Source organism: Rhipicephalus sanguineus, chromosome 9 (genome assembly GCF_013339695.2).
Source record: "Rhipicephalus sanguineus isolate Rsan-2018 chromosome 9, BIME_Rsan_1.4, whole genome shotgun sequence".
Lineage (NCBI taxonomy): Eukaryota > Metazoa > Arthropoda > Arachnida > Ixodida > Ixodidae > Rhipicephalus > Rhipicephalus sanguineus.
In genome coordinates, this window is record NC_051184.2 from 151,886,885 (window position 1) to 152,028,714 (window position 141,830).

The following is a 141,830-nucleotide window of genomic DNA, read 5'->3' on the forward strand; positions in this document are numbered from 1 at the left end:
CACGGCAGTAAAAGAAAGGCTGCCAGGGCTGAATGCCCCCCCCCCTTGCGTATGCACCCCCCTGCAAAAAGTTCTGCGGACGCCCTTGCTGAGAACTCGAATGTAATTAGTTTCACCATCATAAGGAAAAAATCAAAGGCAAAATTCCATTTTTAAATTTCGCGCCGAATTCTCCGCGCTTGACGTCACGGATTTCAAACTGTATTTGTCGTATTTTGGGGACATTGGTTCAACGAAACTTCATGAAACTTGGTATGTTGAGTCTATGGCCCTCTCAGAGGTCATGTACTTAATTTTTACTGATTAGGAACTACGTAGATCCCAGCTAGACGCCGTCAGAATCTATGACGTCATGGTGTTTGCTGCACGATTTTCATGGTGGCGTCGGCACCCGCATTTTCTTTTTGCGCGTGTTTCTCGATTACCAAGACTCTTGTCGCAGCGAGCGTGGTGATTATGGAATTTTAAGAGAAATTTACTGATAATATAAGAATTGTTTTTTTTTTTTTTTTTAGTGCCTGTCTCTTCAAGTGTGTTCCTCATACGTTGCGCGTACGTATACGTTTCACATTTTATCTCGATAAAACGATCCTTTTTTCTTATATGTGGGAAACGCGATTTAAAGAAGTTTTATGAGGGACAAGTACTGATCTTTCGCTTCTTGCATATGGGGCGCTTGATTTATCTGAAACGGGCGAGCTGAAAGTAAATAGAACAGGCGCTTATATAGCCAACATCTCGCTATTGCGTGCTTTATTTGCATTCGTTATTATTTTATATACAAAATATTATTCTGTAATCGCAGTCATACATTTAACATAATAAATTTATACCTATAACTTATCATCGCAAGTGCGATCACGGAGCCCCAAGGCGGGGAAACGTTCTTGCAAGTTACAGCCCTCCACTAAAACGAAAAGACTGCGCGCAGTCTCGTTGCATAAAATCCTTATAAAGACATTCTTTTTCCGTGGCCCTGTATAGGCTCCCAGTGGTCATGCGACACGAGATGGACATGCACAGACTGCTTTGTGTGCCCACATTGTTAACATCTGAGCGTTCGTCTTGTTCCGCTATTGGCCGCGAGATCGAGAGGAGTCGCCACCTGGCGGCTTCTGTCTGAACCGCGCCTAGTGTGGATAGCTCCATGCGTCGTCTGCTAGCCACGTTGTGATTGCATGTGCTCGTACGTCATGCAGGTCCTCAAAAGGCGGTTTGTTCCGTTGCGTTAGTGCAACTTCAACCGCTCGTACGTATGCCTAACACGATGTAAAGAAGCATTTGGCCTTGATCGGCTGTATATGTACTGTAATGCGATCAGTAAGCGCACTTGTCGAGAGCGCTGTGTGTGGTCGAGAGTCATATCAGTGTAGGTGCCGCTCTGTAGTTCAAGCGCATTGCAAAGTGCACTTGGCGTTGTCCTAAAGATGACAAGTATTAAATCTCATGTGAATATAGCCTTTTAGCGGCTCGTGGTTAAAAAAAAAAAAGGCTCTCATGCACTTGCGCGCTGTGGTTAGGTGTATAACTTCGGGACTGTCGTCTATAGGTTACGCGACGAGCTTTAGTTGTGTACGGTCCTGGTCCCACTGCAGAGAAATATTTCTGTCAAGTCACGTCTGACACTTCGGTACTTAAATTGTCCCCTGAACAGAACAGAAAATGGAATGACACGGAAATCGCAAAACTGAGTTGCTTTGCGCAGTTTTAACATATGTGGCGAAATTTATACAAAAAACAGCCGTTTACTTAGATTAATAAATTAATCCAAATGACGTACTTTACACTTATGTCGTAGTAATTTCACGCGAAGCCACACCTTTTGTTCTTTACATTATCTTGAGCGTTTGTGTTGCGTTGTAATAGATGAGGGAAGGCAGCGGACATTATTCGCGTGAAAAAACGTACTTTGGTCCTGTGAAATAAGCGGGCCTTTGTTCCATTACTGTGGTGCAATTAATCAATCGAAGAAAGTTCCGTGCTGTACAGTTACCTAGCTTTGTGTACTGTTACTGGAATAAAAACAAACGTGTGCGTGTTAAACGTCTCGATCCGTAGCGCTATATATAAGCGCTGTAATCCACGTAGCTTTCCTCAGTAAACTTATCAACTGTCCTACAATTCATAAAGAACTGAATAAGAAATGCGGATGAATATTTGAGCACGCAGTGCACAAAGTGCTATTTGAATGCATTTCTTTTTGCTTAGGGGGGGTGTCCCAGATGAACAAGAAGTAAATACTTAATTCAGTCGCGCCACAGCAGTGCTTAGTTGTTGGAACACAAGCTAAACATGTACAAGTACAACAAGAAAATGTCATCCATTGCGAAAACGCCGACTGTTCTCGAAGGCGAGCAACCCGTTCGCTGGCAGAATGCGCTTCACTCACATGTAATAGTATACGGCACGTAGGCAAGGGAGGGGGGGGGGGCCGGGTGGCCCGGGCCCCCCCCGAAATTCGTCCGGCCTTCTATATTCCCGGGCAACTTTTGTTTTATTTTTGGCATGGAAAGACTTTCTTTCGAACAATTAGGCCTTGCCCCCCCCCCCCCCCCCCCCCGAAAAAAAATCCTGGCTACGTGCCTGATAGTAACGTTCAGCGCGCACATATTACCAGAAAGCTACAGTGAACGCATTTTGATTGCTGGAAATCGGGTCAAATCGCTCACAACCACTCACAACGAAGCGCTCGTTTCTATGCGCGCCGGCAACCGCCTACCCACACTAGCGCTAGCGCCGCTCGCCGCTACTACCGCTACTGCGGCCACTCTAGCGCGGCGACATTGCCGACGTTGCTGCTACCCTGCTGCCACCTGTAGTCCAATCTCGCGGCGATGGTGGCGATGTAATTTGGAGATCGCTTACGTTCGCAGCGCTTCCGTGGGCGCAGCGGTGTCGACGTTTGCATGGGGGTGGTAGTGGTAGTGGCTGTAGTGAGATGTGTTGTATGTGATGGGCCGCAGGGGTGTCGGCGCAAGTGTGGGTAGTGGGTAGGCAGTCACCTCCGTGGTTGACTTCGCTCGTAGCAGTGCGAGCACCGCTCTTCCATGTGCCTCTGAGGGTGCGGACATCGCTTTCCGCGCGCGTGCGAGCAAATTTGTGCACCGGACACCGCGGGAAGGCCCGAAAAAGTGATCGTGCCAATCACGGCGCCGGCAGGCTACAGCGCACCGCCACAATGACGGAATATAAACTAGTTGTCGTCGGTGGTGAGTTTCCCCACTCATTTGGCTTTCGCTTTGTGATCTCCCACTCGTTTCTTTTTATTTTTCTGCTGCCTCCACTGGTAGCGCGAGTGCTGTACGTGGTCATGCTTTGGTGCGGTACCTCCACCCATTCTGTTCGTTGCAATCGGAATTTTTTAGTTTGCCTCACGTGGAACTTGTTATTTCGCTTGAATGTCTTTTATCTTTGTGTCAAAACTGTTTAAATAGCCTTGTCTTGTGGTCACGGTACGGGGGCGCAGTACGTCGGTGGAAATGCACTGGTGGAAAGAGCATCCGACGGCGTTGCTTTGTGCCGTGAGAAAAAGGGCCCCGCTTAGCAAGAACGACCGAACATAAAAACGCTGCACCGGAGGGGAAAAACGAAGAGGAGGGAAAGTGGCTCCGAGCAGCGTTGCTCCGACCGTGTGAGAACCGCCGAGAGAACAAAAAAGAAGCTGCAGAGAGAGGGCGTCTCTCCCCCGTATTTTACTTTTCTGCTTGTGTATATTTGCATTGAGGCGTTAGGCTTAAGCGGATAGGCTTAATCGGTGCAGAACGCCGCCGCTCGCAGGGTGCGATGACTCGGTTGCTTGCATTTTTTCGCATCTCGTTGCGCGCGGCGCTGTATTCATGTACAAATGTAGGAACTCGAGAGAATCTACTCATTTGCGCTTTTAGAGAATATAACTTTACGTTCACACCGCCCCCCACACACTTTCTTGTTAACGAAATCGTTTTGTGCGCCCTGTGGCGTCGCTTCATGGCAGCTGCACTACTTCGGCCTCATTGTGGAGAGCCAACCGTTGTTGTCAGTTTTCTCTGGTGGTGGAGAACGCTGGCATGTCAAGACACCGGACTGTTCGACAAGGTCCAGTGTCGTTTTTAGCGCGGGAGGTTTGATTTCTAGTGAATGCGAGAAGGGATACGAAACAACGCTGTGCAAAAATGTTGTAGTACGTCACGTTTTTTGCTGGTTGGTGTACTGATAAAAGTGTAGCGACTGAGTCCAGATGCCAGTGATGTGACCTGACCCTAGAGTTACTGTATATGCTATCGCATAGCTGTGGTGCTTGCCAGGCTTATGCGCAACTCTGCTACCTAAAGGTAGCATATAGAGTAACTCTACCTGGCCCGTGCTTGCGTGCCCGTAGGCGACTTTGGATCTTGTGTAGCAGGATTATCGCTTATTGAGAAAGATGTGCAGCACTATGTTATACACGCTATTAACGTTGTTTGATATGTTTAGCATAAAGAAGTAAATGTATCGGCTCGTTTGTCCCGTGGTATGTGGAGCGGTTGACGGCTGTTAGATGAACTAGACGGCTAGTTCGTTCCGCTTTTCGGAAACGAGAGCTACCACCAGTAATAGCGTTTATCGAAAGCTTAGCACGTTTGTTCCGATTAAAGTCCAACTATCCCACAGGAATGGTTGCTTGCTGGGCTAGTTTGTTCATTGCAACTCATAGCAGAAAGGACGACGACTGAGTGTAAATAGTGCTGACTTCCATCAGCTTATTCCGCTGATGACACCTGGCGTGTGTACGGGGGGGGGGGGGGGGTGTGAAAAGAAACGCCAACAGTGTGACATCTATATTCTCTGCTGTTTCGCATTTCTTTTCAAGTGGTTGTAGGCTAGATAGTAATCGAAAGCCACTAGAGTCATCTACGATGCTATCAATGACCATTCTAGCATCTTTTTATTGCCACCAAGGTCGAAGCGTGATGCAAACAGCGCGCCGGGCTGTTCATGTTTCTTTTCATCCCCCCTGTTCATAGGATTATGATTATTATATCTTTTACCTTTATTTATTTTTCCTTTTTTGCTGGCAATTCATGTGTAATACATATATGTGTATCGTCAACGGAATAAACAGTTGGAAGTCGGCGCTCTTTACCCTCTGTCATCGTCCTTTCCAATTTTGCACGCTGTTACATGAGTATTGCACAGGGGTATCTGTTTTGCCAGGTGTTTGGTGAGTTGCGACGCCGCTTACCCGAGCCAATGGGGGATGTTGGGCGGATGCCACCCTTGCAGAAGCATCATACATAACTTTCATATCACGCATAACTTTCGTTAGTGTATTCCTGCAGAGTCGAGCAATGCGCAATATAGCTTGCTGAATCGTAGGAATACAAATGTAATGTTTATTAGACTGCTATAAATGCGGAGCCAACACTGGAACCACAGACTTTAACCTGATATGATGCCTGTATCGTAGGAGTACATATGTAGCGTTTATTGCTTTCTTGTAAAATTAAATGGCCAACACCACAACCACAATTATGTTGCGCCGACGCCATGCGAAACGTTCAACTAAAACAAATATGAGATACGCTTCGCAGAAGAAAAGGTCCCTGCTGTCTTTCAGTTACGTTTAGGTGTTCTGTGTTGCATATGCGACATGACAGCCAACATGGACGCCTTGGTGAAGCGGAACCTGAAGGCGAAATCTTCTTCAATCTACAATCCATGGGGTTGACTGTGTCGCGAAGTGACTTCAGCATCGGTGAATACTGGTGTGCACTTTTTGGAAAGAGAACTTATAGGCATGGTTTGAAAATTCCATGAAGTCAGTCACGCTGCTGTTCGCCCAAGAAGTTTTTTTCTTTTGAGTGGCGCCGGGTGCCGTGCTCACGTAGCTCACCTTTCTGTACCATAGACGGGCAGGCGAACGCGGCAAGCACTGTGCTGGCAGCGCCACTGGGTGCCTCTCTGAACGCGCGAGGAAAAAGAAAAAGAAAAAAAAATTACTCGTGCGAAGGAAAGCTGCCAGAAGTGCATAAAATACAATTTTAAGTTATACATATTTGTTTTCAAGCAACATCAGTATCTGCAAGAGTTTTTGCTTCTACCAATATGTGGAACCAAATTGCTGTTAGGTGATGCTAGCAGTCATACTTCACGACTTTCAGAGCCAAATGAAAAATATAATTGCATTTTTATTGGACAAAAACATGCTTGTTGCTGTCAATGTGACAGTCTTCTCATTTTCACAACAATCAAAAAAAATTTTTTTTTGATCACTAGACAGTCCCTTTAGTGAAAACTAGCACCACAGTACAAGTTGTTTTTTCGTTCACTTTGCTTCCTTCACATCTATATCACAATTACAATACACTCAAAGCAGTACAATTAATCTCCCTTTCAATGGCTTCATTATTTGCTGATTTTCATTAAGGTTATGTAAAAAAAAAAAACGAGCTCGCACCATGTCCATTCATTCGTTCATTCATTCATAGTGAGGGTCTCGTTCTGGCAGACTGGATGCCTTCAGGCAGTAGCGAGGGTCAGCTGTCCGCTCGTTAAAGGATCACAGTGACACCAGCTGGCAAAAGAAACTGTTCCACACTCACTGTTATGGCTATGAGTGGCACTGACTAACACTCCCAGATTTGCATGCGCATAAATACCCGATAAAGTGGAGGAGAGCACGACCGCCGCCGTAGCTCAATTGGTAGAGCATCGGGCACGTAATCCGAAGGTTGCAGGTTCAAGCTTGCCGGCTGCAAGTTGTCTTTTCATCCACTTTAATTTCTTCACATCTATATCACAAATACTACAATGCGCTTAAAAGAGCGCTATTTAAAATTGTCCCCTATTCCTTACTTGGCTTCATTATCTGCTGGTTTTCTTTAAGGTTGTGTCAAACAAAGAACTGAGCCCTCAAAATTCTCTTATAAATGAATTGCCAGAACCTTACCTCATTCTCTTCAATTTCAGTGCTCACAGCAGCTTGCAGGGTGACGCTCACAGTGACACGCAAGCTCGTGTAATTGAGAATTTTCTCTTTTCTGCTGAGGCAGCCTCACAAACAAAACATATTTATCTATTGATTTTAGCATTGTATCTCACACCCTTTTACCTTGATTTAACTGGGAAGTGGTTAAAAACTCTTAGGGGTTATTTGCATGGGGGAGAAATCCTCGAGGGAGAAGGGGGTGTCAGTTCACGTGACGGACGTCGCGAATTAGTGCAGCCCACTCGCTGATCCACAGATTGGGTGCGGAGGTCCGCCTGCTCGCTAATCCATGACGTGTCATGTGGCCCGCAATCCCCGCTTCTCACCTGAGGATTTCTCCTCGTGCTTTCTCTGTTCCCTCGGCATGTTCCCCGTCTACGTCTTTGTCCCGTGTTGTGCCGCTGTCCTTTTACTACTGAGAATGCAAAGAAAAAAAGGAAAAAGAACCGACTCACCACCACAGGCTCCCGGTTGAAGGTTGACACAGCAGATTGGGCGAAGTTCCGAAGTCTCATCAGTGTCTTGTAGCCTGGCATGTCTTCCTTGCGAATTGATTCTACTATTCAGCATTATAGCTTTTATAATTGATATCGCTTCAAACTGTATTTTTAAATTATAGGCCTCCCAAGCTCGACCAGGGGGCGTTGCGTCGCACACGTTTCGCCGCCTTCTTGCAAAAACCGGTCGCTCCTGTCCCCGCACCTGCCTTTTGACTGCGCTGTCCTCCGCACGTTCAGGCACCCTGCACGCGCTGTTCTCTGCTCGCCATGCACGTGCAGCTTCACATGTTGCTTGCTCTGAAGGTTTAGAAAGATCCCAGAGATGGAAACAGCATATCCACGGGGTGAATGATGATGAGTGGGGCGAAGCTACGGAGGGAATCATTTGTAAACCGTGAAACTCTTCCGTGAAATGCGCCCAGTACATAATATAAAGAGTGTGAAACATCGTGTATATTAAACATCAAACTTTTATTGTACTGTTGGTTTACGTGGTCCCTTCATTATCACTTGTGATCGGTTGAAATGCAAGCAAGAAGTCCGCTCCCGAGCGAAAGAGCGCCAAGAGCGACCGCATTCCCCGCTCGCCCTGTGCGAATTAAAGGCAAGGCTAGAGGGAAGACAGGACGCGCGTTCCACGACGCGAGGGTCGGTAGCATGCCCAACGAAAGCCAACGGAACGCGATCGTGCAAGTGCTCCGGCTTCGCATCGCCTCATGGTTCCATTTAGCGTCCCAAAACCAAATATATTGCTCAAGGTGTGCCTTGCGTTTTTTCGTAGAAATAATTTCTTTATCATGTACATTAAGACGAAAAGTTGAAAGCTCACTAGAGTGTATCGCCCGCAAAGTATGTCTTTTAGTGTGATTTAACTCTCGTACGGCAGGGTCCTCGCGCCGTTGCCGGTCCACCTCGCCCGTTGACGATCGGGCGAGGTGGCTACATACAACTACTACTACTACACTTTAAGAAAAACATCTGGCGTTCTTTCGTTCTGCTTTTACAAAACATCTGGCGTCTTTCGTTGGTTTATTTCATCAATCAACGGCGTTTTGAACAAAATTTTTATTGTTTAATCACGCACAGGAGAAATCTCACCAGGCACTACCTTGGAGGTAACAATGGCTGCTAATGGCAATGAGAGACAGAAGAAGTCGGCTTTAGCTAACACTTACACTTCTACTTCTACTAACGTTTCCTACTGGAACATGCCAATGGCTGCTAATGGGGAATGAGAGACAGAAGAATTCGGCTTTTAGTTAACGCGCACGCTGCGAATTTTTTATTGTTCAACAACGCACAGGAGAAATCTCCCACCGGCACCACCTTGGAGGTCAAAGCGCAAGACTTGTTACTCACTACTACGACCACGACGACTACGAGGGACGAACGGGTGCCGCCTTAAGGAGCTTCGCCCCTAAAAACATTTTTAACGGTGGGAATCTTACCAGAGGAGGACGGTTGATCGACCACCTTTTCGGGACCGAGCAGGTCGTCAAGGGCGATGCTGTTTGTGCGAGCGCTACGTGCGTGCAGACGCTGAACGGGCACATTTCTTTGACATGAATAGGGAGGTGACTGCACGAGTTTCTGTAATTATGTTACCGGTAAAAACGCACATCGTTGCGGCAGTCGTTTCTACTCGGAGCTGTCAGCAACCATCCGGCACGCTTTTGCGTGCGTTTTCTATTGATAACTTTCGATTGCGTGGATGCCAAGTTTGTCGTGCGGCTTTAAATTTATTATGAGCTCAGTGTGAAGAGCATAAATTTACATCTGCTCTGTTGAGTCACTGGCTGCATCGCAATGCGCAGTGTTCAGTTTCGTGGGAGTTTCACTTTTGCCGAGGTTTGCATCGAATGATAACGTCGGATCGCAAGTTTAATGTGACCTTGGATTTTTTTAGAGCTCCCTTTGACAGCATAATGATATAAGCAAAACGAAAATAAGTAAATATTTCATGCCACTTCGACCATGCATGTTTTCTGCAGAGGCGTGTTTCATTTCGAATAATATCGACGCCTGATCACACGCACCGTGTTTGCTTATTCAAGTGTCCGCTTTGGTTGTTTCGACAGCTCGCTTGGTCAGCATCATACTATACAGGGGCGTAGCCAAGGGGGGGGGGGGTCAATCCCTCCCCGAAAATTTTGAATTTTGCTTGCGTATATGTACACGCACACATACAAACGCACGACGAACATACATAAAGTATGATGGAACCCCCCCCCCCTAAAAAAATTCCTGGCTACGCCCCTGATACTATACAATACCCACTGGGATCGCGCATGTTTATGATTATGCCGAGATTTGTGCCCAATGATAAGCGCATCTGAATTCGCGAAGCCATCGAAAATTTAATTGCCACCTTGGTTCTTTTTTCAGCTCGTTTCCAAAGCGGCAACTGCATATTGCCCGCGGCTCACGCGCATACAAGGCTTTTATTACGTGCCGAACGCATGACATTAGTACGAGGCACGCCGTGGTGGATTAATACGGATTAATTTCGGCCACCTGGGTTTCTTTAACGTGTACGTAAATCTAAGTACGCCGGTGTTACTGCATTTAGCTCCCATCGAAATGCAGCTGCTGTATGCGTGAATCGAACGCCATGACCACGATTTTAGCAGCGTAACACCTGCTAAGCAATCACGGCGTGTCGCACGCACGGCCAATATAAACGCTCAGTGCAAACATGCGGCTTAATTCTGTTTACAGGGAGCCGCGACGGGAAATGTACCGCAATCAGCTGAATTAAACACTTAGTACTCATGGTACGTTATTTAAACTGATGTATGTAATAAGCCCAAATGCTGTAACATTACAAATGGTTGACTCGGAAAGCCAGCGCGCAATCTCGAAATGTACAGCGGCTGTCTATTTATTGTAACTTTGGCTCACAAACGCACTTCCCTTTCAAATGAGCACGATCATCGCGACAAAAACTGCTTCAAGGTGACAAGACCGCAAAAGCATCGCGGCGAACTGCGATAATCCACTCTTGACGCCTCTGCTCCTCGCACTGCTTGCATTGGAACGGTAGAACATGACAGGAAGTTTTCGGCTCTTCGGACATTTTTAAACTTTTGTGACAGTTCACAATGCAGCAGGACTGCGTGCCTGCTTTCGAGTACGACGAAGGAACGGCACCCATAGCGTGAAAAATGCGAGATAAAAGCCCGGGCAGCACGTTCTCCGCGCGCGCAATGGGAAAACCAAGCAAGAGCGAACCCGTCCGAGCTAAAGTCCCTCTATTTTACAAAAGTAGCGAAAGGTCTTGATCCAGCCGCCGCGCCCTGCGATAGGTCGGTTGGCGACACGTGACCTTTTCGCCTTCGCGCCCCGCCCAAAGGGTCCAGCGGCGGCAGCGCTGTGCCGGCGATAAGTACGGATCACTGTTTTCAAGCGTGGAGTGGGGCGATTGTAGCAAGTAGAGTACTTCACGCGCCTCTGTCGCATTGTTGTTGCAAACTAGAAGCGTTTATGTACGTGAAGTTGAGTGGACGCAGGAATTATGCTTTTGAATTGAATGCTTGGAGCGTGACGTGCTAGTATGTCTGGTCTCTATGCCTTCGGTTGCCTCCCCGCGCAGAGGACAGAAAAAAGCGTTTCTTTTTTTTTTTTTCGTTCCTCGCGGTGACAAAAATATAAGCTGAAGGATGGACCAACAAAATCAGTTGCAAGAAATTTGTGACCACAGAAAACAGCCGGATATACGAACTAAGTGATTTTGTAATGTTTATAACTTCAAGGAGCCTTTCACCTGACCGGCGTGCTTTTGTTCGTGCATATGCATGAGCATTAGCTTAGGAACGATATTATTGCTTCGACGTTCTTTATGCCGTAGATTTGTGTGCAGTAGTCAACGGAGAGTCACACCCCGTATCTCTAACATTAAATTTCTCGGAACCCAATAAAGCTGCCTATGTTTTTCTCACCGAGGTGGCTTCAACACTACAAGCTCGCAGGGAAATGACCATTTGGGATTAGTTTTTTGCCACACCTTGCCGTGTTTTGCCGCACTGCTGTGTGCGAGATCGATTTAGACTTCTTCGTTGAAGCATACTACGTGATGTTTTCCCTAGAGGACCAGAATGCTTTTGACATGTTCGAATAAATAATATTGCAAGACGCTGGGAGGAAAAGACTGAAACCATATATGCTGCACCGAACATCTTTGCTGATTTGCCAAGGCAGAAGGAACGGAAGCCACCCTGCAAACGAATGAAGGGAGGATCAGTGCTCACAACAAAACTATCAAAGAAAAAAATTGTTATGAATTCATGCAATAAACCCAGTTTTTCAAAAGGTACTCTTTTTGTTCTCTTGCATCTCTACAAAAAGCCACCTAACACAGCTTTTCTCGTTGCAGTCTGGTTTTAGGGCCCGTACGGTTATACATACCCCAAATTTATTTGAAATTGCATTGGGTAACATTGCAACGTACCTTTATATCTGCGGGGCACGGAGGCAGCGGGGGTAGTAAAAGGGGGACGGCTTTGGATAAATGCACGTTGTTAAAAACAGTTAAACAAAAAAATGGGCGAGACACTAGTGGGCATGCTATATTTCCTAGATCTTGAAAGGTACTCAAGTTGCTGATATTCCTCAAATGCAGTGCAACTGAATTTGTGGAATATCCCCTCTTCTCCTAAGTAAACCTCTTAGAGCATAAACAAAATAAGCTTAGTTAAAATTACCCTGTAACCGTGGGAAGACTTCCGAACACTGACAAACGCAGTCAAACGAATAATAGCGCGTATTTTGCGCTACGCTATATCAGAGCGCTAGGTGCCCGATGAAGTTTCTGAAAGTAGCAGTACTGTCACTACCTGCCTATTTTATTCGAGCTAGAAAACAACCACTTTTAACTCACCCAAACACCACCTGTTCTTCAAGTTACGCTGAATGTCAAAATATGCAAAGAAAAAAAAAAATAAATGCCCTGCATGACAGCTGCTGTGGGGAACCCACTCGGAAGCTGCCTCGGAAACGCACACGTTTTATTTCAATATTTAACGTACTCCGTGCTCGTTAAAGTTATTGTCCCTGTAGTTTGATAACTGATGAGCATCTTAAGCCATAAATATTAATAATTTAGCGGTTCAAGCGAGCACAGAGTTCGGTTTCAGGCGCCCGCAATATGCACGGGAGCGAGCGGCGCGTCGTCTGCTATCGCTGCTCCTTGGACCCCTCGAGAGGGCGCGCGTGTAGTTGTCGCTACCTTTATAAATATAGGGACCTTAGTCCGAGCTACCGGACCTTTCCCCTCTCTCCGCCGGCGGATGGGGGCGGATGGGGGCGGATGGGGGCGGCGGATGGCGCTGCGCAAACTTGAGCGTTGGAGGCCTATATGGCATGGCATGCAAACGCCATGTGCCCTTGGTGGAACGACGAGTCCGCAAGTGTTGAAGATTGGGCGAGTTGGTTTGTCGTACTTGAACTGGTATAGCGCATTACAGGGAAAGAAGAAACGGCCGAGCAGACCGACACAAGAGGACAGAGCACGCTGTCCTCTTGTGTCGGTCTGCTTGGCCGTTTCTTTCCCCATAATGCGCTATACCAGTTCAAGGAATGACGAGTGCCATAAAGCTTACAAAAAGCAGAAAAAAGTGTGAGGGCTGTTGCGCGATAACCCCACTGCAGGAAATGTTATCGATATTGAACAGGTAAGATCTCAAGGCAGGAGAATGCGCCGACAAGCTATAAGAGAGAATTGGCAGAAGTATTTATTATTAGGTATCAACTCGTACACAGACAAGGCCAAAGTGTGGAACAGGGTCAAGGAGCGATTCTGCCCCAGCCTCTGACCGGTAATATATCAGATGTTAAAGCACCCTGAAACACTGAGAACTCTACCTTTAAAGCACTTTATAGTCTTTTGGTGAGGTACTCTCTGCTTGGGAAGAGGCCACTATAATTTGTATTTTGAAACGGGGCAAGGATCCATTGTCTATTTAGTTACAGGCCTGTAGTATTGACTAGCTGCCTCCGTATAGTGTTTGAAAGAACGTTAAACCGCCGGATACTACATTTTCTAGAATCAAACTCCTTGACCCATACTAATGTGAGTTCCTAGAGGGTCGATTCACCATCAACCACCTCATATGTATTGCCACGTGCCTCCTCAGTTCGCCTCTTCATCCGAGGAGTCCAGCAGGAGCTCTTCGCAGGACTGATGCGGAACCCACTGAACAGTGTCCAAGAATTTGTCTCGGAAGCGACGACTATTGAGAAGACTGTGGACATGTGCAACCGGCAATACAATCGTCATTCCACACCACAATTGACCGAAATCCAAGGGATCTGCTCCAACGACCTGCACGGCACGATTAGAGCGATCGTGCAGGAGGAGCTGTGCAAATTCCTACCTTGATCGCAGCTTCAACTGCATTCCATTGCTGACGTCATGCGCCAGGAGATCCAGCAGTCGCTTGGTACGCCTGAACTGCTACAGCCTCAACCGCAAGCCATGAGCTACACTGCTACAGCCCGACGCTACGCTCCCCCTCCACGTAGCCGTGATCTGACGCTGTGACTTTATCGCAACGCAAGACAACGAACTAGCGCCTTCGACGTTCTCATCGACGGCCACAACGTCACCGCTCTCATCGACACTGGAGCAGACTATTCTGTCGTCAGTGGGCCATTCGCCACGAAGTTGAAGTTAGGACCGCCTGAGAAGGCCCCGAAATCTGGACTGTTGGAGGCTGCACCATGACATATGCGTCGCAAGAGGCGTTGCTAGGTTGCATGAAGGAAAGGATGCATGATGATAATGAACTTCAGCCAAGAATAGACACCTGTTCAGGGGCACGACTATTGCATGCATCGAGGAAATCATGGCCGTCAGCGGTGCTTTCGTGTTCTCAGATTTTGATGAACGATGACCCCAATACCAGAACAATCCTTCGACGTCAACCCAAGCCTTCCCGCATGCCAACATCAACAGCTCCACTGCCTTCTGCAGCAATACAAGGACTGTTCTCGTTGTCATCAAGGTTCGACAAACACATTCGTGAAGCTTTTGTTCATAAGCAGTTTTCCCTACCTGTATTCCTTGACATGGGAAAACGCCATGATAATGTGGCGGTTTGGGATATTAAGAGACCTCTCACACTTTGTGGTAGTATGATAAATGTGATCGAAAGTTGTATATCCAATCACGCATTCTTTGTTTGAGTGGGCAATGTTTTTTCACAACCACTTGTCCAAGAAACTAAAGTCCGCAGGTGGGGGGGGGGGGGGCTCATCTGTTTGCTCTTTATTATAAATGTGGATTCCTTGCATCTGTGCATTTGGCATATGTTTTATTCTTCGTAAGGAAATGCCAGCAGCACCAAAAGAAAGCAGAAGCAGCCGAGACAAGAAAGAAGGAACAGCATGGATACTGTACTATCAACTGACTTCAATTTGATACGCGAACAACAAACAGATATGAGCATGCACAGCAACAACCGTCATCACACTGAAAGGCACCCTATTTCCGCATACTAGAATCGCTGTCAAGAAACCGGACCTCTTTTTCATTCAAAAACACAGAAGGCACACTCACACACTTATCAGGACCAAGTTTGTAGATCTAAACGCTTCAATAATTTCATGCTCTTACTATGTTTTAGACCTTCCAGTCACCGAAATGTTGCTGAATGAGGGGCTTAACCGCACACCTTGCAGTGAATCGGTAGATTTCCACCCGTGTCCGTAGGAAGTAAATTTGCGTGCTCGCGCCTCCTATCATTCACACACCTGCCCGATTGCCCATTATATTCTTTGCCACAGGTCAAGGGAATACTGTAGACAACGCACGTGTCACACCTGCTGAATCTGTTGACATGCGCAGTATTGCACCTGGACTTACTAGCCCCATGCCGCGCAAAAAGAATTTGCCGTCGAAATCCACATAAGTAGCCCGAACATAAAACATTAAAAGTTTCATGAAGTTTTTCGTCGACAGGCCGCAACTACTTTGAAAGGCCGTCTCCCCATTGCATTCAATAATTCCTGAACTGCCACAAACAGTTCTTGATGGGGAACGGAGTATTAAAGCTCCTCTATGTCCACTGAGAACGCCGAGTTTGCTGTCATATCTGCTGACTTCAACCCATCAATCACCCCTCTGGAACTGTCAATACCGAAAGGATCAGCAATGGTCAGTGACTTCATGGAACGTTGTAGGAACCTCCCGGCTAATTTCTACCAGGAACCTATTTCTGTGACAATGGTTCGCTTGGGGTACTCAAGCTTGTGGGTTTTCACCGTAAAGAAGGCAGAAAGCACATCACCCTTACTCTTCCTGATGGCCTTCTCCAAAGACTCGGTGATAGGGTGCCTTTCATTGTGATCACGGTTGTTGCTGCGTATGCTCATATCGGTTTGTTTGCATCTTCATCGAATTAGTCAGTTGAGTTGATAGTCCAGCATCCTTCCTGTTCCTGTCTCTTCTTGTCTCAGTTTCTTCTGCTTTCTTTTGGTGCTGCTGGCATTTCCTTACGAAGAACTATGTACCAACTTGCCCAACAAGCCACCCTAATGTTTTACTCAATAAACGTTGATGATGTACAGATAGAATTTAAATCCTGTTCTTTGACAATCTGTGATTGGCAGGTCCACCTTTGCCTCAGCAGGGTCTCCAAATGAGCTGATGAGAAGGGGTTCAGAGTGAACCCACAAGAATGCAGCTGCATACTTTTCTCTAGAAAGAGAGGCCTGTGCCCTGATCCCAGAATTGACGTGCAGGGCTGGCATTTGCCTGTAAGCATGAAATGTAAAATTTTAGACACCATTCTAACCTTTGCACCACAGATGAGGTACCTTCAAGACGAATGCATGAAAACCATGAATATTTTAAAGGTTCTCTCCAGCGATACCTGAGGTAGCGACAGAAAGAATCTTATGAACCTGTATAAAAGCCTTATACGGTCACGCATGGACTGTGGGGCGATAGTTCATCAATCTGCCACACCAAGCGCTCGGAAGGTGGTGGACAGGTTATCTGCATTTCTACAGGTGCGTTAGAACGAGCCCGCTGGAAAGCCTTTACGCCGAATCAGACAAGTGGTCTTACATTTCCAAAGATCACACTTATCTTTTGTTCATTTTCTGAAAGTGAAAGCAAATAATGCACATTCCACATGCTACACTGCAAATTCAGCTCTCTCCCTGCAGTGAGAGAGCCCTACTCAAGAGTTCTGTTAGAGGAAATGGATGTTCCATTTCTCCCACAAGAGTTCCCGCCATGGTAGTGGCAGCTTGTTGAGTTTGTTTAACTGACGTGGTATTTTCCTGTAAGTGGCATTTTACTGCAATACTTTGCCCCCAACTAACGTAGCACTTGCTCAATGTCTCCAACTTCCATGTTTTTCTTGCTTTTTTGTACAGCTTTCAGTGTTTGCAGCAGGCGTAATGTCGTTTAACATTATGCTAATAAATGAGCATGTCTGTTGCCCATTCATATGCACTCATTCTTTTGTGCAATTCTGTTGCAGCCGGTGGTGTGGGAAAGAGTGCCTTGACAATCCAGCTCATACAGAACCAGTAAGTCTCCCATTTTCTTTCCATGTCACTTTTAAATATGTGCAGCAAGAAACTCAGTCTTCATTTTATTAAAACACCAAAAGTTTAGTTCGGTTTGTCCTCTGCAAGTCTGCTACATTGCCTAATGAGTAATGCAGAATGAAGTTACCCTCACAGAAGCTCCAGTGTTGCGCAATTATTAACGTGCAAATAATTTATTGAATATTCTGCTATTTGATTCAGTCTTTGAAATTGAGTAGCCACTGTAAAGCATGTGAATATTTTAACGTGGCCGTGATGGTGAAGAAGGCTCCAGCAGAACTCAGAATATGTAACTCTTTATTTGGGCTATCTTGTGCCAGGAAAATGAAAGGCAAAAGTTCAAGCAATGCAAGCTTACACTGATAGCAGAGAGAACAGTGTCGGTTGAGTAATCTACCAAGTGGCAAAGTGCGTTGGCTCTTTATACACGTGCTATAGAAGAAGATTCCAGCGTTATCGCTGGTAGCCGCGTAAGCTCGAATAAACTAGACTATTCGCGTCTTGCGTGCAGTCTTAACAGAATGATCACAAACAATTTCGCAGCTTCTCAAACATTGCAACGCGGCATGCGTGCTGAGCATTGCTAACAGTCTTTGCGGGTAATCCGAATACATCAAAATAAAACAGTGGGGCAATGCCTCCCTCTGAAAAAGGAGCACCACGATGCTTAAATCGGAACACGAAATTGAAAGCATGCATGCACTACGGAAGAAAGAAAAAAGTCAGTTTCGCCTCAAGGGCGAAGCAATGAATGAGATAGCAAGAAATTGGAATGCCACTGGAAGAACAGCAAGCTGCTAGAAACTTGCTGCGCACTTCTCAAGCACGGAGGACACAGGAAAACAAAACACACAAAGCGAGTGCAAACTAACAATTGCACAGGTATACATAGGATGCGCGTGAACTGTCACAGCTATTACTTCAACTAGCCCTTACTTTCGCACTTCTTGCTAGCAGCTCACTCCTTTCATAAACGCGGCCACTGCAGCGAGCAAAGTGACCTACGTACGGTCTATAGCTTCAACGCAAACTTTGCGATGAAAGCACAAGACGTACAAAACTCCCGAACAAGAGATAATCGTGCAAGCACGGTCGACCACACTATGTGTGTCAAATTCGGAGGCGCACATCCCAACTCCGGCGAAACACTGGAGAGTTATAGAATTGGGCACCCAAGAAATTTGCCAGCTGCCAGGACACATGTGCAGAACGCAAGCCACTCTCAGGCTCCTGCGCTCGCGTTGTCCCAACATTTTGCAGTGCCTTCCTTTGGGCGGTGAACAAAACTGGAGAGCGGGCGACCTCAAGAGAAGAAAATAAAGATGGCGCTTCGCAGTGGCACTTGAAGCCACAGCTCACGTGCCACAGCGCCACGTGAAGCCACGGCTCACGTGCTACAGCTTGCACGTAGTGACAAACCTCGTCTGTGCATTTTGCTATGCTTGAAGGCCACAGGCTAAAAAGGAGGAAGTGCCCCTTCTGTGTTTTCAAATTGCTCAGCTTTTTTTACAACACTTATCTGTCTGCGTTAGTACTATAAAAAGTACATCAGACAAAACAGACTTTTCGGTCTCGAACTCAAAGGGGTGTACTTGGAACTGCTTCAACAACAATCAAGAATGTACCGCATGTACGAATTGAGGCAGCTCGCGAACTTACACAAGCAAAGAAAGACGGGAGGCAAAAAAAAAGCCTTTCGTATAGACATTTGACCCGCGCAAGTAAGAAGCCAGAGGGGAAATAGCAGCCAACGGCTCTATCGTGTTTTGTAATTGTAGTGATCATTTTTCTTTCGATGGCGTCTATTTGCCATTTGATGGAAAAGCACATAAAACAAAAACAAAGCCCAATTATCTCTTTTTTTAATGCAATGCCGCGGTCACTTTTAGCGTTGTGTTTATCCTATCATAGGCCTGCACTCTTTGTCGTAATTTCCAGCTGCAGTAGTTCTGGCAAGCGCCACTACACGTTGATGCGGCTGGCAGCGATCTGTTGACTTCATTGTGTGATTAAAGTATTAAATCTATTGCTATTGGTGCTTTGACCTATGCTAAAGTTATCTCTTGCCATCAGTCTATGCAGCTTGCAAATAAAGAGTAGTGTTCCAAGAGCCACTTTGGCACCCAAATTTGTATTAGCATTAGTGACCATTTGAGATGCACTGCAATGCAGTGAGTAGAAATCTCACATACATGTGTTTTATTAAGTAGATTCAATCTGATTTAATTTTGCGTGTCTTCTTTTTTTTTCCAGCTTTGTGGATGAATATGACCCAACAATAGGTGAGCAAACGTGCACCTTATGGCATCCATGTTCTGGTTTACTGCATTCATGTTTAACGATGCCTTCCATTAGCAGGTGCTGCATGTTCCTTTCAAAGCCTCTAACAGCACATCAGTGTTTTCGCTGTCCTCTCACCGTGTTCTGACAATGCGTGTTTGTTCCTTCACATGGTGTGTGCTGTTTTGTTAAACGTTACAGCTCTGACACTGTGCCGGGGCTGAGCTGTTGCAAAGTGCGCATATAGTCACATCCCGCGTGAAATCCTGTCCATTTCAACTTTATTTGAAGGGGGGTCATTCCACGCCAAATGTCCCAGCCATTGTGGCGACCATCTCAAATGTATTGGAAAAAATTCTTGCTGCTTTATTGCATCAGAAACACAGAACTAGTAGAATATTTCGGAGAGAAAAAAAAATTTTTGGTCATGTGGGAGCAGTCAGACTTTTGCGGAATGTCATACGAGTGATGTTTGTCTGAAAATTCATTCTGAGCGGTATCGTTTCTCACTTCAATGCCAAATCTAGTTTACATATTAAGCAAAGCCATTTGTGTTAGGTGTTCTTAAGCTCAATAATATTACTGCAATTTTTCTGCCGTGTATGCCTCCAGAAAATTTGCCAGAATGTTCTGTGTTTGCATTTTCTTTCTTCTATTGTTGCATTATATATGAATATCTGAATAATCAATACACTTACTCTACGGAAGATATATTCTGTGCTAAAAATATATTAACACCACTGAAGTTTGTAAGTGTTGCGAGAAAAAAATCACTAATTTAAGAAATTCATTTTGGTACACATTGAGACGCAATTTACACCACATGGTGCTTTAACTAAAAATCGGCTTTATACCTCAAGTGAAAGCAAATAGTTCTTATATTGTCACATTTTTTGTTTTAAGGAAGAAAATAATTTTTCAGGTTCTCCATGGGGAACATCAGTGAGGAAGCGGCCGTATGAACAAATGGGAAGATAGCTGTCAATGGGGAACTTCAAAAATTATTTTTTTCCTTGAAGCAAAAATTGTAAACGCTTTTATTTTTTTTTTGCGATTGAGGTATGAAGCCGATTTTAAATTGGAGTGCCACATGGTGTATCTCATTGTGTGCCAAAATGAAGGTTTTCTCAAATTTGCGATTTTTTTCTCCTAAGAGTTACAAACTTCATTGTTCTTGAAATATTTTTAACGCAGAATATACTTTCCGTAGAGTAAATAGTGATTACTCAGACATTGACATACAATGCAATATAATAATACAGTAGAACCCCGCTGTTACGTTCCTCACTGCTGCGTTTTCCCGGCTGTTACGTCGTTTTCCGCCGGTCCCGGCATAGCTCCCATAGGATACAATGTATTGGGAACCCCGCTGTTACGTCGTAACTGTCGGACCGTTCCCGTATGATACGTCACGAAGTGCGCTCGGAGCCGACCGAGTGACCACCAAAGAGAGCCGCCATGGTGCATTTTCACGCAGCTTGGCCTCGTTTGACCGTAATATTAGCCGCATGAGAGGCGCAAGCAACAGAATCTTTCAATTGATGCAAACAAAAGCATGGCCTTCGAGATTCAAATTGCAAAGATGGCGTCTATGACGTAACTGCCCGCGAAAGCAAGGCCTTCGAGATTGGCATTTACTATTGACAAAAGCATAGCCTTTGAGATTTTTATTGCACAAACATGGCGTGTGTGACGTAATTGCTTGCGAAAGCAAGGCCTTCGAGATTGGCATTCACTTCTGCCATCGCGTCGGCGTAGACTCATCATCATCGTTATTTGTCGGAGAGCGGGAGGAGTTCGAGCTGGTTGGAGCTCGCACGGTCGTGCGTGCGGTTCGCGGTCGGACTCGCCGCGCCGGTCGTGATTGCGTGTGCTTAGTTCTTTTATGCCTACAGCTGTTGGTGTTAAAAAAATCACATACGTTGATTACATTTCTGTGGATGAGGCTGTCCTAAGCTCCGCGTTTCTATCCATCGACTAGATCGCGGCTGAGCGCGCCAATTTTCGTGCTGCTCGTAAGAATTGAAATAAAATTCTGTACCACTAAATATTTTGCCGTTTTTCCTGTTTTTCGGCTCTTACGTTTCCCGTCTCTTACGTTTGTTTCCTACGGTCCCTTCAAAAACGTATCAGCGGGGTTCTACTGTACAACGGAAAAAATGCAAACATAGAACGTTGTGGCAAATTTTCGGGAGGCATATATGGCAGAAAAATTGCAGTAATATTATTGAGCTTCAAATACCTTACATAAACACCTTTGCTTAATACGTAAACGAAGTTTGGTATTGAAACGAAAAACGATACCCCTCAGAATGAGTTTTCTGACAAACATTACTTGTATGACATTCCGCAAAATTAGGAAGGCTCCCACCTGACCAAAAAATTTTTTCTCTCTGAAATATTCTAGCAATTTACTGCTTTCATTGCAATAAATCAGCATGATTTTTTCCTAATGCATTTCAGATGGTTGCCAAAATGGCGGGGATGTTTGGCATAGAATGACCCAGGGGGAACATTGAGCAAAAACGCCATCGTGATGGAGGCATGGTACTCTGCAGAAAAAAAATATAGATGGTGATAAATAAGCAAAAAAATCAAGAGGCAACGACGACTGCCAACAAGTGTGTCGGCGGCTTTTCGACGTGCATTCAGCAAACGCACACGAGTCAACATTTCATATTTTTGAACTTCACTAATTCAGGACTTGAAAAGTTGCCACGTTTATTTTTCTTTTGGTAGCTTTGGTTTGAAGCTGTGCGTATTGCATCCTGCCTGACTGAAGATAGTTCATGTTCTGCGTTTGCTTGCACTTTTCTGGCATCCAATCCCATTTCCCACCACTTAAACAAACATGACGAACGTCCCACATTGTCACAGCCGGACAATTTCGTGCAGCTGCCTACCACACGCATATGAATGGCCTTGCAGAGTGCCTGAATAAAACTTTTGTCGACACATTGGCAATGTATGTTGACATCAAACTCAACACATGGGATGCCATCGCTGTTACCTACAAAACGGCAGTGCAAGAAATGGCATGGATTAGAGCACTGCAGAGGCCGTGATTCTCGGCCCGGCCCATGCCCGGTACTCGTTCACATTTACCTGCCCGAGCCCGGCCCGGCCCAGTGACTCAAAGCAAGGCCCGGGCCTGGCCCGAACCAGAGAAAAAGTTTCACTACCTGGCCCGGCCTGGCCGCAGGTCGGGCCCGACAGGGGCCTGAGCCAGTAATCTAGGTGGTGTTGCCCTAACATGGAATCGCACAGCAAGGTGTTTTAAAGGGACATTAAAGAGCAAAACGGTTTTTCTCATATTAGTAAAGTACTCTTTCAGGATACCAAAAACACCACGCTTGCGGCGAGAAGATGCTTAGTAAGCGACAGGGCTGGGCAAAGATACTTTGAAATTGTATCGCGATACGATACAAGATACTCGGGCAAGAAGTATTTGAGATACAGATACAAGATACCACAACGTCGATTGCATCCGATACGATACATTCCAATTGTATCTTAAGATACTTCGATACATTCGGAAATTGGTTATTATATATTTGTATATACACGGCAATGTAGCACTAAACGCCGATTGCCAAAAATGATGGCTCGAATGTTTATTAACTACGACCAATTTTGTTTCACTTGAATGAAATATCTGTTAGTATCTCCAAAGTTTTGTATTTCTTGCTGAAAGTATATTACTTTTATTCCGAAACAACTTATTGGGGTTGATTTAGCTGCTTACCATGACAGCTCTTTATAGACTTCTCTGATAACGGTTTTTGCTTGCCGCTTTTGTAATTGGGTGGAGTCGATGCTCTGCTTGCCGACCAGCTAGTGGGCTGCCATCTTCAATAAGATGCCTCCGCACAATCGTGCAAATACCGTTGTTAAGTTCTATCTTGCCCGTAAACGTATCACGGTTTTCGTAATACCCGATCACCGGACAGGTGTACATCAGCGAGGACGCTGCTATAGCGACATTCTTTGCGATGCATCGTGTTTAAGTAGAGGACATAAAACTGCAATTACTTTTATATTCTACTTATCTGTTGGCGTAAAGCGTTCGTTAGCGACATACTCAGTAATGCGCGATCTTTTAAAAAAAATCATTCCATGAGAGAACATCTGCAGCACAGAAAATGGGTTAGACGTGTTCTATAGTTGCACAAAGTGCCGCAGGACACTGCCGCTATTCACACTATATTGCCACTTAAGGTCCGATTACCTGGTGATTAGTAACAGTAAAAATATTTAGACAAGACTAATAAATAAAAACAAATATATCTAAGTAAAATAGAAAAGCGGTTTGGTATCAAACACAGCGAATAAGTATAGGAACCTGATACAGGCGGCACCCCCAAGAGCTAATAATAATTGTTGTGTTTAACGTTCCACAGAACCACGATATTACATAGCTGCCGTATTGGAGGGCGCCAGAAATTTCGACCACGTGGTGTTATAAAACTTAAATATAAGCACACGGGCATCGAATTGCGGCGGCCGCGACCTACGGGTTAGCAGTCAAGCACCATGACCACTATACCACCACGGCGGGTAACCCCTAATAGCCATGAGAATTAGGCATTTAAGGTAAGACCACCGAAAATTCAGTGCCTATGTCAAAGCGTAAACCGACTTGTTGAGACGCTCATTAGAAAAATGGAGCATTTTGTATAACAACGTTTCTCCAGTCCATTTGCTAACATCTTCGAGATGGTTCCTAATAATTTACGTTATCGTGAAAACTCAGTTTCGCTATTTTACTAAGTAATAAGCAGAATTTTTGTTCCTTTGTACTCCAAGCACGCGCAGATTATTATACATTTGTTCTCAACATCACCGTGACATAACAGTACACTTAAGTAGAATATAAGTCTATAAACAGTAGAAGAAATGATGCAGACAGCTAAAAGTGTGAATAAAGCAGATAGCTTACCTTGCCAGTACGTTAAAGACATATTGCCGTAAGCAGACCCGAAAAAAGCAATACAGACACATAGGTAATGTATGGAATGGAAAAGAACAGCTTAGAAAAAACTTGTGCTAACAATTCAATTATGATTTTTGAAAACTCATTGAATAAAAGAAAGATAGACTTACGCCAAGACAGCTTCTGTTAAGTGAATGCTTGTTCTGGTAAATCCAGCATTGGTACCTGTGGTGCTCTACCTGTTCGAATCTTGTTTGCATATGTCAATCTCATTGCATGTAAGTGAAACTTTCATCGACGAGGTCCTTCGGATCGCCGATGTGTGAAAGCCACGAGACGCAAAGCAACCCCTTTTCATGCGTTCTTCAGACTTCATAACGAAGCACAACGCAAGAGAAACTTTGATAACGAGACTACAGCGGCATCAGAATTTGTGCAAAAGACACCGCACGCATTGGAGTACGTGGCACAGGACAGTGGCTAGAGCGAAGTGTCATAGCACTGACACAACTAAAAAAAACCGTGAAGGCAAAATGTCCTCTGGGTGTAGACGTTCGCGCGTTTGTCCGTCGAGACAACGCGAGCGCCACCACGTGACTCTGCTCTCTCCATAGGGACAGAGATGAGCTCGGAGCTCATCGCCTGCGCTCGCGGAAAGATAAAATAATGTCACTGTCTTTAGTTTTAATCTGGTGGCTTAGTGGGAGCAGTATCGGCTTGAGAAGCGGAGTTCAACCAACGTTTATTGTTTCGCACCGTTTTGTTGCGATCACAGTATCTTGTATCTTAAGATACACGATACATTCTTCAATGTATCGGAAATACAGATACTGATACACGTCTTGCGAGACGTATCGCGATACAGATACAAGATACCCAGAAAGTATCTAAGATAGCATCGAAGATACATGTATCTTCGATACTGCCCAGCACTGGTAAGCGAGAAAACGCGCAAAAACAATGTGGGTGGCGACGCTAGCTTGAAGTTTCCGCACCATTCGCCGTGACGTCACATGTTTTGACGGTGCCTACTAGGGGCTACGTAGTTCCTAATCGGTAAAAATGAAGTACATTGACCTCTGAAGAGGTGATAAACCTAACATAAGTTTGGGGTAATTTTGTTGAGCCAATGGCACCGAAATATGGTAAATACACTTTGAAATCCGTGACAACAAGCGGGGAGATTTCCGCGTGAATTTTAAAAATGAAACTTTGGACTTGATTTTCTCCTGTATTAACCCTCTGAGGGTCGAATTTTTCCGTGAAATTCACTCCAGAAATGTAATTTTTTTTATTGCTAAAATGAATTCTTCAGACAATTCTATTTAAGAAAAAAATTGTCAAATTTTTTTTCGTGACCATAAAGGGACAAAAAAAAATCAGTTTTGTTGTTACATACACATGGTTTATTCGTAGTAAAATCAAGCAAAATTCTAAAAAAAAACTTGACAGTGTTTTATAAATAAAAATTATGCATTGTATTAAACATCGTTCGCAGACATACAAAAATAAGCGCACCAGAGTACTTTTCCGGTTAAAAATGTTCGTGCTCTAACACTAAACACTTTTCAGCGTGTGATAGTCTTTGAAGCATGGCTCGCCGTGCACGCTTTTCAGATGTTGCTCCGTGATCGTCATCGGAGTCTGAACTCGTCAAAAAATCCTCGTCGGACAAACTGAAATCCAATGAATCAGATTTTGATTCGGCACTTGGGGAATAGTCCGCATTGGAAGAATCACTGCTCGACTCACTGGCAGCAGAGCAATCGGCGCGCACTTCCGTAGCGTTCTCTGGTCGCAAAGTGTTCTCTGGTCCGATACGTACACATTTCACACGAGCAGGTTGACGAAAAATAATAGGAAAACTCTAACGGCTTCACAGCAGCTTTCGAACAAACAATTGTCTCGAGGGACAATCTGATATGCATCAATATTTAAGCTTCAGACAGGCATTTTATGCATTTTAATTATAGGTATATCAAACTATTTAGCGATGCCCTATGATTCCGATGTATGCGAGTTTTACTGTATATACACTTAGCCGACAGTGTGCATTCGTAACATGTTGATCGGTTCAGCGAAGCATTATGTGGTGAGGAGGATTGATTTTCCTGGCATAAACAAATACTTTTTCTTATTATATGGTATTTTTTTATTATATGATAAAAACTGATGTTGGTGCTACTGTATAGCAACAGCTACTTCTTTTCACGGATGATAGGATATGTGAAAAGCACAGCAATGAAAAAACATATTTCATAAAGAACTGCTAGGCAGAGTTCATATAAGTCCGTATACAACAGAAAAAGTTATTCACAATGGTGTTCCGTATATCTGCTTGATACGGCACGCATGCAATGGGAGCCATGCATGCAACGTGGCATATATCGGTTGAGGGTGGCCTAGATCCATCACCACGATGTGTTTGGTAGGCACCGAGAACTCCACTGATCTGATGAGAAAATAAGCAATCTGCATCACCGCGCCTACCAGTACACGCATGCTGTGTTCCAAGTAGGGAGGCTAGCTTCGGCGCGATGCTTGTTCGTGTGGTGGCTTGATCACCGCAAGCATTTGTTTAAAATGAGCAATAATATTGGTTATTCAATGACTATCACGGAATATTGGAGCTAAATGTTTTTCCAAGGTACGTTTTGGGAAAAGCTGTCTTTTCTGGAACCACAAAATAAGGCCAGACAGCAGCTCATATAAATATATAGCATGCTAGCTGTTCCAATCATGTCTCAGACTTCGTTGTCGAAAAAGAACCAGCTTCATAAACTAATGCGCTTGATACGCCAGCAAGGTTAACACAAAAATGAAACCTAATGCACTGTGCCGCCGTGCCAGCACTCACAGAGTGCATAATTGATCTCATTGAGCTGAAACAAAACAGATTTTCCCTCCTTGCGAACTGCGTGCTCCTTAGTCAAAATGGCCCTTCCCAAAGAAAGCAGCAAGTATGCACCTTCATTCATGCGTCCATTAAATCAAGCCACCTACATTTCCATGGTTAAATCCCATGATCGTCTTGCATGCACGTAGAGCCACGGGACTAGGCTAGGTACATCTCGCTTGGAATTTCCTAGGGGCAGCACCAAAAAGTGGTCTAGCAACTTGGGCATGTTTTGGTGGCTTTTGAGTTGCTCCCTCGCAGGATATTTCGGTCTGGTCCACAGAATAAAGCTAAAGGCTAGTAGTCAAGTCCACAGAATAAAACAAAATTTTGTGGTGGGACTATATTCTGTGGTCTGATGCAGAGAAACCGTCATCACAAGAGGTGGGCTGCTTGGTCTACAGCGTATTCTGCACAGCCCATAGCGCACAGATGTGGTCCACCAAATAAAGCTGCACTTTATTTCGTGGTCTTGTCCACAGAATAGAGCTGGAGTTTATCCTCTGGTTTGGACCACAGAATAAGCCCTGCGTGGTCCAAAACTTCTGCAACAATATTTTGGGCCATACAAGGTACTCCAATATGTTGGTGCACTGCATTGATGAAGTTGTGCCTAATAGCATTACGCTGGCAAATCAATGCCAATAATGACCTGAACTTATTCGGCTTGTGTGTCATGAGCCACGAACGGGCACTATCGAGCTCTGGGACTGGCTGGCTTCATTAGTTTTCTTTATTACGTGTACTTTTTCACTTTCATTGTTTTATTTGCGGCAGTGGGACAATGCTTTTTCAGAGGTGGGCATTTCTCTGTGTACTGGTCTTTCTTACCCTCATGAAATGTAAGGACTACTCGATGCACGATTCTGCTTCCTGCATCAGAGAGCTTATGAATGTTGCCGATGGTATTGTGAAACAACTTTGGCCTAATAAGATCGCATGTGTGATGTGATTACTGGTGTAGGTTCTGTAATGTATGTGAGCACGATCGATCATTGTTTGACTTGTAGGTCAAATTTCCAACAACATGTGACTGTGCTTGCCATCTCCATTGTGCTTTGAGTTGCTGGGCGGAAGCTCTCCCTCAAAGTTTGCTAAATCTTTAACTAATACCTTGGCTGCTCTATTGTTTACATTCACAACAATGTGGCAGTGTTGTAGAAAGGTGAACTTTTTCTTTTTGGTACATTTCCAGCACTTCAAGGGATATAGAAAATAAATGAAATAATAGGGTCAAAGGTAGCATGCCTGGTCCTACCTGCGCCTACCACCAACCTACCTCTGCTTTCTGTTTTTTCGGTTTCTCTTGAAGTGCTGGAAATGCACAAAGTGTTTAAGTTCTGGCTGGCTCAGCTTCCAACTACAGTTATTACTTTGTAGTGCTTACTGTGCTATAATTATTACTGTGTAGTGATTTGACAGACAATGAACCAAATAGTGCCAGAATTGAATACTTTTTAATAGTTATTGAATAAAGGACGGTAGTGTTGGCAGGCACCCTTTCTTTTTTTCTTGTGCTGGTGCATATCTTTACATTCCCCATCCCGTGTGGACAATAAAGAGTCACACTATTGTTAAATAAATAATATAAATAAGTGCAACCATTTTCACAGTATACAATAAGCTCTCAGTTAATGTAAATCACTTAAAACGGAACTGCTGCTTAAGTGGAACAGCTGCGACTAATATGATTGGTTTCACACTTGAATTCAGCACCTCTGTTCCTCTCTCAGTAAATGGAACTCCTGTTAAATGGAACATATTTTCTTTGACCCTTTAGGTTCCGTTCAACGAGTCTACTGTAATAATAAAATGATATTGACACAATCCAGTAGGAACAGTGTTGGCAAGATTTTCACATGACAATGCATGTTATCGAGCACTGCTTTTAAAAACACAAATGCAACATTAGGCGTGAAGAGTTCATTCACACATCCAGGAATGTTTTTTTTTAATTACACTGGCCGAGTCTGAGCAAGTTTTTATGCTTATTTCAGAGCAAATTTGTTCATATTGTCCACTGAGAGAGTCTTGAGTGGATTCAGAGCGGCAGTCATTTGTGGAGCAGGAAAAGTTGCGCTATGAAAATTGAAGTGAACGGGAACTCCTGCGACACTTTTCCTTTTACATATTTACTTGCTTCGAGGTGCCACAGCAGTCGTGAGTTTTGATGTTAAGGGTGGATGACTTGGCGAGATAGCCGTGTAGGTAGTAGGTGTTCTCTGGCTTCACAGCACAAATCAGTGGTGCTGGCCATACGCAAGTGACCAATGCTGGGAGCGAAAAGCGGAAGGAAATGACCACAAGCAACGTATCCTGGGTAACTCTTCTTTTGGGAAACGGAGCTTCCACTTCTGCTTTGCTCAAGCATTACGATTGTGTTCCAGTTGTGGATTAGCAGGTGTTCTATGCCAGTCTAACGCTTGCTCACGGAGTTTGTCAACTGCTTCAAATTTGTCTGAACAATCCTGCATATGTTGCTGCATATTGTCTCGTGTTTCATGTCTCATGTTTGGTCATGCACATTTCATGATTTCATGTACTTGAAAGCCGTAAAGAAACCAGTTGATGAAAGATGGGGGTTGTTAGAGTCAAATAGCACAATAATAGTCTATTGGTTTTTTTAAGGGTTTTGCGCACCCCTGTACGAGAAGTGTGTAGACAACAGCATTGATGGCGCCTGTAATTCCAGAGGACTCCTACCGGAAGCAGGTGGTGATCGATGGAGAAACATGCCTGTTAGACATCCTCGACACTGCAGGTCAAGAGGAGTACAGGTGCGGCTCTTAACTGCATTTCCACCAGCTGTGTGCGTGCATGCTAGTTTACTAGGTTGCAAAACGTGTTTGGAACAGTGAAAATGCAGCAGAGCCAGGTCACTTTCCTATGCTGCATGAAATGCTGTGCAGTTGCCTTGCAGCAAATCTGCCCCATTTTTCTGCTCATTGTGCCTTGGTAGGGGAGACTCTCGTGTTCATTATTTGTGCCTGTTGCCTACTTCGAGGCTTGCCTGTCTGCAAAGTGCAGTAGCATGCCAAGAAAGGATTTTTAATTTGGGCTGTATCAATGGCAACTTGAGAGCAGAAGTGCTAGCATACAACTGGCAGTGTAACAATGACAATGAAGGAAAGACAAAAAAGCAGTACTGGTGTACTATTTTTTGTGTTTGTGTTGTGTACTGTTTGTTGGCAGAGCACCAGTCTTGTTCGGACTTTTTATAACTTGATATCCATGGGACACCATTTTGAACTTCAGTGCAATGAAGAATAGTTTCGAAATATGTAATGGGAAGTTTCGTTGCTGTGGCATGAGGATGGAAGCACCAAATTGCAACTACTTCAGGTGCTGGTAGTCAAATAGCTGTGTAGCTTATGCAGACTCATTTTTAATAGCATCCGATGTACAGCGAATCCAGGACGGGACAGACCAAGAGACACATCACACACATACAGTGCTGTGTCTCTTGTTCTGTCCCATCCTGGAAGCGCTATACATCGGATACTATGGATAACCAACAAGCCAAGAGATGTCCTAAGTAAACCATTTAGGGACCACATCAGGCGCCTGTATATGGAGTGGATGAGGTCCGGAGAGCTGGAAGGGACCCCTGCCAGACAGCTGAAACGGGTTTCATCGGTGATGCTGTGCACATGGATCACCGAGGCTTGGGCCTGCATTTCCGAGGTCCTCGTTCGTCGTGCCTTCAAGGAGTGCTTGATATCAAACACTCTTCATGGCACTGAAGATGAAGTGCTATGGGAGGACAACTCTGACGAGGGAGTTTTGGAAGAGAGTGTGTCAGACGACGATGAATAAGTGTGTAAATAGATGTGTTCCGTTTCTGTTTTCCTCGGACTGTATTTGGATGAAAACTTTTTTTCTCGTGTTTGCTATCCGCGAAATACACCTCAGACTATATGAGAGTCTGAGCTATACGCGCGCTACGGTATTTCATACGCCGTGAACAGTTCGTATTATGCACTCATTCCTGTCTCACTCTTTCTATCCTTTGTGGTTGCACAGCACGTTACTAGTTTGTAATATCCTGACAATGCAGCAGTTGGGCCATTTGTTGTTCTATGACTATGTGTAAACACTTTCAGTGCTTGTTTGTTCAATAGTGCAAACCAGCATGGTAATTCGCATCTAAGGTGCTGCTGCGCTCAAGAATGCAGGTTTGACTCTTGGCCATGGCAGCCACATTTCGATAGGAGTGGAATGCATAATAATTTGTATTTAGGTGCATTTGCACCCCAGGTGGTGCAAATGAATCCATAGTTCTTCATTAAGGCATGCCTTGTAGTCACATCGTGGTTTGATTTTGTAAAACCCCAGCTATTTTTTTTCTGTTGTTCACTGCTGTTTGAAATACCTGTTACTGTGGAGAGCTTGTTTCTTTTCTTCAGTTCTGTTTCTTAAGACAGTTGTTGGAGGTTGTTAAAAGGCAACATTTTTCATTTATATCTGTATACTTCTGGTACGTGTATACTGATCAGAAGCAATGGCACTGAACACAGGCAAACATAGAAAGAGAGGAGGACAAAGAATTGGTTTGTACGGAAAATTGTTCTAAAGGCAGGTAAAAAACAGCTGTCAAAATAAGTGATACAGCAATTGATTAAAATTGGGCTTTGTATCCCAGAGCAGAAGTGCAGTGCTGTGATTAGACTATTTGAGGTGTACACAAAGCAACAGTACCTGATGGAGGGGCCTTGTCATGTGCAGTGCCATGAGGGACCAGTACATGCGGACAGGCGAAGGCTTCCTGCTGGTCTTTGCAGTGAACAATGGCAAGTCGTTCGAGGACATCAGCATGTACAGGGAACAGGTGGGTGAGCCTTTTGAACTCAGTGGTATCCACACAATATCAGAGCAACCACTACGTTGCTGTTCAAAGGTCAAACTGTTCTCCAATTCTTACGTTCTCCAACCCTTATGTAGGGTTGCACACTTAAAAGAAGAAAAAGCGGTTCATCATTTGAAATGTGAAGGCAACTGATAACACTGGTGCAGAGGGAAGGGAAGCATTGCAAAGGGAAATCGATGTACATTGTTGTGATCAGGATTTAAGCCTTTGTGGGTTTGCCTATACTTTTGACATGATCATATAAAAACTGGCTGTGGTATATTCATATAAGCTACAAAGAAATAGTATAAAACAAATTTCATCAAAATCAAGCCAGTAGTTTACTGAAAAAAAGTGGGACATATATCCCCACTGACTCATGAGTGTTTTAAAAAAATGCGAAAACGCTGTCCCACTGTCTCATGAAGGCACCATCTCGAGACTGCATCAACGGGTATTTGGCATGGAAAGGGCCGAAGCAAGTGGCACAGGATATCAATTCTCAAGTTGTGCTAAGGGGGCAGACTCATTTTAGACATTTTTTTGTTATTTCTTCAGTGATCTTGATGAAACTGTGCACACTTGTGCAGTTTTTTCTGCTGATTTCAAATATGTAATTTTCCTGTAACTCATCTCGTTCCCGAGATACCTTAAGTTCACCCCCCATTGTTTAAGGCCTCAGTAGAAAAAAATTTGCTTAATTAAAAGCGACATTTAAGATATGGCAACATATATTAATGACTAAAGATTGAAACGATGCAAGCAGTTTTCTATTTTTGCCTTTTTTTAGCTATTTTACAGCAGAGTGAACTTTACATTCTAAAAAGCACTTGGCAACATATTACAATTTTGATGAGTAATTAATTAAAAAGGCATGGGCTCTAAATTCCATTCTCATACTTGGATTCTATACGCATACAGGTTTCCATTGAAAAAAGAATTATTGTTCTGCCTGCCCTAGCTGCCGAGATATCGAGGCCTCAAGATTGAACATAGTAATAAATTTACATTTTGAGAAAAATGGAAAAAACAAAAAACACACAGTTTATTCAAAAAACCACAATGAGAATGAGCATATTTTTCAATGCAGATGCTAATAGCCACCAGGAACATAATCGGACTGATGCTTAGCACTGTAGTGTCGCTTCTTCAGTGCTCGCTGCACATTCTCACTGGAGGCACGCTTGCGGTTAGAGTCTGCCACTCGACGCCTGTCCTTCTCCGTCATGCGTCTGATGCTTGGGAGGCTGGGGTTGAGACTGAGTTCATCAAGGATACCTGTTGACGTTCTCACGTTGCCGCAGTTAAATTTCATAACTGCCTCAGCAACTGCAGCTTCAACGGCAAACAGTGAAGCATGGCGCTGCTTAGGTGCCAAAGCCCAGATCATAGAATGAAGGCTTTCATTACTATTCTGGGTTTTACCCCTTTGACACCTTTCCAAGAGCCCTCGTTCTGATAGGCGCTCATAAATAGGCAGGAGAGCCTTGCACACATGTTGTGGCAAATTGTAGCGGTGCCTTGGAGTGGGCTCCCCTTTTGCAGCTGCCGCGTTCTGCCGGCACCAAGAGCCTGGGCCTGTCGGACACAGGCTGTGGTTCGACTCACTATCATTAGAGGTTATGTGATGGTAAGTCGCCATGACAGCTCTTTTCATGCCCTCAACATCTCCTTTATGAGATTTGAGCGCCCAGCCGTAATAAGAGCTCAACTTGGTTATGAGGTCCCCAGTGAGCCTTCCCCTTCCTCCAAGGGTTTCAGAGGCCCCTCCCTTGTGCCTTGCAACCAAATTGCGTAGGGCAGTGCCCATACGCTTTTGTACATGATTTACACAATCCTCTTTTTGTACCTTGATGAAGCCATAAACATCTGCTTCTTGCAAGGCGAGGAAGGTGCGGCTGTCGCCATCGGATAAGATTGTGGTGTATCTGAGGCCATTTTTTTCCAGAGACCTCTCAAAAAGGAGCACGGCTGCCTCCACTTCCATTTCGCCAGCTTTTTTTGAGGAGTTTTTCTGGCACACGTGGTTGTCACGCCAAGCCTGGTATGCCGGGTCGTCTGCCTTCGGTCCAAGTTCACATCCGGCACAGTAATTGCTCAGAACTACATAGTCCAGCACAAGCCCAGTGAAGAGCTCGATCACTGCCCCCATGGCTATGTGGGATGAGTGCCCGCGCGTCATCCACGAGCCGTCATAAAAAACTGCAATATTGTCGGAATTGTCAATATGCAGTTCCTTATACAGCTCGCGAACTGCACTCGCGCACTCGCCTGTGACTTTTTCGGCCGCGCGGTTGGCTGCAGGCGTCAATTTCCGCTTTACGTATCCTTGCCACGTTTTCTTATGGAGACCGCGATGGGAAATGTTCATAGTCGAAAAGATATCGTTCATTGCCGCTTGACGGTTCCCAGTGGCCTGCATGGCTCGAGTGGCGAGAATGTTGATGGCAAACGGTTTCACTTTTTGATCACAATCCACCCGCGGAGAGCTCCATGCTTGCGCGATGTCACCACAGTTCACGCAGCGCGCACACATTTTCACGGCAAGGCCGTACTCTCTGTCCCGTTTATAGATGCTGACGCTGCCGTTGCAGACTTTACATTTCATAGCATCCAACAGTGGACCCATGCAGCCAAGATCGGCAATTATGAAACTTGCCTCTTCCCTCGGCACCGCGGGAGCAGCGCCGGCCGGTGCGTCGTTTTTCAGAAAATCAAATTTTCTTTTTGACGCGGCCGTTGATGCAAGGTCGCGTAGCCTCGAATCAGCTTTCGTCTGCCTTTCCCGCAGCTCTGATTGCGTTAGCAAGGTTGTATCGCGGCGGACGCGGCCGCTGCCTTGCGAAGCGTCGCTGGCCGTCAGGCCCGCTAGGCCTAACTCTCCGTTATCTGCCTCGGGCGGCTCGGCGAATCCTTCGCTGTCGGCGGACGAGCTGGGTGATGCAGAGTCTCGATGTTCTCCTGCGCGCTCCGTTGCCAGCGATGTGTCGTCTATAGGAGCATCAGGAGCATCGCAGGCTGGCGGGCCTGACGGGCTTGCATCGGCAGCAGCGGCGGGCGACCCATCTCGTTCGTCGTCAACACTTCTCGCTAACAAACGCGCCTTGAAGTTATTCGCTTGCGACTTCTTTCTTCTTTTGCCAAACTTATGCCGCGAATGGAACTTCCGCGCTGATCCAGGCATTGCAACAACTTGGGTCGCGAGCACGCTAGCAACTCCGGTCGGCGGTCGAAGAACAGGCAAAATGGCGGCGCAACAAGTTGTTTGCGCGCTGTTGCCGCCCCAAGCAGACGATGCGAGACGCGCTCAGCCAATGAAATGGCCAACTCGTGGTCACGTGCGCGTAACAGCCAATAGCATCGCGTACTATGCTTCTTTTTCGGTTGCTTTTTTTTCTCCAACCAATGAGCGGAGCGAAGAGGCATGAGCGGGAATTTGTAGACGAAGAAACGCTCTTTCAAACGAGACAAAGGTCGCGGCTATGGCGTTCGTCAAACGGCTGCTCTGCGTCGCGAAAAAAGTGGTGTTTTTCGTCGGATTCTGCGCAAATCGAGCTCGCGCGTCTTCTTTGAAGTGATATAACAAGTAAATTATCGCTTCCTCGAGTCTGAAAATTGGCAGGCAGATGGAAAAATGCTCGCAGAATTCAAAAATGCCATTAGAAAAAAACCGATTTCTTTGCGATTTTTCGGTCCCAAAGACCCGGCCGCCCAGCAGTAGAACACCACCTGCACCTGCGCCTCTTGTGGGCCTTCATAGCGCCGTGGTCTGTTCCTGTAAAGCTTACTTCACCACATGCAACCAACCATTCTTTTTGTCCATTTGCCTGTCCTTGCTTTAGCTGTCGAAATTTTCGAGTACGTCCGTTGTCCCTGAATATGTGCCTACTTTTCAAGAGTTATATGATATCAAGAAAAATATTTCCACGCACTAATATCTGCCATTATGCTGAGGGTCAAGTTATTGCGCAAGTTTACAAAAGAACGTGATGACTAGAAGCTAAAACCGCCTCTCTGAACAACCAGAAATAGAGGAAATTATCCGTTGTTTAGATTGGTAGGTTCTTTCTATCTGGGGGAAGAAGAGGAAAATTCAGAACCTATCATAAAAAAATATGTCGAAATTCAGCGCCATTTTAACACTACTTCCACCCTTCGAAAATGTGGTAAAAGATTTTTCCTCGAGAATACGAAGACTTAGGTAAGATATGAGTGACTTATCATTGCGCTGATTGTAACGGCCGATGTGGGAGAAAGTTTTTCCTGCAGACGGAAAAGTGGGACAGATTTGTCCCATTACCCTCATAGGGTTAATGCCAAATGGCTTCAAGATGTAACATAACGTTTGCATTAGAATAACAGAGAGCTGAGCTAGTTGGCAAGTATTCATGTTAAAGAGACAGGGCGTGCAAACACAGACACAAGAGAGAAGTCAAGACGCCACAAATGCAGGCGAACAACTGAAAAGGTACACGTCAGAAAAGAAAGAAGGCACGAAAACTTGTCTGCGCATGATCGATAGGTTCGCCTATCGATCCGGTACGCGTGGTGGTCTATGTGATAGATAACCATTCAGACACTTGATTTCTTCTTTATGCAGGTTAATCGATTGTTGGGTCACGCATGCACTACCACTATTATCAATATGTAAGGCCTCAACCATTAAACGCATTTCTTCACTCCTGTGCCGGTACAATATCACGCATTCATCGAATTTTGCCGTGCACTTACACGCTCGACAGTGTAAAAATAGATTAGATGGTGAGCCTTCGGTTAGCGATCTCTTATGTTCCATTAATCTCCGGTTCACACAGTGACCCACTTGCGCTACGTAGAAGCGGCCGCAGCTAAACGGAATCTTATACACCACACATGTCCGGCAATCAGTAAATTTGTTGGTATGTGTGACAATTAATACTGTGTGCTGCACCAGCTGTAGTGCCGCCGGCTACTAGTGCTACCTACGCTGCGAGCGGAAGTGGGAGTGAGGAGAGCAGGGCTGGGGCAGTGTGAAAGGAATAAACAGTTCATGTTGTGTTCTCGGTGAGCTCGGGTCTCAGCTCCACTTATTCCGGCTACATGTAACAAGTATGCGTGGAAAAAAAGATCCCAGCTGCGCTTTGGTTGACAGACATAATTTTGATTGTACAGTAAAACCTCGTTATAACGAAGTTGAAGGGGGAGTCGTAATTACTTCGTTATAACCATTAGTTCGTTATAGCCAATATCCATTTCTACCGACAATTAGCACGCAAGAGAGGATGTACTGACCACCAAATCCCACAGCAGCCCGCCACGCAAACGAAAAACGGCCGTCGCACGGAGAAAAACTAGCAAAAGAAAAAAAAAAGAAAGAACAGCAAAGAACTGCTACTTTATTCACGCCAAACTCGGCACACCAGCTGGCGGCTCACTTAGCAGAAAAATAGTCCTTAATAGACTTCTGCCGTGTCTTCCTCAGACGGATGATGGCTTTTTCGGCCGCTGCCGCTATGTCGAGTCCGTCCTCGCCGTCATCGTGAGCGCCGAAGAAGCGGCGCAGCAGGTCTTCCGCATCCAGCGCTTGCGCGGACGTCGGAACATAGGGTTCGCCAAATCCGGGCTGTCGTCGACACATTCGTCACTGTCGTCATTCACCACCCCTGTCACCGCGCGCACAATTTCAGCCTTTGTCAGCTCTTCGGTTGTCACCGTGTCAGCATCGGCACTGACGTACATGTACGTGCAGAAGGTGTCGCAGTCGGGCACAACTCCGGCGTCAAGCAGAGCGTCCCACGACTCCAGGTGACCAGGTCTTGGTCACCCGCAGCACCCTCATTGGCGGCAGCACCGATATCTTGCCGGATATCGATGAGGCATGCCGGAAGCAGTTGGCGATCGTGCTTGCTGTTACAGACATCCAAGTAGCCCGTCGCATCTCGATCGCCATGTAGAGGTCGATTGTAGTCTCGCGCTTCATGCTCATATTGAGTAGAATTCGGTCGATTACACGCTTGCGGTACCGTGCTCAACGCTACGCCGAAATCTTCGGCAACTTTTTTCTTCTTGACGCCGGACTCAACGGCTTTCAACATAGCCGCCTTCTGCTCGATTGTAATCGTTTTGCGCTTTCGTTTGCCGTTGCCGTCGTCTATCTCCTGTCTAGCGGCGGGAACCGTGAGAGACGCTGTTTTGATGCACACGCAGCGAACGACAAGCAAAAAGGCCCGCGCCCACGCCGCGCGGTCGCCGCGTCCGCGTCGCCGTCCACGCGCGCAACAGGAGAGCGGGCGGGTCCACGAGATCCGCGGGAGAGGGGAGGCCGGGTGACGTGCGCGGGTGGGTCCACGAGTTTCAGTGGAAGGGGAGGCAGGCAGACGCGCACCCTCGCGCGTGTTGGCAGGCGGCTCCTCGGGAGCGCGAGTTTTGAATTACCGCATCCGTGATGGGACGTAAACCGTCGCGCGCTATAAGACATTGACTTGCCGGATACCAAAACGGTCAGTAAATGCTCGGTGGGGAAAAAAAAAAAGGTTCGTTATATCCATTGCGAGAAAATTTTAGCTTCGTTAAAACGAGGTTTTAAATACATGGGCGTCTATGGGAATTTCAAGGGGAATTACGATTGCTTCGTTATATCCATTAGTTCGTTATATCCCGCTTCGTTATAACGAGCTTCTACTGTATTTGTAACCTTTTGCTGTAAATCACTCAGCCCGTTGCAGCACCAACGCACACCATTGGTGCAGGGGCAATGGTGTTTTTGTTATACCGTCATGTTGATTTCATAGTGTTAACATAAAGCAAGTACTAAAATAGGCTGAATGTTCTATAATGTTCTACGCCGTACTTTGAATGCGAGGCTTTGAAATGGTTTGGTGTTTGCAACTCTTTTTTTTCCTAAAAATGTTGCCATGCTTGTGTTGAAAGTGCTAGTCTTCATTCACAGGCTTAATTTCAATAGTGTTATTTTGTCAGTGTATACAGTCAAACCTGGGTATATCGAACTCGCCAAAAAAACGTTTGTTAGTTCGATATTTGGCATAATTTGATATAGGCCTGCTATAGGATTTGATGACACAAAGGCACATACCAATAAGAAAAGTACTTTATTAATATGGTGGCTTACTTGCGTGCCCTACTTTGGAACAAAATGGTCCTGGATTTTCTTCTGTTTCAACGACTTCGCTGCCTGCGACAGCACGCACGCCTCCACGTTGTCCGAGTTGGAGCAGCCTTCCATATTCACGCAATAGCGCCGGACCAACGCAAGTGCACTAATCATTTCGGAGGATGTAGGCAATGTGCCATCGTCAATTTCCTTATTGCTGTCGCTTTGGCTCGTGGTTGGCACGACGTCTACAACGTAGTCCTCATCTTGTAGCTGGCCCATGATGACGACATCATCGTCCGCACTGTCGAACTCGTCGAATGTCGATCCGTACGCGGCGGCGACGCGGATCTTGTACGTGGCGGCGACGTCGGACTTCTCACCGCGCTCGACTCGATTTATGATTTCGATTTTTGCGGCGAATGGCAAATTCTACCTTTTTGCACAAGCCATGATGACAGCACGCCAAGAAAGTTCACAGAGCGCCAACAGGCAACACCACCAGCACGGACCACGCTGAATGAGGACTCGAGGAAAAAGAGGCAGCAGCAGGCACTCAAGCATAAAGAAAGAAAAAATGGCACTCACTGGTACCGCTTCCGCGCCTCGGAGAAGGCACGATGGCCTCCGATTGGCTGTAAGCGCTGCGAGCGGGCCAGGATCATTTTTTGCAGGGGGGTGTTCGCCCGGGCACAGCTGGGTCTAATCCACTTTTTCTAGGGTGGCGCTGGCAGTTTTTCCCGCCACCGCGAGATAAAGCAAAGTTGCTGGGGCACTTTTGAGGTACATGGGGTTTGACATATCGGTTGTCGTTGCTATTTTCGTCCAATGTCACAGTAACTCTTGCTATATATTCTCAATGTAAATTTACCGTGTTTAGAAATTGTTCGATATACGGGATAATTTGATATAAACGGGTTCGATATAGTCGGGCTCGACTGTATTCCAACAAGCAATAGTGATCTTACCTTGCTTTGTTTCGTCTTCAGGTTTCAGGCTATTACCATTCTACTTGTGGTGTCTTTACTGCGTCTTGCATTAAAGGGATAGTCCAGTCGTTCAACCAATGAAAACAATTGGTCTTCGAAGAAAACGTGTGCCTTGTTGTACTCTTATCCTGACTAAAGGGATAGGGTAGGCCTGTAATTAATCCTGAAATATAAAATGCAGCACTTAATGAAAATCTCGCGTCAACCACAGAATGTTCTGGCAACAGTGAGCGCAACATCACATGGGGCTCTGTCTGGTCACCGGGCAGTTGCAAGCCACGCTGTGTTGTACGTAGCTGCTCAGGTGCAGCCATCCTTTTCTTCCGAATTTAGTGCTCCAGGCTGGCTTATTTCTTGATGCTGCATAATGGGAATGACCTGCTGTGTTCTGCTAGGGATTCACCCATTACGACTACATCAAGTTTTCCGGCACCAGGAGCCTATGGGTGAACTGGGCTGCCGCCATTCTTCGCAACAGTGGACTTCAGTTGGAACATCCAAGGCTGTGCTGGGCGCATCCTGAGTGTCCCCAGCACTCGTGATGTGCCCGGCAGCGGAAGGCTGATACACGCTGCCCATGATTTTTGACCATTCCAAACCCCTGTCGCCTGAATGATCCACTTTTGCGAACAGAAAAAAAAAGGAGGTAACCACTCATCAGTTACTGATGTGCAGCAGTCATCGGCATAGGATTTCACAAATGTGACTAGCAGCTTTCGCACAAAATAACTGCCTCAGGCGTTTGTGTTGATGCATGTATTGAAACTGCAATAAGGTGCCCTGGAGCACACACGTTTGTAAGTGCGGACGAGCTCTTCTCAAAGTAACAAACAGACGTGTAAGCACTCAACGGGCGACGATATTACATTTTCTAGCGTGCTGCTAGGGGGACATCGCACGTGGTTAGTGCCTCGGCTGAAGGCACGTTTTCACACCTGAAAGGCAAGTGCCGTGTCCATAGAGCCCTACTGATGACTGTCACGAAACGTTGAATACTCACCACCATCATCTGTCACGTGCAGCTTGCTACTTGCATGTGCTGACTGTTGTGTGTACGCTTCTTTCAAGTGTAGAAAGAACATGTCAATGCAGACACGGCGCTGTGAAATAGGTGCTGGCAAGACACCACGTCAGAGGCGAAAAGTGTTGACCTCCAAACGCGATAAATGCCTCCGAAACCATTCGAGCAATTCGCAGCTGTTGCAAAGAGCGGGCTATTACTCACAGTCGTTTAATTAATTACTCCTAGGCTCGAGCAGCAAACAGCACCAAGCAGAACGTGCTACAAAGTATTGAGCAGACAGCTTCGAGAGTCCGACGCGTGGTTTCCTGTGATGTCCTTTTGCAACGGCTGGTGTTCATCAGTAGATCTGTTGCGAGTTTCGTATGCATGAAAAACAAATTGTGTAAGGCTCCAATTGGCTTCGAAAAATCACCATTGTGCTTTGCACATGCCCAAACACATGACATACCTAACAGTTCATAATGTGTGAAATGTCATCTTGTGAAAAAACTGCGCTTGTTTGTCCCTTCTTTTTTTTTTCTTCATGTCCCATCCTGCTGCACAGTTTTTTCAGATGATCCTGTACCAACTTGCCCAACTTTCAACGTTTGTTTGAAATATGTCTGTGCAATCCCACTTTCCTGTCCGAACCTATACCATCGATAGCCCATTATTGATGGTTTTCAGCTTCAAATTTTGCTGTGCTAGAAGCGCTTACGGACAACTAGCATCATCCATTGCATAAAATGGGAACTATTTTTCTATTTTCGTTTTCTTTTTGTTTATTTTTGCCACCGGGGAGGGAGCTCTGAAGTGCCACTTAAGTCAAGAGGGCGGAGTGCTTGTAGCTTCAAACATGGCATCAACATCGCGCCACCTGCCTCTCGGAAATGGCATATTTCGATGGATTCCAACGAGTCTGAGTAAGAATTTTTTATGATGGCAGCAGCGCAGACTCGGAAGATGATTTTGGCTCATCGGACTTCAGCACATACAGTGAAAGTGCATCCAACAGCCGCGGAATGTGAACATGTAGCCGCCGTTAAGTTTCGTTTTTATCTCCAAACCTAGTCGTCACTGCTATCTTCGTTCGAAAGATATCCGGCATGTTCTAAAGGTCAGAATTCTTATCTTCGGGGTGTCAACATCGTTTGCTCGGTACCGCTTCCCGGCAGCTGCTCAACGAGTGCAGTTTAGTGCGAGAAGACGACCCGGAAGGGACTTGGGCATTGCGCTTTGTAGCGCTGCACAGTGTTTCGTCAGAACCGTTGATTTCATGCTGTTCTTTACTTGACAAATCATCGCCGAGATGTGCAACACCACTTATAAATATACATGGATGCATACTCTTAAGTGAAAAGTAGAACAGAAAAAAAGTCACAGTTTCGCCGCAAGGGTGAAGCAATGAATGCGATAGCAAGAAAAGCGGCCCGTGATGGACGCGCTGCTACGCTGCAGAAACATCTGCCCCCCCCCCCCCCCCCCCGGCAGTAACTGCCGTGCGAGCAGACAGCGGAAGGGCAAGGTTCTCCGTGCGCAAATATTATAAGAAGCGAGCGAGCTAGTTGACTACTTTTAAATGTGCCCGTTGCGCTCCTCGTGCCATCTCACTGCTAATGAAGAAACGCTTATAAGCAGCTGCCGTCTCTGAGTACTGCCACGCTGCAGAAACATCTGCCCCCCTGCCCCCCCCCCCTCCAGCAGCAATTACCGCGCGAGCAGACAACGGAAGGGCAAGGTTCTCCCTGCCTGCGCAAATATTAGAAGTGAGCGAGCTCGCCGATGACTTTTAAATGCGCCCGTTGCGCTCCTCGCGCCATCTCACTGGTAATGAAGAAACGCTGATAAGCGCCTGCTGTCTCTGAGTACTGCCAGCGGTAAAGGGTGCGTGTATAACGCTCGCCGTTTGCTACCTGAAGGATCTGCGTTTTGTGGCGTAGTGGTTAGCGCCACGCGTTGCGGAGCGAGAGATCGCTGGTTCGATTCCGCGCTTCGGAAGCATTTTTCTGAATTATTTTTCTTCGGGACTTTTATATATATGCAGATACTTATACCTATGTGGTGCATGACCACGGTGACAGCAGAAACCAGTCGAGACTGTCCATATAATTGCTATCGCAATAAAACAAATGTTTTCTGCGAAGCACGCAGTGCAAACCTGCGCTTTACCGCATCACGAAACAGCATTGCACGGTAGCATGATAGCCACTAGGGCTGACACCTTCTTTTACATCTAAATAACATCTGCAGACAGAATGCTTATATTTTCGGGGATGACATTTCTGGTCAAAATGTTTAATTTGAAATTTTCTTGTGTGCATTGGTGCAAAGCAGCATTGATGTTTTTACAGTGTGTTCTCACTTTTGTTAAAAATTTTCCTGTCAAAGTTTTTTGCTCGTAAGATTGTTCGTTCAGAAATGTTTGCCTAAATTTAATACCGTTAGAAAGGTCATTCTTTGATCTACAAATTCAGATCGTATATTATAGTATCTGGGACTGTGTAGCAGTGGAGAAATTGTTTGCTAGAGTACTAAAAAATGTCCTATTTTCTCGCGGACAGGAAAGTGTTAAGTAGCACGACAGTTTGAGTTAATTTGCTGGAAGATTGTTTATTGGGCAAAAGTAAAATAACCTTTATCACTGGAACATTCTGTCTATATGAAAAAAATTTTTCACTTCACCCAGTGCAGTTATCAGTTTAAAATATCTATTTAGCTCCAAAGTTGAGTACTCACTCATCTTGATAATAGCATTGTCTGTTTTATCCATAATACTACACCAAGAACAGATACCCAGCACTGCTTATACTCCCCGCCACGGTGGTCTAGTGGTTATGGCGCTCAACTGCTGACCCAAAGGTTGCGGGATCGAATCCCGGCCGCCGCGGCTGCATTTTTGATGGAGGCGAAAATGTTTGAGGACCGTGTCTTTAGATTTAGGTGCACGTTAAAGAACCCCAGGTGGTTGAAATTTTCGGAACCCTCCACTATGGCGTCTCTCATAATCATATCATGGTTTTGGGACGTTAAACCCCAGATATTATATTAGCACTGCTTATGCTTGGCAAGTCATTTGTGGAACTCATCATTTGTATGTTAGATCTATTCTGGATTATGCTTGTGTAATCTGGGATCCCCATCAGCAATACTTGATTGACAGACTGGAAAAAATTCAAAATCAAGCAGCCAGATTTGTTAGCAACAACTATAATTCCTTTTCAAGTATAACAGAAATAAAACAAACATTGGGATGGGAGCCACTAATGGTGAGGAGGCAGAAACTGCGGCTTAAATTTCTTCATAGTATTTACTACAATAGAAATGCCATTAACCCCCTTGATTATCTCTTAGCACCAACGTACGTCTCAAATCGACGAGATAATTCACGGAAAATATTAGAATACCCCTACAAAACCCACTCTTTTGGCAGTTCCTTCTTTGTAAAAACAATACAGGAATGGAACCGTCTCCCGGACGACATCGTTAATGAAACTGATAATGAAACCTTTTTTTCTTCCCTCTAACAATGCCCACAATACCACTGCCAATAAGAATGATTTGTTGCCTCGAAGCGTTAAGGTGATTAAAATGTATGACTGTGTCATTGTTTATAATCTGTGTAATTCACTGTTATTCGAGTGTTTTTTTCTTAAAAGTATCTTGTGTATCGTTGTCGTTGTTGTAACTATTACATCGATTGTTAACTGTGTTATTACCCATGTGTACCTCCCCTACGCAATGCCTTACGGCGATGTAGGTGAAGTGTAAATAAATAAAATAAATAAATAAAACTAGCTTACATTATCACAACAGTGACAGCAATCACCTGTCCCTCAACTTTGTTGGCCACCGTAACAGATCACTTTGCACTGTATTAAAATATAGCTTTGATTTTTCATGTATGTAACCACCCCTTATGCAATACCCCTTCAATGGGGCCTTTAAGGAATAAAAATGAAATGAAATGACTTGCTCTCACAACCTACTCTTTCTACGATTCCAGATCAAGAGGGTTAAAGATGCGGATGACGTGCCCATGGTCTGTAAGTAGGTTTGCCTTTTCAGCATGCTTCTTCAGTATGCCAGGCTCTGTAGTGTAGCAGTTGTGAAAATGCTTTGTTTGCAGAGTCAGTAATGATCAGTGCACAGTTTGTCTGCGGAAAAAGATAATTTACAGTATGAACAACCTTTAACACGGTACACCAGGAGTGATAGTGAGAAAGAGCCAGTCTTCTCCATGCTATTCTTTTTTAAAGAATTTGCAGCGCAAGCTAGTAAGGGCTGAAGGAAAGGCAACACAGTGAAGAATGGAAGGCACACGAGCGCTGACTGCCAACTGATGTATTGTTCACGACACACATGTACAGATATATATATGAAAACTGATTTTAAAAATTTTCAAGCACACATCAGTAACATGTCAAAATTCGGTAGGTTGACTGATAAAACCAAGGAGTAATGATATCGGTTAAAAGACTAAAGTACCGTATTTACCCGCATAATTTGCGCCCTCGCATAATTTGCGCACCCCTAATATTTAGCCAGCTTGGCTAAAAAAAAATATTTACTCGCATATTTTGCGCTCCCCGCCCCGCTCGAGCCAGCTCGCCGGCGCGCGCGCACGGGGCGAACTTTGGACGGCCGCGCCCTGCGGCCCTCACCGAGCAGGCGAGCGCAGTCATACACAAGGCAGGCGGCGAGTGCGAAGTCCCTTCTTCCGATTACTTCGTTCTATTCTCTGGAAACTGCCGAGACCGTACCAACCGTTAATTTGTTCACCGGTTGTCGGAACTGTTCGAGCGTTCTCCCGCCTTGAGAATGCATGCACGCGACACGGCACTGACTACTTTCTGCATCGGAGGCGTGCGAGGGCCAGTCGCGCCAACATTTTCCCGCGCTGACCCTCCTCCTCTGTGTCCGCGCTGCGACGCAGCCTTCGTTGATTTCGGAAGTTTAGGTTTCGCGATCAGCCAGTTGCGTTTTCACTGTTCTCTTGCGCTGAGCTACAATACCTATTCGGCAAAATTCAAGCTCACTGTTATAGAATTTGCCTAAGGAAACGGGAACCGTGCTGCAGAAGAGTTCGCTTTTTAATACAAGACCGGGAAGGAGACCGTTCCGAGGACCGAAGCATGGAAAGTTTCCTGCCGTTGGAGAATACCTTTTCAAATATGTGCGAGAGCTTAGGCCCACCGGTATCGCCGTGCCGTGGCACCTCGTTACTCCCAAAATTGTCGCGAAGAGCTTCAACAAGACGCCTCAACGCACTCGACGGAACCAAGGACGACGCGCTTTGGGAAAGCGGTGACAGCGGCCGCGGCGATGATTCTCAGTCGCACTTCTCAACCAGTGATTCTGACTAGACCGCGCATGACCGAATCTGGCTGGTTAAAGTACGTGCTAATTCTGTTAAAAACCCTTCGTTTGCGCTATAATTTATTTTCTTCTTTAATGTATTATATCGCGCGTGTTAGGACTATATATTGTGCGTTATTTCAGATGTGCTCGCGAAATCTCCGCGTAATTTGCGCACCCCCTTTTCGGAGCTCCAAATTCGCGAAAAAAAGTGCGCAAATTATGCGAGTAAATACGGTATATGAAAGTTATGCACCAATCTGTCCCAATCGAAGTCTTATTGAAGCTCCTATAAGTTTTGTTTATTGCTTACTGTTAACTACATGAACAGACTAGCATACCTGCCAAGTCTCCCAGATTACCCGGGAGACTCCCGGATTTTGAACGTTTCTCCCGATTGTACGGGTCATAGCAAAATCTCCCGGAAATCCAGTTTTGCCCCGCGCGTCCAGTGCATTGCGCGCCCCGTGCGTCACAGTGACGCAAGGTGGGACGTTTCGCGTACAGATGCGCCACACGCAATTTAAAAATTGATCCTAAATGTGTTATAGGTTATATCAGCCGTTAATATTTCGTAGATGATGCGTTTGTTTACACACAAATTTATCCCACAAGTTATCTTGCCTTCAAAATTTTGTGTCATCTACTGCTTTAAGTGGAGAGCCCATCACTTAAAAGGGTAGCCGTTACCGATGTCTGTCGAGATAGCATGTTCGCCAGCGCTCGTGACCGTCCCCGTCTCAATGGCGCCCCTTATGGTCCCTTGCCCGACGAAATAACTGGTAAGCAAGCGACGACAGGCCTCGCACGCGGAGCGATGTTATCGCATGTGCCCTTCGCGCGACGGTGACAGCCGGGTCGTTACATCACTGCTTCAACCGCGTTCGTCCCTAGCGCTAGCGCGCATTTACTCGCACATGAAACAGACGATGCGTATGTGATGTTATCGGTTGGGACTCTGTACAGATCAGCGGCGACCGCAAAATCCCGCTGACAGTAGGCAGTTTTAGAATAGCGTACGCTAAGTTAGCGTTAGCTTTGCGGCTCGCTATTTTCTTCACTTAACGGGAGCCCGCAAGCGGTTAGCGTACGACGCATGCGCAGTTGCACAAAAAGCCAACGCAAAGCTTTGCGTACGCTATTCTAAAACTGCCTAGTGTCCATATAATTGCTATCGCAGTATCCCCCCCTCCCCTCGTTGAGTAGATCTCCCGGATTCAGTTTCTCCAAACTTGGAAGGTATGGACTAGTGAAATTCAAACAAGCTCTTTTATGTTTTAAGTAACTTTACTCTTAACATGAAACAGTCCAAGGAAATAAAAAAAATGTATTCAGGCAATTGGCAGGGATTCCACTCCTGTGTCAACTGCACCAAAGTGCACCAAATGGAATTTACTGTGCCATCCTGATAATATCGACGGAAATTGCGTAGTTTGCCAGAGTCTCGGGCTTGGGGGGGTGTCTTTAACCGGCAATCGCACCGCCGGCATGTCAGAACATGTGCAACTTGATCTTGGGGCAGCCAAAGTCGCAACCATGGATTAAGAATTATTTCGCTGAATGGATTATTTCGCTGAATAAACAGCGCTTGCGCGTGCGTCCCGAGTAAGCCGCAGTGCCGACGCAGCTTCTGTTGTGCAAATTGGCTCGACGGCAAAGCGCGCTCTCGCGCAGACTCGTGACATCTAGGCCAATCGGTAGCGAGAAAGTGTGGCGGCGATTCATCAGGGGACATAGTCTGTTCCAAAAACGCTGCTGGTAGCTCGTTTCAAGTGTTGCACGGCACGCACTTAAAGCAATGTTCACTTATAGCTGCACGCGTACCGCTAAAATGTCTGTCACTTCCGTTTCTGGACATCGCGGAATAAAATCTGAGAGCGCTAACAATAGATATATCAAACCCTATAGAATTTTCCGTGCTTCTCGTTTACGGAAGAGCATGTGAACGGTGGGAACGCGTGGAAACTTTTCCTCAAATATGCTTTGCCCACGGATCTTTATCCAGAAGCGATTTTTCGCAATTCCTTCCGTCACCTCAGAAGGAATTCCGTCACCACGGAAGGTTTGTACATAATCACTCCTGCGGTAAATACCCCTAAAAAGGCCCTGCCCTTTCGAGCTCGTGAGTGCTAGGGTCCCAATTAGAATTTTTTGCTTCCTTTTTAAAAAAAATGTCATCTCATTAATAAAAACATGCCTCCTGGTTGGAGCAGCCGCAATTCACGATTCGGTTTTGATATGCACAGCTGCCAGTACCCACGAAACCTCTATAAAACGTTTGATAGAGGTTTTGTGTTTAATGGGTAGTGGGCCTGTCGCTGTGGCCCCTGGCTTCGGAAGGCCCACTGTGAAGTGGCTACACCATTTTACACGTCCGCCCCTCGATTTCAAGGGTCAATAGCTGACGGTTAAAAAAAAAAAGCCAGTTTCGCTTAAGGGCAAATCAATTAATGCAGTACCAAGAAATTGTATTCCTGTACAAAGTAAGGCTATCGGCTTACTCTTTTGGATCCGATCTCCCTTAACTCAACAAAACGCTGGTCTAAGGAAATATGGCTGCTCCAGGGACTGAAGCAGTTTTCGTGCTGTCAGTTCCTTAAACTCAAAGTAAGCATGGAGGGCACAGCAAGTTTACTAGCCGTCTTCTGATGCCTCGAGATAGCACGCGCACCAGTGACGCAACTCTTTGAGCAACGCAGCTCCCCCCACCCCCTGGCGTCCCTTCATTCTCCTTACGAAAGACGGGCGGGGCCTTTCCTCTTTGTTTGCTGTGTAATCGACAGCAGGCTTCGCACGTGGGTTGATGATATCGCACCACCTTCCGCGTGACTGGCATGGCTGGCGCGTTTTATCTCCGCTGCAGCTGTGTTCGTCGCCAGTGCTCGCAGGTAGAACATATGATGCACAGGGTGATGTTATCAATTTGTGCTTCATACAGAAAATGACTGCAACGGCCAAAACTCGTCGAGTGTCCATGTAAGTGATATCGCAATAAAAAGAGAAAAAAATTGAGAGGCCATTCCACTCTGTGAAGTGGATGACCAGCGAAGCTGTTTAGTGCACGGCACAGAGGTGACGTGGTGGAGGCCATTTTGGTATGCAAGGCCAGGGTGTTAATGGCAAGGCTGTTAACGTTCAGTCCGCGTTCAGTTTGCGTTTGAGGTGGCATCTAAGGCCAAAGCCTTAGATGCCTCCTCAAACGCGAAAATTGACCGTCGGCGGCGCCCACAATTGATGCAAAAAATCACGTGGTGACGTCATAGATTGCCAAAACTTGTAACGTCGTCATGACGTCATACACCGTGACTTCACGTGATGATGTCATCACATGATGTAGTTACTTTGCACTGCCTCCGGGATTGGTGCGCCGATCATGGCGGCAGTGCAAAACCAGGTGAGGTGCAGAAAGTTTGCGATGCCTCGGATCATGGAGGTGGTGCAAAACCACGTTAAGTGCAGAAAGCTTTCAGAGGGGGGGCGGGGGAGGATCAAAACATTGTGTGAGAAGTCCGCCGTGGTGGAGCAGTGGTTACGGTGCTCAGCTGCTGACCTGAAGGTCGTGGGTTCAATCCCAGTCGTGGCAGTCGCATTTCGATGAAGGCAAAATGCCAGAGGCCCGTGTACGGTGCTTTGTCAGTGCACGTTAAAGAACATCAGATAGTTGAAATATCCGGAGCCCTCCACTACGACGTCTTTCATACATATCATGATTTTGGGACGTAGAACCCCAGATATTATTACATGGAGTGAGAAGAAAAAGAAAAAGATGGCTTTCGCCACTGGTGCAAATCCCGGGGGGGTGGGGTCAGGGGGGTCCTGACTCCCCTTGTGTTCAGGCTAGAAGAACACCCCTGCATGTGTCCCCCTTCAGATTTATCTTTTGCACACTATACATTTAAATTGCTTGACAGTTAAGTATAGCGCACTCAACTTTTTTAAATGCCTGTTTATTCTGTAGTGTGTACTTCTGTTCAATACCCCTCAGCTATTTGAGACTTGAAATCACAACTGCCGCTCGACTGGTTTCTGAGAAGAGTCAGTAGAACAATGCAATTACGTGAGCTAGGAACATGCTCATCAGGTAATTTCAATTTTTAAAATGATCTTAATTTTTATATAAATAAAAATTACACCTGTATTATAACAAGATGGCCGCCATGGCAAGATGTGTGTGCCCCCTTGTGATTTTTCTGGATTTACGCCACTGCTTCACATGCCCAAGCATCCACTCGCCCAAGCAACCACTTTAGTTACGCCACTGGCTTTCGCCTTCGAATAATTTTAGGCGAATGCATAGAAAACCCTGTGAGTTTTTCTTTTGCACTGCTCTCTAGAGGGCACTAGGCAGTTTTCGGCATACAAACACATTGTCCTAGCCATATACGCTTCGCTGTAAAAGGAAAACAAAGTTTGTTCTATCATGTAGTCCCCCCCTGTTGAACGCACTTCCGTACACTTTCGAGGAAGCTCGACTCCAAGAGGATCTCTATCTTCTAGGAAACTCTGTGCATGCGCGAAAGTCTGGAAGTACTGCGAGAATGCTCTTTCTACAGCACAGAGAGGCTTCAGAAAGAGGGAAGGGAGTGTCTGAGGAGGGTGGCTTTTTGAGGCTAGCTAAGTGACGTCATGTTGCACCCAGCAATACAATTGATCGAGAAGAAAAAGAACCTGGCTTTTGCCCTGGAGTCGTCTTAGGGGGATGCGTAAGGGATAGCAAGACTGTTTAGCATTGAGGCATTGTTGTACGTCGTGGCATTTGTCTACCATGTCTGCTGATAACCATATAGATAACCATATATGACCATATAGATGTATTTAGAGTGTTTTTTCATGAAGTAAAACTTTATTGATCCAGTGTTCATTCTGCTTCTTTGCTAGTGTCAAAAATAATCGCTGAAGAGTTTATTCCAGAACACTTAACTGCATGACGCCCTTATTTTTGCATTATCGAGTGAAATATGGAGTGCTCCTGAGATAATTTTCGACATGAGATTTGAATGAATAGAAATATTTCTAGCTCTTCATAAGAGCCTCATAATAATTATACAGGTGCTTGAATGTAAATGCAACTTGTTTCTCCAGTGGACTCCAGGATGTGAAATTAACCGCTACAGAGTGCTCCTAGATGCGAAATTACCTGCTCAAATGGGCTCCAAGATGGAAATTTTCACTGCGCTAAAGTGCTCCAAAATGAAAATTTTGCTGCTCCATAAATTGCTTCAAATCAGAAGTCCTTGGTAGCATCACTGAAATGATCATCAGAGGCTGCCTTCGTTCGTACCGCTGCTACCACTAATTGAATTAGTCCAAGTGTTAACATCATGTTAAATTATAAGTACACTAAATTAGGTTTGTAAGCATTTGTGAAGTTTGCCCTGATTGTCCATCCTTGTAGTTGGCTACTCCCCTGATTAGCGTCTGTTTTTTCGTTTTGTGTGTGTGCTTGTGTGCAGTGGTGGGCAACAAGTGTGACCTGCCAACACGGGCAGTCGACATGAAGCAAGCAGGAGAAGTTGCACGGAATTATGCGATCCCATTCATCGAAACAAGTGCCAAGACCAGAATGGGAGTCGACGATGCCTTCTACACGCTTGTTCGTGAAATTCGCAAAGACGTAAGTGCACTCAGAATGCTGCTTATGTTGGGTAATCCATTTGCTGTGTGTATAGGAGTTACATGGTACCATCAACACCTGCTGTCAGGGAATTTTAGCACAGTGACGTGCCATTCAAAGTGGTGGTGTCATCTTCACATTTCCAACGATAGAAGGTAAAACCTGTAGCAAGTTTTGTCGGGTGCTCGTGCTACACATCAGAAGACTTAAAGTTTGACCTAGTTAGTACTGCTTGACATATTGGGTACTAATAAATGTCAAAGATAGAGAAAGGAACACAAAAAGATGACATGGCATTTTTGTGTTCCTGGATGCATTGAAATCTGCGAATGCCTTTAGCACGGGCTTGTGACCCTACCAGTGGTGTAGGTGGTGCGCAGTGCATGAGGACAATGAAAAGCTGCTGAATGCTGAGAATGGCCATGTCTCTCCTCCTTATCTTGTTTATTCTGCACTGCCTAGCCTAGACCAAACGAAGCAGACAAAGCACTGCCTCAAAACAAGAGGGATCATCGCATCAGTAATAATATATAATGAGTAATAATAATAAGTAATCAATAATAATGGTTCATTACCTTTTACAAGAGCAGCGCACTCTGCCACCGTGGCTTCCATATATACATAGGTGGCCGTAGCAAATGACGTCGGCATTCAGGGCTTTGTCTAAGGCATTATGAGGAGCTTAACATTTTTTCAAAGTAGTTATTTAGCACTTCGTACAGTCAGTGATAAAGACGCCGCAGTATTTTACTGATTTCGTTGAAGTGAAGTGCAATGAGAATAACAAAAAGAGACTGGAAAGTGGCTGCAGGCTTTGCAGGAGAGGGCTGGCGCAGCAATCGAACCTTGCACGTCACAGGGATGCCTCCACATGGTGGCGCCACGGTATGTCCTCGCGCCCAATAGTATGGCCTTGTATAGTACTATAGTGATGCAAGGGGTGGGAAAGGGAAGTGATGAGGAAGGAAAGGGGGAGGGAAGAGAGTAAAGTGTAGCACAGAAAGAATTAGAGAGAAAGAGCGAGAGAAATGCGGAACGAAAAAGAGACAAAGAGAACATCAACAAGAGAGAGAAAAAAGATAGAAAGAAAGAGGAAGCAAGCATTTTGTCGTCTAGTGACCAGATACCGCACCACCTGGCCGAGCTGCGCATGCGCAGTAGCTAAGCCACGCCCACCGATGGAGACATCGCGTGAAACCTCTAGCCTATAGTGCATAGCCTGCCTGCGCCTGATCGCGTCCAGAGAGTCATGGGGTGTCTGAAAAAAGTGTGAAAGAAACTCCAGAGGAGGAAGCCGCGCATCTCGAAGCTAGACGTGTCGGTCGATGGGGAGTACAAGCGTCAACGGGCCCGTGCTTCGCTGTCAAGCTTTGCGCGACCAACACCTTGTAACCAACTTTGCACGACCAACACCTCGGAGGACCAACTAGCTCGAACCCACACCTTGTTAGTGCCAACTGCCCGCATTTTAAATGCGAAGCATTTCTTAGCGAACCTCAGGCACTTTGGGAGTTTCTATCTACGTATCTATCTATCTATCTATCTATCTATCTAGCCGCCTACGTCTGGGCGCTCTCCTGGTCGTCTCCATAACTTTTAATATACCAAAATTGTCACAGCAGAGGATCAGAGTATGATGAACAGGATTCACTGATGATGACATGAATAATGCAAAATACCTGTCGCGTACGTCATGAAACCCTTTCTCTGAGCCACGTGTGGCACATACCCGTAAACCAGAGTTAATTTTATGCGGGTATGTGCCAGAGGTGATACAGAGTCTCAACCAACACAGTAACCGCGAAGACACACATTGGCATGCAAGGAAAGTGATAATAATAATAATTGTTAGGGTTTTATATCCGAAAACCACGATATGATATGAGAGACGCCGTAGCGAAGGGCTCCTGAAATTTTGACCACCAGGTATTCTTTAACGTGTACCGACATCGCACAGAACACGGGCATCTAGCATTTTGTCTCCATCGAAATGTGACCGCCGTGGCCGGGATCGAACCCGCGACCTTCAAGTCAGCAGCCAAGCACCTTAACCGCTACACCACAGCGGCGGACACAAGGAAAGTGAGGAAGCTAAACACAGAACACCCTAGAAGACACTCAACTACTATCCACTCGTCCACGTGGTCCGCAACGTGGATCACGTGGATTACTCAAAAACCGGCGTCTGTGCTTCCTACAATAAACCTGCTGAGAGAACCAGGCCTCTCATCATTACGGTGACTTCAACATTGATTTATCAAGACCCAACAACGCTTGGTCCTTATAGTGCGTGAAAGACGGATTGGATGTGGAGAGAGCATCAAAAGACCTCGCTGCCATGTCCACGATAGGAGGCATCATAGATAATTTCATCGTAAGAGGCATCCACGATTTCCACCAGCAGCACTATACCTCGTACTCCACTACACTTGCCTCCTCATAGCCGCGATCACGAACGGATCCGATTAACAAGTCCGGTCCAGCTGCTGGTGCACACTGATCATGGTGACGATGACCTTGTTCAAGAACTGTCAAGAATCCCTTCTACACATACACAGGGGTTCGTGAAACGTGCGTGCGTTCTCCGTAATAACGGACAAGTATAAGCATAACATCTGTAACTGTGACTGTAACGTACGTGCAGTGCGCCTGCGCGTGCCACTCGGCTGTGTATATATCTAGGGAAGCTTGCCTGAATGAAGCTCAGTTGCGAGTAACGCCTGTCCTGTGCATCTGTGTTCCTTCTATGTCCTGTTCGGATTCGCACTATCCAGTATTGAAGAATATAAGCACTGCATATCAGCTTACCGCGTCTGGTGTTGGTAACACCCATGTTGCTGTTGCCATCGTTACACAACTGTAAACAACTGGTTAAATAATAGATATGCGACTCTTCAACATATGACTGTGTGTATAGCACTTCCATATTTCTCTAGCGTCATTCCATAACGTTCCGCTCAATGTGAAAAATTACTGTACAGTCACCATTCTGCGCATGCTTCGCATAGCATAGATTCCCACGGTACGTGAGATCTGCCAAATTTTTGTGTTTTCAGAGGCAATGTTGGGGCTCCTCACAAAGACAGTGCGTGCAGACTCGGACACAAGAGAGTAGTTAAGACACCACAAGTGCCGCTAACAACTGAAAAATCATACAACGCCAGAAAAGAAGGTAGACACAAATACTTATCTGTGCATTCCCAGGCAAGAGGCGATACCTATCAATCAGGAGCACGTGGCGGACTACATGAGAAATAACTCTTCACTCTCTTGACTTTTCTCTTGTGTCCGTGTTTGCATGTCCTGTCTCTTTAACATAAATACTTAACAACTAGCTCAGCTGTCTGTTTTTTTTTTTTTTTCTCCATGGTTGAAGTGCATTCCGTACCCCTCATTTGTATAGAAAGTTGTGAAAGCTTCTCGAGGTCAAAATTACGTTACACAAGAAAACTGAAAACGGAGGGCACGCCGCTCACTGAGCTCCGGCCTATCAGCATGGGCTGAAATAGACAGTCCATTACACAGACTCATTGAGAAGAGCTCCCCCGGTGAAGTGATGTACTTTGTCCTGATTGCCTGTTCGGTTTAAAAGAAAAGACTAATGGCGGCGCGTCGCAATTATTGCGCCGCGGCAGCGCGAGCAAGAAAAGGCGACGGCGACGGCACACAGGTCTACTTTAAAAGGCCTGCTGTATAGTTAATGGTGAAACTTTGACTTGGCCCAAATAATGGCAAGGCGTTTCCTTTCCTTCGTAGAATAGTTGGCTTTGTCTTTTGATAGTCGGCTTATCTTACGGGGCAATGGCAATGCGAGCAGTCATGAATTCGGTGTGATGATGGGTATAGGTCGCATGTAGGTGTGAACATCAGTTGCGTAGAGTCGCCGTTTGATTGTTGTTTGCAAATGGTCGCGCCACCAGTGCTAGCCGCAGCTATGAATGATCCTTTTAGCCTGTTGCAAATAGTACAGTGAAACCTCGGTGATACGAATCTCACGGGACCACCAAAAATATTCGTATCATTCGAAATTCATATCGCCACAAAGCATGCAAAATTACCATGCGACAAAGGAAACCTGGCGTACATTTTTATTTATTGTTTTTCAGCGCCGCAAGAACATCAGGAAGAACCCTGAATGATTTTCAGTTAAGTTTTAGATGTCGGCAGTCCTACCAGCACTCGTAAACATACGGCCCCTACCCGCGTATTTAATTAATGAACCAGGTGCGTTGTGTCCCGCGACAGCAGTAGCCCCTTCCAAATTTTAGTATGCTTTTTTGCATGACACCTGAATACCGCAGCGAAAGTAACAAAAGAAGCTCTTTGGAGCGATGGATCAAGGCCACAACATTACAGAACCACGGTCATGTGTCATGATGTTGTTATCGCGGAGGTGTTGGGGATGTTTTTTGGGAGATCTACAGCGGTGCCTGCACAAGTGCGACCTCAACAGTCACGCATGTTGATGTTGTGAGGCCTGCCTCCCTCGCCAAGACCGTCCTCGCCTTCTTTCAGTCCTCGTCCACCTTTCATAGGATGTCTGATGCACGAAGCAGGCACGTATAAACACAGTACAACGGCAGCAGCCCACGTCAACGCGTTATAAAAAAAAAGCATGACGCTAATGTCATCTGTAATCTAAACGCGAAGGCACATGGAGGCACATAAGAGCCTCAAAGATTCGCGCACACAATCTCGGAGGTTGTGACGCGTCTCTGAAGGTTTATTCTGACCGTAACAAAAAGTTCTTCCTACACCATGATTCTGACGATTTGGCGATGCGGCGCGCATGCGCACGCTTGCATTCCCGCACTCGCACGTCCTTGGCGCGTCTTCCGCGACAGCGCGGACAGCCCCTCTTCGTACCTCGGCGATGGCGTACGTTCGTATCAAACGTCGCTGGGTGAAAATCGGTTCGCAACAACCGTACTCCATTACATTGCAGGCCCATAGGCTTTGGCCGGGACCAACGAAAAATTCGTATCATCCCGAAATTCGTATGAACTGTGATCGTATCACAGAGATTTCACTGTATATGTTTGTGCAGACGCCAATTAATATGTTGGCAGGGAGTGTTGGTCCTATGCTCTTTCTTGCCACAGTTTTTTTAGGTGTTATTTACAATGATTAACTTGTACCAACTACCTCGTGCCCATACCCTTCAGAGTCATAATGTGCCATGGTTTGCAACAGTGCGTAATCAACCGACTCTCCTAATGCAGCGCGAGTGGAAAGGCAAGGACAAAAAGAGGCATCGCAAGGAGGGTCGCAAGAAGCGCTGCTTCATCTTATAGGACAGGTGAGTGAGGCCACCCTTCAGACAGGTTCACACAGTGTTTCCTGAGATGTGTGCACCAAGATGCAGAACTAACATGCAGTCCACATGTTAACCTTAGGCTTACTGTATTGTGTGGGTGTTGGGCTTGCTTTGTCCTCAAGCCTTGCTAATACTAGAGAAGTCTCAGCACCTGTCCTAAATATTTGTTGTGTCTTGGGAACTACTTTAGATGGCATCAAGGCTAGACTTCTCTGCAGTTTAATAATACAGTTAAAACTGATTCTCACAAAACCAAATTTTACGTAGTTCCCAATCTAAGGAAGAAATTTGCATTTCCCGGTAGGTACTTGTAAGGTTCAACATTGTTGTCAACCCGAACTAACAAAACTAACTTGGAACCAAAACCGATTTTAAGAAGTTTTTTCTAAAATAAATGAGTAAAAAGAACCACTAATTTTTTATTTTTGACACTGATGACTTTTTTCTTCAAGTGCAGGCACTAACGCTATTGTGTTGTTACCCATAGTCACGAGCCTGTTTTTATTTTGACAGGGCTACACGCCACCCGCATGCACGGAACAGTGGACTCGACAGTCGTGCTGTTACGTACTAGATGCTACTACGGGTGGCGCTGGTTTATTGTTCCTGTCAATGCTGCCACAGAAACCGTGCTGTGTGCTTCTTTCGTTATTTCATGGTTTATGCGACAGACGACACTGATTGTCTCCTCGCAACTTTCTTGCTCGCCCTACTCTCATAATCACTCCATTCATTCTCCCCGTCCTTGCATTTCGGCTGCATGTCATATTTCACGTTACTGTCCACCTGGCCTGCATCGCCTGGACCCAGGGTTCGCACAGCCCCTTGAAATCCTTAATAATCCTTGATAGTGACAATATAAGTTCAAGTGCCCTTGAAACTCCTTGAATACCTGTGAGCTCTTTGTAATCCTTGAAAACCTCGTGGGATTTGATCCACTAGAAGAAATTAATGACATACTTATGCAAGTCACGCTGATTTTAAAGGTCCTTTTGCTTACGAATGTCCATGAAAACAAGCTGTGTTGACTAAAGGGCATCGGGGAGTTTTGGTTTTAAATCCCATAGGCCTTACATCGTCTGGCAACTAATATTGATTGGAAATCGAATCCAATCCAAGGCATATCGCTCGGTAGGGCTACGGTCCCTAAATATACTGGCTAGTCTGCAGTCTCTGCGCCGTTCCCATGCAAGGCCGTGTCCGCGCCGTTAATGCATGCGCAGGCAGCACTTCGATCCATAGGAGTTGGTGCCGCGGAAGCTGTGCAGGTATATTTTATTATTATACTTTAAAGTAATGGTAGTGATAATCGCTTTGTTTTCGCTGTGGTTGACCATGATTTGTTCCGCAACCATTTTCCGCAAGACAACTTTGTTCCTTTCATTGAGCATTGTATTGGCACTGTTCTTCTGGTGTCTTCATTTTCGTGGTCTACCCATGGCAGTCTTAGAACGAACTAAATGAGTTACTAGATGGGTCTCCCATTTTATATATGAAAGTGGGAAACACAGGCAGGGAGAAGGAAGAACATATAAACCATCGTGAGTAGCGCAACGAGACAGGACAACAGAAAGAAGCAGACGAGCACAGTCGCCTGTGGTCGTGTTGGTGCATTGTCTGAAAATAAAAGCAGAGCGCAAAAAAGACGGGACACAAGAGACAAGAAGATGTCGTGCCTCATTGTGCTACTTACAATGGTTTGTACGTCCAAACACCAACTCGCCCAACAGTCAATTTTTTTAGAGAAGGAAAGGTTCGACGTAATTTGAAGCCCTCGAGTGAAGTGCAAAGCAGCTGCAACCTGACTTCACCAGGAACACGTGCAAGGCTGTTCCCATTGTTGACAGGTGCCTTATCATTCATCATGCGGTTTTGATGCTTGTTTTATGATTATCTTTATTGAATGGAATACTGAACCCTATGCACTATGTCTGATTGCAGAGAAAGATATGCCGTTTGCTAGGGATGGGCGAGTAGTGGATTTGAGGTTCGAAGCGAATCCGAAGCGAATAGTGATTTGGTAGATTAATTTCGAATCGAATAGTTTGGATAGCATGTAACTCATATTATTATGAAAAATGAGCATTTTTGTCATGACCTTTGCACATTATATTTAAGGGTTGGAACTAGGTATGACTGAATGTCACTTTTTTGGTTTGAAATGAAGTGGAAGCAAGCTTGAATATTATCAAGATTTGAATAGCAGTAGAGTGCAAGTTATAAGGGGTACGATACGTTACAATTTAAAAATGACTATCCTTAGCACATATAAGCCCTTATAATACGCTTTTAAACTTTAAAAAATATGTACACTTCACCTTGAAGTGTGGCATCGCGGCAGTGCAGATTTCCCCTGGATGGGTTGTTTCACGGCACAGCAACCCGACACTGCAGCAAAACCACTTTCACAGGGGGGTTATGTGCGGTCAAACATACATATATTCGTTCATTTCGAATAGTACTTCGAAATTTCGAATAATATAAATTAATATCGAAGTGAATTCGAATACTTTAATATTCGTTCGAATATTCGAAACGCCCGAATATTTACCCATCCCTACCATTTGCCTTCACCTGTTAAAGGGCCCCTAAACCACCCTGAGATCTAAATTTAGTTCTGGCGTTGCAGGTGTGCATGAGTCTACAGCGATCGCTAGCGGAGTTACGCGCATTTGCTCGTTTCACTCTTTCCTTTGCTACAATGTGTTCGTCAGCTTGTCTGTCCACCTCTCCAAATGCCCTTCCTCAGTGTCCGCGGTAAAAACGCAAGGAGCGCGTGCATCTGCTAGCAAAGGAGCACGCAAGTGTCTGTGGCGAGTAGTGGGATTTGCCCAGTTGGCGCTGTAGGAGTTTTGGGCTGACGCCATGAAATTTTCAGACCAAGAGGTATACAGCTTTGCTGTAAAAAACAGTCCCGTACTTCTCTCCGGGCCTTCTGGCATCTTGTCAGCTTTCCGGTCAGCTGGCTGATTAGGTGATATTCTCCAGTAGCAGACGCTGTTAAATAGTGCCACAAAAACCTGTTTGTCTGCTAGTAAGTATGCTTGCTCCCTGCTCTTCGTTCTTAAGGAGAGACGAGCTGTCGAACAGAGCATAGCAAAGCAAAACGAGCGACGGCTGCGTTTTGATCATCATATGCATGTAACTGCACTATTACAGCACTATTTCGAAAAATTCTCATGGCTACATCCTCGTTGTGGACTCTTGTGCAACTGCAATACCAGAACGAAATTTTGACCTCTGGGCGGTTGCCCTTCTTACATGCAAGTGAAGCAATGACTGGTCTGACCAATATGTGATGTCGTACAATAAAAGAATCTACTGGTGAAACATGCTGAATCACAACGGCGTTGGATGGTTTTGAAAGCAAATGTGGGGCTTTGTTCTTGCTGCATTGCAGGTGGGTGCGTAGCTACCGAGGACATCGTCAGGACCGTTGTTGCCATGCCAGCAGGAGGCGATGGCTTGTTGCAGGATGCAAACTGTTATTAATGTGCAAGGGACGCCTTTGGATCGCCAGCTTGCAGCAGTCTGGCCACGATGTGTGCTCTGCCGTGTGTTTCATGGCGACCCTGTTCTAATTACGTGTTGTCCACTTTATGGGCGGTCTAGTAATTTGAATGTCTTCATTCACCATGTTCAGTTGTACGTTGCCTGCCTCTTGTTATTATACCCCTCCTAATGTGTCCCACCTTTGGAGTCATGTTTTTGTGGGTTTTTTTTTATCTTCTCACCTGCCAGAGTACCTCTTTGTGGTGGGTTTCTTATGTATCCGGGTTGGTCGCACACCGTTTGGCTGGGGGGCGGGTGATGTGATGTTGGCCCTCGTGATGCAAAGCCCTGCGCCTAGTGCTTCCCAGGTGATGCCAAGCGACCAACTTCTGGAGTATGTGCGCTCTGGCCCATGTAACTGTGACTGTTTGGTCTTGATTCATTTTGGTACTTCCCATAGTGTTTTGTCCAGTAATGTAGCCAATCGTTTGTTTGTTACATTTCCTGCCAAGGTGTGAAGCTGTTGCTCTTGTGGAGCTAATCATTCTTGGTGCAAAGCAAATCGTTGTATAGCTTGTCTAAGCTTTTTCTTTGATTCTTTGTCCACACGGTTGCTGCAGTAGCTTTTCAGTCATGCCTTTTGGTGTATAAATGAAAAGGATGCATTGGAGTTGCATGATGATTGTCAATGTTGGTAAGACTCAACAAGCCAAAGCATGTGAGGGAAGCGATGCCAACAACTCTCCCGCTTAGTTTGTATGCTAGTGTCACAAGGCTTTGAATTTACTGCCCCTCTCTTCATTGCTGTTGTGCGTCAATGGCACAGCAAGTATGGGTTCATGACATTTAAATGTGGCTGTGACACTGTGGTTGTTTCATGCCATTGCATTCGAGTCATTCAGCACAAGCCTCACTTGTATAAACTGTTTTTTAACACTACCTTGTGCACTTGTGTTTTTGTAACATTGTTGCTGCACTCGCATTGGTCAGCCAGTCCTCGTGATTGCCGATGGACTTGGCAAATATTACAAACACAGACAATGATGATCTGACCTCTGGGAAGAAATTTATTGCTTATTCTAATGTAACTCACATTTAAATTTGAAGAGCCCCTTTCATTCTTTGGTTTCACAGTGGTTGTTAGATATTGTTACGGGGAGCAATATGTGCCCCTCAGGTCATTCTCACAGACCTACACACACATGCAGACGACTGGTGCATTATCACGCATCTAGCACTGTCAGAAGTTTGTATGTGCTACAGTGCTGCCAAAGACTGCATGCACGCCCAAGCACTTGAATTGCGTATTGCACATAACCTCCTCCCGGCTTTTCTTCCTTGCAGCGGAGATCGGCCACAGTGCTGTGCACTATCCCCAGCCGCTGTGGCCATATTGAGATGGGGGGGGAATGCAATAATGGCAGTGTACAATAAAATCAAGTTGAAGAGGAAAGCTGCAAACTTTTTTGTTATGCATATCCCACACACTGTGGGAATCTGAGAATATTACATTACTGTGCTTTACAAGAGTCAGCTCATTCGCAAAAGGCAGTGGTTTCCAAACTTTCTGTGGAACCCCACCCACTTTCCCAGAGTACAACAGTGTGCACTGCTTTTTTTTTTATCAACATGCTCTATTCCCAGACTGGTGATGCATCATTTGGATGGCTAAAAGAAAGCACGAGATACAGCCTTAGAAATAATTGTACCGCTAACAATTTAAAATGGGTAGCAAGGGAGGGGAGCATAGCTTCTAAATACAAGACTTTGATTGCAACAAGTTTAGGAAGACCTAAACATAATCTCAAGGCTTGTCTCCCGAGAATAACAGAGGATGAAGCTTATAAGCAGGAGCCTCGGCGTACAATACACACCTAAATTCAAGAATAGGATGAACGTGCATGCAATGTATTGACACAAGCGTTTTTCTCTGCATACCTAATCGACTTGCTTAACAATCCAACCGCCCGAACACCCGTCGCTGCGATGTATTCAGTGTGAGCCTTCCAAGACATAGATCGGCCGTATATATCACACCAAAATTTTATATTCTCTACTTGTGGAATATTATCGAGATAAGACGGTGAAATGTGAATAGGGTTTCTCAGTGGAAATGTTAGTACAGAGCACCTGCTGACATTTAAATACAGATGTATATATACCATCAAGCCAAATTTTTACGGCTGATAAGTAAGATTGTAGTATTTGGTATAGCTTGTGAACATCATCTGCTGATGAAAAAAATGCAGTCATTAGCATATAAATGTGTGTGTACGTCCTCATGTTGTGGAATAGAACTCATTAAGATGTTAAATAAGGGAAAGGACTGCCCCTTGCTGGGAGTATGTTGAAGAAATGTCACTTTGGACGCAGTAACATGTTCCATTTTGTAAGAATTCAGCAATCCATGCCTGAATATACTTTGGAAAGTTGAAGCTTTGAAGCTGATAATCTAAAACTATGTGCTCAACGCTGTCATGTGCTATTGCGATATCTGGAGTGACTAATGCAGCATATTTTCTTTCATGCCTAGCTTATTGAATGAGACTTTCAAGCGCGATAGAGCATCCTGATCTGAAGCCATTTTGGGATGAATTTAGGATTTATGTCTCATTAATGAAATTTATGATACGAATATTTAAAACTCTTTCAACCAATTTTACAAAATTTAAAGTTGGTGCGATGGGCCTAATCTTGTCCAATGCATACCCCTTACCCAAAAATTTAAGTAATGGTATCGCCTTAGCTATTTTTTGATCTGATAAAAGCCATTCTTATTGAGTAATTTATTGCATGTAGTAAATAACGTTGGGATTCCTTGTTTATCAATTTCAGCATGGCCAACGTGATGTCATCAGGGCCTGGAGCCGCTGATGGAAGGCTAGCTAACAAGTCTGATAAATCAGACCCGGAAATTTCTGTGAAGTCTTCATCACTTAAGGCATGCAAAGGAGGTGGTGATAATTAGGAACAAAAACGATGCTCCAACCCCCAACAATTAACGTTATCTTTGCTATATGGCAAATTCTGTTTGATATCATTGTAATTCCACCACTCTCTCGAAGGGTGGTCTAATATAAACGAACGGTAATTCTTAGAATGGTTTGCAACTGGGCTAGTTGGTGGTCTTGCATGTTGAGTGGACTCAGGGTGTCTACCTACCGGGAAAACCGGGAATTCTCAGGGATTTTGGGTAGTCTGGAAATTCTCAGGGAAAACTCAGGGAAATTGTGCTCCCATCAGGAAAAAATCCACAGTAACTTTATTCAAATTGAAAGGAAGTCGCCGTAGCGCTGGCTCGATATTTTGTGAACGCATTTTTCAAATCAAACGGCCGCTGCGGCAGCGGGGAAGTGGCGCACCTCGATGCTGTCATCGCCTTCGGAGCGGTGAAGTGGGAGATAATCCGGCTAATGCGTGGCATGCGGGAACCATGAACCACGACACATCGTATCGCGCAATGTTGGCAGAGTGTTCTGTGACTACGCGGTGTAGTTCTGTATTTCTCGCGCATGCTGTGCGTTAGCGCCCGATATGGTGTTTTTCTTTTTATCGCCGCGTGTCAAGTCACAAGCATGATTAGTTGTAGAAGCGGTAGCAGTAGATGTAACGAGCTTGAGTTATCTTGCAAGCGATCGTTCAGGAAGCGGATGTCATCGACAAGGCGGGTATGTGGCAAGCCATCCCGATCGGCGAGAAAAAAGACGACGCTTGTTGGCTGTTATCGGAGAGCTCACTCGCTCTGATCCCGAGCTTCAAAGATGCTATTTAGGACTCCGTGAAGAATAGAATAAATTTCCAGGTGAGAGCTAGCGTAACTAACGGGCCCATTTACAGCAAGTGAAAGCTTTTTTATTTCTTTTTTTTTCCCGATGAGGGCGCTGCTGAAACAAGTTTTAGGCAGTCGACCGATATTTTTGGGGGCTGCAGCTCGCAATTACCAGCCACACCGCGTGGATGTTTGCTACAAAGCGAATTACAAAAATTTTCAGAGCCAAGGCATAGCGGCGACCGAAATTCGCGACACCGCCACTGGTCCCACTTGCTCGATTCGGCGCGCGATGTCGGAAAACAGTAACGTTTCCACCATAATCGGATGTGCCGTAATTCAGGCTGTTGCCGTGCTTTCATGCGATGTTAGCCCGCAGCTATATTGCTCTTTTTTTTTGCGATAGCAATTATATAGACACTCCGACGCGAATTTTTTGCCTTCGCCATGATCTTCCTTATCAAGTCCAAATTGCGATTACATCACCCCGCGCGTCGTATGCTCCATGTCCGAGTGAAAGCGCGCGAGCGCTGCCGACGAACGGGGCTTAAGCAGAGATGAAACGAGCCTGCCGTCTCATTAGTGCGATGGGCCCATGGAGATAGGAGCCGGCGGGATGGGGATCGAGGTGGGGGGGGGTGGGCTGCGTGAGTCCGACAGGAGTGCGTACTTTGTACCAGCGAGCGTGGTCGCGTGCGTCGCGGTATCTTTAGTGGGGATCAGTAGATGGCTCATACCTTTGTAGGTGTTGTGCTCTAATTGCAAAACTTCCGTTGAAACCATAGCAGCGGCGGATCCAAAAGGGGGGGGGGGCGGTAGCGGCGATCGCCCCCCCCCCCCGCCCCCCTTAAGCCAGCCCCCGTCCCCTCCCTTCAGTGCCTGTCGTCCACCTCCTTTATCAGGCTGCCTGTTGAGTTTGCCCCCTTGTTCATGTTGCTTTGCCTGCCACTGCCCAAAAGGGGTAAAGAGAATCTTGTCCCTGCTCTCTACCTCTCTCATCGCTCTACCCTTTCCTGCTTCGCCACGGCCGGTCTGGAGGCGCGCGCTCGCTCCTTCCTTTACGGCCTGCGCACGGGGGGCTGTTGCTACCTATGGCCGCAATGTCGTGGGGGCGCTCCGAGCCAAGCATTGATTATTGTCTCATGACAGAAGGAATATATGACAAACTTAGAGAGATGAGAATAGACGAGGAAGGCATTAACAGCTTGGGTAGTGATCATAAACGCATAATATTACAAATGGGATATAAAACTGAAAATAAGAACATAGAATCAAAATTTGGCAGCTTGTATCTAAATGACAAACAAATAACGAATGTAGCCGCAAGAGTCGAAGAAAAAGTAGACGAACTGCCAGGAAAAGACTGGAAGTATAGTGAGCTGCTACATATAATCACAAAAGAAATGGATAAAGAGAAGAAAACTATTTGTTGGAAAGGAAAGAGAAAGCCAAAAAGTTGGTGGAACAAAGAAATCCAGGAGGCGATCGAGAAGCGACGTGAGGCATCACGGGAGCACAGACAGGCAAAAAAAGAGAAGCGGCCACAGGACGAAGTCAACCAAATATGGGAAATATATTTAGAGCAAAAATCCATCGTGCAGAAATTAGTCGAGGCAAAAATTAAAGGTGAAAGTGAACGCTGGATGACAGAGATTCGCGAAAAGAAGAAGGCCGCGCCTAGGATATTTTGGAGCCACCTAAAAGCGCTAGGTAGGAAGTCTGTCACAATGCAACAACGTTTGGTAGATGAAGGAGGAAATCAATTGGAAGGGCATGAAGCGCTAGGTTACATCCGAAAGATAACAGCCGATTCGTTTAAAAAGGGCACCCAGGGGATTCCCCCGGTAGTTAATAGTACGCAAAGAAGTGCAACTGACGAAGATGTAGTACTAGAGAATTTCAATTGGAAGAAGGCCGAAGGAAAAATTCCTAAGCGCACTACTCCGGGCTTAGATGGGGTTCCCGTCAGCCTCATTAACGAACTCGGACATAACACTAAAGAAGCACTGCTGAAAGCCGTAGAAAAGTGCTTACAGGAGCGGGAAATACCAGACAGTTGGCGAAAAAGTAGAATGAACTTAATCTATAAAGGCAGGGGAGAAAAGGATAACATTCGCTCGTATAGACCGCTAACCATTACATCGGTGCTATACAGGTTGGCGATGCAGGCAGTAAAATTAAAAATAGAAGCGTGGGTAGAACAAAATGATATTTTGGGAGAACTTCAGAATGGATTTCGAATCGACAGGCGGTTAGACGATAATCTGTTTGTTCTTACCCAGTGTATAGAAATATCGAAAATAGAAAACAGGCCCTTATACATAGCTTATCTAGATATCACCGGAGCGTATGACAACGTTAAGCAGGAAATTTTGTGGGATATATTGAAAGAAGTGGGCATAGGGGACGACTGTATACAGCTTTTGAGGGAAATGTACCGAGAAAATACAGTTTGTATAGAATGGGAAGGAATAAGTAGCAAGGACAGCGTTGAAATTAGCAAGGGGCTGAGACAGGGATGTCCTTTGTCCCCGCTGTTATTCATGCTGTACATGGTGAGGATGGAAAAAGCGCTAGAAGGTAGCAACATTGGATTTAATTTGTCACCCAAACAGGTCGGCACGATGGTTGAGCAGAAGCTTCCAGGTCTATTTTATGCTGATGATATTGTCTTATTTGCGGACAGTCAAGATGATATACAGCGACTGGCAGATATATGCGGAAGGGAATGCGAGGCTCTAGGACTAGGATTTAGTGCAACAAAATGTGGATTGATGGTATTCAATGATCACGAAGACCATGCGGTCTTCATACAGGGCCAAAAAATACCGAGGGTAAGCGAGTACAAGTACCTCGGAGTATGGGTAAATGAGGGGGATAGATATATGGAGGTACAAGAGAAAGCAGCGGTAGCAAAGGGAAAGAGGAATGCTGCAATTATGAAGCACAGAGCTTTATGGGGATACAATAGGTACGAGGTGCTTCGAGGGTTGTGGAAGGGTGTGATGGTCCCGGGGCTTACATTTGGGAACTCAGTGGTTTGCATGAAGTCAGAGGTACAATCAGGATTGGATGTAAATCAAAGGACGGTGGGCCGCCTCGCGTTGGGCGCTCACGGGAAGACGACAATTGAGGCTGTAAAGGGTGATATGGGATGGACAGGCTTTGAAGTGAGGGAAGCTCAGAGCAAAATGAGATTCGAAGAGAGGCTGAGGAAAATGAAGAAGAGTAGATGGGCAGAGAAGGTTTTCAGGTATTTGTATAGAAAAAGCGTTGACACGCAGTGGAGAAAGAGAACTAGGAGGCTCACCAGTAAATATACGGCTAGCAGTGCGGGCGATATGGCAACAGGGAGCATTAAGCGGAAGGTCAGGGAGGCGGAGAGGACTTATTGGATGACAGCGATGGAAAAGAAGCCGGCTCTGAGTAACTACCGAAAGGGAAAAAACGAAATAAGGAGGGAAAGGTTTTATGATAATTCAAGGGGAAGCGCTTTACTGTTTGAAGCAAGGTCGGGCTGCCTTAGAACGCGAAGTTATAAAGCGAGATTCAGTAACGAAGACGAACACTGTACATGCTGCGGGGGAACTAAGGAAACGATGGAACATGTACTGATTGAATGTGGCGATATTCACCCAGGTATACTTGTGGGCACGAGTCTACAGGAAGCCTTGGGTTTTAGGGACAACAATGGAAAGCTGAACACGTCCGCGATAGAAATAAGTAAGAGACGGTTAGAGTATTGGTGGCAGAAGAGTAGAGATAAAGTACAAAAATAAATAATGGGGGGGGGAAATAAGGTCATTGTGCCTTAAAGGGGTCATGAACCACTTTTCCAAGTAATGATCTAATGGCCTCAGTATCGGAGTGTACTGCCTCCCGAATCGATTGCCGCAAAAATTTCTCGAATCCGTCAAGAATCAGCGGAGTTACGGGGGTTTGGCGCACGCTCCCAGCGCTTTCTCTCTTTTCTCGTGCCGGCGAGCGCACTGGAAGCCAGACAGGGAGGGATGGCATGGGGGAAAGAAGTTACGCCAGCGCGCGTCATGAAACGCGATCGCTCTCCCGCTGTGATTCGCTTGCGCGAGTGCGGCTACCGTGTACTGAGGAGTGCGGCGCCGGCAAGTGGCGGCACGCCGCGGCAAGAAGCGCATCTGATCCGAACGCCGCTCTCGATTTACGTCGGCTATCGGCCAATAAGCATGCTATGTCTCTTGCGACGTACAGCGGACAGACGCCCCGCCCACCGACGAGAGTGAGAACCGGCCTCTGTTTGAAAAGAGGGTGCCTGGGGAAACGGCAACTTCGCGCTCCACTTGTGGCCATTACACGGCGCGCACGACTGTAATATTTGGCAGAGCTGTTCATAGCCGTGTCAGCTTTCCGCAGGATGTGTTTTTTCAATCAGCCCAAGGGGTGCTTCATGACCCCTTTAAGAGGCAGAGAGATAGACCGTGAATTTATAAATATTTTTGGTATAATAAGATAGATTTAATCAATGTAGACAAGGTATTAGGCCAGCATGAAACAAGGAAGTTTTTCTTTTTTCTTCGAGCATGGTGGCAGACATGTCACCGCCCCGTTATAAAGGGGACGCTCATAGCATCCATCCATCCATCCATCCTAAAGCCCCTTGATCTAGAAAGTAGCGACACTCTCCTCCGCGCGCGCGTTTTCCTCCTCAATTCTCCTCGGATTTCTCCCCTCCCCTGGCCGGCGCGCTGCGCACGGCACGCTGAACCCTCCACTGGCTCGCCGCAGCCGCATTAAAATCACTGCGCGCGCTTGTTTAATCGGCCCCTTGAAGCGTCAAATGGGAACCTGTTTCTTAAGCAATAGTCATGACGAAAGTGGGCTTCCGATAGAACAAAGTGACAAATATATTTTTAAAGACGCTTCGGTATATGCAAATAAGCGCTTCGAAAAAAAAAAAATGAGTATATCAACTGGCGGCTGAGCGGTTTACCTTCCCGTCGCCGCCTCGGCCGTCCTTAACGCGGTGTATTAACGTATATAATGTAACCAGCATAAAGTATAGGCGAGAATTTTTTTTATAATTGTGGTCTTGATGAGCAAAAAGAAGGCACCCAAGAAGGAATGTGGTGGTTTACTTAAAGTGGGCCAAATGAGTGAGCCCGAAGCCTTTTTGTGTCAATGCCGCTGTCAGACACGCACGCACGCACACGATGCATGCACGCAGGCACACACACACGCTTATACACACGTGATAAAGACACGCACATACGTACACACACGGACATGCATACACACGCGATACAGACACGCACACACATAGATACACACGATCATACGCACTGGATACAGGCACGCACGCTCATACACACGCAATATAGATACGCACATACATACACAGGCGCGTACACACGTGTTACAGACACACGTGCGTGGACATGCGAACAGACACGCACGCACTTACATACACATGCGCATACGCACGCGATATAGACACGCACGCACGCACATACATACATATACACGCGCATATAGACGCGATACAGACAAGCACGCACGCTCATACATACACACGCGATACAGACACACGCGGACATACATACACACGCGATACAGACACGCACGCTCATACATACATACACACGCGATACCGATACGCACGCACATACATACATACACACGCGATACAGACACGCACGCACATATACACACGCGATACAGACACGCACGCTCATACATACACACGCACGCGATACAGACACGCACGCTCATACATACATACACACGCGATACAGACACGCACGCTCATACATACATACACACGCGATACAGACACGCACGCTCGTACATACATACACACGCGATACAGACACGCACGCACATACATACACACGCAATGCAGACGCGCACGCACATACATACACACGCTATGCAGACACGCACATCAATACACACGTGATGCAGACACGCACGCGCATAAGTACACACGCGATACTGACACTCAGGCACATACATACACACGCGATACACGCACACGCACATGCACAGCGATACAGAAACGCACGCGCATGCACAAGTGATACAGAGTACAGACACGCACGCACAGGCGCACGCATACACATACGTGCGTACACGCACAAACACCGCGAATGCACAAACGCACGCACATGCACTCACCCGTTAACACGTGCGCACACGCACATACAAACGCAGGCGCACATATGCGCACATACAAACACGCATACACCTGCACACACCGTACACACACTCCTGGAGGGTTGACGCCTGGAGGGTTCATGGCGGGCGTGAGCAGCTGAAAGCGCGCGAAGTTTGCTTGCGCTCGCTTCTCGTGACGTCAGGGTCACCTGACTGGGAGCTATCGCGCGTCGCAGCCATTCAGCGTTGCGGATGGGCCGGCTCCGCGAAAGAGAGGGTGAAAAAAGAGGAGGTTGACGGCGCGGCGAGGATGAGCCGGCGTGGATAAAGGAGCGTCGCTACTTTCCAACATCAAGGGGCTTTAACTGCTCGTAGGGTGCCTAGGGTGCCTTGATGCCCGCGCGCTCCGCTGAGGGTGAGGACAGGCGCGTCGTCTGCTACGACGGCCGCCATTGCGAATCCCGCCGCAGCTCGGCAGCATGCGAAACGCGCTACACAAAGCGCTTGCGGTGCGCAGACACGTCCGGAAATAAGTGCACCCTAGTGAGCTTTCTCTTTTTTCTTTTCTTTTTTTGAAGCTTGGGCAGCTTTTATTGCTGTTGTTGCCTAAATGTTTATTAACGAAGCATGTAATTCATGTAAGCTGACGGCCTGTGCATGTGTTATGCGCTAGAGCCTAGAGGTAGACGTACACTCTGCTTTGTTGAAAACAAATCCTCTTCCTTATGCCGGAAACGACGAAGTCTAAAGCCTTACTTAATTTTCTCGTAAGCTCTGCATTCCATATACACAAATATTTATCGTTTAAAGTATTTGTATACATGTCAGCAGCAGCAGTATATTTCTTTATTTATTTATTTATAGAATACTGCGGACAAAAAGTCCAAGCATGGTGAGCATACATGAAACACACTAAATAACAGAATGAAACAAGGTTGCAAAGCGTCTTTTACACAACTTTTTTGGACATAAGACGGAGGGTTACGACTATATGTATCTGAACACACACAATTTAGTGTTGCGAAGCTACCTAAGCGCGATTAAGGTGGCTCATTTTGCTAAGTTTGCAAACAATTTACTCGTTTATTATAAATGGCATCATACATATTGTACACACAATAAAGGGCCGAGGGGCAGTACGGTGCGAATATTCTGCTAAAATGAAACGAAAGCTTCTTTATCATTATTGTTGCTGACATTTCTTGCTCGCAATCTGTAGCCACTACTGTATCGGCACTCGAGTTGCACCTTGAGTCCTTATCAAAACGATGAATACGTTGTTGAGTAGTATGCCGTAAAACTTTGCATGCGCGCAGTATCAGTGCGTTTTTCCTTATTTTTCTGTGTCTGCCGGTTTTCTCGCATGCCCAAATGCATGCACATTTTACTGAGTGTTTCCAATACTGTTTTACACTTTGTGCGGCAGATGCAGGGCGTCGTTTATTTGTCTCTTTTATTAATAATAATATTTGGGGTTTTCCTTGCCAGAACCATGATATGATTATGAGGGACGCTGTAGTGGAGGGCTCCATGAATTTTGACCATCTGGTGTTCTTTAACCTGCACTGACATCGCACAGTATGCGGGCCCCTAGCATTTCGCCTCCACCTAAATGCGACCGCCGCGGCCGGGATCGAACCCATGACTTTCGGGTCAGCAGCCCAGCTCCGTCACCACTATACCACCGCGGCGGACGTATTTTTTATCAAATCAAATCAAATCAAGTTTATTCATCTTTCGAAAAAGGAAAGATAGGAGCTGTCACAAAAAGCTACTACAGTGAGTAGCTTGACGAGGCTTTCGCCTCGTCAAGGCGAAAGCCTTAAATGCCTTTAAGGCGAAAGCCTTAAATGCCTCATCAAACGCGAAATTTGACCGTCGGCGTCCCGCGTCTACGGCGTCAGCGTACCACGACGTCGGGAACGGGGGATGCAAAAAGTCATTGTCACGTGATGACGTCACCATATGACGTCATCATGGTTTCACAAGTTTTGGCGTGACGTCATATGATGCCGTTATCACATGACATCGTAGCATGGTCAAAAGTGGGCAGATCACGGAGGCAGTGCAAAACCAGGTGAGGTGCCTCCGATCTTGGAGGCAATGCAAAACCGCGCTAGGTGCGCAAAAAACTACCAAGACGGCTTTCGCTTTCGAGTCGTCTTAAGCGAACGCATATGGGACCCTGTGAGTTTTGATTTCATTAACTGGTTTTTCATGACGTACTCATTGTACAACTTGATTTTATTTCTTGTATTTTTTTACCGACATAGCGTGTCTACTGTACACAATGCTTCCTTGTCTTCTTGTTGTTTTCATGCGTCTTCTTTTTATAGACGCTTCGCGAGAACTGTTTGTATGCGCATTCCTGTATGAGCCTTTAGGGCTTACATTATTAATAAATAAGTAAATTATGTTTGCTCAAAGAAATAAAATACTGGATGTGTGTGTGTGTGTGTGTGTGTGTGTGTGTGTGTGCGTGCGTGCGTGCGTGCGTGCGCGTTAATATTCAGTGTACAGACCATTTATTTGTGCGCGTTAATGCTGCGCTGACAGAAGCAATTACACACATAAAACGCAAATTACACAATAAAACACAACTGCCACTAGTCGATTCACAGTGATCGTAAACGATTAAAAAAACAGGAAGTGCGTAATTATTTAAGAGAGGACGAAAATGTAACCTTGAAACACAGAAACAGGGAAGGATAAAAAACATTCAACTGCACACACACACATACATGGGCATCAGACCAGCACAGAAGGCGTACTTGAAACATGGAAAGGAATATAAAAAACAAGAACCCGCCGTGGTTTTGATTATGGTGCTTGACTGGTGCCCCGAAGGTTGCGGGACCGAATCCCGGCCGCAGCGGTCCCATTTCGATGGATGTGAAATGAAAGAGGCCCGCGTACTTAGATTTAGGTGTACGTTAAAGAACAACAGATGGTCGAAATTTCATGAGCCTTCCACTATATACGGCGCCACTCATAATCATATCGGGGTTCTTGGGACGTAAATTCTGACAAATAATTATTATTTGGAGAAAACAAGGATTTGATCTGCAGACAAACACGCATAATATATTCCATGATACATTTCAAATCACAAAAATAGCGAAAGCAAAAATCAAAGGCAGATACAGGACCAACCAAGCGCAGTAAAGAATGTTTGTGAAGAAAAATGCAGGATTAATGCACACGTGAACCAAAGAATTTTAAGCATGTAGCTGATATCAGTGTGTTCATTTATTACGCAAGGTTAACACCGCCAGAAGTTACCCTTGCATGTGCATTCGAAATACCGGCCGGAAACGTACGCTGCAAGTACATAATGTGTTCTTCGGATGCCGCTTGTCCCGTTTGATTTTTACTGTCCAAAGAAACCTCGTATCTTCTAAAACGATACAGCTCCCAGCGTTTCTGGAATGATTGGTGCACTGCGCCACGCAACACCCGGCCATTGTGACGGTAGCGCGCGCATAAAACTGGAGGGAAACGAGCGCCGACCTAAAAACCGCACGCGCGCCACGCACAAGAGACCCGGCGGGGGATTCAAAATGGCGGTCACGCTGCCGCCAAGGCCGAAGAGGCGGCACCTGCCCTTTCAAAAGCTGACACCACTCTAAGCGGGGGCGCGCGCATCGAGGCACTCTAAGGGTGCCTCGATGCGCGCGCCCTCTAGGGTGGGGACAACCGCGTCGTCTGCTACGGCGGTACGCCATATTTGAGCCCACTCCTCCCGTCGCGTTTTGCTACCTCGTATTGAAACTTAGCAGGCTGTCTCGTACAGATAGTGCTTATCTCGCCCGGCGCAACCTGCAAGGAAGAATGAAACCAGGAGGATGATAAGATGAATTAATGAAATAGTTTGCTCCTTGAGGGCGCAATGTGTGGGCTCTTGAAAGTGGCCTCTGGTTTAATAACAGACGTTACACAGACAAAAAAAAAGGAAAGAAACGGTGCCGCGGTATGGAATTTCTCACTGTGTTTTTGATACCCAATGCAGATGCATAGTTTGCACGTAAGCTGGCCACTTAAACGAAGTATGAAATGGTTTCGTAACTTTCATACCATCACCGATAACGTTTATTAGACGTCCAGCGTGGGTGCAAGAAATATTCTCCATCGGACGTCCAACGTTAGTGCGAGAGATATTCTCGAGAAAGTAAGTTTTGTCAGAGGAGCACACTTTCGCAAAATGCGTGTCTCTCATCGAGTGAAGACATTTTTTTATTATATGTAGTGTGAAGAGCAAATGGACAACTCAAAAAACAAAATGCACATAGGAGCTTTAATGGTGCACTTTAATCAATATTGAGAATTATTGGAACTGCTGCCAAAAAATACAAGTTAAGTGAACGATATGAACGTCGGCACATATACATATTTACAAATCCATCCATGGCAAGCTCACCCCAGCACACGTCTTGCTTGCATGTCCGTTAACTTTTTTTTTCTTCCATTTGTCGTAGGTGAATTCGAAGCCTCGTTCTGGCGTAAGCAGAGTATAACAGCTTTCGAATGGTTTCATTGTGAACCTGGCAGGTTTCAACATTAAACTGCATCATACGACTTAGGTAAGCTACAACAGCCTGCACCGGAGATTTTATGCTGAGAAGGCTTTCCGTCCATTCTGTGATGCCCTTGAAATGCTCCTCGCACGATTTAAGCACACTAATCACTCGAGGACTGGCGTAATGCAGGTTGTCGCCATTGCGTATATACTCCTTCAGCCTTGTAAGATAAGATTGTTCCGTGTCACTGGAACCGAGCAAAGCAGATTTACACTGCTCGCAGTTATTTATGGCTTTGAGTACACCTTTCATGAGGAACCCGGCAATATGGAACACGATACTACATTCAGTTGATGTCAGTGCTTCAATGAAGACAATCTCCGAGCAGTTGTCTTCGAAATGAGCCTGCACAAACAAATATTTACGCAGGCGTCCAGTATATATGCAGTACAAACGGAGAAAAATAAGCCCTTTCATGAGATATATAGACAAGCTCTGGCAATGTTTCAGCGATATTAAAGAATCGCACATCTGTTCAGCTCCTAAAGGATGGTTGGCACGTAAGGGAAACAGCTTACACTGTACAGTAATGCACTAACCTTGTAAATCCGCAATAAAAACAGCAGAGAAACAACATAACTCACAAGTGCGAGTAACTGCTTCTTGACATCGTCAAACACGCTTAGAACATAAAAAAGTATTTTAGGAAACTACTCGCACGTTCTGACGCAATTAACTTCCATGCGTTTGCTGCATTGATCATTAAAAAAATAATCAAGAACTTGTGGGCTCTAAGCAAACATATTACAAGGAGCAGTGTATTATTGCATAAATTCCAAGCGCTGCTACAACACTCGCTTTCACATATTTAAAATGCCCGTCGGATTTCCCCAATAGCCTCGGCACAGAAATACAAAATGCCTATCCACACTTGTCAGTTATGAGAATGATCATCCGCCACATGCCATATATGTTCCGTCACTCTGCATGACGAATTTCAAATATTCACAGCAGCATGCTAGGCTGCATCCTGTGTGGGAACATTAACGCAACTTATATCACACGTATTAGGTTTATACCCGCAACGACAGGCATAACCAGAAGTAATCGCAATTGTTCAAATAATGACTGTACTTACACTGCATATACGCGAAGAGTTTGCAGGATGCCATTTGTCCCGCTTTATCTTCACCGTCCAGAGGAGCCTTCTTTTAGGGTCTCTAGGGAATGAAAACATCCTCCAGCCATTTCTTGCGTGGTTTGTGCACAGTGGCACGCAGCAACCAGACATCTTGCCAGTTTTGCGGTCCGTAGAAAACTGGGAGCGTGCGAACGCGGCACCTCGCACGTGCAACGGCCTCCGGGGAAATGGAGTGGGCTCAAATATGGCAGCCGTACTCGCGGAGGCGGCATTCACCCCCGCAAAGAAAGGCGCCACCCTCCAACGGAGGGGGAGCGCGCGGTCATTGAGGCACCCTAACTGCTCCCTAACTCACTCCCGGCCGTTGCGGAGGCTAGCGCGCGCAGGGAGTGCTCGGCTTCCGACTTACCGTGGCGCTTTCTGAAGTTACTCCATAGGGTATTCATGGTACCAATGCGTTAGAAACATGGTAGCAAGTATATATGATGACTCTGGTAAATTCCGCTTTACAGAAATGGTGGCGCAGGCCGCTCATAAGCCCGCTTCTGTAGCTCGGCAAAGCATCGACGCGGTTATAACACAGCCTTGTTTTTTTTAGGTTTCTGTAACTTCGAGAATAAGTAAGAGGATGAACATTGCATTTGGTTGAGGAAACGGTTTAATCATGGTTTAGGAAATGTTTATTTCAAATGTATGTGCCGGCCGTCGCTGTACTTGAAAATAACAAAATTGCACATTTTTTGTTGGAGGCATCTTAATTCGTGCTTTAATATTCAAACAAATACTTCAAAAAAGTGAAAGTCCCTGCATATTGGGGACGGCCACGCTGCAGACGAAGAGGAAACATAAACTTTCAGAGAATCCTTTCAATGGGAAACAGAATGTTTTCCTTGGTACTACAACAATATCCGCATGGAGAACTGAAAAAAATCACTGCTGGTAAAACACTGTAGTGACGATCACAGTTTAAAGGAGTCAAGAGTGTCACAGCCTGATATGCTTCCGCGAGGGCTTGTGAATAAAACCGGAAGGCCTGTCATTCTGATCTGTTAACTTTTTTGTGTAGTTTAATAAGAAGAATCCGGAGAAACTTTTCAGAAATAATATGAGCCAGCACTCTCGCGTGACTCTTGTCCACACCTTCCGGACAATCCAGAAGTGGCGAATCTTCAAGGTATGGCTCAACAGTCAATTGCAGAGTCTCGAGGATTTTCGTTCGAGGAAGATATTTGACTACTTTCTCGAAGAACGTCACAATTTCGTCCAGCATTGATAGTAACTCCGGCTTTGGGTAGTGTAGATCATAGGCTTCTTGCTGACGGAGAAGATGATACAAAAGACTGCTCGTTTTGTTTGTCGTCACTAGCGTGGCGCATGTTTCGCAACCGACATCAGTGATGAGTTTGGCAATGTAACCACCTACATACACCAAGCCTGAATAGGCAACAGAGTTCGGTGGTTTGTGAGGAAGTTCTCGCAGAGCTTCAAGTTCCTCAGTAACATCTTCCGGAATAGCCACCGCCGCTTCTTCAATGTTTTCGTCGCGAATGCCCATGTCTTTTGAAGGTAGCGCCTTTTCCTTGACAATGTGAGTCAAAGCAGCTGTGACGGCTCTTGCGTCTAGCGCGTCATTGCCCCCGCACATTGCCCTCAATTTTCCAAACAATGCCTCTATAGGATCACTGTTAAATTTCTTCGTGAGTTTACTCCTTTTCTCAGAAGAAATCGGACTGTCTCCACTGTGGACTGTGTAGTGAAAAGCAGAGCAGTGTACGTCTCGTCTGTAAAGTTTCCAACGCCAGCGGCGACAGAAGAATCCTGGATGCGCTTCATGTAGCCTGAAAATTAATTTTCCAGCCACAGCAATCTAAGCACACGGGCCTCAGGCATTTTCGCCTCCATCGAATATAAGGTGGTCGGGTCTTAAAAAAATATTGTTGTTGCTAGTAGCGCTGCGTGTGCGTCTTCTATTGCCGAGTGCCGAGAAAGGCAGACTGTCCCCACACGCACCTGTACTTCCTTCACCGCTTGCTACAACCGAAAGAAGTAATTAGCACGAGAAATTGGCCGGGCACAGCTGGTTTACAACACGAAGCGCATGCGGCGAAACGCGCTTTGGGCGGTTGGCTCGTGACGCCCTCACGCGGAGCGCGCCGTCGTGAGTGTATACGCCTTGTGCACCGCCTATAGAGGCGCCACTGATAGCTACCTAGCGGGCGCCGCCGACAGTACGTGCGGGAAGCCGAGCAGACGACAGCGCTTTGCACAGCTTTGCTGTGAGGAGATAGATGAAGTGCGCGGCTGCTATTTTCCCCTTCGTGCGGGTGCCAGACAACTAATTCTGCGCTGGCAGCTGTAGGAAAGGCGCGGGTCTCTACCAAAGTGGACTTGTGCACGATGTTTGTCACAAACGAGCGCTTAACTAAGCGCACGTCGCCGATTTCGAACGACGGCATGAAAGCCTGGCGCCGACGGTTCGTGCGTGACAGATCGCGCGCATCAAACAAAACAAGTATAAAAAAAGCGCTGAAAGCGCGCTCCTTGCCCTCTCCGCAGAAGACGCCACTCACAGAGCCAACGCACGCGAAAAATCGGGATATTCGAGAAAGCAAAGCAGCGCCAGCGGCGCCGTCTGGTTCCGCAGATGAATCGGTGAGAGGATCTAGCCCTTTCCCTAGCTTTCGCTGTTCTGCGCACATACGAATCATATGCACCTTCCCGAACCCAGGCGCGAGCCGATACAGGCAGTGCAAGCGCGCGGCGACGGAGTGTCAGTCAGCGAAGAAGTTATGTCGTTCCAGTGATAGCATCCTTCGCTCAACCGCAGAAGACGTGTTGTTTGATGATCTAGTGCTGGGAGTAAAGTATCAAGAGATGACGCCGCGGGAGCAGGGACAAGTTTTCAAGAGGGTCGCCGAGGAGGCATATGTGATGACCGACTGCGGAGGAGAAGGAACGTCTGCGTGGAGTGAATCGTCATGCCGGTGAATATGAAAGGTGCGTCGCGTAGACCAGCGTAACAAGACCCAGTTATGAGGTGCAGCTCGTGGTGAACATCCGCTTTGTTTTGTTTACAAAGGTGACGTCTCAATCACTCCTTGTTCTTTCTGAAGTCAACCATTGCTGCATTTCTGTTTCTGCAAATAATAAATATAGAACTTGGCTTGTAATAGCGCGGTACATGTACCGCGCTAGTTGAAGTTAAGTTCATGGATGACCAACTCGCCCGAACTACAACACTTCTGAAATATAGACCGTTTGAGCGAAGTGCTTTTGGAGGGCACGGCAGTCGAACCGAACCAACACATGCTCAGGCTGATAACTTTGGTCGTCTACCAGTGTCAACATGATCGAGTGCATCTAGCGCGCACCGATATGGCAGAAGGAAAGCATTGAAGCGACGTGTTAACTCGCACAATGACGAAGCGGTTCGCCTCTGCCACCGAACAGCGGCGATCCATTGCTTCCGTCGCTCTTGCTCAGGAGGCCTTTCGGTGAGTATATAGAACCGTGTTCCGGGCGCGTGTTTGTAGGTGTTTGAGCACTCCACTCCACAGCAATTGTTATTCGACATCCCTTGAAGTTTCGGCCACCACACATACGATGAACGTTGCTTATTTCACTACGGAATTGTGAACAACGCGGAAACACACGTACAACGACGTAGGAAACCACGGCGGCCGTATGCTTGCTTTCCCGAGAGTAATGACTGAGTTCGCCGCCTGTGGCGCTTCCGTCGGCGCGCACTAGGCGTATAGAAAAAGTTCCATTGTAAGGGAAGGAGCGAGCGCGCGCCCCATCAAAACGCACTGCTGAGCGGGGGCTTCATCCTTTGTTCCCCCCCCCCCCCATTAGGTACCTGAATTCGCCCCTGAGCCATGCATAGATGCATAGATCCGCTGCATAGATCCATGCATAGATCCGCCCCTGAGCCAAGTGCAGCGGCTGCGTTTCCTGAGGGAGCTATCTGCTAACCTATATTCATGTAAAATTCCTCTTTGTTGCTATCGGATTTACTATTTCGCTCTCACGGTGAAACTGTGACTCTTTTTTTCTAACGTGGGATGGTTTTCGATGATGTGCGTTCGTGGAGAGCAAATGGTTCGGCTGGGCAACATGATAGCAAAGGCGTTGCATTGCTCTGGGCAACGCGCGAGGATAGGACAACAACCCGCAGCAGCAGAACAAGCGCAATTCCACAGTGCATTAAACCCGCATTTGTTTCGTCTTTACATGTGACACTTTGGCAAGGCATCTAACTGTGATTGCTGCACCGCAGGCTTAACAAAATTGATTTTTTTTCACGCAAAAAATAAAAAAAGTTTTTTTCATGTCGTCATATTAGTCGAGCATTCTTGTGGCTTTTTCAATTTAACATTAATCCTTCAGTAACTATGCCTTGCATGAAAGGTCAAATTTCAGTTTAACGAAGTTTCGAAATAACGAAGTGAGCTGCTGCTTTTACCAACTTCGCTATATTGAGGTTTAACTGTTCTATGTACTATTCAAATGGGATTAAGTCGTTTTTATTTTCTAACGTGCGTATTAGAGAGTGACATTACCGAGCGATATGGTCTCTACCCATCTTGACATAAAACAAAGTTCTGTTTCACTCAGGGAATTTTGCAAACACACTCAGGGAAAACCTGGAAACTCAGGGAATTTAGAAATGTCAACTCGGTAGACACCCTGGTGGTTGCAGCGTCAGCTCAATAGGAAAGTCGTGCCCATATCAAATGAAACACAGTTTCCAGCGTCAGGACACAAGGCTACAAGATGCTGGCTATCCAACCCACGTCATCAGGGCCGTAAGCTTCTCGGTACTCGTAAAAAGATGGCTGATCCCTCTGTCATAGGAATCGGTATAACAAGAAAGTGAAACATGGCACAGAAGTAGTTGATTGTTTATAGTTCATTGGTCTGTGGTTGTTTGGCAGATGTAGCACCGCTTGATGTGGACGCACTGACATGGACGCCTAGTGGCACATCGCCGTACCGACGACTAACGCCCATGATCATGATTTAACATATACGTGGACCCCGCATATGGACACACTGGGCTTGCATAGGCGGCTCCACCAGCGCGGCGGCGTTCAGCGCCAACGCGGCCGTTTCCGCGTCCCTGGGGTCATAGCGTTCTCTCCCAGACCACACGGGCGGCTGCTTGTGCAAGCACGGTGTCGTCTGCGTGCGTTCCTCTGCAACTGCTGGCTGATTTTCAGACCTTCGAAGGTTTGGATGAATTTTTCTGTGGAGTAATCATTGATAAAGGCAAGCTTCTGTAGCTTGGCAGGTCATGTACATAATGTTAAAGGGACACTAAAGAGAAACAGTGAATTGTTTTAGATTGATAAAGTGTGCTCGGAGAACTCTTCTGTAGTTTATTTCACCACCATAGGTTTATTATTAGAGGAGAAAACCAAGTTCAAAGTTTCATTTTTAAATTTCGCACGGAACTTTGTAATTCGTGACGTAAAAGGTTTCAAAGAGCATTTAACGTATTTTGGCGCCACTGGCTGGACGAAATTTCCCCAAACTCGTTATGTCAAGTCTCTAGCCCCCTCAGAGGACAATGTACTACGATTTAACCGATTAGGAACTACGTAGGCCCAAGCAGGCGCCGTCAAAAAATATGTGACGTCACGGAAATGGTGCAGGAATTGCAAGGTGGCCTGGCCACCTGTATTTTTTTTTAGATGTGAAGCATCTTATGGCGGAGTTCAATCCGGTGGTGGTGGTGGTGGTGTGCGGCGTGACCACCCTTACTGCGCATGCGCAAACCCTCTCCACTTCCCCTCTCCACATCACCTCTTCCCCTTCCCCTCCCCCTCTTCTTTCCCCCTCTCCACTTCCCCTTTCCCCCTCACCAATCCACCTCTAGAACGCGGGCTCTACATGCCGAAACACTGCTTCGCATCGCCTCATGGTCTCCTTTAGCGTGAGATGGTGTAATTATTTTTTTTGCGCGTTTTCTCGCTTATTAAGCGTCTTCTCGTAGCAAGCGCGGTGTTTTCGGTATCGTGGAAGCTACTTTACTAATGCGAGAAAAATCGTTTTGCTCTTTAGTGTCCCTTTAAAGAACTTGTAGCTTTGGACGGAAGCGCGATGACAGGTCAGTGCGTGTCCCGACCGCGCATCAACGCTCCATCGCATACCATGAAGTTGAAAGTAAATAAACATTTTTGTTCAATAGTCTCGTTTTATTTCATTTTGTTTTATTGTTTTCAAGTTCTCTCGAAACAGCTGCGTCATTGACGCGACTGCAGAGCAGGCATAGCCGGCTAGTGGATGCACGCTGGGGCAGTGGCCGTGTACCTGCAGAGATATAGGAAACTGAATGATGAATGATTGCTTTTATGCAAATAAGGTTCTACGAACTATAGCTCCACCGATACCGAACCCAGGTAGCACACATGGTCTAGAAAACGTTTTATTTGGGGATGAAACGGATAAAACGGATTCTAAACCAATTTCGACGTTTTAAAAACGTCATAGAAAATCCGTATTATATCCGTTTTTGATAACGTCTAGAAAACGCATTTTTCAAGACCATCTTGGTCTGCGACGTATATTTAGGGTTGTTCGTTTTCGGGTAAAACCCGATTTTACCCGATTCTTGCACCCCGAACAAGTTTCAGGAGAATCGGGTTAAACCCGATTTCTCCCCGAATAAACCTCCCTGTAGCGATCTGCACAATTGTGAGTTGCTGCTAACTCGTGTTGATGCTCTTCCCCTTCCCTTCTCACCACTACCTGTCTCCTTTGTCACCCCTTTCTCCTCTCTAATCTTTACATCCCCTCTCTCCTCTGCACGCACATGCGTGAGAGCGTACATGCACCCCCCCCCCCTGAAAATGCTTGCAGAAGAAAGTGGGAAACACGTTTGAGGCCGGCCACGCTTCGAGTACATTGTGAACAAATTTAGGGTGAAAGAAAAGCAAAGAAATCTGCCCCTTTGCCCACTGCAGATTAGTCTCGGGTATGTGCACCTGCTTCCAAGAATTTCACGCGGAAGGGACGGGTGACCAGTCGGTGGGGGAGAGATTGAGCGACGAAGAAGCCAGCCATACCCTCCCCCAGCGTCCAACCCCGCGCGAACGCCCCTCACTCTCTCGCGCGACACGAGACGAGACGCATATCGCCATCCTCACTTAGCATTACCAGGCGCGTCTTGTGAGCGCAAAGCCACCGTCGCGGACATAAGGCGGCACCGGAAACTTCAGCGTGGAGATGGGAAGAAAACGAAAGACACTGGATGACTGGTGTAAAGAACATGAAGATCTCCAGATCGCAACGAAAGACAGTGAAGGCACCCGCACTTTAGTGTGCAAATATTGCAACACCGAGATGGTCACCGATCCAGCGAAGAAGCCCTACGACCGAATTCGTGAGCATCTAATGTCATCTCGTCATAAGAAGTTCAAGACGGCTTCCAAGGAAGCTGAGACTGCGGGAACGTCTCATCAGACGCTTTTTGATATGTCCTGTAGACAGCGTGCGAAAGAAACTGAAGCGGACGGCGTTATCCATGACTTTGTTCGTGCCCTAGCGTACAGCGGAATAAGCATGCACCAGGCGGACGGACCGCTGGGAGACTTCGCACGCAAATACTGCAAGGCCGCGAAGACCATGCCAACAGGACAAAGACTTCGGCTGAAATACCTGAAAGAAGCTTTTGACAAGGACATGGAGAAAATCCGCGATGATATGCGAGATGTGAAAGTGAGCGTCATCGTCGATGAATCCCCAGACATCACTGGTGTGCCTACCATCAACACTCTCCTGTGCTACTATAGCCAGAAAAACGTGAAGAAGCACGTTGTTCTGGTCGACGTCGACAGGGTAAATGCATCGAACAGTTACACGGTGGCCAGCGCAGTTAGCAAGGCACTCCTGACGGTTGGCAAGACGTGGAAAGACGTTGTGGCAGTAGCCACAGACTCAGCGGAGTACATGCGAAAGATGGTTCGAGAAATCTGTCAGGCTGAAGGGATCCAAATCTTGCATGTGAAAGATATAGCACACCTTATTCATGTGAGTGTTGACCATGCCATTTCTTTACCATGCATGTCTGATGTTCGATCCGTAGTGATCAAGTTTGGAGCGTTATTTAAGCACGCTAACAAGCTTTACCAAAAGTACACTGAAATTTGTTCTTCTAATGGCCTCTTTGGACCTGACATTAAGAAGCCACCTTCTGTTGTCCCGAATCGATGGCAAAGCTTCTACAAGGCACTTGTGGTAGTCGTAGAAATGTGGAGCTCGTTAACAGAACTTGCTGAAAGCTCGCATGATAGCAGCAAAGCGGAAGCTATTCGAGGGATACTTTCTGAAAAAGAAGTTGTTTATGCGAAGGCAATCTTGATGAGAGATGCACTCGGCCCACTTTTGGAAGCCCAGAAAACGCTTGAAAGTGGGAAGCTTTTGATGCCCAGCTTTGATCACCTGGTAAACGTGAAGCTGCAGCAGATTGTCGGGGAGCTTTCGGCGATGATCGGTAAAAGCGATCAGGCCAAAGCTGTTTTGTCTATGTTACCCAAGCGCAGCGCTAATTTAGTAAAAACATGTTCTGAAGAGTTGTGCACGAAACTCGCCACAAAATGGCGCTGCACTCTTGGACGGAACGTCTCAGAAAAAGAGGAAAACCAGCTAACTTTGTGGAAGTTGGGAGCCGTCCTTGATCCGTTTGAGAAGCGTCTGCTGGGGCAGTCATTTGAGGACTACCGACCTCTGTTCATGTCCGTAACCGACAATGTAGATTCCCTTAATGACGAGTTCAACGAGTATTTGCTGGAAGCGAGCCCCACAAACCCAGCTGTCGAACTAATCGACTATTGGCATGACTCTACTTCTCGCTACCCAAGGCTTGCAAAAGCTGCACTGACATTGTTGTGCCTAGCTAATGGTAGCTGTGATGTGGAGAGAACTTTCTCCCAGCTGAGATATGTTCAACGACCGGACAGATCTCGAATGGAGACTGACATGTTGCGCATGCAGATGATAATGTATGTCAACAAGGACGTGTAAAAAATCGATGACCAGATTTTCGAGAATAAAATGTATAATTTCTAAGAGTCAATGTTTACTGATTCATTCATTTTCAAACACCACTGATTCATTTTCAAACAAACACAAAATTTCGGGTAGTATACTGTATTTGCTATAATACTCTGGTGTCTGTCCCAATTACCAGCTTGAAACACCAAATTTAACGTGTTATACTTAAAAAGCCCGTGATACGTTTTGATAAGCTCAGTGTAAGTTCTGATAAGTACAACCGTATATTTAACCCGAAAAAACCCGAAGTAAGGAATGGTTTCGCAAAAAAACCGATTTTTCCCCGAATATCAGTTTGAAAAATACCGCCCGATTTTTACCCTCCGAATTTGAAAAAATATAAAACCCGAAAACGAACAACCCTACGTATATTTGAAGACGTTTGTTCGATTCTAAACCAATTTCGACGTTTTAAAAACGTCACAAAAAATCCGTAGTATATCCATTTTTCATAACAGATAGAAAACGTATTTTTTAAGATCATTTTGGTCTGGAACGTATATTTCAAGACGTTTGTTCGATCCTAAACCAATTTCGACGTTTTAAAAACGTCTTGTTCGTGACGTCTAGAAGACGCACTTTATAAGACGTTTTGTCGCAGCGGACCGCACGCCACTTGGCCCATGCATGCATGGGCATGCATGAACCACCGCGAATTGAAATTTGAACTCGAGCCTGCGCACGCCATCTCTCATTGCGATAAAGAAAGTAACGCGCAAAAGGATAAAGGCGTGTAGTGTCTACATTGCATCAGCAATAACGAAGACTTCAAAGTTCGTTAACCAGTAAACTTTACGTCATTTACTGTAATTTACTCGCAGCAATAACCGTCTAACTTCTGCACGAAGGCCTTAGCGCTGACTGTATCCATCCGCGCGGCCGTTGCTTCTGCAATGTCAGTTAAGCTCGCCGATTTCGCATGGGCGGTCAAGCTCACCGGTCATGCACTTTTTGCTATATTTCGTGCTTGTGTCGTGGTTCGTGGAGGCTCTAAACGCAGCTGTGAAGAAACTACTTTGCTGCGTGTTAAACTTGTGGACCCGAATGCAAGTATGTCTCTGTGGAGCGACTGTTACGCTGACTGACGGTTAGAGTCCCGTAAGATTCTCTGCGGAAAAATTCACTCATCAGCTTGCGCGCGGGACGCTCTCGCAACTTCCTTTCTTCTATGCTCGAGGGACGGGCGTGGTTACTTTGATGTGCGATTAGTTTTCTGTGGATTTGCGGATACTGTAAATTATGGGCTTCTGTCATATTTGAAGGTAAGTTCATTTTTACTGCATTTGCGCTCAGTATTTCAGAAATATGGCAAATCAAAAACCGTGTGCCATTGCATCACGGGCTGTATGTGCGACATGTTTCAGCAGTACGTTACTGCGGAATTTATTCAGCATACATGATAAAGCTGTCTAAACGTTAATGCACGTCATGGTTTCCGTTCATGCTCGAACGAACATGAGTGAAAACCATATTTATATTTGTTAACCTAATTTCAGTAAAATGACTGCCTTTTCTTGGCCGCTTGATGAGGTAGTTTCAAGATACACATTAGCTTAAGCTACGTGTGCCGCGTAAGAAGCAGTTTTAGAATAGGGTGCGCAAAGATGGCGTTTGTTGGGCGCATATGCTATTTCCGCCACTTAACGTGAGTACGCAAGAGGATGGCGTACGACGCATGCGGAGTAGCCAGTTTTACAATGGGATACGCAGATAGCGTTTGTTGCGTACGTAGCGCATAATGCATGCGCAATGGCGATGAACGAACGCAGAGCTTCGCGCACCCAATTTTAAAACTGCATTGTTGGAAGTTACGGCATGTGTCATCTGTCTTATTGTGTCACTGAAGTTTGTGGATGAGAGAATCTTTGCAGCGACAGCGTACTGGTTCATGGTTTCTTCCACAGTACTAGCTGCATGTAACGAGAGGCTGGGCACGCTTTTCTGTTGCGAATTTCTGAGGGCATGATAGTCAAAGAGGCGTTCCACGGGGAGGAGTTGGGCATTTTTTCTCAGTGCTGCCTTGACTATCTCGATGCGCTTTCGGACTTGTGATTTGTTTCCCCTACTCTGTTAACATCCTCCTTTCTCGGTAAAGCCTGCAGCTCTTAGCAGAACCAAAAGGTTCTCTTGCGCGTCTCTTGTGACTGGTTAATCGCTCTCTGTCACCGTACGGTTTATCGAGTTTTCATCTTTTCACACCGTCCTATGGGTATAATAACAAATACTGAAATGATCTTTTCTCCTATTTATTGCAGATGGTACTTGCCCTACATGTTTAGCAACAAATTAAGGCTACACCAACTAAATTATTACTTTCTTCTTTTTGATGGGCTGACTGACAGGTTTTAGTACGAAAAAAGATGGATGTCAAGAGATTGACATTTTGTCTTTTCCTTGGAAACTTTCAAAAACAAAAGGTCACAGTTTGTAAAGCAGTTAACCTTTTTGAGCGTGCTTGTTGGCATCTTCAAGAAACCGCACTAGGGCTATTGTGCTAATATATTTGACGTGGAACGCTGCCCCATGCTGCTAATGGCACAACAACTTTCGTGTGTATGCTATTTGTAGTGTTCTTTGCAGAATTCCGGATGTGCCTAGTGATTTCCATCAAGTACCTGTCATGAAGCCATGTGTTCAGACTGACTTGCCACACATTGTGATATTTTGACACTGAGCAATGTGATGTACTAAGTGCAATAGCCTGATCTGCCTCTGACAATCCTGAGTTTACAGCTGTGTGCTTATTGAGTAAAAAATGGGGAAGAGTCACATTTACTTTAGCTGATGTGTCTTATGATTATATTTGTTCTTTTAGCCTGACATTTTTTAATACTGGGCATCATAAAAGAAAGATGCTTTTTTCTATCAGCCTGGTATTTTCATATTCTTAATTTTTACTTATTAATTTTAGTAAGAGGCTCATTCATTGTAATTTTTGTGGTCGTTTCGATTAGTTTTCTGTTCATACTTAGTTAACTACAAAAGAAGCCACAAAACGTCGAAAAACGCAAAAAGCAGAGCGGCAGAAAACAGAGACAGAGCGCAGAGACGTCTCTGCGCTCTGTCTGTTTTCTGCCGCTCTGCTTTTTCCGTTTTTCGACGTTTTGTGGCTTCTTTTGTAGTTAACTAAGTATGTACCAACTTGCCCCACAAGCAACTCTCCTGAACGTGATTCTGTTCATACATTTTGTTTTCGTGCTACAGTTGGTTTAGTTTACTTTTTGTTATATGCCGCTCTAATTTAGAGTGTTCATATTTTCTGCTAGCCATGGCACATTTAGGCTTAACTGTGTGCTCTCTAGGGAGGGCTGGGCAGTATCGCGATACAAGAGTATCGCGATAGTATTTCAGAGATACTTTTGAGTATCTGTATTTCTGTATCGAGATACATTTGAAAAATGTATTTGTATCTCAGTAGTGAAATACATTTACGATGTATCGCCTGTATCGCGATACTATGCAGGACACGGGTATCTCGTTACATTGTTTTTTTTTGTGTCGGAAATGAGTTGAGGCGTGTTTCCAATGGGGGAATGGCGTTTTTTCTTTTCTTTTTTGTGCCAAGAAAAGCAAAGGCGCGCCGCCGGTCGCCGACAGATAGGGCGATGGTTTCCCCTCAAGCACAGAATGGCCCATGTGGTAAAGCACGCGACGCCGCAGACGGCAGAATCGCGGGGGCAGTGTTGTCGGCCTCTGCCGACGAAAGTCGCTGTCTCTCAAGGTCAGTGCAGCACGCCTAATTTTTTTCGGGTGGCAAGCCATTACTTCGCGACCCCCCGCGCGGATACCGCCTTGGAACAGGCTTTGCAATGCTTCGCGTGCGTTCAGTTCTCAAAGCGGCGGCACTTCCAAAAGCAGTTCCCGTAGTCGCGGCGGAAGTGACTAGAAGATGGCTATCTTTGACGCGCTTTCGGCCACCTCTCCAATGTCATGGTGCGTTCCTAATTGATTACATGCGTGAAACGGTCTTTGTGGTAGCAGGCTCCCCCACAGCCGGAGGCACGGGACTAAAAAGCCACCAAAACATTGCCCAATGTTAGCGGTGTAAGCACATTTCATGTTGGCTACCCTGTGCCACCGAGCGAAACTAGCGCCTTCGTGTACCCAGAAATTCCCTAGTGAAGTCGCCAAGTGAGGTGAAACTTGAGGCACTCGCGTGCGCTGCGTTAAAATTCATGCTTTATGTTATATCGCGAGTGTTCGCTTGAATTGATACAGAGTGTTAAGACTATCAGCTGCGCTAAGAAATCCATCATCTGCGCATTTATTATTTGACCTGAAATGTAGCAGCTGGCGTTTGAAGTAGACATCCGCAGCGGCTCGTCGCAATTGTGCAGCAAGTTCACTATGCGATATATGCTTCAGGCCACCTGATTCATTGGCATCTTGTAATAATCTCTGTTGGCATAATTAAGTTCCTCCATGACACTATTCCAAGAAGTGGCTTGGTCTGCTCTCTAATGAAGAGGGTTGCAACTAATTCGTTTGCGTGGCAGGTAGAAGAATTGAAGAAACCTTCGCTGTGCACTTGCGCGTTTATTAGATGTTTGGGTGCTCGTACGGTGACTGGAGACTGCGTGGGCGCTATTTTGTAATTAAAGAAGACAAAGCATCAGGTAACGTATGTGGCAGTTATGATTTTCCCTGCTGGTGGGCTTCGCTGCACAGCGAATCGTCGATGCCGTAATGCACAGTACATGCTTTGTGGCATAACACAGCTGCAATGCCATAAAGCTGACTATAGTGAATCTGTCATCTTGTAGCACGTATATATAATGTAAATATATAGTGCATTGAATCCAAGGGGCAGTGCAAGCATGGCGTAAACAAGCAGGGTACGCGTCAAAATATGGGCGGCGTGTGCGGCACAGATTTCTTTGCGCTCCGCAATGAAGGAATTGCTTTGCAAGTTTTACCTCTACACAGGGGTGTAATGCGACGAAAACTAAGTGCTACGCTGTGAAGCTTGCTACCTGTGGCTGCAATTAGTTGCCCGAAAGAGTATCGCCAGGTTGCTTCAGTGGCGCAAAGTGTTCTCTGGTCCGATATACGTACACGTTTCACACGACCAGGTTGATGAAAAATAAGTAATAGGAAAACTTTAACGGCTTCACAACAGCTTTAGAACGAACAATGGTCTCGAGGGACAGCCCGAGACGCCCATCAACGGATCCTTCTAGAATGAATATTAAAGATTCAGACAGGAATTTTATGCATTTTTAATTACGAGTATATCGAACTATTTAGCGATGCCCTTTGATTCCGATGTATGCGAGTTTTATTGTATATACACTCATCCGACAGTGTGCATTCGTAACATATCGGTTGGTTCAGCGAAGCATTATGTGGTGAGGAGCATTGATTTTCCGGGCGTAAACAAATACTTTTTTTTTATTATATGATATTTAGGAGTTGTTGGTGCTTCTGTATAGCACCGGCTACTCCTTTTCACTGATGATAGGATATGTCAAAAGCACAGCAATGAAAAAAAAATATTTCATAAAGTATACAACAGAAAAAGTTATTCACAATGGTGTTTCATATATCTGCTTGATACCGCACGCACGCGATGGGAGACATATATATGCATATGCGACATATACCGGTTGAGGATGGCATATATAGACCGGGAACTCCACTGATCTGATGAGGAAATAAGCAATCTGCATCGCTGCTACACACATGCTGTGCCCCAAGTAGAGAGGCCAGCTTCGGCGTGACGCTCGTTCGCGTGGTGTCTCGATCGCCACAAGCATTTGTTTAAAACAAGCAATAATATTGATCATTTGGTGACTATCACGGATTATTCGAGCTAAACGTTTTTCCAAGGTACCTTTGGGAAAAGCTGGCGTTTCTGGAACTACAAGACAAGGCCCAAACAGCAGCTCATATGAATATATATAGCATGCTAGCTGTTCCGATCATGTCTCAAACTTCGTCGTCCAAAAAAGAATCAGCTTCGTAAACTAATGCGCTTGATACGCCAGCAAGGTTAACACAAGAATGAAACCTATAATGCACTGTGCGGCTACGCCTGCACTCGCAGAGTGCATAATTGATCTCATTGAGCTGAAACAAAATTCCCCCTCCTTGCGAACTGCTTGCCCCTTAGTCAAAAAGTGGCCCTTACCAAAGAAAGCAGCAAGTATGCACCTTTATTCGTGCGTCCATTAAATCAAGCCACCTGCATTTTCATGGTTAAATCGCATGATCACCGTCTCGCACGCACCGTCGCACACACGTCTCGCACACACGGGCCTAGGCTAGGTACATCTCGCTTGGAATTTCCTAGGGACAGCACCAAAAAGTGGTCTGGCAACGCGGGCATGTTTTGGTGGCTTTTTAGTCGCTCCCCAGCCGGAGCCGACTTCGCCTGTTGCGGCTTTCTGAAATGGGTGCCGGTAGCATCGGGGGTGGTGACAGCTTCATTGAAGCCGACTGGGTCAGACGGCTTAGGATTCCGAAGATGGGGACAGACTTCGGATTCTGAACAGTCAGAACAAACCAAGTGAGGGCGGAAGCGTTTCGGTATCTACATGACCCGAGAAGAGACATCGCCACGCTGCAGGGCAATCCGGCTACGAAGGCGATATTTATTCGCTATAACACGAATTTGTGCTCGCCTTCAGCGGTAGGCAGACTTTTTTTCTCTCGTGAGTCTTGTGCTGAGGCTGAACCGACGCTGTTAGAAGACAGCCTATTTGAGAAGCCTACACAGCAACCTTCTCAGCAAAGCAGATCTTCAAAATAAATGTGTGCTTTTTCTCAATTCACTGGTGTTCATTAGTGATTCGAGTGATTTGCTTAAAGTGTGCTATGTCTAGCATAGCTTAGTTTGTTCGCCAAGTATGTCGATTTCGGTGTCCAATCCTTGTTACTGTTGCTGCGAAATAGTGTATTTTTATTGCATTTGATACTTGTAATCATGTCATTATTACTAATTATGTACTTTGTCCACCCCCTCCCCTGCAATGTCTTAATGGCGCTTAGGGTACTGTAATAAATAAATAAATGACACTGAACGTTTCGATGCGCTGTAACTTTAATTACAACATTATGCTGCACTAATAAGTGTCTTTGCGTAGTATGAGCATCCTTCAAATAAAAAAAAGTATTCCAGTATCTGTATCGCTGTAACTGTATTCCGGAATACCTTTTTCGTCTTATTGCAAAAGTATCTCCGAAATATCCCGTTACGTTAAAAGCAAATGTATCTCAGTATCTGTATTTTAGGCTTCCAGTTCATGTATTTCGATATCTGTATTCCGGAATACTTTTCTGGGTATCTCTGCCCAGCCCTGTCTCTAGGGATGTCAGACCATGATTTCTGTGATAAGTTTTATACGCTGCATTTCGAAGCCTGAAACCATTACTTCTTTAGTGGGCGCCGTTTGAAACACGGATACTGCAACCACAAATATTTTTAGCTAACGTCTAAAATGGCGCCTTTTGTTCCCAACGTCTAGTCTTACTTCTGTAATGTTGCCAGAGTTTTTTGCCATCACTTTTTCAGTGAGAAATGTTCCAACAGAGGCATGTTGTAAGAACGTTCCTAAAAGTATCATTTTGTGAGCAATACACTTCAGCAACAGTGATTTTGCAAGCAATTTACGTTCTTTTTTCATTCCGCATTCTTGGCTGGGTGGGCCAAATATTATTTTGCAGTTTTGTTTTGTTATTAGTCATTTCAATACATTGGAGTCGATTTCCACTAACTGTGGTCTTAAGTAGCGTTACTGAACGATTGTTTTGAAACCAAGAGAGACACACACCAGGTGCTTGATGCATGAATCCTTTCCTGCTTAGAATGATGTGTTGGAGCACGATGGCGAGTTTGGCCTGTTGGTTTACGTTCATATTTAGAAAATTAGGTTGAAGCACACTGAAAAAATCACAGCATATCCACGGAGTGAATGATGATGAGTGGGCGAAGCTGCGGAGGTTCATCGGTAAACCGTGAATCTTCCGTGAATTCTGCCCAGTACATCATCACCGACGTGAGATCGGGCGCGTTTATACTAAAGGTTCGATGAGTTATGACGACTTGCAGCTCACTTTAATTTTACATGTACGCTGTGAATTTTCATTGTTTAGAAAACCATTGCTTTAGAAAACACCTTGCGTCTTTCGTTAAGCAGCTGGCGTCTTTTTCGTTTTGCTTTAGAAACATCTGGCGTTCTTTCGTTTTGTTTTTACAAAACATCTGGCGTCTTTCGTTGGTTTATTTCATCAATCAACGGCGTTTTGAACAAAATTTTTATTGTTTAATCACGCACAGGAGAAATCTCACCAGGCACTACCTTGGAGGTAAACAATGGCTGCTACTGGGAATGAGAGACAGAAGAAGTCGGCTTTTAGCTAACACTTACACTTCTACAGAGACAGAAGAATTCGGCTTTTAGTTAACGCGCACGCTGCGAATTTTTTATTGTTCAACAACGCACAGGAGAAATCTCCCACCGGCACCACCTTGGAGGTCAAAGGGTAAGACTTGTTACTCACTACTACGAGCACGACGAGGGACGAACGGGTGCCGCCTTAAGGAGCTTCGCCCCTAAAAAAACGCAGACAGTAGAAGTGGACAGGAGTAAGCGCTGTCTTGTCCACTTCTACTGTCCACCTCTTTTTGTTGTGTTATTGTGTTGGCTGTGGCTTGGTGTAGCGTCGTCTAACTCATTCACCTATCGGATTGGTAGGGCAGATTAATCATTGTGCGATAACTGCAACTGTATAGTGACTATCGATCATCATTTATGCCGCTGTATGCTATTTCAAACACATCGCCGGACTCTCCAGTGTGCCATTGTGCCTTCAGGAGACTTGACGGTTGGCCTTTTCCCGAAGGAGAGATCTTGGGAGCCTGTCTTCATAGCATATCAGCCCAGAAAACCACACGAGCCCTCCTGCAGTACTTCAAGGCACCAAATTGAGTGACCACCTGTGATACACTCCTCTGTGTGTGTGTTGTGAAATGTGTCTCTTTCTCTCTATTTTTACTTCCCCATTCTCCTCCCATAAGTAGGATAGCAAACTGGACGCTAGTTAACCTCCCTGCCTATCCTCTGTTCCTTCTCTCTCTCCTTCCTACAAGAAAAAAATTCAGCGGAAGATGAAGCGTTGAGGAAACGTTTCATCATGAATGCTTGTCTTCGTCAGGGCCCTGACGGCAGGGGCGTAGCCAAGGGAGGGAGGGGTTGGGGGGGTTCGAACCCCCCGAAAATTTTCAATTTTGCTCGCGTTTATATACACGCACACATACAAACGCACACACGAACATACATAAAGTATGGTTGAACCCCCCCCCCCCCCCCCCCCGAAAAAAATTTCTGGCTACGCCCCTGCCTGACGAAAACTAGTCCCCTTGTCGAGTCGTTGGCTTCAGCGACATTCCCTTTTCGACAATTTCTCTTCACTTCATCCTTGCGTTTGATTAAGTAAAGCTAATGAGACGACGCTTACATATTGCAGAATGGCTGTGCGAGATCCTAAATTTTGTCATATTGCACTGTTAATTGTTTGACAACAATTTTGCGAATGATTAGTCGTGCAACAAAAAGTGTTCTTGAAGGTTAGATACTATATAGCTGCACTTTAATTACCTCGATATTTTGCGTTCTTTTGCCGCTTCTGAATAATGTTATATAGTCGCATGCTATATCTCATTTCGTGGTTTTTACGTTTCTATGCTGTACAGGAATCGTTGCTGTTTTACATAATAAATTTTGACATGACCACTTTTGTCTGTGAATCGACTGAGCTCTCACTCTGTAATAGTAATTGCAGAATAAAGTAACTGTAATTACTATAGCAGAGAGGGCTTCCTAAAAACGTGCACTATTATAATTGCATGCGCAAAAACAAAACAGCTAAAAGAAAAGAGATCCTGCATGACGTCTTAAAAACGTTTAGAAAACGTCTTTTGAAAGACGATGCAATGGAATATTTTTTTTTAATGGGATTTTATGCGACGTTTTTAAAACATTTTCTAGATCGTCTTAAAAACGTTTAGAAAACGTCTTTTCAAAGACGATGCAATGGGATAATTTTATCTGTTTTAAAAATGGGATTTTTTGCGACGTTTTTAAAACGTTTTTAAAACGTTTTCTAGATCGTCTTAAAAACGTTTTTTAGATCGTCTTAAAACGTTTTCTAGATGGTCTTAAAAACGGATTCTAGCCGGATATTAGACGAGATATAAAACGTTTTCTAGACCTTTAGCTTCTATTCCGTGACGTTTTCTAAACGTTTTTATCGCCTCTGATAAACGTTTATAAAACGTCAATTATCCGTTTTGTGCTACCTGGAAAGCTCGATCTATTAGAACAAGCCTTTACCTAACAAAAGATATCGCGGTGCACCGTATCTTTTTTTTCCTGCTATCTTTATTTGAAGAGTTTTTAAAAACATAATTTGATTGTTAGGACAAATGTTTTATTAGCTGTCCTTTTGCATTCCATACATTGCCTAGGTCTCTATTGTTTTTTCCGGTGTTGTCGCTGCAATATATCTTTTGTAACGTGCTGACAATATAAGCTCTCTGCTTTATTATTACTTTTAAATGTCTACGTTATTTCTGCTACTGTTTACACATTTATACTTCACTTGAGTTTACTGTTGTGAAAAGATTTTGAAAACAAATATATAGTATGTGGGCGTGCCTTGAGTATACAGTAATAATAGTGTTGGGGGTGTAACGTCCCAGAACCGCGATATTATTATGAGACGCCGTAGTGGAGGCCCCCGGAAATTTCGACCACCTGGGGTTCTTTAACGTGCACCTAAACCTATTAATTCACGGACCTCAAGCATTTTCGCCTCCGTCGAAAATGCGTCCACCGCGGCCAGGATTCGATCCTGTGACCTTCAGGCCAGCAATCGAGCACCATAACCACTAGACCACCGTGGCAGGTCTTGAGTATAAAGTACCAAACATTCTACTTACCGCTTAATAAAACAGTGAAATTGAGTTGGCATTATAATAATGGAAATTACTAGGAGCCATCGTAAAGGTGTTAGATGGGGGATACGAGAAACATTTATACCAAATGCTCCGTTTTTCTCATGAGCGCCTCAACGAGTATTTTCAGGCAATTTTCCATAAGCATTGACATTTCGATTCTCTTACCTGCAATTGACGATGCTTCATTTTAAGTGTCATAGCTATTAGGGGTCCCGCTTGTATCGGATTCCTTTACTTATTCACTGTGAGTGCTTGATACAGAACACCCTTTATATTTTACTTTTTTTTTCTTTTTTAGACCTCCTTGAATATTTTTACTATTACTAATCGCCAGACAATCGGAGCTGTAAGTGGCAATAGCGCGAAAAGCGATGGTGTCTTGCGACTCTTTGTGCAACTATACTGCCACGCGCTCTTATTTCTTTATTTTGGTGTGATTGGGTTTAACTAGCAGAAAACTGTTAGCACCACTCGGCGTAAGCCGCGCCGCAGTGTTTCGGAAGCTTCGCGATTTTTCCGAATTGTTCTACTAAAATTACGCGCAGGACGTGAGTATTCTAGTTTATTCGGGAGCTATTGCGCAAGCACCAGTGATAACGCTGGAAGGTTTGATCCCGGATGTATGAAAAAAGACGCATTCCGCCGATGATCAGATTACCGACGACCGATGACTGTGATCAGCGCTATCAGTTTGCAGCGTGCTTTGCTTGTACTTTCAGTTAGTTTTCTTGGCACAACTTAGCTCAGTACAGAGTTTCGTTTCTATAATATGACTGTCGCCTTGTTAATGACAATACAATACGTCTGACAAGTTTCCGCATATGTTCTTTCGCTGAAGAAAATTTGTTCAAATATTGCATGTTAGTGAGTATTTCGATAACGCACGTTTTACATCAGCAGATACCTAGAATATGAACAACCACTGCAGTTTTATATGTCCCCTACGAATACATCATGGCGTGAATCCCCCCGTACAATGCCCACTCGATCATGCAAAGACGTGACAACACGTGTGTACAGTATATACAAAGTTGTCTATTAATCACACTGTGGTTGTGAGATGTGGGCGGCGTTTTCCCTTCATAATGACCGCCTTATGATCGGTGAAATGTGAAGCCAAAGGTTCTTGTACGGGATCCAACCTGAAATTTGAGAAGACGAGGTCAATGCAAGTCCCTCTGATCGAGCCTGAAGGAAGTGCGGAGCTGGTGTTAGGTTTTGGCCGCTCATAAGTCGATTGTGCAGACGGGACGGGACGGCGCGACACGGTACGTCGTAGAAAGCTTCTTTCTCGGCTCTCCCCCTGCCCGGTCTTCGGCTGTGCAATTATCAAGAGAAATCAAACGGCTTCCTTTGAGCAACGATGGCCAGCATGGGTTGCGGTCAAGCGACCGTTCTCAGAGGTCGGCTCTTCGGGATTACAGCCCGAATGTGTGGGAAAATGCGGAGAGCAAGCATCTCCTGCTCTATGCTGTCGCTCGAGGCGACAGTATGCTTGACCACAACAATGGTCGGCATGCGCTTTGGGCGCGCCGACGGCAAGGCAGGATGGAGTCACAACAATGCGCGGTCCTAATGCGGGAAACGCGAGGACACGCAAATTGTCTTCCCGAAACCGTCTTGACTACCGTCACCGGGGGTTCGACTCGATGAGCGTGAGAAACGGCGCGAATGCCTCAGGTGTGCGATACAGATGTATTGCAACCGTGGGAACTCCTGAGAGCGTGGGGTAAAGAGAGAGCCATGATGGGAAAGAGTGCCAAAACGCCTGTCTGCGCTGTAAAGACACTGCTGTCGAGACTAAGGACAGCCCAGTAGGGAGTGGCTTAATCTGAGGATAAACGGATTGGATAAGGGAATGTCGAGGCGGACCACCAGTGGCCACCTCCCCTTTCTCTTTGTTACCGCAAGGTACTTAAGACTGGACGGAATTCGTTTCCCTTCAGTCTAGGCTGTAATCACTTAACTGATCGATCAGTAAGACTCCGTACGATGCAACTTTCGTCTGGGCCGTAACCACTCGGTGGTCGAACAGTGAGACTCGGTTCTTCGTATGTAGTAACAGTGTTCTAGGCTCTAACTTAAGAAAAGTTAAGTAGAAGAGTAAGATGCTGTTGATGTCTATGTTATCATCAGTGTGCTTCGGCAAGATGTACATATGACTGTAAATATTTCGCTACAATATACCTTCAAGTTTTTATTACCTCCAACCTGCCTCCTGCTTCATCGACGTCGATCATCTCCTTGACGGGACTTCAATCCACATCAAGGAGAAAACGAACAAGGAAAAAACATAACTGCTGGGTAGCCTTCTTTGTTTCTCTTCCGTTTTCTTTTTCTTTCCTCCTCTCTTTTTGTTTTTTATGTTTATTTATCTCTATTTCTATTTTTCTTCCTATTTTTATTTCTTTCTTTCTTTCTATTTCTCGCTTGTTTCCTTTTTCAATTTTTATATGTGGTTTTGCCTGCACCCACTCGTCATCGTTCACTTCGTGGATATGCTGTGATTTTGAAATTTTCCTCATTGGCATCATCATCAAGCCGCTCGAAGAACAAGAGGAAGAAGACTTCTCTTTGGCGTGAGCGCGAGTGATTCTTTATTTTTTTTGTGAGTGAGTGATTCTTTATAGAATCAGTCGCTGTGATTGAACTTTGGAATGCGTACCAAGCTTTGTGGTAAATGCAAGTGATGTTTGCCAATTTGAAAAAAATTGTTAGACGTGTATTTAAATGATTACGCTGCCACTTGACACACTTGTTTGTTTGGTTTCTTTGCCTTTATTTCTACCCTCCCTGTAAGAACCCTCAACAAAGGGTTGACAGTATTAATAAATAAAATAATAGATAAATAAATAAAGTGAATGATGACGACCGCTTTCAGTACTAGCGTGTCACAACGGGCGAAGGACATGGCTCCTTTTCCTCATTGGCATCATCATCAAGGCGCTCGGAGTACAAGAGGAAGAATACTTCTCTTTGGCGCGAGCGCTTCCAGTACTAGCGTGTCACAACGAGGGAGGGACATGGCTTCAGCCTAAGGACCTTCGCCCCTAAAAAAAAAGATAAGAAAGTGCTCTAGGTCATGACGCGCGCTGACGAAGGGACGCATCTTCTTGCCTCTTTGTCATCCCAGCTACGCAGGGGGATGAAGGGGCTTTCTCTCCTTCCAGCAACGAAAGGAGAGGAAAAGCGCTTAAAGCATGTGACAAATCCCTGTAACTCCGCTCGTACTTGACGGGTTCTAAAATTTTTGTGGAAGTGGATTCTTGAGGCAATAAACTCCTTTAATGAAGCCATTCGGTGGTTACTTGGAAAAGTTTTGCACGGCCCCTTTAAAAAACGCAGTTATTAGTGTGTAGTTTTTAAGCGATAACGAAATTTTATTGAATGATAGAAATCTATACTACTGGGAAGGTCGCCACCGACATTACTGTATTCATGTATAAAGGTTAATGTATAAAAAATCACGCCACATCCACGAAGTGAATGATGTTAGAGGAGCTTGCTCGGAGATGATCGGGTAACCCGTGAATCCGTGAATCCGCACAAATTCCTCTACCGTGATACAAAGACGTGACCACGTTGTTATACATATGCACATTATATACACAATTTTTATTAATTTACATCTTGATGCACTATGTACACACTTTTACATTTTGATGGACTATACACACAATTTACAATTTGATGGACTATACATACATTATATACACAAGTTTACATAGATTTTTACGAATTACAAGAAGGGCGTCCCTGATAAGCTCGGGGACTCGTTTCCCTTTGAAGATGACTGCTTTGTGATCCGCAAAGTACGTGGCCAAAGGACCTTCGATGATAGGATGCAATGGGAAGTTCAAGAAGGCAACGTCGATACTGGTCCCTCTGATGGTGGTGGGACGTTTGCAGTCATACAACACGCATCGGAGACGTGTCTCTTCTGCTTCGCGGGCTCTCACCGCAGCGTCTCGGCGGCGAGCCCGCGATGCTGCTGCCTTGCGAGCTCTCACCGCCGCTGCCTTGGCTTCTTGGGTGTTCATGCTGAGTAGCGGTAGTGAAGTGCACTGAGTGAGCTCCCGGCGAAGAGAAAGGAAGCGCGCAGAAAGCAAGCGCTGTATATGGGCGCGGCCCTCTAGCGGTCACCTATCTAACGAGAGCACGCGCCGAGTGTTCAGCGGAGTGTGCGCCGCCTGAGCGGCGGCGCGCCATCTAGTGAGCGCGCTTGAATCACCGGAGAGAGCACAGCTGCGCCTCTAACGGGAGCAATGAGAAGCAGCGGCTACAGCGCGATGGACAAGGCGCGAGCATAAGAAGCTTGGCGAGCAAGCTCCTAAAAGTGTTGCTTGTAAAACTATTACACGCAAAACACGCATATGTATGGTTGTCTCAGCGCATGCTGCGTAAAACTGACGTACTTTTGTATAATGTAATTAAACGCCGTTCAGTCATTTCTCTCACAGTATATGAAAAAGCACATCAAATTGAGTGCGAACGAAATTCTCTCCCCTCTCTCTCTCCCTATATATACATATATATATATATATATATATATATATATATATATATATATATATATATATATATATATATATATATATATATATATATATATATATATATATATGCGAGGATGAAGTTCAATGGATCCGGTGGGAAATGCAGTCGAGAAAGGAAGACAAAACGTACGAAACAAGCTTTACTAACGTTTCGGCAGGAGGGCCTGCCTTCGTCAGAGTTTCGGCAGGAGGGCCTGCCTTCGTCAGGAGGGCCTACCTTCGTCACTCTGACGAAGGCAGGCCCTCCTGCCGAAACGTTAGTAAAGCTTGTTTCGTACGTTTTGTCTTCCTTTCTCGACTATATATATATATATATATATATATGCAGTGATTCCACTCCTGCGCCAACTGCGCCAAAGTGCGCCAAATTGTTTTACTGCGCCATCCTGATAATATCGACGAAATTTGCGCCAAACTGCGCCAAAGTCTCGGGTTTGGGGGCGTCTATCACCGGCAATCGCACCGCCGGCGCGTCAGAACATGTGCAGCTCGATCTTGGGGCTGCCAATAAAGTCGCAATCATGGACCAAGAATTATTCCGCTGAATAAATAGCGCTCGCGCGTGCGTTCCGAGTAAGCCACGATGCCATGCACGGTGCCGACGCAGCTTCTGTTCTGCGAGTCGTCTCGACAGCAAAACGCGCTCTCCGCAGAGGCTCGTGACGTCTAGGCCTATCGGTAGCGAGAAAGTGCGACGGTGATTCATCGGCGGACGTCGTCTGTTCCAGAAACGCTGCTGATAGCTCGTTTCAAGCGTCGCACGGCACGTAAGGAAAGCAATGTTCAGTAATAACTACATGAGTGCCGCTAAAATGTCTGTCACTTCTGTTTAAGGACATCGCGGAATGAAATCTGGGATCGCTAGCAGTAGATATATGGGACAATATCGAATTTTCCTTGCTTCGCGTTTATGGAAGAGCACGCGAACGGTGGAAACGCGTTGACGCTTTTCCTCAGATGTACTTTATCCACGGATCTTCATCCAGAACACCTTTTTCGTAATTCCTTCCGCCAGCGCGTCCGAGTTTGTAATCATTCTGCGGTAAATACCCCCTAAAAGGCCCTGCCATTTCGAGCTCACGTGCTAGGGTTCCAATTCGAATTTTTTGCTTGCTTTTTTAAAAATGTCATCTCATTAGTAAAATCATATCTCCTGGTCGGAGGAGCCGCAAATGCGCAGCTGTCAGTAGCGGGCCCGTCGCTGACGGCCCACAGTGAAGCGGCTACGCCATGTTACACGTCCGCCCCTCGCTTTCGGGGGTCAATAGCTAACGTTTAAAAAAACTCAGTTTCGCTTAAGAGCGAAGCAATGAATGCGATACCAGAAAAATGTATTGTGAAACGAAGTAAGACTAGCAGCTAACTCTTTTGGATCCGATCTCGCGTAACTCAACAAAACGCTGGTTTAAGGGAATATGGCCCCTCCAGGAACCGAAGCGTTTTCTTGCTCTGAGTTCTCTAAACGCGAAGTAAGCGTTGAGAGCACAGCAAGTTTACGAGCCGTCTCCTGATGCCTCGAGATAGCGCGCGCGCAAGCGACTGCGCCCTTCGAACGATGAGGTCCCCTTCCGCTCCCCTGGCGTCCCTTCATGCTCCTTACTAAAGACGGGCGGGGCATTTCCTCTCTGTCTGATGAGCAATCGACGGCAGGCCCGCACGCGGGAAGATGTTATCTCATGCGGTGTCCGTGCGGCGGAGACAGACGGCCGGCTAGTTTAATCTCCGCTTCAGCCGCGTTCGTCGCCAGCGCTCGCGAGCTTTTACCCGCGGTTAGAATGCGCGTGATGTTATTAATTTGGACTTTATACGGAAAATCACGCCAACGGCGACGGCAAAAATCCGCCGAGAGAGTCCATATAATTGCTATCGCGAGGGTCAATGTACGGGGCAGATTTTGCGCCCCCCCCCTCTTAGCTGATCGGAGGGGGGGGGCGCCCCCCCAGTCCCCCCTGTGCGCACGCCTATGCTCCTGAGATGATTTTTTCCATGAGATTTGCAATGAATCGAAATATTTCTAGCCTTCATAAGAGCCCCATAATAATACTCAGGTGCTTGAATGTTAATGCAATATGCTTCTGTATTGCACTCCAGGATGTAAAATTCGCTGCTCCAAAGTGCTCCCAGATGCAAAATTATCTGCTCCAAAGTGCTCCAAGATGAAAATATTGCTGCTCCAAAGTGCTCCAAAACGGAAATCTTGCTGCTCCAAAAATTGCTCCAAATCAGAAGTCCTCGGTAGCATCACTGTATATATATATGTGTATATATATATATATATATATATATATATATATATATATATATATATATATAAACGGCCGAATGAGTGAGGGTGGTCTGCCCCCCCCCCCACTTGCCGATACGCCACCATGGCTGGGAGTGTCTGCTTGTCTGTTGTCCGCGTCTTTTTTTGTTGCGCAGTCGTACTGAAGAGATTTGTCTGGAAGATTCCGCAATAAAGAAAACTGATTTCGCTGGCTCCCTATGTTGGTGACCCCCTCCGCCTCCGTCGCGACTTCCTTCACTGAATACTTGGTAACCTTACACGCAAGCCCCACGTGGTTTTTGCCGCTGTTTAACCAGCACACGATAGAAGAACGGAGGATGAAAAGAGGTGGTGGTAGTAGGTTGTGAGCGGGGAGAAGCGGGCAAGTGCATTTCTGCCTCGTCGGGGTGGTGCCGCCTCCTGCCCGGGCTTGAAGTCTTGGGGAGAGCTTGGAGGTGCACACCGTAGGCGACGGAGATCAGGGCGTGTTCATTTCTGTCTCTATGGGATAGGGCCACCGCCGGCTCCGGGCTCGTTCTACTATAGCGTACAAATATGGGCTTTAGTAAAAACTGCGCTCGACATCTGCGTCTCGGGATCTCGACATCGCTCGCCTTGCAATCATGGGCTCCGGCCAAGGGGTGGTGTTGTGAGGGGGTGGGGCTGCCGTAATCCATTAATCGGACAGGTTCAATCGATTATTTCGATTAATCGAAAGACGGACATTGATGATGATTAATCATTTTGTGGTGTACTTTTAATCAATTACTCGTTCATCGATTTTAACATCCCACAGGAAAGCCTCAGCACGAAAAAGAAATTCAGCGATGAATGGGCTGGAGTGCATTCGGCAGGCACTCCCAGATAATGTCAGAAAATCTGCCACTGTCATTAAAGCGAAAAGTACACATTCACTGCGCACTTCCAGTTTTCTAACATATGGGACGGAAACATGGAGGATAACAAAGCAACTAGAGCAAAAGTTGAGGACCACGCAGTGTGCAATGGAACGTAAAACGATAGGAGGGACATCAAGAGACCGGGGGACAGCTGAATGGTTCAGGGAACAAACAGGGGTTGCAGACATCATAGTTGTTAAGATCAAGCGAAATAAATTGACCTTGGCTGGCTACGTAATGCGTAGAACAGACAACCGGTGGACAGTAAGAGCAACAGAATGGGATGGGCAACAGAAAGAAGGGATGGGAAGCGCAGTCAAAGTAGGCAGAGAGTTAGATGGAGTGCCGAAGCTTAGAAGTTCGCAGGGATAAAATGGAATGAACTCGCACAGGATAGGGTATAAAGTGGAGATTACTGAGAGAGGCCTTCGTCCGGCGGTTGACTTAAAACAGGCTGAGAGTGATAATGAATGATGATACTTCAGAGACAGGGGCGTAGCTAGGAGGGGGGGGGGGGGGGGGGGTTGGGGGGGTTCGAGCCCCCCCCCCTGAAATTTTTCAGTTTTGCTTGCGTATATATGCACACGGACATACAAACGCACGCACGAACATACACAAAGTATGGTGGAACCCCCCCCCCCGAAAACAATTTCTGGCTACGCCCCTGCTCAGAGAATTCCAGAGAGGAGCCTGGTACAAAGCGCCGAGACGTTTTTTGCCCGCCGACTTCACCTTTCTTGAACAGCCCCTAGCGCTGTGGCAGTGAAGCGGTCGTTACACATTCTTTCAACCAATATACAGCACCAACGCTAACTTCCCCCAAGAAAAAGTTTCTTTTTCAACTACACTGAACCATAAAAAATCAAATATACGCAGCCATAAGGTACAGAAACTGCCACCCTCACTGGGACGAAGCAGCATAATATGTTCATGGCCGTAATCATGATTTAATCTGAGGAAACGATGACTCCCAAGAACGTTGGGCTGCAGCCGTTTCAGTGGAAAGGCGGCCTAACGGTTTCCACTGTCACATTCTTTCTTGTTTGTGGGCGGGAGCCCATCAAGCGTGGAGGAAATAATGGGAACGCGAAAGAGAGCGAGGCCCGTAACTTGCAGTGCTCGGGATCCTGCGGAAATGTAAGCAGGGCAGAGGCAATGATCGAACCCGTTAGGCTATGGCGGTGAATTCAGTACTGCCGCTTACCTTCGTAGGCGTAGTCGCAGAGGAAAAAAAAAAGGATCGCCATTAAGATAACGACCAGGGACATCGATAAATAAGCAGTGGGAAAATGCCGCCGCACTGCGCTTGAGTCCTGAGCTTCGCTCGGACTGAAAATTTTAAAGAATGTCCAAAGCAGACAAGCTAAAACCTGGTGTCACAGTTTGAAAGAATAATAATAGAAGCGCACATAAATTACATCCGATCGCATTTCTGACGTCGTGACGTAGGCGAACTTGCTTTGAAATCAATTTCTCTGTGGATGACCTTCTGGGACGCCAATGAGGGTATGCTGTGTGCAGGAGCAGTGCAATGTCGTGGTTTAGTGGAACACAAAGGCACGGTAATTACGCTTTTGAATACTTATACTACAGAAAGCGCAGGGAGGTGAGCACGCCGTGTTCGAGTACTCCTGACATATAAATAAGGTTGCGTAAGCTAGCTTTTTTTATCGCGTTTATTTACGTTGTTATACATATTCTTAATCTTTAGTTGCGCTCTGTGCCTATCGGCATGCTGGAGAAGTTCAACGGAAGTTAGTAGTTTGTCCAAATTGGGTCCCATAATATAGCTGCAGCACATTCTAATTTAGAGTGTGTTAGTGTCTTATAAAGTTGAAAATTTGGGGGTGATACAGCAATGAAGAAATGAGGACATCAAAATCTAAGAGAAGCTCGTAGCTTGTAGTCCTCGCAATTCTACGAAAATATAGTTTATTTGGCATGTGGCACCAAATCAGATAAACCGTGCTGGGTCATTCCACGCCAAACGTCCCAGCCATTTTGGCGACCATCTCAAATGTATTCGAAAAAAAAAATGTTACTTATTTATTGCATTGAAAGCAGCAAATTGCTAGAATATTTCGGAGAGAAAAAAATTCTGGTCAGGTGGGAAGCATTTTGAATTTCGCAGAGTTTCGTCGGAGTGTTTTTTGTCAAAAATTTATTATGCGAGTATCGTTTCTCGTTTCAATACCACATTTGGTTTGGATATTAAGCGATGGCGTTGGTGCAAGGTGTTGCAAGTGAAATGATATTGCTTCAATTTTTCGGCCGTATACGCCGCCAGAAATTTCGCCAGAATGTCCCATGTTTGAATTTTTTTCCTTGTAATATTGCGCTATGTATGAATATCTGAGTAAAAAATACTTGCTCTATGGAAGGCATATTATGCGTTAAAAATATTTTGAGACGACTGAAGTTTCTAAATTCCACGAGAAAAAAAATAACCCATTTGAGAAAATCATCATTTTTGGTCCACATTGAGGCGCAATTTACACCACGTGGTGCTCCAGGTAAAAATCAGCTTTATACCTCAATTGAAAGCAAATAAATAGTTATGCTTATGGCAAGTTTTATCATTACAATTTTTCTTTTAAGAAAAAAATAGTTTTTGAAGTTCCCTATTGAGGGCAATGGGGAGCTTCAATGAGGAAGCTGTCGTATGATAGCCGTCAATGGTATCCAGAGAGGCTAAATATAATTGTCTGTTCTCCTATTTGGCTCCTTCTATGCACTGGATGACTACAAAAAGGTTACCATTCGTGCGTCTGGTCATTATAAATCCGTTGTGCAGATCTCCTAGTATACTGTTACTTTCTATCCATAATTTAAGCTTCATTTAACAGCTTGCATAGCTATTCGGAAGACTACTGGCGTTATTATAAGCGGTCTATAGGATTTGATGTTCGTTTTGTCGCCAGTTCCCTGTACATCAAGTTCATTTTACTTTTCCTCCAGCTGTCCGGGATTTGTTTCTCTTTTATGATTTTTGCCATTGATCGAAACAAAACATCTTTCGTGCTTGACCCAAATGTTGTAATCAGTCTGATAGGTATTTCGTCCTGTCCAGTTGATACAGGAATTATTTCTACCGCCTTCTTCTAGTTTAGGTGCTCTAGTGGAAGATCTGGTTCTGAATTTATCTTAATTTTTCATTCACCTTTTCGTGTCTGCTCAATTCATTACAATTTTTGAAGGAGTCCGCTATTTTTTCTATAACGTTGCATAGTGCGTCTTGGCCCTTCAGATGGTTTACTCCTGTGTCCATAATGTCATGTTGGACTGTTCGATTCTTTTCCCCTAGGGGCTTTACATGATTCCAGAATTGTTTCGAGGGTCCTCTTATAAATAACTTGAATCTTATAAATAACTAAAGTAAAATGACAAATAACTCAATATAATGCCAATATAACATTGTACTGTGGATGCGGCGTCGCCGACGTTTGACTCGCCACAGAAGTCCGCCAGGCCGAGCCAAGGAATCGTTCCCACGGGTCTCCCACGAGGGACGACCGCTGGCTCGCGCGCCAAACCCAAAAAGAGAGTGGTTGCTGTTTCCCGTGTGCTCTCCTAACCACGCCGACTGGGCGGCGCCACGGGGGCAGCGTCATCCCTCGTGGGCGGCGAGCACTCTAAATACGCCGACGCGCATGCGCCATGAGAGGAATAAGACTTTGCAGGGGGTGATAGCACCCCCACAGTTGGATCAATTGAAAAAGCTGCACATGAATATAGAAAAACACTAGATATTGCGTTGAAAACAGATGTAAAACTTGATTTGCTGCATTTGTGTTTGATCATAAAGCAGAAAATCTAAATATTCGACCACAAAAATATTCGGCAGATCCCACGCGTTGTGGGAATCGGTTTCACACGAAGCAGTCAGCGAGTACATCTATGCTGTATTTTATGGCTTTGAGCCAAGCGTTACGAGGTGTATCGACGTGTTTTTGTAAGTATAGTAGCTGTGCGCACATCGTGGGCTTACCAGGCACGTCGACAACACTGGCGTTTAAAGGGTTGTAGTGGTGGTCTGACTGCATCGTGACGTACGAAGACGTGTGTGCAATCCCGGAGAGCCCGACTGACGAAACTTGGGCGTGAGTGTTGACGTGATGGAATAGGAGACACGTCTCTCATGGCATTCCTGAGGCGACTGACATAATCAGCAACGTCCAATGGTGGTACCGGAGACGCGTCGAAAAACTGGCCAGGAAGCTTAATAAGGGAGTGGTGACACAAAAATTCGGACACAATTTGACTCTTCAATCACACTAATGGGTGCATATAGGTGCCATCTGTACAATATGAACCACAATTACAGCCTAAAAAGTATTTCAATTGAGTTTTGAAGTTCGTGAAAGAGCCGATTCGCAAATAGAAGCAAAAGACGATGACGTCATAGAGAGGTTACCACGTACGTCACGAGTTCTGGCCGGGTTACCGGAGGCGTGTACGAGGCGAACGGGAGAGGTTCTTTGCAGTACGTTCCACATGAGTCTCCTTTGCGCATGCGTGGCCACGCCTGGCAACCATGGGGAGCGCGCGCTGGCACCTAAAGTCCCTAGATTTTTCCCTGTTCTTTCGACTTTACTGGCACCAGCCTCACGCAAACGCCTGGCCTTGGAAAATATGGGCAGCGCGCGCTAGCAGACGCCGCACGCCGACGGCTCTGAGGACCCAACTAAAAATGTCGCTCTACAATAGCCTAAATCAAGCTTAGTAGAATAGGAAAAAGGGACGAAGGCTCCCACGCGGGCACATTTGAAAGAAGTATTGGGCATGCAGCTGCTACGATGGGCGATTATATGTGCTGCACGCAGGCATCCGCAGCGGCCCGCGACCCATGCATCTAGCTTCATGAAAATATTAAGGGTCTGTGCTTGTGTTACTCCATTCCCTCCGATACAGATGTTACTTCAGTACATTTTGAAGGTGAAAACTTCAGCGCTAATAGGACGGAACACGCGCACTGCGCCAGGGCTCGTCTCATCTCTTTGTAATTCTTCCTCGTTTGTGCTGAAGTTCTTACCTGCGAAGTTATGCAGCAACTAGGCCTATTAACGTGAGCGTTCGAACGGGTTGGTAATTATTCTATAGAACATCATCTTGATGGCTTTCACCTTCCAGTCGTCTCAGGCAAATGCATAAGGGACCCTGAGTTTTTATTGTACTTCAGTACAGGCCATTTCATTAGGGCATCTTAGCACCTCCGTACGGTAAACGCCATAAGTACGGCAATATCTACCGCACGCAAATGTCAGTCGCTACTAACAAGTCCCACAGGTGCCTTACATCTTCTTCAGGTGCTGTCGCCACTGAAGGCTCCACAGTGACCCACGCCGCAGGAAAAGTGGCATGGAACCTGCTGTCAACAAGTGCTGAGCGTAGTCGCAGCAGCGGCAAAGCGGCACTACCCCTACGCTCAGTATATTCTAGGGACCGTACTACGGCACTACCACACGCCCGACATGCCTGTGCTCGGCCGCGCCAGAGAACATCTGGCCGCGCTTGCAAGGCGCGTGTCTCCGTTGCTAGGTGACGGCCACGCATGCGCAAAGGAAACCCATGTGGAACGTACTGCAAAGAACCTCTCCCGAGACGAACAACGCTGGTAGCGACACCTGATGATGCACAGCCTAACCAGAGACCTACAATATAACGTCGCAGCGACTTATCCGCTTACTGATTCTGTGTAAAGCATTAGCAGTGAGATAATTAGCAACTCACAGTATTCTCATTGCTTTTTTTCCCGACAAGAACAGCAACGCTACAGAAAAAAATTACACCATCTCCCGCTAAAGGGGACCATGAGGCGATGCGAAGCCGGAGCACTTGCACGATCGCGTTCCGTTGGCGTTCATTGGGCATGCTACCGACCTCGCGTCGTGGAACGCGAAGAGGGACGCTACGCGCGTCGTATCTTCCATCTAGCCTGGCCGTTAATTTTCACAGGGCGAGCGGGGAACGCGGTCGACAGGCGGGCGAGAGGGGGGCCGCGTAGGAGAGGAGAGAAAAGGGGAGGGGACGCGCATGCGCTCGAGCTCATCGCGGCGTTGCGCAGGAGAGAATTTCGGCATGTCTAGCCCGCGTTTCAGAGGAAGAGTGGAGAGGGGGAGGGGCAGTGGAGAGGGGTACGGGAGAGGGGAGGGTATGTGGAGAGGGGAAGGGGAGAGGGAGAGTGGAGAGGAGGTGTGTGGAGAGGGTATGCGCATGCGCAGTAAGGGCGGTCACGCCGCACACCACCACCACCACCACCGGATTGAGCTCCGCCTTAAGATACTTTGCATCTAAAAAAATTATGGTAGTTTGACAAAACGCTACAAGATGTCGCTACGGGCTCCGCAGTTGCTGCTACTGCTGCAGCCGTCAACAGCTCCGGTAACCAGGTGCCCGCAAACGTTAGGAAGCCTACAGACGAACTAAGCTCTCTGCTGCCGGGATCATATTGTCACGTGATCGTGACGTCGACGAAGGCAGCAGTCAGCACGTCCGAGATGAAACTCTTTATTAGGCCGAACTTGTGGCCGGGAAAATGAAACTCCAGCTACAGCAATAAACTGATAGCGGCGAACAGAGCGTCGACCGTCGATCAACTGACAAGCGGTCAAGCGCGTCGGCTTTTATACAGGCGCTATCGAATTTTCCAGCAATATCGCTGGTGGCGGCATTATCTCTCGACAAAGCTAGAACATTCGCGGGCGGCGCGCAATCTTAACAAAACGATCTACTACAATCGAGAAGCTTCTCGAACACTGCCTTGCGGACAGCGTCGATAAACGTCCTTGCTGGTCAACATGCTGGTCAAACCCGAATAATTCAAACTAAAACAAGAAGTGGGCGTGGAAATATTGCGTAGTGGACAGATAACTGCTTCTGCCCCGCCACGGTGGTCTAGTGGTTATGGCGCTCTACTGCTGACCCGAAGGTCGCGGGATCGAATCCCGGCCGCGGCGGCTGCATTTTCGATGGAGGCGAAAATGTCTGAGGCCCGTGTACTTAGATTTAGGTGCACGTTAAAGAACCCCAGGTGGTCAAAATTTCCGGAGCCCTCCACTACGGCGTCTCTCATAATCATATCGTGGTTTTGGGACGTTAAACCCCAGATATTATTATTATAACTGCTTCAGCCCTTCGACGTGCGTACGTGGGATTGGTATGACTTGAGAAGGCGGTGTTGCCCGATATAAATACGAGTCATTAAAGCGTACATCACGTCACTTGCATGTTACGCATAAACACTGTTACAGAGCGCCAATGTTGTGATTTCACTGCTTCCTTCGTCACTTCTCGTCCTGCTACTTTCCGTATGATCAGAGCGAAAATGTTTCAGCACGTCTAATGCTGCGGCTACTCCAAGCCTGGCGATAAACGTCGCCTCAGTTGGACGACGACAACAAGAACAATATCGTATACGGGCGAGATTCGCAAAGTGAATCGAGCTTTTCTTACTGATTTTTACACTCCTCCCAGCTCTTTCGTCCATCGCCGCTCTAGATAGCAACGTAGTTTGACGATCGAGGAAACAAGCACTCACAACGCTCAACACCTGCTCAACACAGCAGACGAAACAGCAGCGCTGACAACATGGCAGAAAGTGGCCAGTGACGTCACTGGCTCTCGCGGTCACCTGATCGAGGTGACCGGCGACGTCACGGGGCCACCGAGTGCTCTTTGAAATCGAAACTGCCTCCGGTCGTAACATACGAGCATATAATTAAACATTCGTCTCGCGCTGGGGCAAATGAGTTTCGTTGCCGCTGTTATCGAGTAAGTAGACATTGATTAAGAGCAAAAAACCGAGGTTCACAAATTTTCTGTCACCATTCCTTTATGGTCGTGCCAAAAACGAGCTCAGCTGAAGAGCAGGACGCGTCCGTGTGTATCGTGCTGCGAAGGACGAGGAGGACGAGTGGCAGTCGCTCCGTCCAGGGTATCAAGGATCGTGAGACCATGAGCGAGGCTTTGAGCTGGCGATGAAACGGGGAAACCGCTCAACCATGCCATTCGACATAGGGTGGTAGGCTGTCGTCTTGATGTGGTTGACACCAAGCATGCGGGACAAAGTCCGGAAGAGCGTGGAGTCAAATTGACGACCTCGATTCGTTGTGATGGTCTTGGGAACTCTGTAGCGGCTTATCCATACGGTGATGAGTCCGTGGGCAACTGACTCTGCCGTGATGTTGGTGAGCTGTAGTGCCTCAGGTCACCGCGTGAACCGGTCTACGCATGCTAATATACACCGGCTGTTTTCCGAGGGGGGCAAAGGGCTTACGAGGTCCAGGTGCACGTGACGGAACCGCGAGTCAGGAGGTGTGAATGTACCCAGTGGGCTGACTGTGAACAAAAAAAGACGCGTACTATTGAGGGAGAATTTACGGCAGATTATATACCAGAAAGATACCAGACATTTTTTTCTGTTCCTTCATAAATTGTTCCTCTATGGTACGCGTCTTTTGGAGCGCTAGCTACACTGGCCTAGCCGAGCCGGTTTCGCGTGGCTCCTCAAGAGCCGTGCTGCGCATGCGCGAGGATCAGTGATGTCACGCAGCTGGCGCACCGGAGCCGGCATCTTCCGCGCACTCCTCCGCGGGTCTGCGCATTCCAGAGACAGTGACGTCGTAGCTGTGCCAGACGCACTGGCGCCGGCGCGCGCGCAGCTATTCGCCTTCGCTGTGCAGTCGCCGCCTGACACTGTGCTGGAGCCGCTTGATAGCGCCTCTGACTGGCGTTTGCCAGGGTGGTATAGCCATGGAGAAGGAGAGCGCGAATGCTGCTCAACGGCGCAGAAGAGCGCAGAAGCTTAACTCATCGGATCCCGAAGTAGTTGCCTGGCAATTAGCGGTTGAGCGTAGGAAGAATGAACAGAAGAAGGATAAACGTGCTGCGGAGACATGAAAAGCTAAGAATAATCAGCTGAACCTTTGCTAACGCTATGTATATCCTGGCATAGCCGAGCCAAGCCACTGCAACATTGTTTTTGTATTTCAGTTGAGTTCATTCTAGAAGATACGCGGCCACCGGCGATAAGGCTCGAATGTTCAATGCTGCATGTATAAATACCGACGCGCCTTGCCGCAGATCTGATTATCGACTGCCGGCGCTCTGTTCGCCGTTATCAGTACAGCGTGTTTCGCTTCTAGTTTGACTTCTCGTTTACCGGACCTGGTTTGCCCAAGTGAAGTTTCGTTTTGAACACGCCAACTGCTGCTTTTGTCAACGTCACGACGACGTGACAATACTGTCAACGATTCGTAAATCTACGAAGAACTTCGAAATTTTATTCAGAGATTTAGGAATTCCATCAAATACTCGAAATAGTATTTCCTTGGGGCTGCTTCATTGAACTACAATGTAAGAAAGTCTGTGGGGCTACCTTCGGATTCCTTAGAATAACAAGCTCAGTTCCTATTGCAGAACAGTGCGACACACGCAGAACGTCGATGTGAATTTCAGAATTTTTTCTGACATGACTAGCCTGGAGATAACGACGGAGTTCCCTGAGAATAACAAGCTTATATTTTTAGACCTAGAGCTTATGTTCCTGACAGAACATGTGTGTTGTCAATACGCTCCCCGCTCCCAGAAAGCCCTGCTTCCTTGTGGTTCAGCACATTCCAAGCTTGTAAAGCGAGGAATTGCAAAAGCATGCATGATGGCATCACTGTCAAGGTCCTGCCATCGCCAGGCTGAGAGCAGCTTTGGCAACCAAGTTAACCGACTTAAGACAGCAGGCTTACATGATCATCTGCTTTCAGGCATAGCGGAGTCACTTCTTAAAGATTTGAAGCAGGGATAGAATGCAAAACACGCAACTCAGGACGAGCCTAAGCCAAATGTTTCTGCCATACCTCATGTGCAAAAAGTATTGCACTGCTTAAAAAGAATTGTTGAAAAGGAGGGGTGAAGGTTGTTCTCACGGCAAGAAACAAGCTAGGGTCCCTATGCAGAAGAGTGAACTCCGAAGGCTCTTCAAGTGTTCGGTGTAATGAGAAGCATGCAAAAATGTTTGTAGAATGTATTATAGGAGTTGTGTGTTGGATTTATTTACCATGTGGTCGATGCTACAACGGTCAGGTGGGGCGTTGTCTGAACGATCGCCTCAGGGAGCACGGAAATCTCTTGCGCGGATCAGTGGGCAGTCATTTGGCAAGTCACTGGGCCAAGTGTGGGTGCACCCCCATGTTTGATGATTGCCAGGTAATGGCAAGATATAGGGACAAGAGGGCATGTGAAATACATGATGCGGTTTTTGTATTCGCAAGGCAGGAACTAAGTGCCTCGTCTATCAACTTGTTGGACAATGAATACGAGCATATTCTTAGTTGAAACGTGTTTTCAAGACGTGAATAAGATGTTTTTGCACGTGCGCCGTCACTTTCCCTTTCTCTGTGTGTCATCTCCTCGCCCTCATGATTGTATATATTTTCGCGCCACCTGATCAATAAACTGGCTGTAAGTGTGCGCTGTGTCTTATCTGACTTCTTTTCCCAAATGTTCTGCGCACAAAGAAAGTATTTTCTTTTTAGAATGCAATACCAACCAGGCCAAGCAGCCACGCTGTTGCAATAATAATGATCAATTTCTAAAAGAATGTGAACTTTTTCTTTCCCCTCACCATTCTTTAATACTTTTATGTTCACATTTAAATTTTCCGCCGACTTGGGCAACCACTCGTAGTGGGTAAGCGCCAGAAATAAAAACCAAGGAAGCAAGTCAGCCGTGAATTCTTACAGGCAGAACAGCAAAAGTCTCAACTGCATCGCACGGGCTTGTCCGGTTCCTGTATGGCGAGCTTCTGGGGGTGAGCTGATTCTCCTTCTGCGTTAGTTTACTAATGGTGGTTTTCTTTGATAACAATGGTAGCGCAAAGAAACAGGACACAAGAAGGCAACAAAGAGACACACATAGCGCTACAGTCTCTTTGTTGCCTCCTTGTTTCCTTGCGCTGTCATTGTTATCCAGTTATGCCGTACCAACAAGCCTGCCTTGACCTTTCTTAAGGCGCTTCTTAAAATGCGATTTTTTGCGGCACACTTTGAATGTATTTATCTAGCCTCCCACATGTTCGTGTTTTTGTGGTCGTTCCATTAACTTGGTACATGTCAGAACCTCAATGGCATCGCATGAAGGAATGACGAACATGGTTGACAGGTTACGACATGGATACTAGTACCTGCATATGGCCTCGCGCGCTTCTCTTTCCTTTATTTTTCCACTTGTTTTTGTGCTTTTCCTGTATTCATGTCGAGTTTCTTTCTTCGAATTCGTGTTCTTTTGCAGGAGGGTGTGGTATGGTGGTTTTGGTTCCGGTTTAGGAACAGGTTCTCTTGCCCCCAGGGGGCGCCTTGCGAATGTATATATTGTGTTGTAATTATTAAACTACGGCTAGTGTACTGGAAGCGTTATTACGGCTTTTGGTGCTTCGCTCGGCACCCGGCTGCGTCTCCCTTTCGTCTGCTTCGGGGCCGCCGTCCCGTTGTGCACCTAGCGTTCCTACGACGTGGCGTCTCTGGCGTCTGCGTCGACACCACATTGGCGACGAGGAAAATTCCAGTTAATCCTGCGGAAATGTGAGCATCCTGCCTTATGCCTGCTTCTGGTGTACCGCTCACCCTTACGTTACCCCTGCATCTAAGTATTTCGGCACCTTGATAACTCGTGGACCAGTACACGTCTGTTTCGGACGCTATCTTTCGACGCCTCCGGTTCTACTCCTGCTTCTACTGCACATCTTCCGTCGCCCTATGTCTCACCGGCAGCATGAACGCCGCCATTCCACCCACTATTTTTCTTCAGTGCCCAGGCGTTCCTCCAATTCCTTGGACGAAATGGCGCCGCGTCTTGCAAGTTTATATCGACGCGGCGGCCTCGGACGCAACGTCGGAGAGGAAGAAGGCACTGCTCCTCAATGCTCTTGGGGTGGAAGGACTGAACGCGTAGTGCAAGGCTACTGACGAGGAGACGCAGATTGATGAGGTCCTAGGGTGCCTTGATGCGCGTTTTGTTGCGATGGGGTCCAGGCTACCGGAGACGGCGTGGCTCGCGACGCGTATCAGCAGGCTTTAGCCGTCCTCGACGCATGCTTCGAGCCACCTGAAGACGCTGTGTGCGTGCGCGCCCAGGTACGGCGCAGGGTGTAACAACCGAACGAAACTGCTCTCAAGTATACATACGGGAGCTGCGACGTTTGGCCGATAGCCGCAGTTTCAGCACCGCAGCCACTACGATGCTACAAGGCCAAATACTACAATGACTGCGAGACTCCCACTTGGTTCGGATTTTCATCAGAATGGGAGACGCGTTTACAGTACAGAAAGCGTTGGAGCTCGCCAAGCAAGAGGCACGCGTCGAGCATACCATGCAGCAGCTGACTAAAGTCAGCGCAGTTACGCGACGCAAGCTTGTGCGCCGCGGCGTTCGCCCTTGTCAACCGTCTCCCGTGCAAGACTGAGCTCTACAGGGGCATGCTTCCTCCCCTACTTCACCGTCGTCCCAGCCGAGTGTCTTCTTCCGCTGCGCTTCGCCTCATCACCGGGCGAATTTTCCGGGCTGTCCTGCGCGATGCCGTACTTGCAACAGCTGTGGCAAGCAAGGCGGTCGTTGGGTGATTGGGCAGCTGTTCTGGACGGCGAAGAAGGGCAAGAGCGTACTGCCATGAATACAGTCGCAGCTTTAAATGTGGCAACGATGGAATGCTCTTCTACGAAAACCATGCCAGACCTCCGGGTACTAATGCGACTTCCCGTACTCCGACGATGCCTGCTCCGACTGGGTTTGTTTGCCGATGCTTCACTTGTTCGCGTCCCAGCTGCCCGTGCTCCTGCTGTGCCTGCTACTGCCGGGTTACCTGGTGCTGTGCACGCTCGCTCCGGCTGTGATTCCTACGACTGTGGCTGCTTCCGTGGAGGCTGCTGCTGTTCTACGTGCGTCGGAGCTGGGTCCGCCGGTCGTGCGAGCTCCGACTGTGCCCGTTTATGTTTTATGCAGTGGTACTGCGTCTGCGGCACCTGGTCATGCATGCCTCATATGTACTACCTGACCTTCATGTGCCTGTTCCGGCTCCGACAGCGCCGAAAGTTCACTCCAGAGGCTAGCGGAAGAGACCTTTTCCTGGAGAGGGGGAGAGTTCACAAGCCGATTGTGCCCCTTCTGCTCCGCCGGACTATTGTGAGCGGCTGCAGTTCCAACGGCTTTCGTGGAAAGGGCGCCGGTACAGGCGTCGGCGCCGTAGACTTAAGTGTGAAAGTGACTGTGCGGATATGCTCTCTCAAGGGAGGGGATGATGTGATATGGTGGTTTTGGTTCCGGTTTAGGCACAGGTTCTCTTGCCCCCAGGGGGCGCCTGTGAATGTATATATTAGGGTGCCTCGATGTGTGCGCCTTCTCCGCTACAGGGTGCAGGGACACTGCATTTGTGGGTGCCATATTGGTTCAATGGTTCCCGTTCGCTGGCAGTGCCTGGCATGCAGCGATGGAGCGCTTTCAGTAAAACGCGCGGAAATGTGGCTAAGTTTATCCCTTCTAACGGCAGGGCTTCCTCATATATTGTTAGTAACAAATAGGTTACGCATTTAATATTAAAGGCAAAGCATTTCATGGCAAAGCAAAGGCATTTTGAGTGTATATATCTATCTAACTAGCCGCCTAGGTCTTCCTGCTCTCGTGGCCGTTTCATTAACTTGATGTATACCAAAATTGCTATGGCATGACAAGAGCGTATGAGGAACATAACTGACAGGTCATAACATGAAAATTATGCCATTTACGTCATGACATACATGACTAGGTCATGATGCTCTAGCGGCCATTTTATTAGCCTGATGTATACCAAAATTAGCATGGCGTGACAAGAGCGTATGACGAACATAAATGACTGGTCATAACACGAAAATCATGTCATGCATGTCATGTACGTCATGACGTACGCCACCTGATTATGGTGCTGTTGTGGTCGTCATGACGGTCTAGGCGTCGAAGGGTTTTGGCGGGGCTTGGCGGTGCGGTTAGCTTCGCGATACCGTGGCTGGGCTTCGCGTTGTTTTGGCGGGAACAGGTGTCTAACTTCACACGGTGATTCTTTGGTCAGGGCAATCCGAATGAGCTTAATCCGCGTTAATCCAGATTGGGATAATCTGGCTATACTCAGTCATAAAACTGGCTAAGCAATCTCAACTTACTCAAAATTGACTTGTTCAGGATTATATTAATTTGGATTAGCTTATTCCGGCTTAATCCGGAATGGCCTAATGTGGCCACACTGAGTCGTCCAACTGGCTACGCATTCTCAATTTACTCAAAATTAACTTGATAAGGACTAGCTTAAGCCGGGCTAATCAGGACTGACTTAATCTGGCCATACCCACTCAACTGGCTGGGCAATCTCAACTTACTCAAAATTGACTTGTCCAAGATTACAATACTCCGGGTTAGCGTAATCCGGATTGGCCTAATGTGGTCATACTGAGCCAACCAACTGGCTAGGTATTCTCAAAATTGACTTTTCAGGACTAGCTCAATCCGGATTAGGTTAATCCGGCTTCCTTCGGATTAACTGAATCCAGTCGGGCGTAATCTACCTCACGGCTAGGCCATCTCATCTTGGCCCGCATTAGCCTAATTGAATTGAACACAACTTTATTCAGTCCTGCGCATGCGGTCCGGCGATTAGCGTAATCCGACAACAATCCGGCATAACTTGGCGTAATTGGTCTCGGTCAATAGTGATCGGCATCGACTAGTGTTGGTCCAAGCTTAATTGGGCCGGAATATACTGACTTAACTAGACTTTTATAAGTTGAACTTGGCTGAATCCGGTAGCTTTCTTGGTATCAGTTAGTATCGATAAGTATTGATTCGTATCGATTAGTATTCACTGGCTTCATTAGGCCTAATTAACCTGAGCTACGATTCATTTGTCTTAACTAGGCTTATCTAAGCTTAAATTGGCTTAAGTAGGCATAGGCAATATGGGCCGAATTTCTGTATTCCGCACGGCCTAACGAAAAGTGTAACAGCTCGTCTGTTAGCCCCGAGAAGTTGGGGTGGCGCCGCCTGGCGGGAGGCCCACATGACGTCCCGGCACGGACTCTTCGACGCCCGCCGTGTGCGCCTACATACCGCGCGCTCACTTCGTACGCTGTTCCGCTGTTTGCGGCCGTTTTTTGCCTGTCTCAAGCTTCTGATGAATGACGAAAACAGCATCGATAATGCTCGTAGTAAAACGACAAAAAAGCTATAGGTGTTTTCTTTACAATCGCCAACGGTGCCCACGCTCCATCGTACACATTTGATCAGGTTTGTTGTGTCGCGCAGCTAACCTCGAGGATGGGATCGATTCTCGGCCACGGCAACCGCATTCCGACGGGGGTGAACAGCAAGAAGATGCATGTGCTTAGATACAGAAGCACGTTAAGGAATGCCAGGCAGTCAGAATTATTCCACAGTGTGCCTCGTAATCAAGTTGTGGTTTTTACGCGTACGACACCACATTTACAATATTAGGTTTCGCTGTTCATGGGCGATTCCTTTCAGAGATATGATGGTTTCACCGCCGCAAGTGTTATTTGCATCGCACGCATGCGCGTATCTGCGGACAGCGTTTTTACCGGTGTACCAAGCTCCGCGCGCAGTTACAAAAACACATGCAGTATCGAGGCTCGCAAAGTATCTTTGAAAGCGCTTGCCCGAGAATACCGCCACAGTTGTGTTTGTTTTTCTTGTGTACTCGCTTACTTTAGTTTCACGTTTTCCTCGAAATAATTTCGGGGCTTCATGTCACTACAAAAAGAAGTTGAGGTAAATTGCGGACACTTCTTATTGCTGTCAGGTTGTGTGTTCGTGCAGCATCGTATCAACTGCACTGTTACACTCGTAAGTACCAGTTTAGATAGCCAGCTCGTAAATTAATTTTCCTTGCATTTGATTACCCCTAACCATCATCAACATGTATGTGGACATGACGTGCGAGACCAGTCGTTGACCCCTTAAGGCGAAGGACGTTTAATTGTTACGTGAGCCACGTCGCTGAGAACGCTATCGAAACAGTTCAAAACGCTCACTTCGACTTTCAGGAGTATTTTTCTGCAAGCGATTGCTGTCAACAGTGCTCCCATGTGAATTTGAACGAGCACTGTTGATAGCAAGCGGTTGCTATCAAGAGCTGATCCACTAGCATTTCATCACGAGTGCCTCACACTTGGATCACGGGTGATCATATCGAGCTCAGCACGATCCCACGTTCTGGCACTTATGCATGCTGGTCACCGAGGCATGGCGGCCGTGAAGACGTGCGCAAGTAGCTACGCATGGTGGCCCGGAATCGACAAGGTGGTCGAGGAAACGGTGCGACAGTGCCGTGAGTGTCATTCAACGCAGAGGAGCCCACCCAAAGCTTCCATTCCCTCCTGGGACCGTCCCCAGACACCATGACACACGGTGCACGTTGACTTCGCGGGGCCACTACTCGGGCGCACCAACTTGGTTTCTGTGGACGCACACAGAAAGGGGGGCGGAAGTTTGGCACGTTACGCAGGCAACATCCGCGGTTGTCATCGATGTGCTACAAGCATCTTTGCGACGTTTGGCATTCCCCGAAAGGTCGTCTCTGACAACGGAAAAGCCTTTATTTCCAACAAGATAAGGCAGTTCTATACCGCAAATGGCATATAGGCTTAATCACCAGCGTACCACCGTGCAACAAAATGACAGGCAGAACGCTATGTGGCAGAAGTGAAAACAGCGCTCCTCTGGGAAACAGGCAGGTCCATAGAGTGCCGATTTGCAAGATTGCTGCATCGGCAGCACACAACTATTCACACTGCTACACGAATGTCACCTGTGAGAGCGATGTTTGGACGAGAGCTTCTATGTCCTGTCGATCTTCTCAAACGGGAGATAGAGATACAAATCCCTGAGAGCCCGTAGACATTGACAAAATCACGTCTCTTCGCAGTAGGGGAGAAAACGCTGATTCGGCAGTTTTTGAAAAAGCCAGGTTGGATTGAAGGCGAAATGCTACGCCGCGTCGGACCACGATCCTGGCTGGTAAAAAGCGACCAAGGAACGGTTTGGCGTCAGCTCAACCGCATGAAGAAAACGAGCCAGACTAGACATACAACCCATTCACTGAGAGATTGGAGCGTAGGGGATGATCTCTCGGACACAGCGTTAGAAAAGAGGCCGTCGAGTTCTGCTGATCAACGGCCTGACTCGCTCAACATGCAAGACAACACTCCCTCGCAACCGTCGACCTCGATGTCACAAGCAGGAAATGCCCGGCAACTACGACCACCAGAGGTTAGGCCGCCTCCAGACCGCTATGGAGACTTCGTCTAAGGGGGGAAGAAGTGACATGTCTCGCTTGAAGACAACAACGAAGTGCGCGCGCGAATGCACTGGCGCTGTGGCACGAGCGTGATTCTTGTGTCGACCGATAGCGGGTTGTGACTACAAAGCCTAAGCTACGCCTCTTGACATGTTTGTTTCCTTGTGTTAAATAAATCGTCGGCAGCCGCAAGCGGCTGTACAGACGTAACAGATTCGATCACCGACATTGTTCGTGAGGAAGTCCGGCAATCGCTGGGAATCCCGAACCACCGCAGCCTCATCTGGAAGCTATGAACTATGCTGCTGCAGCCTTCCCCCTCCTCGCCCACGTCAAAACGCTGCACCACTGCAGTTCCGTCACGAGACACCGCCGCCACCACCGATGCCATCCCTCCTTCCTGTCGACTTGCGCTACGCACCGAGAGAGACTGACGTGTGGCGAGCCTCCGACCACCGCCCACTCTGTTACCATTGCGGAGAAGCCGGCCACACGTACCGGCGTGGTCAGTACCCGTGAGATGTGACTGGGTGGTTTCGCCGTGAACGCGCCCCGTCCGCAGCCGGATGAACGACCTCGCGACATCACCGACTGCATCGCCGGAGCACAGTGGTAACGACGGTGACCATCCCGTTACCCGTCGCCCGGCCGCTACATCTCGCCGCATCGCCGGCAGTAGTGGTCGATCGGTCAAACCCGGGGCCGATCTACCAGTCCTTATCCGGAAAACTAAGGGCAACAAGCGATGGTGGGGTGGTTGCTGTACGACGAAGGGGCGAAGATATCCTCCGCCACCGACAATGACGATTCGGGAATCAACAGACATCAGCTCACCGCCAAGCAGACAAAGCTTTCATGAGGGGACTTCGCCGAAGCAAGACCAGACGACACGACGCAGCAGCATTAGAGGAAATCGACGCAGCCGCAATCCGACGCCACAACCTAGCCGCATATAGCACCAGAAGACGAACTAGTGACCTAGACGTGCTTGTCGACGTCCCCAACGTCGTCGCTCTGGTTGACACCGGCGCCGGCTACTCCGTCATCAGTAGGCCTTTCTCTAAGAAGTTGAAGAAAGTTAAGGCCTCCTGAGAAGGCCCCGAAATCCGCACAGCTGGAGGCCATCTGATAACACCGTCTGGAATCTGGACAGCAAGAGTCACGATTAACGACTGGACTTATCCTACGAGCTTCGTAATCTCGCAGTAGTGCTCGAGAGATGTTACACTTGGCATGGACTTCTTAAGCCTACCCGGCGCAGTCATCGACTTAAGAAGCAAGTCGATAACGCTGTCAACTGACAAAGCGACGCCGCTGGAGGTAGATGGTCGCGGCCGTTCCTTGAACGTGCTCGAGGATCAAGTGACGATGCCGCCACGCTCCAGCGTCACGATACAAATCGGTACAACTACAACAGCTGACTTAGAAGGCACTATCGAGACTGATAGACACCTGCTGATAGACGATGAAATTTGTGTCGCACGCGCAATTGCTCGATTACATGAAGGAAAAGGAAATGTGATAATAATAATGATCGGTGGGGTTTAACGTGCCAAAACCATGGTTTGCTTATGAGAGACGCCGTAGTGGAGGGCTCCGGATATTTGAACTATGTGGTGTTCTTTAACGTGACCTAAACCTAAGTACACGGGTCTGAAGCATTTTCGCCTCCATCTAAAATGCGGCCGCCGCTTCAGGGATTCGATCTTGCGACCTGTGGGTCAGCAGTCGAGCACCATAACCACTAGACCACCGTGGCGGGTGAAAAGCAAATGTGATACTGACGAACTTTGGCCACGAGTACAAACACCTCAATAAGGGCAAGACGATAGCACATTAAGAAGAAATTGTGGTCGTAACGATGCCTTCGCCTTCTCATGTGCAGCCGAAACTGAAACGGCAAGCCGAACATCTGAAACAACATTCGACGTCAACCCAAGCCTTCCCACTTGCAAATAAGAACTGCTCCAAAGTCTTCTCTAACATTACAAGGACTATTTTTCGTCGTCGTCAATGGTTCGGCAAACGCCACTTGCGAAGCACCGTATCAAACGGAAGAAAGTGCTCGTCCACTCCGTCAGAGTCCCTATCGAGTTTCAACGCGAGAACGATAAGCCATAAAACAACAAGCCGACGACATGCTGCGCGACCACATCATACAACCATACAAGAGTCCGTGGACGTCACCTGTAGTATTAGTGACGAAGAAGGTATCGAGGGACGAAGTATTATTATTATCGTCGTTTGAGCAAAGTCGCGAAAAAGGACGTGCACCCCCTTCCACGGATAGACGATACTTTGGACCGGCTATGCGATGCGAGGTATTTTTCGTCGATGGATTTGAAGACGGGCTACTTGCAAATTCAAGTCGACGAAAGAGATCGCGAGAAAAGCGACTTCGTCACGCCAGACGGCCTGTTCGAGTTTAAAGTCATGCCGTTTGACTCTGCTCGGCACCTGCGACGTTCCAACGCGTGATGGACACAGCGCTGACAGGCTTGAAGTGGCAGACTTGTCTTGTCTACTTGGATGACGTCGTTGTTTTCGCATCAAGCTTTGACGAAGACCTCCGATGCTTTGGAACAGTCCTTCAAGCAGTCAGTTCATCCGGCCTTACACTGAAGTCGCAAAAGTGCCACTTCGCATACGAAGAGTTACTCTTCCTAGGGCATGTTATCGGCAAAGATGGAGTGTGCCCAGACCCCCAGGAGACCACTGCCATCACAACATTCCCACAACCCGTTGACAAGAAGGGGTTACGCGGAATATCTCGGTCTGTGTGGCTATCACAGGGGTTTATAAAGAACATTTCCCGCATTGCCGAGTCACTAACCTAACGAAGACAGACGTCGAGTTCAAATGGGTAACGCCGCAACAAGAAGGATTCCAGGAACTCAAACGACGTCTTCAGTCACCACCCATACTTGCCCACTTAGACAAAGAAGCACAGACCAAAATCCACACCGACGCAAGTAGTTTCGGCTTCGGCGCTGTGTTAGTTCAAAGAAAGAATATACTTGAAAGGGTCATATGACATAAGTTATTGTTGTATATCAACGAAGATGAGGAAGGTCACTTGGGACCATTAAATAAAGAAAGTGATGTTCATGCATAGGATGCATCGCTCCTTTGAGTTACAAATATAACATACTGGCGACGAAGTTTAAACCATGCAAGAAGATTCCTGGTGATTCCTGCTGCATCTCCACAATGAGCGTTCCGGCATTGAAACCGCCACCGCCTTTCCTGCCTTCGCCTGGTCATCCGGCTGTACCATGGGACCAGTAAAAGCAGGCCTTTGAGACGTACATGGGGGCTTCTGGGGCTTCGGGGCTTCCAGCGGAACGCCGCAAAGCGATCCTTATCCTTCTTTCCTGTCTTGGCACGGAAGGGCAGTGGATTTTGTCTACACTGATGCCAGCGGACATGCAGCCTGGCTCTGCTCCCGCCACTGCTACCTGCCCTTCGAGTGCAAGTGACACCGGGTCGACGAACGGTGCGTATGACTTTGCAGTCATCTTGCTTTTGGGCCATTTCGTGCGTTCAGTCAACGTCATCGTGGCTCCACAATGGTTCAGTCGCCGTGCTCAGCATGCAGGTGCGACAACGGAAGAATACGTCTCTCCTTTAGAAATCCTCGTTGCTGACTGCAATTTTGGAAGCCTCGGGGATGGGAAACTACGTGATCAGCTTGTCTCGAAAACGACGAATGCTCAAAAATGTGGGCGGTTACTTTTTGGAGGCTCCTCACTGAAGCTCTCTTGAGCTATCACAATCGCAAATCAATACGAACAAGCTGCGAGTGAAGCTAAGGTATTCTGAGACGATGCTGCATTTCGTCACGTTAAAATAGCGCACAGCTCTTCTCAGTCTTCCGAACATACAAATGAATCCACACTTTGCGATAAGCGCAGAGCCAAAGCATTTGGGCGTCCGTACAAGCCGCCACAAACCTTCGTGCTTGCTATCGCTGTGGAGCGGCTGATCACCTTGCAAACAGCCCTACATGTGAGTCCCGCAAGCGCAGATGTCGTCGCTGCGAGAAGATTGGGCACATAGATTTTATGGGTAGGTCGTGTGGATATTCAGCGGAAGTTCGACAAGTTGATGACGACGACGGCACTAGCTCACACAGTAGCGGAAAAGCAGGGTGCGTTGTCAAGGGACACAAGCATGGCATTTACGCATCCGTCGCAGTGGAAGGTCGCACTATCTCGTTTCTAGATGATACGGGATCTTCTGTCACTATTCTGGCTAAAGAACTCTATCACCAGTATTTTGCGAGTACTTGCCCGTTGAAGCCAACCTCAGTGCATCTTTTAGACTAGTCCAAGTCAAAGATAAGAGTTCGAAGCTGTTTTGTCGCTTCAGCGACGTCTTAAGACAGAACTGCCTGCATTCTTCTGCAAGTCATGTCTGAATGCACACTGTACTGGGCTTAGACGACATTGCGGCACTACAGATGAATATTGAAGGTAAATCGCTTCAGTGTCTTGCATTGACCTCCAGAACTCCTATATCGCCAGCTGAGCTACGTTCAGAGTAAAAAAAAAATCTTTTTGACAAATAGCTCGGACTTGCCAAAGAATTCAAACATAAAGTTAAGGTTAGCCAGTCCGTTCCGCTTGTTGCCAGGAAGCTACGACGCCTGCCCTTTACCCTTCGCGAGCAGGTGTCAGCGGAACTGCAGAAGCTTGAAGCTCAATACATAATCGAACGCGTTGATGCCTCCCTGTGGGTTTCTCCTATAGTGGTGATTCGGAAGACGGACGGTTCAATACAAATATGTGTTGATCTGCAAGAGCCCAATAAAGCTATAATTTTTGATAGATTTGCACTACCACCTACAAACGAGCTGCTGCACAGCTTAGCTGGCGCCAAGCCATTCTCGAAGCTGGATTTTGCGTCTGCTTACCGCCATCTAGAACTCGATCCTGAGAGTCGTGATCTGACTACTTTTATTGCGCATGACGTGCTTTTTCGTTTTAAGAGAGTGTGTTTCGGCTTGGCTTAAGCCCCGTCAGCAGTTAAGAAGATGATGCATCTCATATTGAAAGGGTGAGAAGGTGTACATTTATACATAGACGACATTATCGTCCATGGTCATTCTCGAGAAGACCGTCTTTCGAATCTTCGCACCGTTTTGGAACGACTTTCTACAGCGGGCGGGAAACACAACCAGAAGTGTGTTTTCGACGTTACGGAAATCAGGTTTCTGGGACATGTGAACGGCAAAGGACTCTTTCCACTAGCGTCATCTATTCAAGCTATGAAAGGAGCTCCAGTGCCTTGAAACATAGATGAACTTCGTTCCCTGCTTAGTCTGGCGCGATTCACTCCAAGTGCATTCCCCATTTTTCGGATGTTGTGGAACCTTTAGGCGCATTGCTTCGAGGCAACGAACCATTTGCTTCGACTTCAGCTACCGAAGAAAGTTTCGTCTGTTTAAAATTGCTTCTGACAACTTGCAAGGTTGTGCATTTCTTTGACCCGAACCTTCCCCTAATCGTCACCACCGATGCCTCCGGGTATGGACGGGGTGTTGTGCTGGAAAAGACAACAAAGGAATTTTACAGCCACTGGCATTTGCCTGCCGCACCTTGATCCCGCAAGAAAGGAAATACTCTGCAGTCCAACGTGAAGCCTTATCATGTGTTTGGGCCTGTGAACATTGGCACGTGTACCTTTGGGGTCGCCCTCTTTGTGTCGCGTACTGACCACAGTGATCTTGTCACCTCGTGTTCAACCAAAGCTGTTGGACATCAGCCATTGCGCATTTCACGTTGGTGAGCGCGACTTCTTTGTTACAACTACGCCGTATAGTACCGCAAGAGAAGCCACAATGTGGTGGCTGATGCGCTCTCTCGACTGAATTTGCAAGGAAAAACCAGTGAGGTTGCTGGAGATGAGTTTGTTTGCCGTCTTTCTCTGTTGCTAACCATGGCAAAAAACAAGCATCGAGTGCATCTTGTACTGTAATCACAAACGTCATGGACTTTGTTTTGTCATCTTGGCCTGATAAAAAAATAATCTGACCTATGCAGAGCTATGCACCAGCATGTTGCTGGTGACCCATGGTGTGCAGCGTCTAGGGGAATTGCATTCTGCAGTACGATGACACCTGTTTCTTGCTTTCTTTCTGCTTTTTTTTTTGCTGATGCCCCATCAACAGAATAATTGCGATTAAATCATTATTCAAGAAATTGGAGAGCTATAATTCCTCTGCACTAAGCACTACTGCCAAAAAAAAAAGTCAACTCCAGAGCTTGTCAAATGGGTTTCGCCGAGCTACAGTTCACCTGCCGAGGGGGGGCCGAGCCCCTCCTTAAAGAGTGGAGGGGGGGCCGGACCCCCCCCCCCCACGTCCAGTATTTGGGGAGTATTTCTGCTACACAACAAATCGTCATCCACCGCGCGTACTTTCCTCGCGTGACCACCGCGGTCCCGCACTTCCCGGTCACGAACGGCGCGCGCGTTATCAACGTGACATAGCATTCTTGATAGGAAAGTGACAAGCGCCGGGTTTTCAAGAAAGGAAACGCGAGCAAGCCGGATGACGATTATCGTTGTGTAGCAGAAACACTCCCCAAATGCTCGACTTTTTCTTAGAGTATGCAAAAGGTTGAACATTTTGACAGATTTGCCTGTCTGGTTGGGTTAATTAAGACTTTCACAGGGCTCCAACCAAAAAATGGGTTTATTTTCCGACGTTTCGGAAGCAACTCAATTCTTTCTTCATGGCGAGTGACAGCGGAGGTGTCGAGGTGCAACATTTAGCTTCTCTCGCGAACCAGCTGGGGAGAAGGAGGGAAGGCGCGTCGTCTTTGGTGGTGAGTTTTGAGGGGGCTTTGGTTACCGCGGTTGCTGCGGTTGCGTGGGATTGATGGGCTGGGGGCAGCCGGTGACGGTATAGTTCACTAGCGACTTTGTTTGGTTTGGTTTGCTTGCTGTGGTTAGTCCGTGAATGTATAGTGACGGCAGGTTTCCCTTGCAACGATTCAAGTTGCCTTCGGTGTCTTCGATCAACCACGACTCCAGTAACAGCCGCTTTGGTTGGTTAGCTTCTATTGTTAGTAGTGTTCCGGTTTTTTTTTCGAAGGGAATCTTATGGTCGGCATCTTCCGAGTGTTCTGCAAGGGGGTTCCGTTGTCTTGAGAACATCCTGACGTCGTTTTTGTGCTGTTTAATGCTTTCGGTGAAGCTTATTGTTTCGCCAATGTATGCGGCCTTGCAGTTGAAACATTTGATTTTGTAGACGACGCCTTGCGCTCTCTCTCTTGGTGGAAGGTCCTTGGTTTTCCGTAGAAAAAGATTTATTGTGTTGGTTGGCTTGTGTACGTGACCGTTATGCCTTCCTTCTTTAGAGTCTGCTGATGGCCTCACTGGTGCCTCTCACGTAGGGTAGAAAAATTCGCTTCTGGGAAGGCGGGGGCGCTGGGTGGGGGGTTCCTTAGAAGTTCTTTATTGCTGCCGGATTGCTTTCCGAATGAAATGGGGCGGGTAGCCGTTTTTTCGGAGTTCGCTGAACACGATGTTTCTTTATTTCCTTCTGTCTCATTATAATATGCAATGTGTTTCCGTTCTTCTTATCAAAATGTGGACTACTGATGTTTTGTGGCTTGCAGGGTGATTTGAATTAAAGTGCAGGAAGCGGCCTCTGTGCGTAGTTTTGCGGTAGACTAAAACACTTAGGGAATCTCCCGTTCGCTTGATTAGTAAATCAAGGAATGGAATGGATCCGTCTTTTTCGCGCTCATAAGTGAACTGAATGTCTGGTTCTATGGAGTTTAGACGGCTCATTAGGTTGGTGACTTGCGATGTCCTTATAATGCAGAAACAGTCGTCCACGTAGCCGAAGAACACTTTGGGTTTCTGTGCAAAGGGGCTCAGAGCTCTCTCTTCGACGTTTTCCATGGTGATGTTGGCCACAGTCACTGAGATTGAGGCTTCCATTGGCGATCCTCTTGTCTGTCTGCAGTATTCGCCTTTAAAGGCCAACTCCGGCGATTTTTCGAGGTCGATGGATCTCAATGAAATTCCCTGGGTACGTTCCTTTGCACGTTTCCGTCATTTATGCCAAATTACAGGCTTGAGACATGCGCAGATTGTTTCCAAATGAATTTTAAAGATTGTCTGCAAACGCCCTCCTGGCTTCCCACAATTATTGGCAACATTGCGTCTGTGACGTCAGTATTGGGAAGGCGGTGGAAGTGACGCAGCCGAGGGCACCGCTAACTTCGGCCGCTACAGCGAGCGTCTGCTGTGCTGGCCGAGACACTGTCATTATCAGACGCGGCACGGTCAGTCGCAGACATTACAGCTGATGCGCGGCGTGCTCACCTCTCCACTGTGAGCCTGCTCGTCCCGGATGTCAGTTTTCATACTCCGCGCCGGCGTGACCGGCATGCCTTGCACGTCTTCCGGTTCGTAACAACGTCTACGTCATACGCAGACAGTACACTCGGTTGGGTTTCGGTTTCGGTGTTGCGCTTTTCTGCTTATTTAAATTTATTCTCCAATTTGCCGAGTATTTCTACTATCGGGCCCGTAACAGGAGCGTCTCAGGAACATAAAAGCACCATTACTTTGACATGGCCAAAAAATCGCCGGAGTTGGCCTTTAAAGGAGTACTGACACGATTTTGAAGTGCAGCAAAACAGACGTTTTTGAATTCCTTGGCATGTAGTGTTAACGCTCTCCCCACACCGCATCCGGGAAACACGTATAAATATTTAAGCTTGATTTTAAAGTTTTCATCTCCCAGTATCTGCAAGGCAGCTTCACCGCTTGGAGAGCCCTATGACGTTTCAAGTCAGCTCACTTGGTTCTGCATGCAGCCTAAATCACAGAAATCGCTGTCGGAGGCACTGGACGATAGTTCACTCATCATGAACTGCGTTCGACTGACAGCAAAGGACAGCAGGTGCATATTTCGTGGGTTGCAGTCTGCCCGCGACGTCACGGGCAGACTTGACACATCACTATGAAGCCGCCCTCTCGAAACCGAAACCGAAACCGAAACTGCTGGTTGAAAGAAGCGGTATTAAAAATATATGCAATGCATCCCCAGGCACCACGACACTCTTTTTAGGGTTCTCGACACCCGTGCTTTCATTTAGAGCAACAACCCGAAAAATTTTAAAATTCATGTCAGTACTCCTTAAAAGGAAAAATACGTATTTGATAGGCAGAGTTCTAGGAGTGGACAGATTTCGTCCACACTCATAGGAGTTCTCTCGTTCAGAGCACTGTCGCGTTCTAGGGCATCCGGGGTCACGGAAACTGCCGGTTGTATCGGTATGCTGGTGAACAGAGATACCACATCAAACGAAACTAGGCACTCGTCGTCCTCTATTCGTAGCTTTGATGTCAGTCCGACGAGGTCCTCCCCGTTGCGCACATGAGACGCGGTCTTTCCGGTCAGTTGTGAAATTATCCGGCGTAGGTACGGGGACAGTGATCGCATTGGTGAGCGTGAGAAGTCTACTATAGGGCGCAGGGAGACTCCAGATTTGTGAATTTTCGGGAGGCCGTAGAATGCTGGGGCTGACCCGTTTCTGCATATTAGTTGGAGGTAAAGGTAGCGAAAGTTTGGTTTGTTCAGGAATATTTCTGCTAGCGTCTTGTTCAATACTTGTTGTGTTCCTGTGATGGGATTCTTTTTTAACTTATCGTAGTCTCCAGAGCTTAACAATGTTGATGCTTTCTCCTCGTAGTCGCGCGTGTGTTCTGGAGGACGGTGGAGTTGCCCTTGTCTGCTGGTAGGATAACTATGGTTGTGTCTTTTTTTTTGGTTTCTTAGTGCGCTCATTTCATCTGGAGACATGTTTCTTTCTTTCGCGCAGTTCTTCGTCGAGTTGATAATGCACAATTGTTTTGAGTCTCACTTGATATCTAACACTCGGTTCTAGGTTTCGGATGCCGTTGTTCAGTGCAGCGACCATCTTCGGAGGGGGGAGGGGGGTGTTGTCCGTGGCAACACTGAATTTTTGGCCTTTAGAGAGTATTGAATTATCTTCGCTTGTGAGAACGATTGCCGATAGGTTGGTTACACGGTGCTGGTCAATCATGTTTTTTTTGTTTTTTTTTGGTAGGAACGGCGAGTTTCTTGTCCTGTGATGCGCGGTATTTTGCGGCTTCTGAGGAGGCGGTAGCTTTTGCAAACGATTCTATTGAGAGAAGATACAGTACCTGCTGTTCCAGTTGTCATCGGCCGAAGAACGCTTCTACTTCTCTCCTTCGGAGCACAGCGTGGCGCTCATTTATCCGAGCGGTCAGCAGTCTTTGCTCGGCCTTGTAGATGATTTCCCGACGTTCCGGCGTATTCACAGGTCGGCATAGCCGGAGGCTTTGTGGCACGATGTTGTTTTCCTTGCAATTCCTGGTGAATTCCAGATGGGTGTCGAAGGTAGATATTCCTTTCATGGACTTTATGTAGTTTTTGACGAGTTGCGCTACCTCTAGTCTGAAGTCAGTACGTATAGACTTAAAGCTGAACATTTTGATAGATTTGCCTGTCTTATAGGGTTAATTAATGAAGACTTTCGAAGGGCTCCAACCAAAAAATGGGTTTATTTCCCGAAGTTTCAGACGTTTTGGTCGCATCACTGGAGAACGGCGTCGGAAACCTAGAACATAGTGTTAGAGATCAAGCGAGACTCAAAGCAATTAGCATTATCAGCTCGACGAAGAACCGCGCGAAAGAAAGCAAGCCATGGCATGTAAATCATGCCATTCAAGACATGCGTGTCATTATTTTCATGTTATGACCTATCATTATGTTCGTCATACCGTCATGTCGTGCCATGCCAATTTTAGTATATGTCCCAATAACGAAACGGCCAGGAGAGCACAAAGTCGTAGGCGGCTAGATAGATAGATAGATAGATAGATAGATAGATAGATAGATAGATAGATAGATAGATAGATAGATAGATAGATAGATAGATAGATAGATAGATAGATAGATAGATAGATAGATAGATAGATAGATAGATAGATAGATAGATAGATAGATAGATAGATAGATACTCTCAAAGTCGCAGAAGTTCGCTAAGAAATGCTTCGCATGTAAAAGCTGTAAGAAGCCTGCGCTCACGTAAAGTGCGCAAATGGGGCGGTGTTTCTACGCCCAAGAATGGCGTCGTTTTCCTGCGACATCGCAAGAGGCGAATGGGTAACTGGTAACGTGTCGGGCCTGGTTCAATAGGGGAGCACTAAAGGGCGAAGAAGAGAAAAGGGACGCAGAGGGCGGGGAGGACATTCTCCCTTACCTTTTATTTTGTACAATGGTTCGCGCAACCTTTGAAAAATAGAGGGACCTTAGGCTGGGCTAGAGTTCATGTATATGCTACCTTTAGGTAGCAGAGTTGCGCATAAGTCCGGCTAGCAACCACAGCTATGCGGTGAAGTCACCCTCCGTTTGTACAGACGGCATGCCTAACGCGTCGCTGATTAACATGTCTGGCGTGTCGAAGGTCAGCGATAAACGTTGGCTGCCGATGACTAGTTGTAATGAATGGACGAAATTTGTAAGAGACATTTGTGTGTTTGGAAACCTTCAAGTGAATTTTTGGTGGAACTTTGAAATGTTTGTGCGGACTTCCGAGAATGAAGAGACAGCGACATGAAGGCGAGCCAGGGGCAGGTGGCACGCGCGGCGGCGGCACAAGAGAAAAGAAGACGAAAAAGAGGAGAGGCGCGTGTGGAACGCGCAGAGGGCTGAACGAAGCAAGCCGAAGGACACGCCGGACCAGGGCGCTGTCCATGAAGTTTGTCGTGACCGTGCTCGGCGAGGTCGTGTGCTTGCCTGGTGGTTCGGGCGTTGGCGGTGGCTCCAGCGAGGACGTGCCGGACCAGGGCGCTGTCCGGGGAGCTCCTCCTGCCTGTTCTCGGTGAGACCTGGGGAGCCGAGGTACCTGCCTGGGGCTACTGGTACCGGGTGCGGCTCCTGCTGTGTCTGCGGGCAGGCGTCACGAGTTCCTGAACATCGTCGCCACCTGAGACGGCGCAAGGCCGTGATCAAACGGGAGGCCTTCCGGAGGCCTTGTCTTGTGACGTGTCACCTGCGTGCTTGGGCTCGCCTTCGACGAGACTCGTCGCCGCACATGGACTGACCCTCCGCAAGACGACATCTACAAGTCGTGAGATGTTTTTTTTATAACCTTGATCGGACATTCCGCGGGTAGGACTTTCAGATTAATTTGTGTGTTTATCTGTGTGCTTGTTCTCCGTCATCGTCCCTAGAATCCCTTGTCTCCATAAATGTTTATCGAAACTCATTCATGCGTATTCTCTTGTCGCCCGTTCCGTTGAGCCACGCACTCGCAAACGTGACGAACCACCACTCGGTCCTTACACTAGTGTTAATTCAGTTCGGTGCAGCGGCGGCGTCGAGAAATACAAAAATTGGCCCGAGCGTCAGCTTCTCCGCAATGCATGGTTGCTAGCGGCGTTTGGAAGACAGATGCGCAACTCTGCTACCTAAAAGTAGCATATACACTAACTCTAGGCTGGGCAGGGCGTTGTCGCCGTCTGTGAGCGGCAAAGCGAAGTAATGCGGCATGACACTTACTGGCGCCGATAGAGAATGATTCGGCGACGACGCAGTTAAAGCGTGACCTCTGATATTGCGCGCAGGCAGGTTTTCTGCCGGCGCGCAGCATTCTACGCGCAAGGCGCGTAATAGGTTGACCTATCACTCGGGATTGCGCGCCGGTAGGTTTTCTGCCGGCGCGCACTCTCGGAGGCCATGGTTAAAGCGTCTCGATACCAGCGAAAAACACTGGCCGCGCTAGTATTGGGAAGTCATCCTCGACGCAGCTACGTTCTTTGCCTTTCGCTTCGTGTTTGCGTGTGACGGCTCGCTGTCGGAGTAGTGCAGCTTCCACATGCACCAACGGTGTTTCTCCGCCGCCTACCGCTTCCTGTGCGATAGCACCGACTGATAGAGCGTTCGCGGCTCAAGCTACGAACCTCTGCCTCCCGTGTTGCTGAAGCACAGTGTTGTAGTGCATGGATGAGCACAGGCGTAGGTTGCCCTATTACTCGGTAGCGTCAAAAGCGTCCTTAATTGACGACGCTTTGGAGAAGTGCATATCGAGTACCAGTGTTTATTACATGCGGTTGACGTCACCTTTGCGCGGAATTCACGATACACTGTGTTCAGGTATGTGTTAAGAACTTCAGCTACCACAACGGTTATATCATGATCATGGACGTTAGTCGTCGCGATGGAGATGTGCCACTAGGCGTCAACGTAGGTGCATCCACGTCAAACGGTGTTATAGCTGCCAAACACCAATATACATTGCACAAGCTCTCATATATCACTACACAATGAGCACTAGTTCTGTGAAGACGCGTTTCACTTTCGTGCTATACCGATTCCTATGACGGAGGGGTCAGCCATGTTTTTTTTTGTTAACATATAAGTCCAGCGCCGAGGTGCTGGCTGTATGCCTTACAGCCTTAATTTGGTTGCACGTTCTGCTTTTTTTCACTTGTAATAAATTCCTGTCTTATTCGTCCTTCTATTGTAATCCTATTGGGAATGACAGTTTGTATGAAGTCAAGAGGTGGACACCAACCCGTCTGTTCGGGAATAACATGAGGACAATTAGAAACGGACAATGACAACAGAATTTCACAAAATCAAAGACCTCTCGGTTTCGCAAAGGACCCTTGCTCACAATGAAGAAGGCGCAAATAGACCTGTTATATTTGGTTTAAAATGTGACGAACGTGCGTACACGTGTAGGAAGCTGCCGTTATTGCTATCAGCGTGTGCGCAGGGGTCTGGATACAAACGGCAGGATAGGCGAGTTGGTAATTAAACATACTTTTGCGATATGGGCAGCGTGACCCGGACGGATGACTAAAAGGAAACGGACACAGACGGGGGTCTATGTTGTCAGATATTCAAGAAAAAAGTCACAGTTTCGCCGCAAGGGCGAAGCAATGAAGGCGATAGCAACAAATTGTAGTGTTACGCGAAGTGAGGCTGGCAGCTAACTGTTTTGTATCCGATCTCGCGTAACTACAAAACGCTGGTGTAAGAGAATACGGCCGTTCCCGGGAGAGATGCTTTCAGCATAGTTACCTCGCGTTCAGTGCGCAGCACGTAGAAGGATATGCGAGCAACCCGCTGTGATGGCTTTCGAGATAGAGCGCGCGCCAGCGATCGCGACCGCGCCCTTAGATTCAAAGTTAAAGTGGCTGCTGGCGCGACAACCCCCCCCCCCCTCCACCCCCCTCGTGTCTTTTTCCATGGTCGTTAAAGATGGGCGGGGATTTTCCTGTCTGCTTCGACGGCAGGCCTCCCGAGCGGGGTGATGTTATCGCATGCACCCTCCGAGCGACGGAAATGGGCCGGCTCGTTTGATCTCTGCTTCGGCCGCGTTCGTCGCCCCCGCTCTCGCGCTTGTACCCGCGGTAGAACATACAATGCGCGGGGGGATCTTATCAATTTGGACTCCATACCGGAAGGAAATGACAGCGACGGCAACGGCGACGGCAAAAACCCGTCGAGACTGTCCATATATATGCTATCGCAATAAAAGCAGACAAGTCCAGTTCTTTCCTATTTCCGTTATCTTTGCCTTATTCCAGTCTATTTCGTCGCAAGTTGCAGGCTCAAGCAGCACGTGTTTGACGTAAGAATGTAGAAGGTACCTTCAAACGTTCTGGCCGAAGACGCAGAAGGAACTCGCCATGAAATAGACTGGGATAAGGCAAAGATAACGGAAAGAGAAAAGCACTGGACTTCTCGGCCTTTTCTTGAATCTGTGACAATCTAGACAACTGCGCGCATGGTGTTCGCGATGACGGCAAATTGCCACCCGTGCACGCACGTTCGTCACATTTTAAAGTAAACATAACCGGTGTATTTCCTCCTTCATCTTTATTGTGAACAAGGCGGCCGTGCGGGAGCGGAAACGACTTTGCTTTTGGGAACTTTTGTGGCGATTGTCCGTTTCTAATTATCCGACATCATGTATAAATCAACAATAAACAGAAGTGCGTCCGGAGTGTCCTCACAAGTGCTATTGCAATAAAAATAGGATAGACATACGTATAAGCTAACAAACACTTCGACGATGCATATTAACGAAAAGTGATGCTAAGGAACAGAAAAAAGAGAAAAAGAAAAATTATCGCGTCTTATTGAACAGAACTTGAACACACAAGCTAAGAGACAAAATATTAACACAACCAGAAAGAACGTCAAGATTGCACCTTTAACGTGCTATTTGTTGAATTTTAGCCAACTACCCGGACTAATTTTATCCACGCGCTTCAGCTCCGCTCGAGCGTGGCCTCCATGATTAGCTGCGGCAGCGCGGCTCTAGAGACGCCGTACAGCTACCGACCACCGCATCCAAGCGGTGTAAACGCTCAGACGCCTTAGCGTGCGACTAAACGAGCTATTTCGCATTCGTGGAGAAATGATTGCCGAGGTTCAGGAATGCAGATTCCTTATTCCGTCCACGAAGTGTCCGCCTGCCGATTGCAAACGCGGACGAAAGAGCCGAAGGAAATTCATTCATTGAAGCCATAGCGCTGAAAACACAGGGGCCAATGAAGAGGACAGGACGTGTGATACTCAAATGATTTTTATTTCTTAAACGTGCTGTAGTAATAACAGAGATGAAGACAACAAAAACTGCATCAAAAGTGGTAGCTAGCATCATCCAGATATGCGACTGCCTTTGCGCTCAGGCTAATCGAGGGGGCGCTGACACATTTGGCACCTTCGTTTGCGATCAGGCTGGCCTCGGCTATCTCCCGTGTATCCTTATCAATGCTCCTATACAAAACTACACATTCATTAAACAGATCATAAAAACTGCAGTCGTTGCAATGCACTGACACTTGTCCGTTGCGCTAACAGGAATGTACCGAACCAACTAGCCCAAGTCTGTACTTTTCGAAGGAAGTGGTATGAGCACCTGTCCCCGTTTTTGTGCTCCTCCGACAAGCGCTCTTCATCTACAGGTACGTGCGGATCGCCATTACATGGCTGGTGCCGGCGTTGCTGGCAATAGTACTGGTGGTGCTGGTGGTGCTATACTTGACCAGAGAGATTCCCCATGTCCAGCGGCAGCCACGCTTCATTTCGCCGTCGCCGATGGGCGTCTACCACTCCTGGGCAGCAATCACTGGCGCCGAATATTGCACAGGAACACCCAGGTGCGAGTGTGGTCTGGCACCCTTTCACAGTCTGGCAACAAGCTGTACCAAGCAGTCTGTCGTTTGTCTTACAGTGCAGCTGTTTTCCGCTAGCCCATGCGTTCGGGGAGGGGGGATGTATTCTGGGCTCATCGCATCTGCATTTAGACAAAAAGATTTAAACAAAAATGGAGATGGCGCAGCTGGCTGAGAGCGATTACGCGGCGGCGCTTGCCTCGGTGATGTGTCATGACGCCAGGGCTGCCGTTGGTGGCTACTTTGCGCCAAATTGGCAACTTTGCGACCCCGTCTGGCGACAGAAATTTCAGGTTGGCTCCATGGCTATTTTCTGCCTAAATTTTTACTTCGGTCTTGGCGCATTTTAGGGCCATTTTTCTTAATATGTTCACATAAAATTCACTATTTTCAAGCTTTTAGGGGCGAAGCTCCTTACAGCATCATCTCGTCGGTCGTCGCTCCATGCGGCGTGTCCCCGCCGTCGTGTCTCCCGTATCATTCAATAGATGGCGCTGTCGCATAGAGATGCATGCAAACTGCAGTTGGGTGAGGATATACTAGATGGCGCTGTCCCATAGAGATGTGTGCAATATGTGTGCAAAGAAAAAGAAAAAAAATAAAAAAGGACGCTACCCTGCACGCTAGATGGCGTGCAGTAATCAAAGCGGCGTATCGTTTTGATTACTGCTGGGCGAAACCACTGAACATTTCACGGTGTAACCATGATTGCTTCAGGAGCTTCGCCCAAGCTCTTCATCATTCACCCGTGGATATGCTGTAATTTTTTCTGTTGTACCACCCGATGCACGCGTGCGTCCTCCCTTCACCAGTAGGCTGGTGCGCATTGAGGCACCCCGGATCAAGGCAAAGCGCGCATGCAAATGCGGAGTGGCGAAGTTTGCGTGCATGTTGGCTGACGCGTGAATGACGTGCTGCTGACGGTGCCCGCCATCTATGATGATTCTACGCGTAAGTTTCCATTTCTGATTCGCAGTCGGTGTTCTAGAGTGAACTTGACAAAAAGAGAGATCCTCAACACAATACAGGAGGGCTGTTCATATTCAATCACATTTCGCTATGTAAAGCTGGACTGGTATTCTCTAAACTCAACAAATTTCGTTTGCGGCTTCAAAGAAAAAAAAAACTACTTCAACGTGTAACGTTCCCGCTCACTTGTTGGGTGGAATGTTTAAAGGTTGTTCTGTATCTACCGTGAACTCTGTAGTCTACATTAACTACATGTAGGTGCACTGAAATAATTATTATTTGTTTATTTTCAACTTATCTTTGGCCTGAAGACCAAGTAAGAGGGAAAAATTGTGCTGTAACTTCTATTCACTGTTCATCAATGACCCCGCAGGGCAAAGGCGTTACATCAGGGGAGGGGGTGATGGCTACTACATGAAATAAAATATATAAAATACGTTGCTTTTCAGTCAGCCTGTTCCACTGATTCGTCCAAAGAAAATGAGTTAGCATACATGTTTGTCGCATACAGGTTGCCAGCTGGCTTCCTAGGGCCTGTTGAGTCGCACCTGCCACGACCTGTGTGGTGGTGTGTTTGCCTGTATTAACGCGGGATTTGCCTCACCGGAGCGCAGAGACATTTGCACGTATTGTGTGACAGTGCTGCTGTCCTTCCGCGCCAAGGGCATTCGTCTCGCTATTCCGTGGGATTCACCTCACAAAGCGAGTGTAAGTTAGCGCATATGTTTTTCTACAGTGGGCGCTAGTCCCATGATCGCTGTCCGCCGAACTTTGGGCTATCTTGTTCCATAAGGCATCAGCAAATGAAAAAAAAAAGACCTAAAAGGCGTTAGCACTGTTTGATTAGGGGAGAGCCGTGTCATGAAACAAGTGAAGCCCGATCACGGCAATTTTTTTTGCAATTGTACATACAGAGACGACCTTCTGCAAAAAGAAGCCATCACAGTTCTTGTCTTGCACCCTGCTCTAAGGACAGAGCCAGACAGCATGGCGTTTAATATAATTGCAGTAGTGTATGCTTAGAACTAAATTCCGGTGTTCATTCGTAGTGCATCAGGTCACCCGCGTCCACAAAATGCAGAATGGTTACAAGCATGCAAGTCTAACGCATTATACCCGGTGCCCCGATCGCCCTGTTCTAGCCATAGTAAAAACAGCATATCGTCATTTCACTCATATTCGTTCAAGACGAAGTGTAAAGGAAGAAACGTGACAGAAAATAAGTCGTAAGACTAAGGCCCGTATTCTGAAACCCTCCTTACTAAGGTTCCCTCACTGAGGCCCTCCTTGGTGCTCCCTCAAGTTAAGGTAGCGCTAGGGCTATCTTCAGGCCTCCTTACCTTGCTGCTTGCTCTGAAAGGGCGCTTCTCTGCAGTAGTTTGTCAGCGACAGTGTGTCCTATTTCTTATTTTCGATCGATGCCTTGTACTTCTGCACAAGCTCGCTATAATTGCAGAAGGGTTGAAAGGCGGGCTAGTTGGTATAGGTTCATGCTGAAATATTGGCAGCGCAAACTAACGGAACACAGAAGGGGAACACAAACCGCTTCTATTCCCCTTCTGTTTCCTGTTAGTTTGCGCTGCCGATATTTCAGTATCTCGCTGTAATTGTATCCTCGTCGTTGTTGGATCATTTCTTCCCAGGCGTGTTTTCGAATGTGCGGCTGAACGGCTGTCAAAATTTTTCGTTAAGATTGCGTAGAGCGAAGAGGACAAGGTATTTTACAGGAATAGAAAAAAAGAGACTTAAAGGGGCCCTGCAACACTTTTAGAGCATGCTCAAAAAGCGCTGCCGATCGTTAGTCGAGGCTCCCGAGAACACGCGAGCCAAATATTATAGCGATGCGCACGGCCTGGAATTTACAATAAATTCTCAAAGTCAGCTGAAAATCGCTCCCTCTTCTCTCGACAAATGATGTATTAGTCCGCAAAATATGACGCGATTGTCGGCAGTTTCATCATTGGCTGATGTTATAATCACGATAACACCCTCATTATTACCTTTGTTGTTAATTTTGAGTTCAATAAGTAGATAATATGTATGTTTATATTCTGTTATCGCGTTAAAAACACCGAACAAACATTAATATTAGCACTTCCGGTCTCACCGACAGCTCGTCTGCTCGTAGTTGCGTGGTTCCGTTTTCTTCGCCATGCGCAGTGCCGAAAACGGGAATATTTCTGTGCTTTTGACCATCGCCGCTTGCCGTTGAGAGTGGCAGCCGTTCGAGTGTTGCCTCGTCAGCTGGCAACTGCATCGTCGGCACGTTCTCACGACCGACCGAGGCAGCCGTGCAGCATGTCTCCGATAACAATGCTGGCGTCCGGTAATGGCGGCGCTTCGGGGTCGTCTGCCAGTGCCGTCTTACGAGGCGGTGTATCGGAGTATGGGCCGAAACCGATCTCAGCTGTCATTCATTACAAACGAGCGCGCAGGTTTGCTTCCATGGTTGGCAAAGCGATGAAAACACTACGGCGTTCGAGGTGCACACCCAACATTACCAAACCGACGCGCAGTTTTCAAGCACGCGCGATACGGCTCCGCTCGACGAGAACGACGCAAGCCGACCGGAAGTGGCGGCGCAGACCACGTGGTTGCGCCCAGACGTCAGAGAGAAAAAAATGAAGAAAAAATTTCCGCCGGCGCTCTTGGGCGGAGCCTCGCTCGTCTGCGCTCCCTCCCTCGACTCGCTGCCTCGCTCTCCGCGCGCTCGCGGCGTTGAGTTGAGGGGGAAAGCTGCGGAACGTGATCTCTATAATTTGGTAACACCACTTAGACTTGACGGATTCGAAAAATTTTTGCGGCATATGACTCGTGAAGAGTCATACGTCAATAATGAGACTATTCCAATATAACTAAGAAAGGTGTTGCAGGGCCCCTTTAAGGAATGCGAAACGATGGGCCCCCTCATCGCCCACCGTTCGTGACGGCGTCTTCCAGGAATGACATTTCTTGTTTGGATTAGGCTGGCGATAGCTTCTTATGCATGGTCATTCCTCACATGCCGTGCGGGCTGCTTCCACAATGATCAGGCAGGTGCGATCATCCGGGTAAGATAAAATCACATTGGTCTTTGCAAACATAGGGCCGGTGCAGCCGCATGCGCTACAATGTATGCCCAGAAAACCTTCCTTTCCTTTTCTGCGGATTATCTCACCCACTGCGATTAGTAATCCATCGTGATACAGGCGAGTGACCTGTGCCTGAAAGCTGGCA

General features: G+C 46.7%; 1 protein-coding gene across 1 annotated transcript; it reads left to right on the plus strand.

Annotated features, from left to right (window-relative positions):
* The first annotated feature begins 2,935 nt into the window (after positions 1 to 2,935).
* LOC119404019 (GTPase HRas) lies at positions 2,936 to 61,758 on the plus strand. Its single transcript, XM_037670646.2, has 9 exons — positions 2,936 to 3,209; positions 16,935 to 16,983; positions 19,258 to 19,286; positions 29,806 to 29,890; positions 31,839 to 31,941; positions 45,045 to 45,084; positions 51,850 to 52,010; positions 57,233 to 57,309; positions 60,728 to 61,758. Exons 1-8 carry the CDS (start codon positions 3,179 to 3,181, stop codon positions 57,302 to 57,304), a joined length of 570 nt encoding a protein of 189 aa, XP_037526574.1. The 5' UTR covers positions 2,936 to 3,178; the 3' UTR covers positions 57,305 to 57,309; positions 60,728 to 61,758.
* Positions 61,759 to 141,830: the final 80,072 nt, after the last annotated feature.

Coding starts and splice junctions, on each gene's coding strand:
- LOC119404019 (XM_037670646.2), top strand. CDS start 3,179: ATGACGGAATATAAACTAGTTGTCGTCGGTG. Junction 16,984..19,257: donor ATCCAGCTCATACAGAACCA/GTAAGTCTCCCA, acceptor TTTTTTTTCCAG/CTTTGTGGATGAATATGACC. Junction 19,287..29,805: donor TGAATATGACCCAACAATAG/GTGAGCAAACGT, acceptor CTGTAATTCCAG/AGGACTCCTACCGGAAGCAG.